Source organism: Castor canadensis, chromosome 5, assembly GCF_047511655.1.
Source record: "Castor canadensis chromosome 5, mCasCan1.hap1v2, whole genome shotgun sequence".
Lineage (NCBI taxonomy): Eukaryota > Metazoa > Chordata > Mammalia > Rodentia > Castoridae > Castor > Castor canadensis.
Genome location: NC_133390.1, coordinates 173,626,804 through 173,770,982, shown reverse-complemented (window position 1 = coordinate 173,770,982; position 144,179 = coordinate 173,626,804). Strand labels below are relative to the sequence as shown.

Below are 144,179 nucleotides of genomic sequence, written 5' to 3'. Positions count from 1 at the left end.
CCTACTACCACAACAAAACAAAAGAAAACACAAAATAAGAACAAAATGCGTTCCTTCTCTCAGGAAGTCAACAGAAGGAACAGAGAGCAAGATGGAAGGTATGGGCTGTCTGCAACCTCACCTAGGAAAGGGTGTCCTTCCCTTTGGTCACGTTCCATCCATCAGAAGCGAGCCACTGGGTTTGGCTTAGCACACAGACCAGCTCTCTCTTGACTCATCGCTGCTCTACCCCGTCCTATGTGAATGGCCGCTGTTAAACAGGTACACAGTCCTCGTAAATGTGTTTGCGCAATCACTGAGTGATTTTACCCCACTCTGTGGGGCCATCACTGCCCCCAGCCCTCAGTGGCCTGCTTCCCAAACCACGCTACACGTGGAGGGCTCAGCAATCGTGCTATGAACGGCTTTGTTTCAGACTCTGCCTGAGTCTGTCTAAAAACACCTGAAGGAGCTCACCCCCATCTCTCCTTCTCTTCTCTCCCACCGCTCACTTCTTCCCCAACCCTAATTTTCTCTCTCTTCTAATTCATTCTTGAAAGATAAAAGTTTTAGAATCCAGAAATCAGACTTTTAAAAAAATGTATCTGTTAACAGGCTCAGTGGCTTGGGCTTGTCATACCAGCTACTGGGGAGACAGAGGTCTGAAGGATGGTGCTTTGAGGCTAGCCCATGTGAAAAGTTAACAAGACCCCCATCTCAACTAACGAGCCGGGTGTGGTAGGGTACACTGTAATCCCAGTTATATGGGAAGTCATAAGTAGAAGGATCTACTGTCTGGCCCCAGACAAAAACAGAAAAAGAAACATAGAAAGGGCTGGCGTGTGACTCAAGTGGCAGGGTGCTTTGCCTAGCGAGCGCAAGGCCCTGAGTTCGAACCCTAGTCCTGCCAAAACAATCAAACAAGCAAAAAGAATGCAAAGAAGGTGCGGGGGTCCACCTGCAATCAGAGGCGCCAGCTCTTTTCTCTGGTTTTATTGTCATAAACCAATGCACAAGGGAGTCACTTGATATCTCCACGCAAGTTCCCCTCCCCTTTTAAATCACTTTAACAGCTGTCCCTGTGCCCTTTCCATACCTGTGTCGGGAGTGCTTTGATCATGTCTACCCCCTTCCTCGCTCCTCCGCACCGGCTCCCCTGCAAACAGGTGTGTCTCCCCCCATTTTCATTTGTGTCATTCTCTTATCTTTTTCTTAGGTCTAGACTCTGCGTGTGACGGAGATCACTGAGGTCTGCCTTATTTCACGTCACGTGATAGACAGTACATTTCCGTCCATTTTCCTGCACACAGCCTAATTTCACTCTTTATGGCCGAGTACTACTCACGTGCACGCCGACCGTTTTCTTTGTCACCCGAGCTGTGCCTCCCTGAGCAAGCTGTTTGACCTCTCTTGGCTTTCCTTACGGATCACAAGGGTAACAGCATCTCGCACGCCATGGGAGTCAACGAGCTCACTCACGTAAGTGCTTAGCACAGGCAACGTCAGAGAATGTTGGGCACAAGGCGATGACTGTTCAAGCTGGCGTTCCTCGTGAGCCCAGTGTCCACCGCGCTCGTGGACAGCCAGCTTGCTGTGGACTTGTTCCCATTCCCCTGCAGTTAGACTTAATGCAGGCAAGCTCGTTTTAATCTTTAGGTGACAGTGCGGTAACGAGTTACTCAGACCCAAGGCAGGCAGTAAACAACTCCTGTCTTACAAAATGAGGACCCACTTGGCTTCTTCCAGAAGGAAGGGAGGAGCCGGGCACCAGGGGCTCACGCCTGTAATCCCAGCTGCTCAGGAGGCAGAGATCAGGAGGATGGAGGTTTGAACCCAGCCCAGGCAAATAGTTCATGAGACCCTATCTTGAAAAACCCATCACGAGAAAGGGCTGGTGGAGTGACTCAAGGTGAAGTCCCTGAGTTCAAACCCCAGTACCACACACACAGAAAAAAGGATCAAAGGAAGGAGGGAAGGAGGGAGGGAGGAGGGGGATAAGCCACCCACAGGGTTTTTCCACGAAAAGAACACCGCACAAATCGGTGTGATGAAAAAGGTTAAACCCCACCCAGGCAGTAAGGTGGAGTGACAGGTGTAATTTCCCTCTAGCCTTACAATAATATGGGTTCCAAAGAACTGCTTTTCTGTGTCATCAAATAATTACACATCAGTAGACCATTTGGCACAGAAAGGTGTAAGATTATTTTATTCCAGAAGACTAATTAGGAAGTGTAGTATTTCTTTTACCATTTAACCATACCGCAGATTTTTGTTTTAAATGCAAAAAAGAGAAAACTTTCCACTCTGTTTTGAGTTAGCAATCTGATTTTTCGAGGGTTTTTTGGGGGATGTTTTGGTGGTGGTTCTGATGATCGGACCTACACTTAACTACACTGCAACTCTACCAATATCTATTACTGTTATTATTATTATCACCATTATCATTACTGCTATTGAGACAGGGTCTGACTACAGAACCCCGATAGATTTGAACTCTCCATCCTCTAGCCTCAGTCTCTGAGTGCTGGAATTACAGGTATGCAATACCATACCCGCCTCTATCCATATTATTTTTAACAACTCAGGATGCCTGAATAGCTTATGAAGGCGAAATTTGCATTTCTAAATTCTGGCCCAGAAAACCATCTTCCCCCCAGGTACAGAATGGATAAGAGTGCCCGGGCTGCAGAAATGACAGCTTCACCACAGGCTGCTGGAACTTCAGCTGAGAGCAGGCAGGACTGGCCCTCCTCCCTTTCCCAGGAGACACACCGCAGCCCCTGTGGCATCAGGAGGACACATGTGATCTTGTCTGTTACCGGGATTGGGGCTGTGACGGGACCGGTAGAGGAACCACGATCACACTGTGTTGGGATATGGTCACCCCCAGCAAACTCGCTGAAATAGAATTCCAGTGCAGTGTGGGCACTGCCAGTGTTAGGAGGGGGTGAGGCCATTAGGAGAGATTGCTGCCTTTCTCGGGAGTGGGTCACTTGCCTTGGGGCTGGGCTGGTTATCCTGAGGGCAGGTCCTCACAAAGCCAGGCTGCCTCTCTGTTGGCCTCTCCCACCCATGCCCACTTGCACCTCTCCTTTCTGCCATGAGTTGAAGTGGTGCAAGGACTTTTCCAGCCGCACGTTCTTGGACTTCCAGACTCAGAACCATGAGTCCAAATAAACCTCTATGCTTCAGAAATCATTCTGTCTCAGATATTCCATGACAGCAAAAGAACGCATATGGTCAGGCACAGGTGGCTCACACCTGTAATCCTAGCTACTAAGGAGGCAGAGATCACGAGAATCATGGTTCAAAGACAGCCCAGGCAAATAGTTCACAAGATCCTATCTCGAAAAAACCCTTCACAAAAAAATAAAGGGCTGCTGGCTGGCTCAAGGTGTAAGCCCTGAGTTCAAACCTCAGTACTACAAAAAAAAAAAAAAAGAGAGAGAGAGAGAAGAGAAAGAGAACACACACTAAGATATCTCCTGAATTAGCACTTGGACATTGGAGAAAACATCCAGTGCTATCAGAAAGAAAATATCTGCCCAGCCGGGACAAGTCCCTGGACACTAAACCCTCTTGTTTAAAATAGATGGAGAATTTGACCGGGAGGCAGTGGCTCACTCCTGTAATCCTTGCCACTTGGGAGGCTGAGATTGGGTTGATGGCAGTTACAGGCCAGGCTAGACAAACAGTTCAAGAGATCCCATCTCCAAAATATCCTGAGCAAAACGCACTGGAGGTGTGGCTCCTAGACAGCCTGCTGCTCTGTAAGCACGAGGCCCTGAGTTCCAAGCCCAGTCCCACCAAAAAAAAAAAAGGGAAATTATACAAATAGGCCAAATTCTGCACTCATTGCTCACTAACCAAACTCACTAATTAGTAAGTTACACTACTACATTTTCAAGGACTGGCTGATTTTCACAGTGCCCTCCTCATCTAGAAAATGAGAACAAAACTACAACCTGCCACCCTGGGTCACTGTGAAGGGCACATGAGTCAACACCTGCCCAGTAATGATGATTGCCCCTTTTTCCTCCAATTGTCCAAGAACCTAATTAAATCTTTAGTGATTGGCCCAGTTCCTACACAAATAACCTCTCTCTTACACCCTGAAGCCCCACACTCCAGTGTGTGATATAGCTTCTGCATCATTCTGCTGAACTTTTCAGAATTTGAAAACACCTGCGCTGTTCCAGTACTTTTTTGGTGTGCTGGGGTTTGAACTCAGGGCCTCACCCCTGAAAGGCAGGCACTTTACCACTTGAGCCACTCTGCCAGCCTCGGTACTTCTGTCTATTGGGAGTGAACCCGGGGCCTCACACACTGCAATACCATGGGCTCGATGGTGCAAAGCTCCATCCCAAGCCGGACAAGCCAAATTTATATGCAGCCACACACACGCACTCAATGCACAGAAGGCCTTCTAAATACTAAATATCTTCCTGCAGCGTCAGAGTAAGGAGATGACACCTGCTGTCCTGAAGCACAAAGACACCAATGACTTGTCCTTACATTGTAAGTTCATTTCCTGAATAGCAGAGTCCAAAAATCTTAACCAATGAACCTCACGAGTTATGCTCAGCCTTGAACCTTGCGGGATGTTTTACAAACCACCTCCCCAACTCCTAAACTTCCACACTCCTAACACCATCTCATTGCAGAAGACAAAAAGAGTGCCTGGTCTGCCATTTCCTGCTGGTTCTTCTGGTCTGTGTTTCTGTTCCCATTTGGGCAGGATTGGGGTTTGGGGGGGAGGTGGTCCCTATAACTATTATTTGGAAGTGCACAGTCTGCCAGGAGGTCTATCTGGGGTGCCACAGGTCTAAAGACCGGCTACATAATTTGTAGGGCCCAGTGTAAAATGAAAACACAGGGCCCTTATTAAAAAGTTATTAGAATTTCAAGCTACTTAAAGCAGAGCCAAGCTATGTGCTCCTGCTGAGCACAGAGCCTGGAACTGCTTAGAACACACCCCAGGAGACCAGCCTTGCCTCCAATAATCCCATAACCTAGAAATGAGAGCACTGAGGCCAAGACAGTCACTCAAATGCTGTAAGATATTAAACAAACACAGCCCACTTACATCACCTGTGCAAGTCATGTAGTTCTGTGAGCCCAGAGTTGATAAAATTTGGGGATTATGTTCCAAAGCCAAGTGTCCTTATCTTGGAAGCTTGAATAAGTTTGGGAAATGGCTATGAAAGCCTTTTGTGTACCAGGTGCTGTCTGTGTGTCCTGGGAGAATCCAGGACTGCATAAACAGGGGGCCGTAAATCCCCGAGACCTTCCTGTACCCCCATGCTTAGGCTGGCATTCAGTGGATGTTTCATGGAACTCAGTCAAAATCAACTAGGAGAGTGGGCAAGAGAGCAGATCGCAAGCTGAGCAGGTCGGTGACATACATCTCAGCTCCTCTGTCACCAGCGGTGCAACCCAACATGAGTCACCTTGCATCGGTGGGCCTCTGCCCCCTTCACTGGGCTGGCTGGGCTCTGCACCAAGCATAGCGTCAGGGATATGAGGGCTCTGTTGGCTCCTCCTGGTGTCACCTGGGTGCAACCTCTGCTCAGCCCCTGATAAGAGTTCTGCTGTTCCATTTTTTTATAACTACAAAAGAACATGGAGGGTGGGGGTGGGGTCAGTGGTAGAGCCTGTGGGAAGCCCTGGGTTCCACCCCAGCATCCCAAAAAATAGGAAGGAAGAGAAAGAGGGAGGAGGGAAAGCTGGAGGGAGAACTCTGTAGTTCTTAAGTTGTAGGGTCTGGCTGGTATCTCAGCGGTGTAGGAAGAAACAAACATGATTTTTTTTTTTAGTACTGGAGTTTGAACTCAGGGCCTACACCTTGCCCCACTCCACCAGCCTTTCAGTTTTTTTTTTTTTGTTTTTTGTTTTGTGAAGGGTTTTCTCAAGATAGGGTCTCGAGAACTATTTGCCTAGGCTGGCTTTGAACTGCGATCCTCCTGATCTCTGCCTTCTGAGTAGCTGGGATTACAGGGGTGAGTAACCAGTGCCTGACTCATGATTAATTGTTTTTTTTTTTTAATTCCAGAAGGTAGAATGAACCATTGATTACAATTACCTAGTGACTTCCACTTCTTTTAATTTTTTTGGGGGGGTGGGACTGGGGTTTGAATGATCTCTCCTTTCTACCCTCTCTGCATTTTATTTTGTGATGAGCAAATATTATTCCAGTAAGCAAAGACAGATAATATTTGGCTTCCACCTGAGGGCTGTAGCTCAGAGGTGGAGCTCAGAGGTGGAGCTTGCCAGGTATACATAAGGCCCCAGGTTCTAATAAGTATAGTAAGCTAATAAAATAACTACTATTTCATTAAATATAATGTGATAGCAAATATATAATAAATAAATTGAAATAAATTTAAAAACAAATGAATATAAAAATAATTATGTAATAGATATTGCAAATCAACAAGAAATAGCAAATATAATAATCTAAAATCAAATAAATAAATAAAATAAATTTTCTGGGTCAGCCCCAGACGTACAGCATCAGCAGCACCTGGGAACCAGACAGAAATGTGAATTTTTCAGGCCTCAACGCTGTGGGATTAGGGCCAGCGACCTGTACTCCTACAAACTCTCCAGGTGACTTCATAGTTACTTGGTTTGATGATTGCTGCTTTTTGTCATGGCAGGTACTGGAGAAGAATCCCCAGTCTACCCCAAGTGTCTTTCTTGTGATGCCAGAAATTCCTCCTTTAGTGTCCTCTGAGTTAACCTGTCACCTTTCACGTGACTGTTACAGAACGAGGGCAACCTCAGGGTCTCAACCTGAGCCACCAGAAGAGCCAGGCCTCCAGCACAGTCAAGTCCTTGTTACTTCGCTCTTGTGATCCCACGTTGTCTGGTTTTCCTATTTTAAAAGGAACTATGGACCTGTATGTGACTCTGCTTCATTCCAAATTGATTAAAATACTTGAGGAGCCATACGTGATAGGTCTGCAAACAGATTTTGGCCACCTGAGCCAGCAGTTTGCAGTCTTGTTTGTTTGTCTTTTGCATGTACGGGGGCTTGAACTCAGGGCCTTATGCTTGCTAGGCAGGCGCTCTATCACTTGAGCCCCTCCCCTAGCCCCCTTTTATGTGGGTATTTATGAGATAGGGTCTCGAGAACTATTTCCCCAGGCCAGCTTCAAACCGAGATTCTCCTGATCTCTGTCTGCTAGGATTGCAGGCGTGACCCCCTGGCACCCTCGTCAGTTTGCAGTCTTACCGTGAGACCCGACCGTTACCGACAGCCACATTCTAAACGCCAGCTGTCCATCTGTGCGTTTGTTTATCTGCACTGCTGGTGGCGGATCCAGGCCCTCCTGGATGCTATGCTCTCCCACCAAGCCGTCCTCAGCCCCGAGCCATGCTTTCTTGCCGGCATTGCACATTCACTTCCTCCTCTGTCACCTCATAGGCAGATGCCGCCATTGCCTCATTTCACAGATGAGAAAACGAAGACTTCCAAACCCTAACTAACTGACTCAAGTTCACATGACCCATGAATGATCTCAGACAGAACTCCATCCTAGGGCTCCTGAACCTGAAGTCCACCTTCATTTAAAAAACAAAAAAACAAACCTAGGATTGTTGACCCACACTTGTACTCCCACAACTAGGGAGAGGAAAGCAGGAGGATGCAAAGTTCAAGGCCAGCCTGAGCTACATAGGGAGACCCTATCTCAAACAAACAAAAAACAGGAAAAAAAAATTCCCAAAAAATAGTAAATAAAATTTGTATTCTTAACAGCCGCGTTGAGGGCCTGGGACTGTGGCTCAATGCTAGAGTGCCTGCTTTGCACAGGCCATGGGTTCGATCCTCAGCACTGTAAAAACATAAAATAAAATCGCACATGATTTCAATGTACTAATGAAATCTAACTGAGTCATAAATTCATTAAAACAAATAAACCTATACAAAAACATCTGCATGGACTGATGACATCATTGCTTAGCACCCCTGACACTTTTGACCTTTCAAGTCTTCTTACACAACCAGTCCAGTGCCTGCTTAAGGCCCTTCCCAGGCATTGAAACCTGTCCTAGGTGGCACCACACTTTATACCATACCTGATTCTCCAGGACAATTGTTCCCATGGCTGTCCCACCACTCTGTCCTCAAATAACTCGCAGGCAGATGTGCTGATGCGTGGGAAGTGGCTAGTTGGTGGGTCACACAAATAGCTGAAAATCTTGTCACTTCTGGGTGGGAGTGTAGCAGGGAGGAGGGCCAGAAAAGAAACAGACAGGCTGTGTTCTAACGAGACGGGGAAGGGATGGCAAAGCAGAGAGATAAAACATAAAGAATTGAAACATGAAGGTCACATAGCATTGGGGAAATAAAATAGCCAATGAAGTCACATGCAGCCACAGGTGGGTTGAGCTTTGCTTTTTGCTCTGTAACCTGCTTGCAAGGGTCTATAAGGTGAGACCTCTTTGTTCTCAGGCTCAGCCTTTGGACGTGAGTCCGCTGGGTCTGTGTCGGCACAGTACAATGTTGGTTCATGCTAATCTGCCTCAGTGTCCCCTATCTCAGCATGAGATTCCCACAACAGGACGGCATGGAGGATGCTCCCTGCTCTACTTCATAGCCATAGCTCCTCCCAGCCCCTACTCTGAGCATACAGCAAATTTATGATCAAAAGCAAAAAGCATTTCAAAGTTAAAGGTGAGAGTTTCTACATTTCTCCTCTCTCTCCTCTCTCTCCCAGGCTGGCCTCAATTCAAGATCCTCCTGCCTCAGCCTCTCCAGTGCTGGGATTTCAGGGGTGAGCCACCACACCTGGTTCACTACCTTTCGATGTTCTGTTCCTTTTGTAATGCCCCAAACATGTGGCTTGTAAAACATAAGTTAGACATGCAATAAAGAAAATCCTCAAGAATTAACACAGCGCAGGCACAAGGAAGCGGACTGCATTCCCTACTGCTAGCTGCCATTACTATTTGATCGGTGCCTGTTTGGGAACACATTTCCTTTTTCTTCCTCACACATGAAAGCATACTCAGCATACAATACAGCGTTCTTCCTCCAAACCCAAGTTCATTATGCTTTTCCGGAAATATTTTCTCCACCAGGAAAGACATAATCCCCTAACTGTGAAGGTGTTTATCTCAGTGAGAATGAAGCCCACCTTCCAACACTGCTTTCTAAAGCATTTGAACACTTTCCAGGGGCATGAATTCATGAATTTAGAAGCAAGCCATTCTATTTTAACTTATTAGCCAATACACAAAGGCCGACTCGTAAGTGTTCTACCATTGAGCTACGCCCCCATACTAGGCAACTGGTACCTTCCATAAGCCATGTGTAGCTGGCTGGCCATGAACCCCCAAGTCCCCCATCTCAGCCTCCCATCTAGCTAGGATTGCAGGCATGAGCCACAGTGCTGGCCAGGAATTATTATTAAACCCATTTTAGTGCTGGAGAACAGAGGTACAACGTGAAGGCCTAATTCATTTGTCAAGGGTTTCACACAGTGGACCAGCTCAACCCAAGAACTGAGCAGAAATCTCACCCCATATGAATTCTAGAAGCCCCGAGTCGAGTCACAAGCAAAAGTCACCTCTCTTCCCACATTCCCAATTTTGAAAGTATAATCCATTATTAACGTTTTGACATGTTAAACGAGAAAGCCATCCTTGGCAGTGGCGGTGTGATTCTCCTGATTTCTCTTGCCTTCTCAAAAAGTGCTATCTCGGTCCTCATTCCTCATGTAGACACCCAGCCCGAGTGATGGGTGATTTATAGGAAAAAAAGCCACATCGTTTCTCAATTGTCTACGCCTTGTATTTGGTATTCCATGACTTTCAAGGCAGAGCAGAGCAGCAGAGCTCTTTATTTTTATTTTTCATATATTTATTTATTTTACTTTATTATGACCATACTGGGGTTTGAACTCAGGGCTTCTCGCTTGCTAGATAGGCACTCTACCTACATCTTGAGCCACTCCACCAGCCCTATTTTCCTGTGAAGGGTTTTTCAAGCTAGGGTCTTGCGAACTATTTGCCTGGGCTGGCTTTGAACCTCGATCCTTCTGATCTCCGCCTCCTGAGTAGCCAGGATTATAGGCGTGAGCCACCGGCGCCCAGCCATTTCTTTTTATTTCTCTTCAATCTACTTCTTGGTGCTGTGCACTGCTCCACGTATGCCCCAGTGCTGTTTGTTTGTTTCCTGGGGCCCAGATCTTGGCGTGCCCCTCTGCCCCACTTTTGGAATTTCCCAAATCAGTCATGCAGTGTAGGACAACTGAAGCTATAAACCAATCCCCAGAATCCAGAAACAAGTCTTATAGGTAAAGATTTGCTTACATGGCCCCCGCTTTCCCTTCCCTCCTAATCCCATCATCTCTCCTTACAGGAAACAAGCACTTAATAAAGCACCTCATTAAACACTGATTTATTTCTGCCTTTATCAGGCATTCTCTTGGTTCTCAGGCCTGGCCGGCTGGTGCAGACTGCCTCATCTCCTTCAAGGCGCCCCCTTCCTTGGTTCTGAAGACTGCAGACAAGGAGGGCCCTGGGGTTGGGGGTGGGTGACCCTCCCCCCTTCCTCTCTTCCCTTCCTGAGACAGTTATCCAAACACTCAGCAGCCTGAGCAGCCTGCCCTGCAACCCGCTCAAAATCAGCCCCACCCTCCCCCACCCCCGCCTCTCCCTTCCCCCCCCATGTGTGCAAATATGCCTGGTGTTTAAGAATTTCAAGATAAACAATTCTTTGCAAAGCAGCCTTTAAATTGGCCTTCGGGGATCATTTACAGTGACTGTACATTTTTGAACTTGGCATATGAGTTTTTTTCCTTCTTCAAATGAACGTTTAAATCACTCCCCCTGCCATTGTATCGTAAGAGCTATAATTAGCACGATTTAAACAATGTAGCCATAACTAAACCAGATTATCTATCTGGATTTAATCTAGTGGGAACAAAGAAATCCATTCAATCTGCCCTGAAATCCGATGGAATACATAAACACGAATGGAGGAAGTCAACATTCTAGGTAACTTTAACACAATCATAGGATTTTTAAAGTACCACACACCAGAGAAAGGCAAATGTCTAAAAATATAAAAGCCATAACCATTCACTTGCTGGTGGGAGGGGGATGGGGGCTTCCTAATTCAGGAAGAAGTCTGGGAACTGCTGAGGTGAGAGGTGGTTGGAAATTGCTTTGTATCTGCTTCCCAGCTGTTGGGGTGTTGGGATGCCCTGCCTAAAACCAAACTGCGTTCTTAAATCAAGAGACAAATATAAACCAGTGTTCGATCAAAATTTAACTTCTAATAGCAGATAACGTTAGAAGCAAAATAAATCCGTAGATGTTTCTAGCTCTTAGGGATGTCTGTAACAAGACTTAAAAAAAAGCTAGTCTGTTCAAAAGACGCACTTTCTCCCCGCACAGCCTTTTGTGTCATTTGGCTTTGAGAAAGCTTAGTGTATATTTTTTAAACACTGTGATTGTGACCAAAAAAAATTCATTTAACACAATCCAAGTGTTAGGTTTATTTATTATTTCCTTTTTAACATCAGTATATTCAAGCTCTCTAGCAACCCTTGCTTTCTGTTCAATGCCATTAATTACATTTTTGTTCTTCCTGCTATGAGCTTCAGCTCCGCAGATTCAAGGGAGATTTGAATGAGCAAGCAAATTTATCAAAGGAGGGGGAAAAATGAAGAAAATAAAGACAGCATATTAGATATATAAACTGTTCTTCTTGAAAAGATAAATGATTTGGTAATGAATAGATCCTTTAGGACATAAACAATCCATTTATTTTCTTTTGAATTTGAGCAGAAGAGATTTGCATTTTGCTGCACAGTTACATTTAAATTAAAATGCAGCGCATGAGGCCAGCATACAAACTAAATAATAACCAGCATCAGTGTCATCATGGAAACAAAATTAATAGTTTGGGAAGGGAGGCGTTACAGTGGAAAAACCGGACATTGACCTTAAATATCTACTGTTGGAGGAGAAGCTACCACAAAGAGGACCCCTCTTCCCTCCGAAACGGTAACAGAAATTTGGCATTTATTCTTACATTATTCACGGAGGACAGGGACGATGTGTTTATCTCGAAGGGAATCTGCCATGTCTAAAACGTCTGCATTTCCTACATCAAACTCTGGGTTTTGAAGTCTAATTACATAAAGAAAGAGAAACAACTTTTTTTAAAAATCAAAGCAGTCTAGTAGACTCAAGATTTTTTTTTTTTTCCCAAAAATAATGGTGTGTTGCAAGTCCTCGTGGTTCTGGAGCCAGGGTGACAGTCGCGATGGCCGGGAGGAGACACTCATGAGTCCCTTTCTCTCCATCTTCCCCTCCCCCACCCCGTGTGTACTGGAGCCAGCATTCCTTGTCCCCGACTGCCATCAACCTACAGTGGAGAGTCTGCTGAGACCATCTCCCTGGGGCCTTGTTCCTTGGCAGTCTGGGGGAGACAAAGGACAAAGCACAGGCTCTTGGGGACATTGGGGGGCAACAAGGTTTTCATCCCTGGGAAAAGAGAGAGCAAGGGAGTTGCTTTCGTTGAGAGTAACCTAAGGTAAGAAAATTTTCAACATACACATTCCGGACTTGAAAAAAAAGAAAGAAAAAGGTGTGGCAAAGTCAAGAACGCCCTCAGGGGCCAAGCAGGTTGGAAGGGAGGCCCTAAGCCAGGTGGGGCAGTGGCAGCCATAGATAGGGAAGAGGGGAGGTGACCTGCACCCACAGGCCATGTGGCTTGGAATTCAAATTCGGTGTGGCTGGAACGCACATTTTGTCAAGAAAAGCCAAAAACCCAGGTTTTTTGTTAGGAGCTGACTAGAACGTTTAGAAATGTTAGTCACTGTTTCAAAAATGTTTAAATACCTTCCAAGCCAAATAAAACAGGACAGGAGGTAATGTATCTGCTTAGGGAGAGAATGGAGATCCAGAAAAGGGTTATCTAAAATACATACTCACACCAACGGTTACCTATTAATTGTTCCTGAATAACTGCCTGATTAGATGCAGTCTGACCGATAGGGCGGACAGCTTACTTTTGAACTTGTCATATGTCATTTATTCATTCAACTTGTTTTTTTGTTGTTGTTGTTAAATGTTTACTGTATGCTGGGAACAGGGCATTGTTTAGAATGCTCTTATCTGGAGGGAACTCCACCTTCAGAACCAAATTCCTTGGGATATGTGTGGTAGTAAGCCCAAGAATTTGAAAGGAAGAAATTTGAAAGTCAGTATTGGCTACTAAATTATCAGGTTGCTTAATTTGACATTACAAAACTAGATCTTTGATCTGGTAGATTCTTATCTACTTAAAGGGACTCATTAAGGATTTCCCAAGAGCTGTAAAAGAGGAAGACGTTTTCTCATTTGTGTGTTGCAGGGTTGAGCCCAAATTTTACCTCCATGTGACTTGCAGAGCTGGCTAATTAGCTGGCGTAGATGTTCATGTCCATCGCTTGCATTAGGTACACAAAGTGGAAAACTGACTAGTTGTTGTATGGTTGGAAATGTTTTCCTCTTAAGTAGACAACTTCACAACAGAGACCCTTTTTTTCCCTTGAATACATTAAAATGGAGCTCAAAAGTGGTCTTGGGGATTAGCGGAGTCGCTCAAGTGGTAGAGCACACGAGGTCCTGAGTTCAAACCCCAGACCCATCAAAAAAATCTCCAGTACCTCCAAAAAAAAAAAGTAGTCTCATGAGCTGGGTGTGGTGACACACAGCTGTAATCTCAGCACTTGGGAAGCTGAGGCAAAAGGATCTTAGAGTTTGAGGCCAGTCTAGCTACACAGCAAGATTGTCTCATGCCCCACACCCCCAAAAAAGGAGTTAGAAATATCTAAAACAGAGAAAAAACTTGAATACAAAACAGCAACGAGAAAAAACAAAGATACATCCATAAGAAAGCTGAATTATCAACTTCTCAACTAAACAACTGCTTTGACTCCAAATTGAGTAATAGCCCTGGTTGTGATTTCCTGAGGTTGGAACTTCTCTCTTACCATAAACAACCACCCACAGGCCCAGGGTGGCCTCTGCCCTGCACAGGGGTGTGGCCAAGATACTGCAAAGCTCCACACTGTCCTGTTTTTTTCTTCCTGGCTCTAACGACTCTTCAGCAGGTCCTCTGCCATTCAGCTTTTGAAGCCACATCTGTATATAACAAGACTCGATGAGATACGAATGAGCTGGCCTGCTACCTGGCCCCTGGATTCCAGCCAAGCCCTGGTTGGTGAAGTTACCTTCTGGTCCTGGTGTGCCTACCCCGTGTGTGCTGGTGTTCAGAGTAGACACAGAAATCCATTAGAGTTTCTAGACAACGTGATGAGATGTGAAGAAGTCACAGAGTACACAACAAAAACACCCATGGTGGTCAGATCCACATCAGAAATGCTGGTTGTAGGAAATCAGTGTTTTCTTTCTGGCCTGCCTGTTTTCTTTCCTACTGTCCTACACCTTGGCTAGGTAAACAAGCACAGTAGGGGACACAATAGAATCCAGGGGACAGGATTCTATTTCTTGGGTTAACTGACCATGGAGTTAGTCTGTCCCAAAGAAGTAAGTCTTCAAAGAATGTGAGTCATTCCTACTGTCAAAAAAAATATATCCTTGCTTTTATTATCATCTATATTTTAATATTTACCTATCTCCTTCTAATCCACCATTTCCTATGCTGGGGGTGTGCAAAGATTTTTGCCTGAAGCACAATTCAGGAATAAAACCGAAAAGGTTTGTAAGGACACACCCAACCTTTCAAAGTGAAATAGCTTTATTGCGTTGGGCGGGGTAGATTTCTATTACTTACCTTGATGAATTGCAGAGGCCATGATTTGAGTGTGACAGTGTCTGACATGGAGGAAGCAGTGTCTGAATTCACAGTGGTATTACCATAGCTGGGTGGTTCAGTAACAAGCATTTATTCCTCACAGCTCTGGAGGCTAGAAACCAAGGTCAGGTACCAAGCATGGTGGAGGTCTCTGAGGGCCCTCTTTCAGGTGGCAGCCAGCTGACTTCTGGCGTCCTCATAGACTAGAAAAAGGGCACCCCAGCTTTCTGACCTCTGCATTCCGGAAGGCTTGAAACTTGCAACCTATTTATCACCTCCCAAAGGCCCCACTTCCAAACGCCATCACACTGGGGGTTAGATTTCAATATATGAATTTAGGGAGGCACAATCATTCAGATTCCACACAAGTGTTATCCAAACAGAAGTATTCTTATAGTTACAATAATCCTGTGAGATAAGTCTTACAAGTGAGATAATGAAGACTCAGAACAGTTATGAAAATTGCACAGGGTCACACAATAGTAAGCAATGGGACAAGAACTAAAACCATATCCTCTGACCCAAGAGCTCAAACTCTCAGTCAGAAAAGTGTTGCTCTTGTGTTTTTTTTGGTGGTGTTGGGATTTGAACTCAAGGCCTACTCACTTGCTAGGCAGGTGCCCTACTACTTGAGCCAAGACCCAGTCCTTCTTTGCTTTAGTTATTCTTCAGGTAGGGTCTCTCGTTTTTGCCTGGGGCTTATCTCAGATCACAGTCCTCCTACCTCCACCTCTAGATAGCTGAGATTACAGGCATGCCCGACAGAGCTTAGCCTTAATCAGCAAAGCTTTAATAGGTGTAGCCCAGGGGAGACAAAAGCAAAAACTCCCTGAGTGACTGTTGTCATGCCCCTGCTGTGCCCAGCACTGTATTTAAGGGAGTAGATCTCTGGGCCAAATCAGACTTTAGTCTTACAGATGAAGGGCGTCGAGCCCGGTTTATAATGAGCCCTGCAAATATGAGCAGCGTCCTCCACAACACATCCAGGTCTGTTTCCTCCAGGCATGGCGTTCATTCATTTCTTCAGTTGGTTATTTCACTGGCATCTCTATCCTGAGTGTCTGTTAGCAGCAAGGTACATGTCCACATTATTTCCATCCATGTGAACAGTGACCAGCCCAGCAAGGCAAGGATTACAATTACGCCATTCTCACTCAAACACACCAACTAACCGGGCCTGATGGTTCAGGTCTGTAATCCCAACATTTGGAAGGTGGAAGCAGGAGGACTGCATGTCTGAGGCAGTCCTGGACGACATAGTGAGACTCTGAGAAAAAAACCCAAAAAACCTCACAGCAACTATCAGCAAAACAATGTGAATTTTAAAAGGCTGGAATTTAAGATAAGTAAAGTGGTTTTATGTGTGTGTGTGTGTGTGTGTGTGTGTGTGTGTGCAATACTGGGGTTTGAACTCAAGGACTCACACTTGCTGGGCAGGTGTTCTACCACTTGAGCCACTTTGCCGGCCCTTTTTTTGTAATGGGTTTTTTTGGAGGTAGGGTCTTGCGAATTATTTGCCCAGAGCTGGCTTGAAAACACTTTTAATGTATCCTTGTGGGGTCTAGACATGGACCTTCACTCTCCAGCCACATAAGAAGCCAGCACCTTGCAGACATTACAGTTGAAGTGGTATTTATTCATGAAGCTAAGTTTGAGACGCACCTGCACAAGCAGGGCTGGAGGAGCTGTTCTTTTCCAGCCGGGTGACCTTTACAGATCAACCACTGGGACAGGGCACGTGTAGGATGCTTCTTATTACTGGATTGCCATAGGTCATTCCCCAGTACTGAGCTGGACTGACACATCTCCTTATAAAGTTATGGAGTTGGATGCATGTTCCCCAAACTGGGCACGTCCGTGTGCACCCACAGGTGACAGAAGTGCATACAGGCAAAAATGCGATTCAATCTTTCCCCAAATACGAAACGAAAAGAGGTGAAGTCTGACTGCTTCCATTGGCTTAGGGTGCATTTGATACCTTTTCTCAAAATACCTGAGATCAACTTTTTGGTTTCCCATGACTAAGAACATGTGGAATCTATTCTTGTGGACCTGGTTCATTTACGGAGAGCATAATGTTCTCCAGTTTCATCCACATTTCACAAATGACAGAATTTCATTCTTTTGATGGCTGAATAGTATTCTATCCGTTATAAAATCTGTATATATACCGTATTTTAAAAATCAGTCCCTCCACTGCTGGACACTAAAGCAGTAGCCACTAGAGGCTGGGGAAAGTAGAGGGAGCTGGGAGGAAGTTGGTCAACAGCCCAAAGTTACATTTTTTTATTCATTTATTGATTTATTGTGCTGGGGACAAAACTCAGGGCCGTGCACATGGTGGCAGGTGTTCTAGCACTGAGAACCCATGACCTCATGGGCACATTGAGGAGGAAGAGTGTATTCTGGTGTTCTAGTGCACAGTACGGTGGATATAGTTAAAAATGTAGTGTATATTTTAAAATACACAGAAGAAAGGGTGTTGGACATTGTTGCTACAAAGAAACGACAATGTCTGCTATGATGGATTTGGCCAAGACTCAGTCTTGCAGTGGTAGCTATACTTTCTCCCTTTGTGCTGGTGTCTCTGTCACCACTGTTGATTTACTGATTACAAAACCCAGTTGGGCCGATCCACCCTTTCCCAGAGACAATACTTCCTCACACTGCAGGTGCCTGGGGCCTGAGCCCAGGGTTCGGATGGCTTGCGGACATCACTAGCATGACTCTTTGGGACTCTTCAGGATTCTGAAGTCATTGTGTGGAAAGGCCTGGTCCACCTGGTAAGGATGAGCAGGGACATGGAATAGACAAACTGCCCTAGCTTAGGGCTCCCAGACCTTCCAGGTGGGCACTCAACAGATGCACCAACAGGCCATCCCAGGCCAGCTGATCACAGGCACCTGAGGGAGCCCACTAGAGGTCAGCCTACATGGCTTAACAAAGAATATGAAATATAAGCATAGTTGTTGCTTCAAGCCACTAATTTTGGAGTGATTTGTTGCACAGAAAGAGCTAACGAGGAGTCAGGCATGGTGGTACAACTCTGTAATCCCAGTCCTACACATAGATATACACATAGAAAGTCGTCCTCCATTTCTGTGAATTCTACTGCATCTGCACATTCAGCTAACTGTGGATCCATTCAGAATATTAGGGAAAAAATGTGCATCTGTACTGAACATGGACAGACTTGTTTATTGTCATTCATCCCTGAGCAATAAACAACTACTCAATAGTCTCTCCATTGTGCTGAGTATTTGTAGGTTATTTAGGGTGATTTAAAGTATATGGAAAGATGTGCCCAGCTCTGTGTAAATGCTACACATGTTATGTAAGAAATGGAACACCCACAGATTCTGATATCTCAGGGAACTTCTGGAACCAACCTCCTGCAGATCTAGATGGACAACTGTATTTCCTTATTCTATTATTCTATTAACGCTCGTGTGTCTAACACACATGCTAATTACATGGGCAGGAGGTATCAAAACAGAACTGGGGCTGGAAACATTTTGGCCACCTAAATGTTCAAATTCAATGGTTAGCCTTCAATGGCCACTTTTTTTTTTCAGTACTGAGGCTTGAACCAGTAGTCAAACCAGGACCTCACACTTGCTAGGCAGGCTGTCTTCCACTTGAGCCACTCTGCCAGTCCTTTTTTTAATAGGTATTTTGGAGATAAGATCTCATGAACTATTTGCCTGGACCGGCCTTAAATCACGATCCTCTGATCACTGCCTCCTGAGTAGTTGTGATTACAGGCGTGAGCTCCCCAACAGTTACATTGTCAATGCAAGAAAGATTGTGCCACAGCTTTTCATGATCTGAAATGGAACCCAAAGTTCAATCCATACAGAAGTAGCAAAGCAAGACATGCATGCTACACACCCAGTCTGCCCTAGGCACCAGGCCAGGTGTGTGAGACAGCAGAGAACGGACCTAGTGAGACCCTGGCTTGCCTGTCCTGTGTTCTGCATACCAAGTGCTTTGATTCAGCCATTAAAAAAGAAAGAAAACCTGTCATTTGTTGACACCATGGAGGGACCTGCGGGACATGATGCTAAGTGAAGTAAGCCAGCACAGAAAGACAAATCCCAGATTATCGCCTTTATGTGAGAATCAAACAAGTCGGTCTCATCTGTATTTTAATTTAACCTTATTTTTCGCAACGCTTGGGATGGAAACCAAGGCCTCACACATCCTGGATGAGCACTCTTACATGGAGCTGTAATCACAGCCCTAAAGATGACTTCTAGATTTTTTCTGAACAATTCTTCACGACACCAAATGACGCATGCGCCTGTCTTTTCAAGGAACTGCCTGAAAGTTTGGAGGAATAAAGGCTACATTGTTTTGGACTTTGGAGAGGCACCAATTACCCGTCAAGCTCTGGATGCCTAAGGCCAAATCTCATGTCCAAAGCAACCGGAGAACCGTAGCAACCCCCACAAAACTGAAGTTCCCTGAGCACAAATCACTCCAAAGAAAGTCATCATTGGTTTGAATTATTTAGATGACTGTCTCAACTTCCCCTTTGGTCATGACCAGAAAAGGAAGGAGATGGTAGATGGATTGTTTCATTCATTCAACAACAAAAAAAGTTTATTTTGAGCCAAGGTCCGGCTACCTTTCCTCAGACTGGCCTTGAATTCTGGTGGTCCTTCTGCTTCTGTCTCCCAAATAGCTGAATTACAGGAGTGCCCCACCATGTCCAGCTTCCAATCGCCTCTCCTAGTCAAGAGTTATGACCACAATTCTGTCTGTATTCAGTTGTAATTGACAAATAGACGCTGAGTTCTAACCACCTGGGCAAGGACAGGAAAGCACATTTCCTGCCCCTAAGGAGCAGAAGAGGTATGCACTGCAGGTTGCTATGGAAACTCAGACTCTCTAGAAACTTCTGCATTATCTACTGATGTGAAGGAGTCCATCTAGGACAGAGGCCAAGCGGCCACTGTCTACATCAGACAGGTGGAGGAACATTACCAGCTAGTTGATATCCTGCATCATAAATGTGAGTCTCCAACTCAGACAGCGTAACTTAAAACACCAAGGTTCTTACTTTCATCTGACTCTGTGACAAATACAGTACAAAAATAAAACCTCTTTCTCTTTTCAAAAATTTCTGTATAAAACGCCTCTTTACTTTGGAATCATTTCTATGGATTTGTTTTAATAAAAATCTCTCTCCCAAGCCAGGTGGCTCACGCCTGTAATCCTAGCTACTCAGGAAGCAGAGTTTAAGAGTTTCACAGTTCGAAGCCAATTCGGGCACACAGTTCGTGAGAACCTATCTCAAAAAAAACCCATCACAAAAAAGGGCTGGTGGGGTGGCTCAAGGTGTAGACCCTGAGTTCAAACCTCAGTAACACAATAATGAATAAATAATAAAATATCTATCCCAAAGAAAGGAAAGCCATCTTTGATCTAAAAAAGATCTAATCAAACAATAAAATCTGTGGGGGAGAAGGGCGGAAAGGCATGGTGACTTGGTGAGCCACACCAAGTATATGAAAGAGAAAATAATTCATTTAAATGTTGAAAACTAACACACAGCAGCTCGAAATACAATCTGCCCTGCAGTAAGCGAATCTGCCTTGGCCTGCCAAGAGCTTCCTCCATACAATTCAAGGTCAGTTGCAGAACAAACATTTCATCCGTTCCTGGACTTGAACACTACGTGCCAGGCGCTCAGCCTGTCACAAACTTCCACTGAGGTTCTGCAAAAAGGAATGGCAGGCGCTGCTCCCACAAGCCAGGGGCTTCCCCCAGCCACAGCAGGGACACCCCACCCTGCGCTGAGCTCTGGATCCCAGGAGTCGGGGACCAAATGAATGCTGGAGTCCTTGTGAACACTAAGACAACATTCCCCCAATAAACCGGCTTTATTCCAAATGTGAAAGCATGGCTTTCTTACAGAAGTTGGGGGGTGGACTCCAGAACTGCATTTGGAAATGTCTTCCAGCAGCAGAGTTACCTCAATTCAAGGCTACAGGGGTGGGAAGTGACTGAAAAATGCTATGGCAACCAGGCGCTCCTTGCTTACGCCTGTAATCCTAGCTACTCAGGAGGCAGAGATCAGCAGGACTGATGTTCCAAGTCAGCCCTATCTCGAGACTCTATATGGAAAAAACCCTTCGCAGAAAAGAAAAAAAAGGGCTGGTGGAGTAGCTCAAGGTGAAGGCCCTGAATTCAAGTCCCAGTACCAGGGAGAAAAAAAAAAGCTATGGCGCAGGCCGGTCTCCTCTGTGAGCCGCTCTTCAAAAAGGAAATCACAACTACAAAGCTCTTCTCGCAGGAGAAAGAAACAAATTGTCTGAGTTGAAAGAGGAGTGAGTGACTTTTAAGGGAGGGCCAGGAGGGAGGATCAAAGACAAGACCTAAGTTCAAGTGCGCCCGGGACGCGGTCATTCCCTGCGGAACGTGACTTCACTCTGCGTTCACCCACGCGAGCTGGACGTCGCGCGTGTCCTGCAGGATGGACGTGAAGCACTGAGTCCTCCTTCCCGCCAGTCACGTGCTCCCTCCCCTCCCCCTCCCCAACTCCCCCCCTCCTCCCTCCCCCGCCCCCATCCCCGGCTGCGCGCTCCCGCGACCGCGCGCGCTGCGGGGCACCTCGCGGGTCTCGCGCGCGTGGCGGGGGAGACGGAAAAATGGCTGGGAACCCGACGACCCGAGCGAGCAGTTTGAGTCGCCTGGGTTTCTTCCTGCCACGCCCACGTCCTCAGACACGCTCTCCATTGCCCTTCTTCCTGCTCTTGGGACCTGACAGGTGACGCCTGCAAACAGCAGGTGGTGAAAGAATCTTGGGGTGTCTCCTTGCGGTTTTTTAGCTATAAGTAATACCTGAAGACATACTTTTTGTAAATAAATTTAAAAAAAAAATTTCAAAGCAATTGGCCCAAGTAGCCTTGCCGCCTGGCAAGCGTGAGGCCCTGAGTTCAAGACCCAGTACTGCCAAAAAAAAAAAAAAAAAAATTCAAAGCAAAACAAAAAGGGGTGAAATCTTTTGTGAAGTGGTTTTACAATTCTGGCTTCTCCCTCCTCCTCCCCATCCCCACCTCCTAGGCCATGCTCAATTTGGGTACTGTGCACAGCTATAAATAGAAAAGACTTGTCAACTAAAAGGTAGAGAGTTGTGATGTAAAAACCAACACACGTTTTTGCCCAATAAAATCAATCACTGATTCTTTGCAAAATTCAATGAAATTAAGGCAGACCTTTTCAAGAATAAAGAAGCTGCACAAGAGGGGCAGCTTGACATGGTGCCTGCACTCCGAAGGAAGCTGAGGCTGCAGAATTGAGGGTTGAGGCCAGCCTAGGCTACACAGCAAGACCACGTCCTAGCAAGCATGAGGCCCAGAGTTCAAACCCCAGTGCCACCAAAAAAAAAAAAAAAAAAAAAAATAGTGCCGAACACCAGTGGCTTTAGCCTGGTAAATAAATTTGATGCTCAGGAGGCAGAAATCAGGAGGACTGAGGTTCAAAGCCAGACCTATCTGGAAAAAAACCTTTCACAAAAAAGGGCTGGTGGAGTGTACTTTATCACCATCAAGAATAAAAACGGAAACACAATTACATATATAGAGCAAGCTTTTTAAATAGGAGCCTCACTCAGTGGTAGAGCACTTGCCTAGCACACATTGGACCCCAGGTTTGTTGCTCAGCACCAAAAAAAAATTAGTAAGAAGAAAGCAAGAAAAGAAAAATTATAGCACTGTTGTGTACAGTTGGATATTGTTTGGTGTAAAAACCTGGCTTTGGGGGAAAATGAATTAAAATCAGCCCAGCCACATCTTCTGTTTACACCTAAAAACACTGCCTTGCTTTGCTGGCTGGCTCAGTGTAATATTTATTCAACACTCACTGTAGGAAATCACAAAAGAGCTCAGAATGGTAGTGCCCTTAGGGATGAGATGGTCTGAAAAGCCTAGAATTTCATATTTAAAATGGGCTCATTTAGCAATGAACTTTGCTTCTGCAATATTCTGCAAGAAGCAAATCATGATGCCAAGGAAATAAATTACTGGTTTTTAATATTTCCCTTATGCATTAATTCAGTTTTAGGCTGGAGACCCTGGCTGTGTCAGCATTGGTAGCAGTTTCTTTTCTTTTTTCTTTTTTTTTTTTTTTTTCAGTACTGGGGCTTGAACTCAGGGCCTCGTGCACGTTAGGCAGGTGCTGTACCACTTAAGCCACTTCGCCAGCCTATATTTTTATTTTTACTTTTTTATTTATTTTGGCGGTACTGGGGTTTGAACTCAGGGCTTCCTGCTTGCTAAGCAGGTGCTCTATTGCTTGAGTCTCTCTAGCTCTAGTAGCAGTTTCTTAACAGTCCCAAAATGACCACAGAGATAATGACCAGCTTTTATTTGGGGTTTCTGTATGTCAGGCAGATTCATTAGCATATGTGGACCTCATCATGAAATTCAACTGAGGCAGTTTTATTATGCCCGTTTTATGGATGGTGAAACTGAGGTGGGTACTGGTTGCCCAAGGTCACAGAACTTCCAGAGACAGAATGGCGATTCCAAATGAGTATCAAAGCTGACATTACACCATGCTAGAATCCAGCTGTCTCTTCCCTCTGTGTATTTTAGCTGGCAACCTCATAATCTTGCCTGGAGACCCACCTGTCTTATATACATGGCCTTTAGCAAGAGTGAGTGTTTAAGGTGAGAAAAACAAAACAAAACAACCCAGTAAATGCCCTCAGGAAAGATGACCAAAGGATTTTAGGAGGCAAGAAACTTCGAGCCACACCTCCAGTCCATTTTGCTGTGGTTATTTTGGAGATGGGGGGTATCACAAACTATTTGCCCTGGCTGACTGGCCTCTAACCTTGATCCTTCTGATCTCAGCCTCCCAAGTAGCTGGAATGACAGGCGTGAGCCACCTGCATCTAGCTCTCACTTTCACTTTTTAAAATTAGAAGTCCTTTTCTTCTTTCTCCCTTCTCTCTCCTTCCTCCCTTCTCTCTCCTTCCTTCCTCTACCAAAATGACTGACTAGATGTTAATCCACTCAAAAGATCTGATTGGCTGTGAATGCTGTATTTGCATTCCAAAGGGGAATTTCTGCACCCAGGCTGGGGAGGGGAGGTTTAGGGAAGCAATCCAAGGTTCAGGAGCCCTCTAGAAGCTCATCTCCTTCCTCCTCCTCCCTCTCCCCTGCCTCCCCCCTCCTCCTTCACCCCTGCCTCCCCATCCCCGGCCACAGAGAACAGGTGGGGAAGTAATTTGTGTGGTCCTCGACCTGACACCACTGAAATCCATTTCAGTGCTCATTCTGGAAGAAGAGGTTCTGCAGTTGTTCTGTGAGGTTGTAAACCCCTCCAGGGCTGGACCCCAGGCTCCCGTCTTGCTGGAGAGACTTTCATAACACCCTGGCAACAGAAGCAGAACACGCACTCTGAGAAAAATCATTTCAGCTTTAATTTACACAGGGCTGGAATTTTGCAGTTTCTTTGTTTGGGGGACTGAAAGTTCCTACACATGTGAGTTACCCGCTTCAAGCTTCACTGTTAGTTAGACGCAGGGTTACTGGGTTTTGTTTGTTTCCTGGCGCTGGGATAGAACCTGGAGCCTCCAGCATCCTAAGCAAGGGACTCTACCACCTGAGCCACGCTCCAGCCTTTTTGTTTGTATTTTGTTTTTGAAGGCAAGTGCCACAGCTCCAGCTGAATTTTGGCCTTGAGTTAGGATTCCCTAACTTTTCCTGGGCTGGCCTCCAACTCTGTTCTCCTGCCTCCAATTCCTGAGTGGCTGGAATTACAGATGTGTGCCACCATGCCCGCCCCAGGATGTGATGGGAAAAACACCTTGTGATTTCTTGAACCCATCATTCCAGTGGCTTTTTAAATAATTAAACTTCTCCCTGGGGAGATGACAAAATAAAGTTTACCTGCTTTTATTTCATAAGCTCTCTGGAACTTTGGTGCAGCAACTTGTCACAGCTAAGTTTTTATTTTGTTCTTTGAAGTTATTGGCTGCTTTCAGCTCCTTCAACAACCCTGTTGGTAGTGAGATTCTTCCATCTGACCTTTCCAAGAATGGGGGCTTTGTTGTAAATGCAAAACCAACCGAGAAGCAAGACTGTGTTAGCCCACTGCCAGGCATTTTACACTTTCCCTTTCTCAGACTTGTTATTTTTCATAGGGCACACATTCAGCAACTTGTTTCTGAATTAAAGTATTGCTCAACCTGTTTGCTTTCTTAAGAAGAATGGCTTTCAACCACAAACCTCTGTGTGCATGGGATCCTGGTTTTGAGCAAGTCAGTAATGAAATTTGAAGTGTCGGTCTACCAAGATGAGTTGACGTGATCAATTTGTTCATTAGCAAAAGTCATCCTGGGAAATTACCTTGCATTAATCACAACTCATACAAAATATATCCAGTTAGTCCTAAAATGTAGGTTTGACAAAGTGTCCTTTCTTCAGTGACTACAGTCAATTTTAATAACCCTTGCAGGATAAATCATTGCTGTGTAGCCTGCAATGACAAGTGGTAGAGGAAATTAAACACACACACACACACACACACACACACCCAACATGCACTCTGGCAAAGCCAAAAAACTATAAATGGAGACAAGGAGGAGGCGAAGCAGGAAGCGATGCTGACAGTGTGGGCCAGTACCTGCTACCACTTGCACTAAAGGAATCACAGTTAATTCTCCCGAGCTGAGGGCTGGTGCCATTGTGCAGATCCAATGGGCAGGAGACACAGCTAAATTCAGCTTTCTTAAGGACACCCATATAGGTCTAGAACCAAACTCACTGATCCATGGGTAAAAAGCTGAGTCCACAGTCAATGGTCACCCGCCAAGACCCGTGCTTGCAAAACCGTATACATGTAACAACCTTAAAATTGTGACTCCCAGTGGGCCTGTCTCCCAGATAAGGAAACAAGCCCTCGAGGTTAAGTGCAAAATTATACAGTGAATCCAGGACCAGAATTCAAAGATCCTAAGGCAAACTAAATAGATTCTCTCAGCCCAAGGAACTCTTTGTATAATTAAAGAGTTGGAACATATGAAATTGCACAGTTTTCCAGTTCTGAAGAGATGTGGTGTCAGTAGCTTGACTCGAGTCTACTTTCTCAATAACCTCCCTGTGCCTAAGTATTTATGTCTGTGTAAATGTAAAAAATATACAAGTATGCGAAAATATCACACAATGGATGTTCTACAGGCATAGGTCTTTGTTTTGGTGGTGGTGGGGTTAAACTCAGGGAGCAGCAGCACAACGCCCAATGGGAAATTCTGTAGGAACAAGCTGTAAGGAATTCATGTGTAAATGATTTCTGTGTGACCAAATGTTTTAGACATGTGTCTGGTGTGTCTACTTCCTACTATATGTGGAGTTTTTGGCCTACTAACTACATAAGAGAAGAAAGAAGGAAGCTAGGTAGTTCTGGAAAATTTAAATTCCCCATACTTGAGATAAAATGAAAATGATTAGAGAGATGCGGGGAAACCTCCATTCCTCCTTTTATTGCAAAGATGTAAATATCTCTAGACTTTGCTAGGAAAGAAAAAAATGCTTGAAGAATGGACAAACCCAAGTAAGAGGACACAGTGGATTTTAGTGAACGTTTCTCCTAAAGCTGGAAATGCCAATGTGGCAATGCTTCCTGAGTTACCGTGGGAGCACAAGTGACTGTCAGCTGTGAAGTCAGGAGGAGCTTTTGGGGGCTTTCAGAAAGCGGCAGAACTGAGCATGGTAGCTCCTGACTGTAATCCTGGTCCCTGGGAAGCAAAGCAGGAGAATTGAGAATTTCGGCACAGCCTGGGCCCTGTCACACCCAAAAAACAAAGAAAGAAGCAGAAAAATATTCACAGATGTTATTGGGGGCTGATGGAGTGGCTCAAGTGGTAGAGAGCCTGCCTAGCAAGACTGAGGCCCTGAGTTCAAACCCCAGTGCTGCCAAAAAAAAAGAATTCTAAATTTAATAACACTATTGGGAAAACTACTTTCTTTTCTCTATGTGCTGGGCATTTTATAAAGCAAACTATAAAACTCTGGGTATTAAGGACCTATCAAGTACTTGGGAGTATTAAAAGGGAGAGAGGGAGAGGAAGAGAGCAAGACAAAGATCTGTCTTAGACTAGGAAAACCAGCGCTCGGCACCAGCTGACAACAAAGGAAGTTTCTATCCTAGACGCGGGAGTAATTGAGTAATTTGAAGACAAGTCTTGGAAGAGAGTTCACTGCTTCCTTAATTTTGAAACACTTAATTTGATCACTCAACACCCAGCCAGCCTCGGTTCTGCAAAGGAGGAAGTCAGGCCTGCCACTGAGCAACCCCTGTAATCATGACCGAGTCTGCCTGCGCCTCCCTTCGGCCAAGGCGTCTCCCTCGGCCTCCCGTGGTTATTCCCATGCTGTACTGGGGACAGAATACATTTGGGGACTGCTACCTTTTAGGATGAATGCACAGAGCCACTGAGAGCAGCTGACCTTCGTGTTTTGTTTGGAAGCCTCTGGGGAAGTTATGATTTATCATTTGACTAGGGACATTCCAAACCAGCAAGCAAAGGTCACAGAGACCAACTCCACTTTAATTCAAGGTGGGGAGGGTTTTCAGAGGGGCATTTAAAAAGTTTGAGCGCCTTTTGGCTTGTTTGTTGGGAGTCTAGAGTTTTGCTCAGAGTGCTGGTGCACAGCTGTAACCTCAGGCTGTGAGGAGGCTAATGCAGGAGGGGCTCCAATTCCAGGCCACCTTAAGTGAAACCCTGCCTTAAACAAACAAAAAACAGTAACAACAGTCTGGGGGCTGGGAGTGTGGCTCAGTGGTGGAGTGTTTGCTTAGCAAGTGTTAAGGCCCTGAGTTTGATTCCCAAGCACCACAAAAGCAATCAATCAAGCAATTAATCAATTAATATTAAAGACTGGGTGCCAGTGGCTCACGCCTATAATCCTAGCTACTCAGGAAGTAGAGATCAGGAGGATCTCAGCAGATAATTCAGAAGACCCCATCTCAAAAAAAAAAGCATCACCAAAAAGGGCTGGTGGAGTGGCTCAGGGTGTAGGCCCTGAGTTCAAACTCCAGTACTGCAATAATAATTATTATTATTATTTTAACTGAATAATAATACAAAAATTATGAAATTGTAAAAAAAATTGAGGACATAGTAAAAGTGTTGTGAAAAAGTGAATTTCTAAAGGATATCCCAAACTAATCAATTGGTATTAATCACCAAATCTATTCCAAAGACAGTGCAGGAGACCACGTAGGTTTCCAAGCAGAAACATCAGAACCACCACCCAAATGTGCAGCTCTGGACACACATTACCCACCTATGCTTTTAAATGGATGTTTAGTCACCAGCCAAGGCCTGTGCCTGCTTCAACCATTCCACGGACTTCCTCCCTCTCCTTCCTCCCCCAGGGCCCAGAGGGCAAAAGGCAAAAATTTCCCCCAGATAAACAGGGCGCACAGGGAGCAGGAATGGGTCCCCCAAGCTTGGTTAGGGTTTTCCTCAATTTTAATCTGGCTCAGCCCTCCCACTCCACCCCTGCAAGTAAACCTTACTTCCTACCGTGGCTATGCAAACCCTTACTTGGCCAGAAAGACCTACCTTCTGCAAAAGAGTCTTAGAAGGTTTTTCCTTCTCAATGAACCACTCTAAATGCAGTGGTAACTCTTGAACCTCTCGGTCCCAAATGATGCTTTAATTTGTCCCAGAAATGCAAAAACCCTGAAATGCGCTTTAAAAATTAAAGAAATAAATAATAAATAGCTCTCAAAGCTATCAGGATACACATTCAAATTACCCTGTAAGAGTCCTTTAAGAGACAAAACAGAACTCCCCATTCACAGGGATTAATTACAGGGGATCTAAATTAGATACGTTGTCACGAGTGACCACACAAACTGACAAAATTGAATTACCCTCAGTGTGGGGCCTCCAGTTAAAAGACTAGCAGGTAAACGTCTACTAGGTGAAAAGTGTTTAAACATCAAGGGTGTAAAAAGAAAGCAGGGCTGGGGTGGGGTGGGGTTCAGGGGAAGGGAGAGCATTTACCCTGGGTTCCATCAGTGCCACACACACACACAAATAAAAATAAAAATAAACCCAAAGAGATGGAAGAATGGTTTCCTGTGTGCAGTGGGAAAGTTTACCCAAATGACAAGCTGTCACGTGGGGACTTCCCAACGACATTCTAGTCTATTTCCTCAGATCAAAAAGGAGAGACACAAGCCCGGTATTTATATCTGGGTTGCTCGGCCATATAGGTCTTCCCTCCAGTAATTCTGTGCAGCAGTGTGCCTAGCTCCTTAAAGCTCCTACAGCGACCAGGGGGCCACGTGACGGGGCTATATTTAGCACAGGACTCTTGTTTTCTGTTTTGCTCAAGCCTTACAAATTTTCTGCGCTGAGGAAAAGGCGTTTCAAGTGTGCATTCATCTTTCTCATTTCGTGAATGAACTGAAAGCTGGCACCTGTTTTCAACGGCCAAAATGCATTATTTAAAAATAAAAGGGTGAAAGAGAAGTTTGTGTACTTTTAATTCAACATGGAAGGTATAATTTTTTTTTTCTTACTTTCTTCCAAAGAACTTAACTGGAAAGGTACAGTAAGGATATTTACCCATGCTGAGTTACGAACCTCACCGAGCAAAAGCAGTTGATGGAATGCAGATAAAAGCAAGGTGATTTACAAATAAATCCCCCCCCCCAATCCTGTTGCCGGGGAAAACTAGCTCATGAAGCCAATAAGCAGGTAATGCCGACAAGCAGGAAATGCCTTTTAGTTACAGAAAAGCCCTGTGAAACTTTACTTCGTAAAGTGCCTGTAAATAATAATGGTTTTGAGAAAAGGCTGCTTTTATTTTTTTAAGTCAAATGTCACGAGCATCAACTGACTACAAGAAACCACCCCCCTCTTTTTTTTTTTTTTTGCTTACTGGGGCTTGAACTCAGGGCCTACACCTTGAGCCACTCCACCAGCCCTTTTCTGTGATGGATTTTTCAAGATGGGGTCTTGAGAACTATTTGCCCAGACTGGCTTTGAACTGAAATTCTGATCTCTGCCTCCTGAGTAGCTAGGATTATAGGAGTGAGCCACCAGCACCAGGCATCCTTATCCTTTCAAAAGGGTTGTTCTTTGCCCTGAGCTGGTGGCTTATGCCTGTAATCCTAGCTACTCAGGAGGCAGAGATCAGGAGGATTGAGGTTTGATGCTAGCCTGGGCAAATAGTTTGAGACTCCATCTTGAAAAATACCCATCACAAAAAGGCGTTGGCGGAATGAGACCAAGTTTTGATATGTAGCCTGGGTTGGCCTCATAGTCAAGATCCTCCTGCCTCAGTCTCCTGAGTGCTGGAATTATTGACATACACCACCACCCCCGGCTAAGATTAAGTCCTTTTTTTTTTTTTTCAGTACTGGGGATTGAACCCAGGGCCTCTGGTATGCTAGGCAGGTGCTCAGTCACTTGAGATGTTCTCCCAGTGGCATTAATTTTGATTTCTAGGGTGGGAAAGTGTCTCAAGTGGTAGAGTACCTCTCTAGCAAGCATGAGGTCCTGAGTTCAAACCCTAGTACCTCAAAAAAATTTTTGATTTTTAAAAAACATATGATGCCAGGTATGGTAGTTCACAGCTGTAATCCCCAGCACTCAGGAGATTGGGCAGGTGGATCACAAGTTCCAGGCCAATCTGAGCTATAGAGTAAGACTATCTCAAAAAGAAAGAACTAAAATTGAGAGCCAGGTCCTCTGACATTGGACCCTGTTTCCTTCCTAGCACTCATCACAATGAACGTGTGACAATGGACGTGCTTGCTCTCTGGATATTGTCGACTCTTCCCAAAACCCTAAGCTCCAGCAGAGCAGGACATGCTTGGGGAGGCAAAAAGCTGGGAGGTAGAGGACGTGCTACCTGACAGCTGCTGTGTTCGGGCTGGAGAGCAGTTGTTAGCAGGTTTCTGTCCTCATGGGGTCACCATCTTTACGTAAGCAAGCAAGAAATTAAATACAGAGGCCCAGCTCGGTTGACTGGACACTGTTAAACCTGTTCCCACACTAGTGACAAAGAGAGGCTTTTGCAAAGCAACTCACCAGTTCCCAAACTACACTGCATTTGGAGGAAGAATCAGAGCTTCCTTTGCTTCTCTTTGTCCTGTATCAATAGCAAAATGAGCCTAAAGTCCCCAGGCACTGGCAGCAAGGTGGCAGCCTGTGATGGAGCAGCTGGAGTAGTTGAGGATGGGCAAGTCCCAAAGTGGTCATTCCCCTGGGAACGACTGAGCGCTGCCTGGCTGCCTGTGGTTAAGTTCTGGTTGGAAATTAACATGCTTTACTTAAGGCAAAGCGCCCATTGAGTGGACAGTACTTAGAAGCACCAGGATAGGGACTGGTATGGGACAGGGTCCTGCTTTTGGCTCAGTATACAGCTGATTTGCAGCCAGCCTGTGAGTTAAGGATGCCTCTTTCTCTTCTCCTCCCCACCCCCAGTGAAACCGGGGTTTGAACTCAGGGCTTTACACTTACAAAGCAGGCGCTCTACCAGTTGAGTCACACCTCCAGTCCACTTTGATCTAGTTATTTTGGAGATGGGAGGGGGAGGGGTTTTTGTAAACTATTTGCCCAGGCTGGCCTTGAACCCAGATCCTCTTCATGTCAACCTCCCAAATAGCTAGAATTACAGGCCCGGTTCCGGTTCCTTCCCTTCTTTTTCTGCCCTCTTTCCTACTCTGTTTCCTCAGGGGCCCTGCTTTATTTTGTGACTGCTCTAAAAGGTAACTTTGCTGGGGTTCAGGCACTAAAATACATTGCAGTGTTTGAAGCTTACAGGATATATTTCCATCTCATCTTCTGGATCATGATAGCTTTTAAAAACAACAAGAGAGCAAAGTTGATCCCCACCATCCAGCCCCCTCCCTGTGTACGCAGACCAGCTAAATAGCCTTCCTGTATAATTACTTGCATTGTAACTGAAATTGCAGAAGACTGAAATTGTAAATTGGGGTCATTTTCAGTTGGGAATGTGCCTGAAGTTTCATCATTTACCAAGTTCTCTGGATGCTTTGTCATGACTTTCATTATCACAAATTATGCTAACTTTATATCTTTTTACAAAGCACCTAATATGTATAAGACTTTTTCAGGAGCCAAGGGAAGCAATGGTAATTAGAAGCTGGTCACTGCCCTTGAGTTTAAGTAACATATGAATAACAGGTGTCTTGCAGATCCAAGGGGCTAATTAATACTCTACACTAAGGAGACCACAAATATTCTGTAAATCTTTAGCTAGTACATATTTAAAGCTTAACAAGCCATATAGTCTTTATGTCAATTACTGAACTCTCAGTAGAAAAGCAGACATAGTTAATACACACATGAACAAGCACAGATGTGTGCCAATAAAACTTTATTTACAAAGACAGGCAGCTGCCCAGATTTGCCTGAGGACCATAGAGACTGAGACCTTTTGGATGCATTAAGTCATTCAGTTGTCACAGCCCACACTTGAGGCTGGCACTACTATTGTTACCATCATCCCACTTTATTTTATTTATTTTTTACTTTTGAGACAGGGGAGTCTCGCTATGTGACCCAGGCTGGGCTCCAAGCCTCCATTCTCCTGCTTAGCCTTCTGAGTCGCTGGAATTATAGGTGTGTACCACCGCCACCACACCCAGCTTCATCATCCTATTTTATATTGGTATTTATGTTTTGCAGACTGGGGTTTGAACTCAGGGCCTACACCTTGAGTCACTCCACCAGCCCTTTTTTATGATGAGTTTTTTTTTTTTTTTGAGATAGGGTCTCACAAATGGTTTGCCTGGGCTGACCTCCAACTGCGATCCCCCGATCTCTGCCTCTTGGGCAGCTAGGATTACAGGTGTGAGCCACCAGAGCCCAACCATCGCCCCATTTTAGATGGGAGAACTGAAGCTAAAGAGAAAGCCAGTAACTTAACCCCAGTTCCACAGCAAATTACTGTCAAAGCTGAATTTGAAATGAGCAGTTTCTTAATTCTAAAATTAATAGTATGCAAAGATTTAAGCCCCAGCTTTCCCATTTACCACCTGTAAGAAAGGCCACAGGTAGGACTGGGGATGTAGCCAGTGACAGAGTGCTTGCCTAATATGCACAAAGCCCTGGGTTTGATTCCCAGCACCACAAAAAACAAAACCAGGGCTGGTGGAGTGGCTCAAGGGGTAGAGCATCTGCTCAGCAAGTGTGAGAGCCTGAGTTCAAACCCCAGTACCACAACCCAAAAACCAAAAACCAACCCACCAAACAAAAACCCAGAAAGGCCATGGGCAGGTGCTTTAAGCTGGGTGAGGTGACAACACCTGTAGTCCAGCACTGTGGAGACTCAGGGAGCTGAGTAAGGAGGATCTCAAATTCAAGGCCAGCCTGGGCTACATGGAAAGATGGTCTCAAAACACCAAAAACAAACAGATTACTTCACCCCTGTGTCTGTATGATGGGGTGGTCATTGTGCCTATATCCCAGGGAAAATTTATGGAGCTACCACACAAAAGACGGTGTGGAATGGAGCTTAGCAGAAAACCACTGAAGACACGCTGTCTACGATTATCATAGACTCATGTAGAAGCAGAATGGGGGATGGCTGGGAGAAGAAAAGAGTCAACAGGGTAGCATCCCACCCCAAGGCAAGAAGAAGGAAGTGAGAACCTGGCACTAGTGGTGCAGCCTGTAATCAAAGCTACTTGGGAGACAGATCAGGAGGATCAAGGTTCGAGGCCAGCCTGGGCAAATTGGTCTTGAGACCCCATCTCCAAAATAACCAGAGCAAAATGGATGGGAGCTGTGGCATCTACGTTGCAAGTGTGAGACCCTGAGTTCAAACCCCAGTCCCACAAAAAAAATCTTAAAAAAGGAACTGAGAATCTGCAGAGGAGTTAGTGCTGGAGGGAGGGGACTCTGTGGCAAAGGAGCTTCCCAGCCTCACTCTTGGCCCTCAGCTTCTGTCTTCTCTTGGGGACAGGTGAGGTGACCTTCCCCAAGGGCTGAGTGTGAAAGGTGACCTGGGCTAACCAGCTTCCTTGGTGGCCCCCAGAGTGTGTAGGGCCACCACGTTTGACCCCTGAGCTCCCAAGTCAACGTCCTAGAGACTTCCTGTGTGGTCCAGAGCCACGTGGGACCAGAAGCTCAATCTGGTGGATTCTGGAATTCACTGTCAACGTCCTGCTTCTCTGGTGAAGGCATTGATCTTGTGTTTTCCTCTCTTCTTGTCTTTTGTCAAAACACAGGAGCAGAGTTCCCGTGCCTTCCTCAGTCCTTCCTGAGCTTTTTGAGGCAGCTTCCCTGCCCCAGTGATGTCACGCAGTCATGTGACTTTAAATCCCTCTGCCTCTGCAGACTCACCGACTTCCTCCTGGAGTTCAGCCCTCTGCCAGGCATCTCCGTCTTGTTTATCCTTCTACCTCCTCAGACAAACCACACCCCTCTCTGGTTTCTGGATTCCTTCAGAGCTGTGTTCTCCCCTGAAACCTGTGTTACGCAGTCGTTTATTTAATTATAACTTGCTGTTCCCTATGTGAATTAAAATTATGTGAAGTTACATGCAGACAAAGACTTTCTTCTACTTGTCATGTCCAGAACAATGCTGGGCAAAGAGGAAGCTCTTAAAAAATATTTGATGAGTGAGAGGATGGATGAGGGAGGGAGTGCAGGGATGAGTGAGTGAGTGGAGGGATGGGGGAGTAAGTGGACTGATGGTAGAACAAGCCTGATGGTGTGGAGTCCCGGTCCCACCTAAAGGCAGCAAATTCCCTTCAACCAGAAGGGAATCCAAAGTCATCTTGCAATTTTTCCAGATAAGTGAGAAGCCTAGATTTCATAATAGCTATTTTATTATACTTTAATTGAAAAATAACCTTTTCGTGTTTCAGTGGCAGTTTGTGTACATTTTGAAGAACGTTAGAAAACAGAGCTAAACAGTCATGAGGAATAAAAGCGCCAGACTCTTCCCTCTGCATGCTTCACTGAAGATGAATGAGTTCAGACCTTTTTCTCTCTTTCTATGTGATAATAAGCATCCATGGATTTTTCTTTTTTGTGGCATGGAATTTGAACTCAGGGCTTCATGTTTGCTACACAGGTGCTCTACCACTTGAGCCACTTCACCAGTCCTTTTTTGTGGTGAGTATTTTCCAGATAGGATCTGGATTTTGTTGCCTGGGTTGACTTCGAACCTCGATCCTCCTGATCTGTGCCTCCTGAGTAGCTAGGATTACAGGTGTGAGCCACCAGCGCCAGGCTGCCTGTACTTTCTGCATAGATTTATGTGACAGACTGTGTAGACACCCAACATAACCTGGCCAGAAGCCTGCACACGGGGCCCAGCTCCCCCGGGCTGAGACCTCCAGGTCATTGCTGAGCTGAGCTCCGTGTCCACCTGAGTGAGATGATGGGAACAGCAGTACCTTCCTCCCAGTGAGGCTATGAGGACGAACTCAGCCAACGTCTGCAAAATACACAGAACGGCACCCGGCACCTACGAGCTTCTGCACAGGTGTTTGCTATTGTTACCAAGATGGATAAAGAACTTGCTCAGAATGTGCTGCCTAACAACCCACGTTCTGGACACCAGGCTTCCTAACTCCCATTCAGCGCTCCTTCCAGCCAACGCTGTGTGTGGGAAAATAAGATTGCCCAAAGCAAACACCCTGACATTTGCATCGGCCGAACTCGGTTGCAGCTGTAATCATGCAAAGAGCATAGGTCAGGAAGAGTCAGGTCAGTTCGGGTGCCGTGTCCACACTCACTCTGGTGTTCAAACATCCTCGATGGACTGTAGAAAATAGTAGCCAGACATGGCAACTCCACCTGTGTTCCCAGCACCTGTGATACTGGGGTAGGAGGAGCGAGAGTTCCAGGGCAGCCTGGCCAACACAGAGAGCCGAGAGGAAAAAGTCAACTATATTCTAGCCAGGTGTATACCTAAATTTTACAGAAATACTTTTATAGGGTTTTTTTGTTTGTGTGTTCTATGAAACAGGGCCTTACTATGTAGCTCAGGTTAGTCTCAAGTCAAGATCCTGTCTCAGTCTTCCCTATGCTGAGGGCTCAGGCGTCCAACACCATGCCGGCTTGTGTGTGTAATAATAAAGTAATACATAAACAAGTAAAAAAACAAGTAATACATGATCATTACAGAAAAAAGAATTTTAACTATGAAGCAGTGCTGAAGATAAAACCATTGAAAGTTTTACCCCAGCTCTGACTTTAATAGTTTGGTGCATTTCCTTTCATTTACATATATATGAAAGCTTCTTTGTTTATATTTTGCTCTCTGTACCTTTCTTCTCTCTCTCTCTCTCTCTCTCACACACACACACACACACACACCACACACACATTTTTAGGGTGCTGGTATGGAGTCCAGGGCCTCATGCCTGCTAGGGGAGTACTCTGTGTACCCCTGAGCCCACCCAGCCCTCTTCCTGTCCTTTCCATGTAGATTTATATGGCAGACTGTTGGAAACTCATCCAACACCACCACACTTCTGTGCTCGCAGAACCCTGCTCATTTTCAGATATTATGAGCTTAGTATCCTCAGAGAGAAGCTTGACCCCCGCTCACCCCAGAAGGTAAAGCTCACTGATTCAACAGCTGGATCTGGATGTGTCTTGTCTTCTCACCAGTGATTGGCAAGAAGTCATTTGCCACACAAGTAAAGTCATTTGAGGCCAGAGAGTTCCTTACTGTCCTGTGCCCAAAATGGTCATCTGTTGAAAAGCCTGAGTGTGTGGTGGGAGAGCAGTGGCCTGTTGAATAGAAAAGCCACAATTTTTTGTGTCCTGTGCCACAGTGGGTATTTAGTGCCATCCCTGGCTTCTACCCAGTAAGTGCCAATAGTGACACCCTCATTTGGAGCTCACATAAAATGTGTCCAGATATTGTCCCATGTCCCCTGGAGAACAAAATTGCACCTATTTGAGAACCATGGACTTAGGAATCCAATGATCCATGTCATTTCATATCTATTTTATTTATTTATTTATGGTACTGGGGTTTGAACTCAGGGTCTACATCTTGAAGCCACGCCACCAATCCTTTTTTTGTAATGGGTTTTCTTGAGTTAGGGTCTCATGGAACTATTTGCCTGGGCTGGCTTTGAACCTCGATCCTCCTGATTTCTGCTCCTGAGTAGCTGGGATTACAGGCACAAGCCACATGTCTCTATTGTATTCTTAATGACTGGATAACATTCCATGGTATAAACAGCCAACTGTTTCTATAAAGTCTATTGGTGGATATTAATTTTTTCCAATGTTTACAATCAATGTTATCATAAATGTCTATGCAGTTAGATATTTGGGTACTGGGCTGTATGCAGCAGCATACATCTGTAATCCCAGCTGCTTGGGAGACTGAGGTAGGAGAATTGCTTGACCCCAGAAGTTCTAGACCAACCTAAGCAACACCCCATCTCAATCATCTATTCATTATCTAGCTATCATCTATCTATATCTATCTACCATTTATATCTATCTCTCTGTCTGTCTATCCACCCATCCACAGCTCGAGGGAATGAGTTAATAGGACAAATGCCTAGAAGTGCAATTTGCAGGTTTATGTTTTGATGGGTATCACCCATGTGCCTTCCAAAGAGTTCCAGAAGAATAGGGGTAGGGGGGAGAGGGAGGGGACGGAGTGGGTGGTAAGGGAGGGGGTGGGGGCAAGGGGGAGAAATGACCCAAGCATTGTATGCACATATGAATAATAAAAAATTAAAAATTAAAAAAAAAAAAAAAAAACCCAAAGTGTTCCAGAAGGTCAATGCTAATTTACTCACTAAGTGTGTGGATGTCCATTTCCACAGATGTTCACTAACTCTAGGGAAAAACCCATTTTCAACTGTTTCTTTTTTTGCAGTCCAGACAGGAGAAATGGCCATTGTTGAAAAGCCTGAGTCTTTGGTGGGGGAGCAGTGGTCCTTTGAATAGAAAAGCCACAATTTTTTGTGTCGTCAATGTTGTTGAACACTCAGTACCTCTGCATTTATATGGAAGGTTTTTTTCTTTTTTACAAAGGAGAGTACGAATATTTTTCACAATTGTGCCAATTCATTGTAGATTTTAAATTTCATTAATGAATAAGTAACCACATGAATTAATGGGCACACTGGCGTTTAGGTCTGTGTACACACACTGGGAAGGATTTTTTTCAGGAGTGGGGATGGAACCCAGGCCTGCACATGCAAGGCAAGTGCTCTGCTACGCCCCAGCCCACACTGCACAAAAATCCCATCAAGCCACTTCAGGTGTCACCACCAACTTAACCTTTTCTGTTGCATGTGATAGAAACATCAAAAATCTCACGTGGCAGTTTTGAAATACATAGTACACCAGTATTTAAAATGTGTTTTGTATTTATAGTCATGGTGCACGTTTATGGGTCCCACTGTAGATGCTGTGTAATCAGATGACAATCACTGCCGTAACTCTCACTGATTATTAACTCGGGTCACCACAGAGAGTGACACACCACAGGAACTTATTTCTCCAGTCCAACTGGTACCTTGTGCCCTTTTTTTCTTTTGGTTCAATTTTTACTTTTTAGCAGTACTGGGGTTTGAACTCAGGGCCTGATGCTTGCGAGGCAGGCGCTCTACCACTTGAGCCGCTCTGCCAACCCTTCTTTGTGCTGGGTATTTTTGACAGCTTGTTTGGAGGTTCTAGCAGGGAAGTGCAGCTACTCATATATCCTAGACCGGAGAACAGTGCTCCTCTATCAGGGATAGTCAGATACTAGTCCTCTTCCACCAAGCGCACAGCTTCGGGACGGATGCACTTGGAGTGCAGTGAGGGAGGAAGGCGACACACGCCTAGCCAGCCAGATCAGCCGAATCAACCCTGGCGATTAATGGGGTGACACATGTCACAGCCAGATCGCCCTCACATTCTGCGCTGGGAATTTTTGAAACAGTCTCCCTTGTGTTGTTTGGGCTGTCCTCAAACTTCGATACTCCTGATTTCTGCCTCCCAAGTAGCTAGGATTATAGCTGTGAGCCACTGGCACCTGGCCCAGCCAGAAAGTTTTAAAATGTTTGAAAACCAGAGGAAAACTACCAACTGTAGGTAGAAGAAAATATTTTAGTATTTAATATGAATGTGTTCATTTTTATAGCAATGTGGGTTATAAAATGTGAATTTTTATTTCTTTTTAGGGAGGAAGAAGTACACAGGAGGCACACTGTGGCCATGGTTTTAGTGCATTTGTTCAAAGCACAAATACCAAAGTAAGTGGGAAAAATGTAACAACTTGAATGCCAACATGTGAAATATTCCAATAACTGCCCACCAGTAGCAATCAGTTTTCAACTCTTAAAATAAAGAAGGGAAACACTTCCTGTCACTTTTCTCAAGATGACGGCCTCCTGTGCTATCGACCTAATGTCTGAGCTGCCTTCGAAGAAACATGGAGGGCAAAATAAAACTCCCGCCTTTCATTCTTAGTTTCTCTACTACCTCATTTTTATTGCCTGACTTCTTTTTCTTGGTGACTGAAGTGTTCCATTTGCAGTCCATGTTTTAATTTTTTCTTTTGGTGGGACTGGAGTTTGAACTCCTGGTTCAACTTGCACAGCAGGCGCTCCATTGCTTGAGCCTTCAGTGCATTGGGCTCTGGTTATTTTGGAGATAGGGACTGGTGAACTATTTGCCCAGGCTAGCCTTGAACGGAGATCCTCCTGATCTCAGCCTCCCAAGTAGCTAGGAATACAGTTGTGAGCCACCTGTGCCTGGCTCCATGCTTTGGATGTAAAAACTTCAGTGCAAAATTAAAAGATTGCAGCCTGGAAGGCCCAGCTGACATGTGGCTTATGGAAAATCCACATTTGGGAGTTTCTTTTAGAAGTTCACATGGAAATGACCCCAACATCTTGTTGCTGGGACAAGGAGCCAGGCTGGAGGATGAGAGGAGCGCGAGGTGCATGCAGGTCACCCATTAGTAACCTCCCCCAATCACCCCCACACACTTTGGGTTAGGGTGGGAGGTCAGTCATTTCCTCCACAGCTCAGAGTGGCCTGTTCCACAGGTGCCAGCTCCAGATCTGAACACATGGCATTTCCTTCCAGAAATGCAAAACACATTAAAAAAGAAAAGTCCACCTAAAGGTGCAGCTAGAGCGAGGCACAATCACGTACAGTAAGTCCATGTCTCTTTTTAAAGGCTTGTCAAAGAAAGGAGATTCCCCTTCCCTTGTCCCAGTCTCAAGGCCCCTCCAAGACCTCAGGATGGAGCCTGGGGCCGGTACATGGTTGTTGGGCTTATGGGAGTTTTCCATTGCCAAATCAATACCTTGGGTGTTTTTTAGAAAACCCTGCGGTCCGGTTTTTAATAGCTGGCTGCACAGGTGAAATGACACTGATTTGTTAGGAGTCACCTTTGATCCACTGATGTACTTAGAAACTGCCTGGCAGAGGCCCAGAGCCTGGAGATCATGAGTCAGGAGGAAGAGGAGGACAAGGACAAGAAGAAGGAGGAGGAGGAGAGGAGGAGGAAGAAAGGGGACCAGCAAGTTACAGAAATACAGGAAGTCTGAGGTTTGCCATTTGTTGAAACATCTGAGACTGTCTGGGGTAAGAGTCTCGGAGCTCAGAGACTTTTCTTTGGGATAACAAAACAGAAAACACTACACTAAAAAGGAGCATTGGTCAGGAAGCTGAGGCCCAAGGATGGTAAGCAGGAAGCCCTGGATCAAAATAAATACAAAAGTAACATCAAGGCTGGGGTGCAGCTCAGCAAGCACTGCCCAAAAGCAAAACCCAAAACAAATGAACCCCCAGCAAAGCCACCTGCTGTTCAAGCTCTACCTGGTGGATCAATTTCAAATTAAGCAAGGGTGGCCCCCATGACTGTCCAGCTCCCCCAGGAGACCACCAGCCAACAGAGTGTCTGTTTCTTAGTCCTGCAACAGAGAAATGAAGGTTACTTTCCTCCAGGCTTGCACTCATCTAACAGTGCACCTTTCAAGTGTTCAATCCAGTTTACTTTTTAGAATAGTTTTAATTTACAAGAAATTGGACAGAGGACAGAAGGTCCCCACCACACCCCACAGCACCCCACATTGACCCCTTTCTTCCAGCTTGTCTTCCTGTGGGCCATCAGACACTGTGAACAGGCCAGCATTATAGCACTTTCCCCTGAAGGCTTTCGTGGACATTGGGGTTCACCCTGCGTACAATCCTGTGGGTTTTGACAAATGCAGTCTCACAGCAAGGTTGCACTGCCCCCAAAGCCTTGCTTTTCTTCCAGCAAACTGCCACTCTAAAGTCTGTTTTTTAAAGGTAACTTATCTTATTTTTTAAAAACTTCTTTTTAGGAACAGAAGAGACTTGATTCTCCTTTGTGTCAGAAACCTACAAAAGTCGCCTTGGGTACTGCTGTACAAGGCCACACAGGAAAACACCAAAACTGTTTGCCAAACATCCAAGAGGAAGGAGGCAAGTGAGGACCGGGAAGGGGTGTGTCCAGCGACTGGCCTGCCCTGACTCCGTCAGCTTTTTTTTTTTTTTTTGAGGCAGGGTCTCCCTTGAACTTGCCTCTGCCCCCTAGGCCTTCCAAGTGCTGGGATTATAAGCGTGTACCACCACACCTGGCATTCTTGCTTAGCTAGATTATTAGAGCCATCATAGTTGGTTTCACCGTCTCTGTTCTTGCACCTTTTCAGCCTATTCTTTGGTTTTCGGCTTGTGTGTGTGTGTTTGTGTGCTGGGGATTGAATCCACAAGCTAGGCAAGTACTCTTCCACTGAGCTACATTCCCCGCCCTGTGTTTGTTTGTTTTGCAGTACTGGAGTTTGAACTCAGAGCCTCACACTTGCTAGGCAGGTGCTCTGATCTACATTTTGTTTTTTTGAGACAGGGTTGTACTGTATAGTCCAGGCTGGCTTCAAACTCCTGCCTCAGCCTCCTGAGTAGCTAGGATTATAGGTATGTACCACCACACCCAATCAATCTGTTCTTAGAATAAAGAACTCCTGTTAAAATAAACCAGATTATATCATTCACATCACCCTTCACCTCAAAACTGCTATGACTCTCCTGAGACTGGGGTTTGAACTCAGGGCCTTCACTTTGAGCCACTCCATCAGCCCTTTTTTGTGATGTATTTTTTCAAGATAGGGTCTCGCGAACTGTTTGCCCGAGCTGGCTTCAAACTGCCATCCTCCTGATCTCTGCTTCCTTAGTAGCTAGGATTACAGGTGTGAGCCACCAGCACCTAGCTGAGCCAAAGTTCTTACCTCAGACTGTGCATAGACTATTTTCTGACCTCACCACTGTGCTCTGGACACAGTGAGCTCCTTGTCTTGCTGAGAATGCACTAGACATGGTCCTACCCCAGGGCCTTTGCATCTGTTGTGACATCTGCTTGGCTGTACCTCCAGATAAGTGCACGAAGACTCATTCTCTCACTTCAGGTCTCTTTTCAAATGACACCATAGGGCAGGAGTCAGCAAATATTTTCTGTAAATATTTTTGGCTTGGTGAGTCACATGCTCTCTGTGACAACCACTCAATTTTGCCATTGTCACGCAAAAGCAACCATAAATAATAAGTAAACAAATGCAGGAGCATGGCTGTGTCTCAATAAAACTTTATTTATAGGCACTAAAATGGAATTTCACATAAGTTTCAGCAGTCATAAAACATTCTTCTTTTGCCTTTTCCCCAAACAATTAAAAATGTAAAAACCAACCTTAGACCTGTGCCACTGGCTCTCGCCTGTAATATTAATTAGCTACTCAGGAAGCGAAGATCAGGAGGATGGATCGTGGTTTGAAGCCAGGCCAGGCAAACAGTCAGGAGATCCTATCTCAAAAAATCCATCACAATAAAAGGGCTGGTGGAGTGACTCAACTGGTAGGCCCTGAGTTCAAGCCCCAATACTGGGGGGAAAAAAACAAAAACAAACTTAGTTTGCAGCTGTAGAAAAACAGGTGGTGGGCTGGATGTGTGGGTCCATCCATCTTTAGTTGACCCCCACCTGCCTTGGGGAGTCTTTCCTTGGCACCACCTCAAAACTTAAACACATACATGCACACTCCAACTGTGACCACCACGAAGGCACTGATATGTCCTGATGCATGAGTCATGCATGTAGTAAGAGCTCAACAAAAATCACTTTGGTGGACGGGTGTGAGGCAGCTATGAGAACAGGCTGGAGGGAAGCTGGTGGAGCTGCAGGGATACCTGGGAGGTTGTGGCTGCTGTGACAACGGCTCTCAAGCATTGTCTCCCAGGAGTGGGGGAGGGGGTCATGTTTACTGGGCACTTAAGGCTGTGTTTATGAGACATGCAGGATGCTTTTCTGCTGCCAACAGGTTGGACCTAGGGTGTGGGGCATTTTGTGGACGATACTGAGGACCAAATCTTGGTCTGCATGCAAAGAATCTGAGGAGACTTCCAGAAATCACTCAGGCCACTGCCACACGTACCCAAACCAGAGAGTCAGGTAGTGAAGAGATGAAATCCAGGCTTGGGCTGGTGGGGCTCAGTGGGTAGAGTGCACTGGCTGGCTCACTCGCTCACCTGGTGTGAGCCTGGCCCTGCTTCCATCCGCAGTGGAAGGGAGGGAGGGATTGGCGACCGGATGACCTTGGATAAGTTGCCTGATCCTTCCTAGCGTTTGCCACAACTGGCAATGGAACCGCCGGTCTCCAGGGTGGCACTGTCTGCTCAGCGCTTGCCACATAGCGGGCAGGGAGCAGCAAGTATATCAAAATAAAGTCATCAGAATCCCCCAAATTACAGAACCTGTGGTCTCGACATGGTTATCCTGCCAAACTACCGAGTCTCAATATCCAGAAACCCAAGAGCAGAGGAAGAAAACAGAGAAAGCAGCCACTCTACACGCAGCAGTGTGGAGGGTTTTTTCCCTCTTCAGAGCTGTCCCTAAAGCCTCTGGGCAAAAAATGGAAACCCTGAAAAAAAAAAAAAAAAAAAGAAACAACAACAAAAAACCCTAAAGGTAGGTTCTCACACACACTTTGCAAATGAATAAGGCAAAATCTACAAGCGGCAGTTTACTTCCTCTTGAGAGCAAATTACGAATAAAGCAAAGGACAAAAGACACAAAACAGCAGCCCTGTTTTTCTTCCTTGTCTGGAAGCCCATGAGGCTTCTGCCTCATGCTGGAGTTTCTCTAATTGTAGTGTCTTTAGTCCTTCAACTGTTCCTGTTCTTTCCTACCTCAGGACCTTTGCATATCCGGTTCCCTCTGCTTAGAAAGCTCTTTCTTTTTCTAATACCTGCTTGCTCATGTCCTTCCCTCTGTCCTGTCTTACATAGTTTGGTTGAGGTCTCAGCTCCTTTGACCCTTCTACCTGGAAGCTTTATCTAAACTCCCAGCACCTCCAAGGTTCATTTACACCTGTCCATAACCCCAGGGCCACACCACCACTCTTGTGAGCCCAATATACTTTTGCTTTTGGAGCCCTATCTCCATAAAAGATGTTAATAATTCTGCCTTATAACTGCATTGGCAGGAAAGGGGCACAGTCCACATAACCAGTTCTTCTGACTTATTTTCTCGTTTGTATTTTAGTGGGACTGGGCTTTGTACTCGGTTTCACACGTACAAAGCAGACACTCTACCATGTGAGCCACACCTCCCGTCCATTTTGCTCTCGTTATTTTGGGGATGGGGGTCTCACAAACTATTTGCCCGGGCTGGCCTTGAACCACAGTTTTCCTGATTTCAGTCTCTCAAGTAGCTAGGATTACAGCATGAGGCACCTGCACCCAACTGTTTTCTTTTCCTTTTGAGACAGGGTTTTATTACATTTTCCCATGCTGGGATCCTCCTGCCTCCAGCTCCTGAGTAGCTGGGATTACAGTCACGAGCCACTAGGCCTGGCTTCTTTCTGTATGTACTTGAATCCAAGATTCATAACTCCAAAAACATAAGAAACCCATGAATTTTATATAAATAATCTGTTTGCAATGCTTGCTTTTTGTTTGCTTGTTTTGTGGTGCTGGGGATTTAATCTGGGGCCTTGTGCACGGAAGGCAAGCACTGTACCCTGAGTTATATCCCTAGCCCTGTGCTTTTCTTTAATTAAGGTCCTGCATTAGCAGAAAACATCCTGTGTGTGGTAGAAGGAGGTTACTTCCCCTGACTGCAGCTGACTTGCCTCTTCAGCATAGTGGGTCTCATTTTCACAGTTTCAGTTACCTCAGTCTGAAAATATTAAATGGAAAATTCCAGAAATAAACAATTTGATAGTTTTAAACAGCATGCTGCTCCAAATAGCATGATAAAATCTCACATTACCCAGCTCCCTCCCACTTCATTTGCTGGGTGCATCCAGAGGGTCCGTGAGTATACACTACCCCCCCGTTAGTCACATATGGCTACTGTGATATGTGTGGTGATCACATCAACTGTTGTGGTTTGGGAGGGCTTGTATCCGAGTAGTCCTTAGTTAAATTAATTCTGGGTCCAGAGCGCAAGCACAGAGATGCTGGCATTTGAACTAGAACACACTGTTACAAGTGTTCCGCTTTATTGCAGTTATTGTTGATCTGATTGTGCCTAATCTATCGGTTAAAATTGATCCTATGTATACAGAGGGCTGGCTGAGTACTAGCCAAGGTCACAGGTATCCAGTGGGAGTCTTGGGATGGAGGCCTGCAGATAAGGAGGCAGGCGACTACCTTATTCCTCTGTTCCAAAATGTCCAAGCTCACTGAGTTCTTTCATACAACAAAATCACTCACACTTTCTCTTGTGGGATTTGCACTGAGTTCATTTTGAGAGGAGAGCCTTCGGGTCTTTTTTTAAATCACACACAGAACGGAAAGGGTGGTTAATGTGTACGAGGCACGAGCTTGAGCCTGTGTTACACCATTGACAAGTGGTGACCATGCCAGTGTGGGTACTGCCACTTGTCCTGGAGGTGGAGTTTCTTTCTCGTTAAAATTGTACTGCAATATTCCAGTGTGTGCTGCATTAAAAAAAAAAAAAAAAAAGAATGTGCACATGTATAAAAATAAGCCTTTTATTTTCCACTTCCTCTTTATCTACTCATTTACTTTTTTGGCGGTACTAGTGTTTGAACTCAGGTTCTCACACTTGCTAGACAGGCGCTCTACCACTTGAGCCACTCCTACCCTTTTTTGTGTTGAGTATTTTTGTGATAGGGTCTCTTGACCTGTTTCCTCGGGCTGGCCTCGAACCTTGATCCTCCTGATCTCTGCCTCCCTAGTTCACTTTAATTTTAAAAATTGATATTGGAGATTTGGTTAAAACAAAACACCTTCCAGGGATCGTTTTGAAGTGGATTGGGTAAAACTTGACTTAATCATTTCTTGTTCTCATCACAGGCACTTGCACTCAGAACAAGAGCTCTATTCTTCATGAAAAGTAGTGTTTTTTTCTACTTGTAGTCAGCTTACTAATATCCAACCTTACCTCATAAAAAATTGTATGCTTACCACATTGCACATATTTAAAGATTGGGAAATACTTTTATATTAAAAATGCATAAGCCGGGTGCTGGTGGCTCATGTCTTTAATCCTTGCTACTCAGGAAGCAGAGATCAGGAGGATTGAGGTTCGAAGCCAGCCTTGGCAAATAGTTCTCCAGACCCTATCTTGAAAAAACCCTTCACAAAAAAAAAAAAAAAAAAAAAAAGTGAAGGCCCTGAGTCCAAGCCCCAGTACTTCGAAACAAAAATTATATGCATAAAAATATACTTTAATAATATATATATTTAAAGTATGTAAATCATCTGAGTAGCTAAAAAATATAGTTCAGCAAACTATATCGTCCTGCAAGCATGACGGTACAGCTAACTTGTGAGTTTGCTTCCTTGTGTGTGTCTTTGTTTGTAATTCTATTCTGCTGTTCATTGCTGGGTTTTAAGACAGACAGACTTTTGAGGCTTCAGCTCCCCCAAGTTTCAGCATTTCCATGTAAGTTTCATACGCATTGAGAACGGATTGCGGCAGGTGTAGTTGTTTAGAACCATCAGCACTGACTTGAAGAATGTAGTCGTGTTTTGTGGCTGATCTGGCTGATCTGAAACATGGTATGTTTTATTTTATTTTATTTTATTTTTTTCGGTACTGGGGCTTGAACTCAGGACCTTCACCTTGAGCCACTCCACCAGCCCTTTTATTTTGTGAAGGGTTTTTTTAAGATCTGGAGAACTATTTGCCTGGGCTGGCTTCGAACCTCAATCCTCCTGATCTCTGCTTTCTGAGTAGTTAGGGTTACAGGCGTGAGCACTGGCGCCCTGCTATGTGTTTGTGATACAACCAGTGTATTGGCTAATGGAGTTAAAGGAAATACCAATGGGTGCTGGGGTTTGAACTCAGGGCCTCACACTTACTAGGTAGTTGCTCTACCACTTGGGCCACTCCACCAGTCCTGTTTGGTGGAAGATATTTTTTGAGATAGGATCTTATTAAGTATTTCCCTGGGGCTGGCTTTGAACTGCAGACCTCCTGATCTCTGCCTCCTGAGTAGCTAGGATTACAGAGTGAGCCACCAGCACTGGCTCACACCCACTGTTGTGAGATTAGAAGCAAACTCTGCCTCTGGGACTGAGGTCAGTGAGCCCAGCCCAGCCCAGACTTCACTGAAGGAAGGTAGGCAGACTGCAAGTAGCTCCTGGCAGAAAGGAATAATGGGGCAGAGCTGCTCTGCTGTGTGATCTCAGGCAGGTTACTTGACATTTCTGTGCTTTGATTTTCTCCTCTGTGAAAGAGGCTCTTCAGAGTGCCCGCCCCACGAGTGCCACAGGTGCATGTCGTGGAGTGGTGTTTGAGCTGGGAGGGGGGGTGGTTTAAAATATTGCCACCATTCAGATGTGGCTGTTCACAGCTCCCCTTCCCCAAAATGGCTCTGCTCTGCAGATAGGAGATAAGGAAACCCTGCAGAGGAGTGAGGGATTTGTCACCGAGGGCGTGGGGGAGAAAATCATGAGCTAAAGAACAAAGTTTCCTTGGACATATTTTGAAAATGCTTTCGTTCCCAGCAGACGCCCCTCTGCCTGGTAAGAAGCCAGAGGGCAGAGCAGCCGACTCTCCCGGCCCAGCCTGCAGGAGGGCAGAGCCGGGGACTTTCAGCTGAGTAATAACGCAGAATTCCTGTGTCGCCTGGTTTCCTCCCAGGACTATAAAGCCCTGCCGGGAGCCAAGGGTCCCCTCGGTGTTTTACCAGCGCCACCAGAGGCCTCAGTTTTCACTGGTTTCCAGTCTTAATGAGTGAGCCCTAACACCGGGTGACAGGCTTGTCACAAAGCTCTGTGATGTTTTCCTGCGTGTTGTAGTAATAACCACCCATTGGGCGAGGGGCACCATGTGATTTACACAAAAACAATAAGTTGGTTTTTCTGACCAACACTTCTTTTCCTAAACAACAAAAAAATCCCCCCACCTCTACATCTGTGTTAAAAATATACAACACAGACACACACGTTTTAAAATCACTGCAGTCATGAGTAACAACTTAGCGCATGAGAAAGGCTGGATATGGGATCTGAGGGGAGGTGCTGCTGGGGTAAAATTATACCCAGATACACTTGAGAAAAAAAGAGGAAGCCATTTTACCCTAACCCTATACTCTAAACCACTTCCTTCTCAAGAAGGTACATCCCCTATTGTGAAAAAGGACCCGGATCTTCCAGGGAGGGCGTGGAGACAGGTTTGAATAGTCCTTGGGAATTTTGGGAGTTAAAAGCACAGATTTAAGGCAAAAGCCAAGACAAAAGGGCTCACCCCCAAGTCCCCTATTCAGAAGGGATTTTCAGAGCTGGTGTGGGCAGGACTGGAAGGCAAGGAACAGTTCTCCAGGCCTGGAGCCTCTGAACTAAGTGTGGGGCTCTGCACTGGTCTGACTTTGTGATCTTAGAAAGGTCCTGGTGTCTTCTGAGCTACCAGCTCCCGGTCTTGGAAATCCGTTCTTCCCCTTCCTTCCCTTCCTTCCAGAGTTACTCCCGTTGAGATAAATGTATCTGCAAAACCATTTGACAGTAAGACACAAACATAAGGTGCCACGTGAATGAGGCACAGTTCCAAGCTTTTCTGTAGTATTTGAATCAAAACATTGTCTCCATTATTAATCTACACAGACTTGTAAAGATGGAACAGACAGCTTCCAACATGGCCTTTCCAGAAACTTCGGTGGTTTCACTCGAAGTGAATTTGCCTCAGCTTATATTTTAAAGATAAGTATATTTTGATGGTATTAGGATTTGAACTCGGGGCTTCCTGTTTGCTAGGCAGGCGTGCTACCACTTGGGCAATTTGGCCAGCCCCAAAATAAGTATATTTTAAAAATATTTTCCCCCTGCAGAAAAGTGACAGGATGAAGCTGTCCCTACTCCACTCACGGATTATTTCTGACACAAACATTTGTTGATTCGCTCTTGGCACACTTCGATGGCTTAAGCTCACACGCTAATGATTAATGAATCAAGAAGTTAGTATTTCCTAGCCAAAGACATTCTCATCTGTGGCCCATCTCTGGCCAAATTCCGTGGGGCTTGGGCTGTAAGTCTGTAATGCCTCCTAGGAGCACAGGCCAGCCGATCTGGGGCCCACGCCCATGTGCACTACACATGAAACTTGGGGAATGGCCAAATAATGACTGTGCAGGAACTAATCAGAGGCCCTCGGGAGGTGGGGACGAACCCTCCACAGCCACGTCTCTGAGGTTCATCCTGGTGGAACCCCACTTCTTGGGCCATCAGGAGTCTGAAATCCCTCCAGTCCTCAGCTAAGGTAGCGTGGGGCTCCCTGGATTGAGGCTCCAGTTACTGCTAGGCTGTTCTGAGCCTCTTTTTGGCACAGGTAAGAGAAGAAAAAAAAAAAAATGTTGTAAGCAAGTTTCGAAATCTTAGATCATTTCATGAATGACTCAGTGTTTCCTTTTGGAAAAGTGCAATAATTGACTTTGGTGAATAACTCAGCTTTTGAAAAAAGGTTCTAAATGTGGAGGAACCTTTCCCAGCTCTCTGAGCTGAGCCATCCTGCAATCTTCGCTCTCATGGCTTCCAGAGGCGTTTCATTCACTAGAGAACGTGTGGCTGTTGAAAACCAAATTGTCACACACTTCCTCCTTCCTTCACACTTCCTGTTCTTTCTGAGAAAAGCCGTGAGGTTGTGTTTTTCCTCTCTCTCTCTTTCCCACTTAAAACTACTTAGCAGCTAAAGCTATTACTCTTTTTCACAAATCTGACAATCACATTCTGCACAAAAGGCAAGTGGCCTGTCACTTACTTCTTCAAAGAATGGGAATGTCATATTGTATATTTCTTTGTGGCACGAAATACCTACCAAAATATATTTCAAACGTTATTTTTAATTCCTTCCAGCACATCTTAATGTGACCTTCTTTTCTTTTCTTTTTCCTTCTCCCGTTGTTATTCAGTTTGCAGGGAATGGAACCCAGCCCTCAAATGTGCCAGACAAGCACTTTGCCACTGAGCTATACCCTGGCCCTCATTTCAGGTTGAGAATTTAAAAAATTCCTTTCTCTCCTGTTCCCCTCTGTGTCTGCACATAAATCCTGATGTTTTAATCGGAAGACACCAGTTCTGGCTGAATCTATGCTCAGAACTCTAAACTCAGATATGCCTCAAGTGATTCACTATGGAGAAAAATGTTTCCAGTGTCACAGGTATGAAATAGACTGTAAGAAGGCGAAGGGAGACTCTGGGAATCGATACACGGGGTGAAGAATGTCACTGTGGTTACTGGGCACCTCTTTGCATTCAGGCTTATCTTGTTTGTAAAGCAGAAGCGGGCAAAACAAAAGAGGAGAAAGAGAAAAAAGAAGTCCCAACGTTTACCACCCGTTCTGTAACTAGGATCTCATAAGGTGCACAGGTCATAGGGAAAAGTGTTGAGTGGGAGAATCCAACACGCATGGAACACATTCTCTGGAGTGTAGACAACAGGCATACGACTGGCCTCAGGTCCTCTCAGCGACAATACTGCACAAGCTTTTTGTCACTCGTGACTATTGTGTTTGGTTGGGACTGAGTACAACATGGGCGCCCTGGGTCTTTCTCCAAGTCACACATACAGTCACAGGGGAACAGAAGAGGGACAGCCGAGAGAGGGTCCCTTCTCTCTCACTCTAGATAGAGAACTGAAATCGGGGTGAATGAAAACCTGGATCACTTATATTTGCTTTTGCCATGCTGGAAATTGAACCCAGGACCTATCTCCAGCCCAGTAGGCAGGTGCTCAGCCCTGAGCTATACCCCGGTCTTGTTTTTCCATCTGTGTGAAGACGTACTATCCATTTTGTGTGCCAGGAGGAAAGTTGACTCAACGCAATAGCTCATCTGTGTCAGGTGGAAATATTTCAAGGATATCCCAGGATGACCAAAGTCCAGACTTATTCAGGGACAGAAGGGATTGAATAAATGCATTCGGAGAGCATCTAAACGGATCCTAAGGCGTGGTGGGGTGGGAGGAGACCATGAGCTCACAGCAGCCAGACTTCCTTCCAGTGGGACTCCAGGGAGGCCATGGAAGATGCTGCCACTGAGGACACATGGTGGCATCTCAGCCCCACACTCAGGAGCCCATTCGGTGTCCTCCAGGTCCCCTGTGACCACAGCAGGAGTGAAAAGCTGGGACTAGGAACAAGTAGTGCCAAGTTTATCTCGGAAACATCTGTAGACACTCATATTTTACAAGCCCAGGTGGCCTCATTCTGGGGTGTTGCCAAGACTTATATGAGAATTTACTCATTGACAAAATGGAAGAGGGGTGCTATTTTTGGTGACTGTGTCCCTGCCCTAAAGTCTGTTTCTCAAGTGGAAACTGAGAGAAAAGAGAAGAACCTTAGCTGCTCGGAACTAGAGGTGCTGATGTTTCCTGTGTAATGAACATGGTCCCCTAAGATTGTTACACCACTCTGCATTATTATACTGGAAAAAAAACACTACATAAATTTTTTCTATAATGTTCAAGCAAAATTCTGAGTGGTAGAGCCCCTGCCCAGAGTGTGAGAGACCCTGGGTTTGATCCCCAGCACAAAAACAAAAATAAGGCAGGGCATGGTTGTACACTTCTTTAATCCAGTACTTGGGAGGTTGAGGCAGGAGGATCACAAGTTTAAGGCCAATGTAGGCTACATAGGGAGACCCTGTCTTAAAAAACAAAACAACAAACAAGTGGTCAGCAACTTAGCACCCTCTGCGCCCTCTGAGGTCCCCTCTGCATCCAGTGGATTTAAAGGATATAAATAGAGGGGGCAGGGGGAAGGGGGGAAAAATGACCCAAACATTGTATGCACATATGAGCAAAAGAAAAAATAAAAATAAAATAAAATAAAGGATATAAATACACTGCTGATCTGGTTTTCTACCACAGTGTGAATACTCCTTTGTGATTTTTATTCCTGGGTGATTTGCTTTGAAATATCTTAAAATACAGAGTGTGGGGGTAGTGATATTTTCTATCTGCTAGGGCTTTAATTCAACCATCAGTGAAACCTTTTCTTAGGTACTGGGATCTGAACTCAGGGCCCACATTTTGAGCCACTGTATCAGCTGTTTTTTTGTGATGGTTTTATTTATTTATTTATCTTTTTGACATGAGAGGGCTTCTCGAACTATTTTGCCTGGGCTGGCTTCGAACCATGATTCTCCTGATCTCTGCCTCCTGAGTTTTTTGTTTGTTTGTTTTTTCCCACTGCTTAAGAGCTATGCTGAATCATTCTGCCCTACCAAAAGGAGTTGGGAGCAAGTAGCTTTAAGGAATTTACATTTTACTACATTTGATAAGGGAAAGGAAAATGAGACACGACTTCATAAGCTTACAGTGTTATTTTTTTTAATTGGTGTGCTGGGTGATGGGACCCAGGGCCCTGTACTCTACCACTGAGCTGCATCTACAGCCCCTGTTTGAATTATTTTTGACACCTGAGAAAAATAATTATGGCTAACTGTCAGCTGAAGGCACTGGAAAGGGCATTGCCATTTTAAAACAATCATAAGCGAAATACAAACAGTGGTGTTTCTGCATGTGAGTGGTGTGTTGGGCTGATAGATGTTTTGTGCAGTTTTCAATTTTTTATAAGGTTAGTAAAGCTTTCTAATCAAAAAAGCAAAAAAGTAATTTTTTTTCTCACAGTGCTGGCAATTGAACCTAGAGCCTTGCATATGCTAGGCAAGTGCTCTACCACTGAGCTACATCCTCAGCTCCCAAAGAGTAATGTTTTAGAAGTTATACGTTGTTGCCGGGTGCCGGTGGTCATGCCTGTAATCCCAGCTACTCAGGAAGTAGAGATCAGGAGGATAAAGGTTTGAAGCCACCCTGGGCAAATAGTACGAAAGACCCTATCTCGAAAAATCCCATCAGAAAGGGCTGGTGGAGTGGCTCAAGGTGCAGCCCCTGATTTCAAACCCCAGTACCACACACACACACACACACACACAAATTATACATTGCATACTAGAGTGTGTGTTCTCTAGTTCTCTAATCTTTTCTAAGAGACTTTACTAAATTTGGGAACTCTATTTTTTTTTTCTTTTGGCAGTACTGGTGATTGAATTTACGGCTTTTCACTTGCCAGGCAGGCACTCTTACTGCTTGAGCCACTCTTTTTTTTTTTTTTTGAGATAGGAGCTTTCTCCAACTGTCTCCCAGGGCTGCCCTTGAACCTGAGTCCTCCTGATCTCTGCCTCCTTAGTAGCTAGGATTATAGATGTGAGCCACTAGAGCCCAGCCTCAAATTTGAGAACTCTTGTATTTGACAGATGACAGGTTATGGAGGAATTAGAACTAGAATCCTTTGTGATCCAGAATCGGCTCCTGTGGCCTGTGCTGTGTCCAATCTACACTACAGTTTAACCTGTGGTGTCAGTTCAGTGCTGGCTTCCACGTTTGGAAGACAGCATTTTTCACATGGTGCAGGACATTTTTCTATCAGGTCAATAGTTATTCATTACATTTGAACACCTGAGGACAGATCATCTTTTCTTAAGGGGTGGGTCTTGACACCTACAGTGAGCCTGAGGATAGATTACAGACTTCTTATGGCACTTTCTTGGCTCCCTCAGCTTAATGATTTATTTACGCTGCTAGTGATACTTTTCAGTTGTATGCCCGTGTGTGCTTTAAAAAGCACACAAATACGTTTGCAGAAATAACTTAATTGCTTTCAAATGTTCCAATATATTCAAACCCAGATACTCTCACTCAAGAATTTCCCTGCCAGGCTATTGCACACTTGTTTGCCAGATCTCTCTGGCTTTCTCTTATTTATGTTTTTTCAGTCTTAGGAGGTGAATAAGGTAGTAAATGTTGTTGGATGGTCAGAAAATGCAAATGCTTTCAAAAGACTTAAACATTCAAATGTCATAGGAAAAAAAAATCAGATCTCTACTTTGATGGCAACAAAACATCTTAGGCCTCTCCCCAAAACAAAGTATATATATATATATATATATATATATATATATATATACACACACACACACACACACACACACACACACACACACACATACAATCCTGATTAAATAAGCATTTGTTACCTTCAAATGTAGTTCCTACGAGAATAGCCACTAACTGACCAGCCTATGACTAAGGAAACACTCCAACTAGTGATACACTGAGAGGCCGAGTGTCAGCAGGCCCACCAGGCCTCAGAGGTGACTATCAGTCCTGGCAACAGATGCAGGTACCCGGGATGGCAAAGAGCTGTGCTTGAACCCAAATCTGGGCAGGTTTGTTCACTTGATTCCACTGTATCGAACAACTGTTCACACTGGACTTTGTGTCAACAGAGCACAGCAATAATATACTGGCCTTGGAATTATTCTAGTTGTTGCTTTGGGGGTGAGGCTCGAACCCAGGGCTTGGCAGGAGCTAGCAAGTGCTCTACCTCTGAGGTTTTTTTACCACCCCAAAGTGTTCCCTTGCTATGGGTTAAACTCTTGAAGTGTTTCCTGAATGGACTTACAGTGTTTTGCTACATACCTTGAAAACAAAGACAGCCATAAAAATCTGTAATAAGTTGAAAAAATGAATACAGGAATGGAAGGAAACAAAACTTGAGAGTGAAATCAGATTTCTGTTTGGTTTTTTTTTTTTTAAGTGAGCAAAATGCTCCTTTAGATGTAAGCAATACCACCCACCCGCCACCATTTTCTGTTCTTTTCTTTTTTTGGGCAGTAGTGGTAGTTGAACCCAGGACCCAGGGGTTGAGGTTGCTAGGCAAGCACTTTACCACCTGTGCCAGGCCCTAAGCCATGTGTCTTGTTTTTTTGTGAGTCAGGGTCTTACTATATAGCCCAGGAGGGCCTCAGACAAACAATCCCCTTGCCTCATTGCTCTGTGTACAGGCATGTGCCACCATCCCTGGCACAGAGAAATTTTTGTTTGTTTATTTTTGGTGTGCTGAGGATCAAACTTAGACCTTGGGCACACTAGGCAAGCTCTCTACTGTTGAACCTTATCCTCAGCCTTTCCTCCAATTTTTTTTTTTGCAGTGCTGGGTTTGAACTCAGGGCCTACACCATGAGCCACTCCACCAGGCCTTTTTCATAATGGGTTTTTTGAGATAGGGTCTCATGAACTATTTGCCTGGGCCAGCAATCCTCCTGATCTCTGCCTCCTGAGTTAGCTAGGATTACAGGTGTGAGCCACCAGCCCCCAACTTAATAAGCACAATTGTGTGTGTGTGTCACTGGGGACTGAATCCAGGTTGTTGAGAATGCTGGGCAAGCACTCTACTTTTGCAGCCACATGTAATGTAAGAATGTAATATTTTCATAAACATTCTTTTATTTTGGGGGGTTGGGATTGAACCCAGGGCCTCACCCCATTAGGCAAGTACAATATTATAGACAAGGTATGTTGCCTGAGGGCCAGGCTGGCCTCCATGAACTTGTGATTCTTCTGCCTCATCCTTAAGAGTAGCTGGAATTATAGCCAAGTGGTACCACACTCAGCCCAAATATATTTTTTATTCTAGCTATTATGTATTGTAACAAGTAATTCATCGTTGTCTGGGGCTATAAGGAAAGGTTCTTATTCTTAAGAAAGCCCCACCAAACACCCTCACACATTCTCAGGTGCCAGCCATGTCAGGAAGAAATTAAAACTGCTCTTTCTTTGCTCCCTTTTAGGGAGCTGCCACTGAAGAAGCCCTTTGCTTTGCTTTCTTCTGGGATGAGCCCTCAGGTTTAAAAAAAAAATTCCCTGCATTTTTTTTGTTTGTTTGTTTTTGGTGGTACTGGGGTTCAAATTCAGGGCTCTGCACTTATGAGGCAGGTGCTCTCTGGCTTGAACCACACCTCCAGCCTCCCTACAATTGTTCTGAAAGCCTTGTACAAAGGGGGTTCACTGTAACAACTCCATACATGTAACACACTTTGATCATGTTTAACACCTCTCTTTCTTCCTCCTTTCCTTTATCATCATCATCATTATTATTATTTGCATCTGGGCTTTTAAATATTTAGCTTACAACTAAGGTACTTAATTAAAAACCAGATATAAATCCATCAACCTGGTAGCCAAAGAGAAGAGTTTTTTGAAAAGATACAGATTTAAAAAGGGGCAACAGAGCCGGGTGTGGTGGGGCACACCTGTAATTCCAGCACTTTGGAAGGCAGATGCAGGAGAATGCTGAATTAGAGAGGCCAGTCTGAGCGATGTAGGGGAGACCCTGTCAACAAACAAACAAACAAACAAGGGGAGAATGGAATAATGTGTGTGAGAATAGATTTGCCACCTCTCAAAGATGTGCAAAAAATGATATATGTATATTTTTCCAAGTAGTTTACAAAAAAATGCCTGTCAAATCTGTGAACTGCCCCTTTAGGGTTATTTTCTATTTGGCACCTCTGATGTTCAAGGTAATAACTGTCGCCATGGTTAAATCCCCGGGTTTCAAGGAGAAGCTGTTTCCTGAGAACCTGACATTTTGATTAAGATTACAGCAGAGCAGGCACCGCCTTTTCAAAGCTTCGCAAACACCCCCCCCCACACACCATCTTGGGTTCTGAGATCTTCCTCATGACCTTTCGTCCTGTGTGAGTTCTGCCAGAGATCTCCAGTAGAATCATAAACTTAACTTCAGTAATTGGTGAAAAAAAAAAAAAAAAAAAAAGAAAAGAAAAAAGAAAAGGGAACTTCTGACCTGGGACTTTGAATGTCTTGCCTATGAGTAACTGAGAAAACTGTATTTTCAGGTCGGTCAAGGGCACATCTATTCTGCCTCCAGGATACACAGGGTGGGTGGGGGTCCCTGTGGTCCAAGGTCAAGAGTGTACAGCATCTCCTCACAGATGTCTTCACCCTGTAACGCAGGATCCGAGAGAGTGTAGTGTGAAAGAGCAAAAGAGAATAAGACAGAACAAAGTGAAATCCAATCAATTAAATGAAGTAGTGCTATCTGGGTGTCCTGACCTCATAAAAATACTCTCCCTAGACCTGCTGGGTGGCTGGATGACAGGGGGACCTCACAGCCGGAAGCAGGGCTGTCTGATGGTGCTAATTAAGGAATGTGGAAGCTGTTCTTCTGAGTCAGGCTGTGTGGAACTCTGCCCTGCTGGCTGCCTACAAGAAACTTAGAGAGCCAGTCCCTGCCACTTACCATGGAAGAGGTAGGAGGGTGTGCGTGTGTGCGTGTGCGTGTGCGTGTGCGTGCGTGTGTGTGTGTGTTTAAATGGCCCCTAATCTTTAACGGGGTTGTCACAGCTGGGCTCTTTATCAACTGACCATATTTACAGCATCCTCTCAGAGGGTCAAATCCAAAAGAGGATTTGATCACTTCCAGCACACACTTGAAGGTACACAGGCTTATCGCAGCCTTCTGAGGATGCGCTAGAATTACACAGCAATAAAAGTGTCTCTGTGGGACCGTGGACTCTTCTGACTGCGAGCTGCTTTTGGTAAAATACGTGTTAATTTCTTTGATTTCAAAGGTGGCCCAAGCATATTATGGAAAATGCTTAGTGAAAAACGGGAAGTACAAAAAAAAAGATCACGCATATCCCATTATTGAAAACAACCATTTAAAAATGTTCATGAAAGTTCTGAGATGAATACCAAAATAGAGATAATAGTAAAAGTAGGAAAATTAGCCCAACACCCAGTTCTATAATTTCAATGTTAACCACATTTGCTTCAATTCTGTTTTTTTTCCTTTGCTAAAGTATTACAACGTTTTATATATTCTTCTATGTATATGTCTCTAAAATACATAGACAACTCTAATTATATAGCATTATAGCTAATGAAATTAACAATGTTTATTGGTGTCACATAGTATTCAGCCCGTATTAAAATTTCCCTGATAAAAGATGATTTTAATTTTTTTTTTTGAGAGAGGGTCTCACTATGTAGCCTAGGCTGACCTTGAACTCTCCATCCTCCTGCTTCAGCCTCCCTGAGTGCTGGGATTATAGGCAGGTACCATCACACCAGGCTGATTTTTATATATATATATATATATATATTTATTTATTTATTTTTCAGAACTGGGGCTTGAACTCAGGGCCTACACCTTGAGCCACTCCACCAGCTCTATTTTTTTTAAAGGGTTTTTTTGAGATAGGGTCTTGAGAACTATTTGCCTGGGCTGGCTTCCAACCTCATTCCTCCTGATCTCTGCCTCCTCAGTCGCTAGGAGTACAGGCCTGAGCCACCAGCCACCCTCACCCCGCCCTTGATTTTAATATTTTTATATGTGCCTGTATCCTACCTTTTTGTTTTGTAATAAAACATATTTACAGTTTATTAAAAGTACAACTTTACAAGCCGGGTGCCAGTGGCTCACACCTGTAATCCTAGCTACTAAGGAGGCAGACAGCAGGAGGATTAAAGTTTGAAGCCAGCCTGTGTAAATAGTTCCAGAGACTCTATCTCAAAACACCCTTCACAAAAATAGGGCTGGTGGAGTGGCTCAAGGTGAAGGGCCTGAGTTCAAACCCCAGTACTGCAAAAAAAGAAAAAAAAAACCAAAAACCCCCAAAAAAATAAGTGCAACTTTCTTTACACCTTGGATTTTGCATTTAGTGTAACTACTCCCAATGGCATAGTTTTCAAAACTTAATTTAAAAAAATTTTTTTTTCAAAACTTTAAAAGTAAAGTTCTAATTTTCAAATGTCTGTACTGGTGTGGGGATATCTTGGACAATCAGTCATTTTTTTACTCTGTGTCTCCACACAGATCTGGGGAGGGAGTGTGTGTGTGTTTTTTCTGTTGGTAAATCTTGTTGCCATGAATATTTTTGTTCCTGACACCTTTCTGATGAGGGCTGTTTCCTTGTGGCTCATTCCAGGGCTATTCCTGTTGCATCTGAAAGTCTGAACTTTTGTAAGGCCCTTGACTGGTCTCCCTGACTTGTTTACAGAAGGACTGTACCAATTTACACTTCCACTTACAAAGGATGAGAGAGGCCCTATTAAAATGTTTCAAGGCACTGCTTTTCAGGGCTCCTATAAATCACTGGCTATAAGAGGCCTATTTGTGTTTGTCACGTGCTCATATCATCTCAAAATAAACAAGTACACATTTCTATAGCTATAAAAACATGGCTTGCACTCGGGCTGCCAAACACCCACAAAGAAGCTTTGATTAAATGAGTAAACCGGTGAATTTGTTGCAAATGTGGTAATGAGATAGCTTCCAGCCAGCCATGGAGGAGGGGGAGGGGCCCTCGGTGCTCAGGCCTCTCACCCACCCTGGGGAAGGTAGCCAACACACAGCTCAGCCTTCTCTTCCTTTTTACCTTACCATTTCCTTCTTTTCTGGCGTTCTTTTGGTTTTGGTTTGTTTGATAAAGCTGAGTATTTTGTTTCCCTATGGCTGAGTCGATGGTGCAAAAAATACAGTTGAAAACTAGCTGGGACTTTCTGGCTGAGTTTCCTGTCTGTGCAGCCCCAGAGCCATTCTAGCCAGGACTCCAAATTCTACTGTGTTTCCTTGGGGACACGCTGTTTTTATTTGTAGAATTCGAGTAACACTGCTTCGGAAGCTGTTTATTGGGTTCAGAGTGTTCACACGGGCAACAGATCATTACAGAAAAGTCAACAATACTCTGTGCATAAGTTTATGTGGTGGATTCTTTTGGGGGGAGGCAGAGAGACAGAACAACTCATTAGTGTTCTGTGTGTGAGGAGAGAGAGAGATAGGGAGAGAGAGGGAGAGAGAGAGGGAGAACTGATAAGAAGTACTTAGCATGATGGTTCTTGGTTCTTAAAAGCCCAGCACCTGAATTTTTAATTCCCTTTCCTTTCTTCTGGAGAAAGTTCAGGAAAGATGTTCTTATTAACCTCATTTGCCATTCAGCGTTTTCTTCCCTCCAATGATGTCAAAATTACTCTTTACAAGTGGGAATGACACAGAATCTCTTAAAATACTGTTTTAGAGGACACAGTAGCTTGGTCTTTGTAGAAATGTGTTAACCACATTAAAACAAAACCAACAAAAAACTTGTCAAAGAACCAGGGGGATTAGTTCAGGTGAAGGGCTCTTTTGGGGCAGGGAAGCTGGCAGAGAGCCCTGGTAATGACCTCTTCTGTGTGCCCGGTGGTGGCCCTGTGGAGGCTGCGTTGGGAGGCCTCCGAGGATTCGCACGTGTCACCCCAGGCTGGGCCCTGGGTTCTGGACACTTCCTTTCCTTGCACAGGTGAGGCCATGCTGGGGTGGGGTGGGGGGGCCGAATGGCCTTGAATCCGGCAGGTCTGGGAAGACTGCTCGCTTCCGATTCTGAGGAAGTGACTAAGTGGCTTTGGATCAATCAGAACCGAGCCTGACTTTCACTCTAGACACCGGGCATTGGGCGTCAGGCGCCGTGCACGGGTGTGGCTCCCACCATCATCTCACTTCTGCGCTCCTGGGCCCAGGGTCCTGCGGGAGGGCGTGGCAGGGGACCCACCTGGGCCAGCCCATCAGTCCCACCCTCCGTTGTCCCACCCTCCGTTGTCCCGCCCTCATCCTCCCTGTTAAAGCCAGGCCGCACCTCCGCGCTGGGGACGATGCCAGGGCAGGTCTTCGTGCACTAAGTCCAGGAGATCCATCCGAACAAGGTACACCCTTCCAAGAATTCCGCTTGGCTTTGCCTACACTGGGAGGTCTAGCTGAGAACTGAGCTACTCCGGGTCCAAACTCACTACCCCACTCATGTATAGGACCCTGACAGGGTGAGAAAATGGCTGTGGGTGGCCAGCTTGTGTGACCTTGGGCCATGGGCTGAAGGGTAGCTGCATGCTTTAATTGAGTGCTTGCTGTGTGCTAAAGCCCTCCAACGCATATTACTCGGTGCCAGTGAGTTCTATTACTTCCATCTGTAAAATGGGGAAACAGAGGCAGAGAATCAGAGCGAGGTGACAAAGGTGGCCCAGCCGGGCAGTGACACCTTGGCTAGAACTCAAAAGGTAAGCACCACTGCCAGAGGTGGCTTTCTAACAGGGGACACCCCCATTCTGACTCTGTGGGGGTGTCCTCAAATAGTATGTCACTTGGTCTGGAAGAGCTACTGAATCCATGGTCGCCATTGCTATGTTTCATTCTCCTAAGGCCAAGGTCAACCACACAGTTCCAAAAAAGAATGGCATGACTCATCTGGTCGTGGAGTTACTTCTGGGCTGGAAGACTTATGCTTGTAGAGCCGCAAATAAGAGAAGTTAGTAAGTCAGAAAGTTAGCTAACCTGGGATGGCCTGATTTTTCTCATCTGTGAATACATGAGTTATCCTGAGAGCTGATGAACACTGATGTAAACCAGATGTGGAGTAGACACTGGCACAGGCTATGGGCTCAGCAAATTGTTCTGTTTCCCCCTTCTTAGCCCTCTTCGTACTCTTCCCATTGTTGTGGAAAAAGTAACCTGAAAAGATCTGAGTGATTTCAGCAAAGGAGACATGTGTGTTACTATTTTAGGAGTGCTCTTGGTTACATCAGTGGTTCAACAAAGGTTCACTCAGAAGCTGAACCAGGTTGCCTTCTGCTTGTGCCACCTCGGCCCATGCTGGCAGTACACTCCATCTAGGCAAGTTTCTTCTCTCCCTCTCTCCCTTTCTTCTTTCCTTCCTCCCTCCTTTCCCTCCCTTCTTCCCCCCTTTCCCTCCCTCCCTTCCTCCCTCCTCTTTCTTTTGGTGGAACTAGGGTTTGAACTCAGGGTCTCCTGCTTGCAAGGCAGGCATTCTACTACTTGAATCACTCGGCCCAGCCCAAGGTGGGTTTCTGATGGCTTCTGGCCAGCACCATACCAGGCTGGCCTCCTTGCTACTTGACAGTGGGGGCATGCTTTGTTCCAAGGCTTTTGCGTGTCAGCCCCTGAGCTGAGCACTCTTGCCCCAGAACTCATGGCTCCCACTGTCACTCCCTTTAGCTCTTTTCAGGTGTCTCCACTGTGAGGCCTTCCAGGACCAGCCTATTTAACGTCACCCCATCTGCCCCCCCCCTTATTTTCCTCGATAATATGTATGTCACAGAACACTTTCATATTATTACATGTAACTGAGGATGAGCATTTTGATCTGCTCGGTTTCTGTCTGTCTCCCCAGCACCTGGAACAGTGTCTGACACATAGTAGATGCTTAGTACTTCAGTGATAAAGCACCTGCCTAGCATCAAATGGGAAGTCCCGGGTTCAAGCCCCAGCAATGCAAAAAACTTTACATCTCTCTCTCTCTCTCTCTCTCCGTCTCTCTCTCTCTTTCTCCCCTCTCTCTCTCTTTCTCTCTCTCTATATGTATAGATTCGAATGGGAACTACATGAATGAGTGAATGAAAAATCCAGGGAGCACATTTCTGTGATTACGCAGGACAGTTGACTCGTGGGCACTTCCTTCCTGTGTGTTGGCTGCCACACATGGAGGAAACAGGCCTTCCCTCCAGGGATTTGCCATCCATTCAGGGGGTGAAACAAGTGACACAGAGCTAAAGGTAAAGGAGAGAGGGTCTGAAGGAGGTGGCATTTGGAGAGGACTTTGGGAGGGGGAATAGCTATAGTTTTTTGTGGCACCGGGAATGGAACCCAGGGTCTCTCCCACCCTAGGCAAGCACTCTACCACTGAGTGACACCCTGGCTCTTCTTTTTCTTTTTTTGTGATACTGAACTTAGGCTCAGCACTTGCAAATCAGGTGCCCCACGACATACCCCCAGTCCATTTTGCTCTTGGTTATTTGGAGATGGAGTCTTGGGGTCTGTTTGCCTGGGGTAGCCTGGCACCAGCTTGTAAAGTTGTACTTTTAATAAACTGTAAATATGTTTTATTACAAAACAAAAAGGTAGGATACAGGCACATATAAAAATATTAAAATCAAGGGCGGGGTGCGGGTGGCTGGTGGCTCAGGCCTGTAATTCTAGAGACTGAGGAGGCAGAGATCAGGAGGATTGAGGTTGGAAGCCAGCCCAGGCAAATAGTTCTCAAGACCCTATCTCAAAAAAAACCCTTTAAAAAAAATAGAGCTGGTGGAGTGGCTCAAGGTGTAGGCCCTGAGTTCAAGCCCCAGTTCTGAAAAATAAATAAATATAAATATATATAAAAATCAGCCTGGTGTGATGGTACCTGCCTATAATCCCAGCACTCAGGGAGGCTGAAGCAGGAGGATGGAGAGTTCAAGGTCAGCCTAGGCTACATAGTGAGACCCTCTCTCAAAAAAAAAATTAAAATCATCTTTTATCAGGGAAATTTTAATATAGGCTGAATACTATGTGACACCAATAAACATTGTTAATTTCATTAGCTGTAATGCTATATAATTAGAGTTGTCTATGTATTTTAGAGGCATATACATAGAAGAATATATAAAACGTAATACTTTAGCAAAGGAAAAAAACAGAATTGAAGCAAATGTGGTTAACATTGAAATTATAGAACTGGGTGTTGGGCTAATTTTCCTACTTTTACTATTCTCTCTATTTTGGTATTCATCTCAGAACTTTCATGAACATTTTTAAATGGTTGTTTTCAATAATGGGATATGCATGATCTTTTTTCTGTACTTACTATTTTTCACTAAGCATTTTCCATAATATGCTTAGGCCACCTTTGAAATCAAAGAAATTAACACGTATTTTACCAAAAGCAGCTCGCAGTCAGAAGAGTCCACGGTCCCACAGAGACACTTTTATTGCTGTGTAATTCTAGCGAATCTTCAGAAGGCTGCGATAAGCCTGTGTACCTCCAGCCCCCAGTGTTTATTTTTAATTTTCCCCTCAGAGTACTTAACACAGTTTTTAATTATATGTTTAAAAACAATTATTTATTAAGTTTTAATTGATAAGTAATGGGGATTATGGGGTGGTGTTATAGGTATGCATTGTAGATTGATTAAATCAAGTGAATTAACATATCATCAGCTCAGATAGTTTTTTTTTTTGTATTGAGAACGCTTACAATCTCTGTTAATCTAGTCTTGCTGTACAATAGGTCTGCAGAATTTTTTTCTTTTGCTGAGCTGAACAACACCTCCCCCAGTGGTCCCCCACCCCTCTGGTCACTACCATTCTGGGTACATTTTTAGATTCCTTAATGGGTGTAAGATCCTGAAGTATTTTCCTTTTTGTATCTGGCTTATTTCATGTAATGATATGTTTATAGGCAAGAAATTTTTTATTATGTAGGTAAAGATGTAAATATGTTTTATACATAAAATTATCAAAACACTTTTCTACACCAAAAAGCCCTTGGCACATTCAGGAGTTAGAGACTACATGTAAATTAATGTAAAAATGATAAAATAAAAGGAGAAAGAAGAAAAAAAAGAGAGACTTTGGGAAATGTCGCTCAGTTCAGTGGAGGAGTGCTTGCCTAGTGTGCAGACAGCCCTGCCACCAAAAAAAAAAAAAAAAAAAGAAGCAACTTTTTGGTGGGAGACTTCCCAATTGTTATTTATGTATTTGCATTGATATTTCATATTTCTTATGATCTCTGGTTTTCTTTCTCTCTCTGGTTTTTTTTTTTTTTTTTGGCAGTACTAGGGTTTGAACTCAGGGCCTCGAGCTTGCTAGGCAGGCTCTCTACCACTTGAGCCAGCTTTTTCTCGAGTTGTGTATTTTCAAGATAGGGTCTAACTATTTGTCTGGCTGACTTTGAACCTCCATCCTCCTGATCTCTGCTTCCAGAGCAGAAGCTAGCATTACAGGCATGAGCCACTGGCACCCAGTTTCTTTCCTTCCTTCCTCCCTCCTCCTTCCCTCCCTCTCTCCCTCCCTCCTTCTTGTCTCTGCGTGTGTATGCATACATATGCATGCTACACATGCTTCCTGTAGGAAATACTGTGCGTGGGTTTGTAAACAAAAATGGCATGCTTTTTGCAGATTGACTATTTTTAAGCTCTGGTCTTGGTGATCTATCCATGTGCGAACATCTAATGCTTCTGTGTTGCTTTCCACTGCCTGTCTATATTCTAAAATTTGAATGAGCCAGAGTTATTGTGGCTACTTTCCTTGGGATGGAGGTGGTTTCTGATTTTTCACTATGATAAGTAGTGCTGCAGTGAACATCCTTATGTGTGCTTCTTTGTGCACGGGTGTGATGATCTCTTTAGGGTAGATATTGTAATATCCTAATCTATTTATTTGGCTTTTAATTGGGTTAATGTCTATTTATCCTGTTAAAACAGAAGCTCCAGGAGGGTAGGAATCCAATTTGTTTTGTGCCTCCCTCTGTAATTACTCCCGAGCAGCTAAAGGAGTGGGCAGTGTTTCCTGAATGAATCAGGCTGAAAGGTTGGCTGAGGCTGGAGTGTGGTTTTGAGTCTTTATGTCCTGAGAGTGACCTGTGACTTGTTTTGGTTTTCATGGAGAGCATTAGCAGGGTGGTTATTGGGAGGATGGGAAAAGTATTGTATTTTGTTTTTCCTGGTACTGGGGTTTGAACTCACAGCCTCACACTTGTTAGGCAGATGCTCTACCACTTGAGCCACTCCACCAGCCCTTTTTTTCCAGATAAGGAACCATGAGTAACTGGGATTACAGACATGAGCCACTAGTGTCTGGCTTGGGAAAAAGTATTCTGGACTAGAAAGAAGAGAGGTAGAGGAGAGGAAGGCATGAGCTTGTTACTCGGGGCAGAAGGAATGGAGGATGATGGGAAGAGAAAAGGAAGGGCACATGAGGATCTGTAAAATTTACTGTTAGCTTGGAGGGGCAATATGGAGAAGCATGGGAAGGAGGAAGGTGTACGTTTAGTCGGGAGGTATTTTAATTTTACAAATACTTGGATGGCCTTCCATCTGTTAGTTAAGTGTCTACTTGCTAATTGCTATTGGGACACACATTTCCATGACCTTTCTTACTACTCTCAGAGATTTAGTCTGTTGGGGATGAGGGATGGGACAGGTACACAGAAACTCAAGGTCATGGCTGAGGTGGGAGGAGGCTAGCCCTAAGGCAACTAAGTGTGATATTGCTGGTACAGAGTGGGGGAGGGGAGGGAGGTGGCCTAGAGCCACTTGAGGCAGGCTGGTGATATCCAGGAAATAGGATGTCAAGAAATATGCTTCCGTGTAGATTTTTAGAACTGGGGAAATTTAGGTTGGTTATAGAGTTGGGGTTTGACCTGGAGTTTAAGTGGTGCTTTAGTGTAGTTGTCAGTGAGCTGTGTGACCTCAGTTAGGTTACTTAACCATCCTGAGCCTCAGTTTCCACTTTTAATGGGAAGTCCATAATAACTAAAGCAGAGAAGGTAGATGGTCCAGGCTGGGCATGTCCAGTCAGTAGCAATTCTGATTCTATGACCATACCCTGGGCACAGAGGCAGGAAAATGTCATTTGCTGCCTAATTTTTAGGAGGTGTTAGCTCTTTGGGGATCCCTATTCTAAAAGAGGAGTCATCTCTAATCACCCTGTCCCTTTGGGCTGCAAACATAAGTGTGTATCTCCCCCTAGCAGACATGCCCCCAAAGGGATGGCTTACTGCTGCACCTCTCATGCTTCCATCAGTGGCAGGCCCCAAGAACCCCTGGACTTGCAAGCTTTGCACAGAGGTCTCCAGAGTCCTGTAGAAATAAGGATAGTTCCTGTTTATTTAGGGACTCTTAACGGTGGCATTATCTTCTTGCCAGGAAGTAGTAGAAGCTGAGGATTTGAGCCCCAGTGATTGGAGAGATGTCAGAACTCTGAGAATGGAAGGGGAAAGTCCTGGAGAGACGAAGAAGGGGTGGTGGCATTGGAAGGACAGGATTGAAGGCCCCAATCTGAGAAGGCCACTGGCTGTGTAGGACCTTTAGAGAGGGGCCTGCCATGATTTGAGCCTGCTTTGAGGCCCCGGCCAGCTCCCCAGGGCTGGTTCTTTTCCCCTAAGGCAAGAGGAAGCCATTAAGCAGGGTGGTGACATGATCTGACATCTACCATGCAAGATGTCTTGTGTTACCTGTGGTGAAAACATCAAGGTACAACCCAGAAAGAAAGAAACCTAAGTGCGCAGGAAAGTGTGGTCATGGGCCTAGGGTCAGCCTTGGGTTAGAGACACAGATAAGTGAACAGGATTGAGATGTATGAAGGAGAGGTAATAGGGGTTGCCTCTGTGTGTGTGTGTGTGTGTGTGTGTGTGTGTGTGTGTGTGTGTTGAAATACCATAAACTGACTTCAAGATTTTGGTTTCAGTAAGAAATGGAAAATGGCTCCTTTGTTGGGATGATGATGGTTTAACTGGATTTCAATTCATGTTAGTCTTCTCCCTCTTCCCCTTGCCGTCCCTCACTCCAAAGCTCCCCATTGGCTATACCTGAGCAGAGGAGGAAGCTTGAGAGAGGTGCTTCCACTAGCGTGGAAGATTACAAATGTAATCTTTGAGCAAGTTTTCATGAACATCTTGAGTGAAGTCAACCTGGGAAAACTATCCAGTGTATTAGAGGAGGCAGAATTGCTTGCAGAGGGGGAGTTCAAGTCCGGTAGTGCTCTCACCCTCGTGGAGCGAGCTTGATTGAATCATGTCAGGATTATAGCTAAACCTTTTATTTAAATTGGGCTTTATCCTTGCTTGGCCCCTCCCTTTTTGGTCTGCTTGTAAAGACCAGCAATCACATCTCCAGTGTCGTTCCTAGCCTGCGGACTGGCAAGCTCCTGTAGTTTACAGGTTCAGACCCTGCCCACTCTTCTGCAAGGTAACTTCTGCTAGGTACTGTTATCATATATTATCATGATATTTTATAGGAGTGTTAAAACTGTGCGAGATGGAGAAAGGAAAACGTGTGGTGTTCCCTCGGGTTGTTTGCTATTCCTACTTAATTTAGAGGCATTTAGTCTTGGTAAAAGAAAGGGCTGTCCCTCCCTCCCTGCTTCCTTCTCAAATGTCCTTTGTAGTTTGCAAATGCTGGCAAGTTTGCCTAACTTTCTCATTTTCTGTTCCCGCGAACTACTCGTTGCAGTTTTTCAGGTTTTCCTGCTCTGAACACTGAATTCTTTTACCTCAAGTATCTATGTTGGCTCTCTCTCAGGTCCTGGGATTTACTTTCTCCAAATTGTTTTTCTGTTAATAGTTCTAGAGTGAAGTCCATACTTGCTAAAGAAGCTCGTACTACATTCTGTTCTTGTAATGAAGGCGAAGCCTCAAAGGATGAGTCCAAGAACTATTAAGTAAAATCAGGAGGGTTTTTTTTTTGTTGTTGTCGTTAGATCCCAGAATGCTGGGACAGGCAGGATCTTAGAAAATCAGATGTTAGTGACAGGAAGAGGCCTGATAGTGCTAAGATGAAATCAGAGATAATGGTGTGATTTTATAGGCGCACATGGGGAAGTGTGTCTTACAGGGGGTGCCTTTTGGGGTCATTGTGAAAAATGAGATGTAGCTGATGCCTGTCGAATTAGAAAGAGGTAGAAGTGGGACTTATTTATTTTTGGAAGGGGCAACTCCGAGGGGTCCACTCCTTGCTTTTGTGGCTGGCTTACTGTAGCACCTGATTGCCTTAGAGATAGTGCTGCACTGGATAATTACACAGGGCGGGGCCACGGGCCAGAAAGACCAATGTTCCATTTTCAGTTTTCACTTGTACAATAATGGGAGTTCTTAGCTCTTACTACGAAAGCCAGGGTTCCTAGTGTTCTCCTGCTACTTCAAGGATTTCCATTTTTTAATTGTCTTAACTGCTTTCCAAATATGGCCTCCACCTTCCAAAGGGAGAAGGGGACTGCAAGAAGCCCTCTGTGAATTCAGATCCTCCCCCACACCCCACATCCTTTCGAAAACAGTGTTTGCAGCCCAGCAGTCAGTCACTGGCAGAATTTTGCAATGATTTCCCAGTTTTGTTGGCACATTTCCAAGAGTTAAGGTTCTTTGTAATTCTTTGCTTTAACATCAGGATCACATACAACTCTTAGCAGATCAGTTAACACAGTTCTTTCACTTTTAAAAGCTACAACAGAGTAAGTTTTTTTTGGGGGGGAGGGGGAGTGGAGAAACTGTAACAGACCATATGATTCCACCGTGCTTACCAAAGTGGAGGCTTTGTGAGGGCACAGAGAAAAATACAACCGTTTTTTTGCTCTGAAAATAACTCAGTAGCAACAAGGTCTGAGAGCCAAGAGTCTCACTGTTCTTAGTAAAATGATTATTTGTCAAAATATTTGTCTCCCTATTCCTCCTGAAAAGTTTGGACTTTCTTTTTACTCCATTTTGACACTAGGATTTTTAAGACACTAGGATTTTTAAGTCTCGGTGCTATTGTGTTTACAGCATTCAGGTTTCCGAGTTCAAAGGTTATCCATTAACATGAAGAGGGAAGCCTCTTTACATTTGGGCACAACCTGCTTCGACTTGTTTGTACTTTCTTTGTTTTGTAGCCAGGCTCGCCGTCATTTGTTTTGATAAAGTTAAATGAAGTTTCTTGCTTATGAAGAGTGTGGTTTTGAACTGTGTTTCAGACTGTGCATAATTATAAGGCTTTGATAAGTATTTTAAAGAAAAGTATTAATCTTTGAGTAAAGGAACCCTAGTACCAAAATGACCAATATCTATGTATTTGAGTGACAAAAATGGGTGCTGGCCTAAGGATCTACTTCTGGCATTGCTAATTAATTGTGAGTAATTGATTCACTTCCGTTTTAAAAAAGACTAACCAGACCATGTGTGAGGCCAGTAGTTATATGGAAAACGACAGTAAAACATTACACTAGACAATTTTTTCCCCTTTGCTTGGCTGTCTTCTCAAATTCCTTTTCCTACTCATGAAGGATTGCAGTTGCTCGCCAGTTCCGGGTCCTTTTTGTAGTGCTCCTCCCTCCTTCCTTTTCGATTTAGAAAAAAGTGTATTTTAAAAGCTTTCCTTGATGTATGCTAAGTTTTTGCCATTTTGGATATACTGAAGGCCAGCTTAAAAAACCAAAACTGGGCAGTTTTGTTTGTGGCTTTTTGTGGAGACCCACTTCGTATTTGAATTTCTTTTGCATTTTAGAGCAGAAAAATTAGTGGATTGATTCGGCCATAGCTCCTGCTTGGGGCTTTCCTAAAATAGGGGGTGTCTATCATTTTGGAGTCATAACTTTTCCTGCCTTTTCTTCTTTCATCCTTTCTGTGAGTCAGAAGTAAAACGTTGGGAAACCTTCAAGTTGGGCGTAGAAAGGGAGGGGAAGGCTGGGGTGGTTTTTTGTATTTTTTTGTTCCCACTTTAATTCATCCAAATTAATTTCTATTAAAACTAAGATTCTTGGACCCTAGGCAAAATTTAGAAATATGGAGTTATAATAGAAACGCAGGCCCAGCACCTTCAGAAAAAAATCACAATTAGCTTTATAAATACAGTAATTTAGAGAAATAAAATTTAATTATCTCATCTCACCGACCTTCCCCATACTTGAAGAAAATCTGAAGAAGTGTTTTATGTTTTTGAGCCCCAATTTCTCTTAAAATACCCAAAGTCAGGGTGAAGGTTTTTTTGTGGGTGATTCTCGGTGACCCCGGAGTTGGGCTACCCGCCCCGCCCCGCCCCTCCCCTCCCCTCCTCTTCCCGGGCGCACCTTGCGGGGGGCGGGGGAGGGGGTGGGAAGTGGCGAAGGAACCGGCTGGGTCTGCGCATGCGCACCGCCCCCGCGGCCCCCTCCCCGCTACCTGTCACTGGAACCGCCCGTACTCTAGCCGGCCACGTTAAGCCTGATGGCGGGAGGAGGGGGCGGGAGGGGCGGCGGTAAGGCGCGCGCGCGCGCGCGCGCACGGGAGTCGCGGGGCGAGAGCAGGGCGAGCGCGCGCCGCTCTGCGCGTTCGCGTTCTGGGGGCGGAGTCCGGGGTGCTGGGCGGGGCAGGGGCGCGCCTGCGCAGACCACGTGGGCGTCGGGGGCGGGACTGGGGCGGGGCCGCGCGGCCGGTGGGGGCAGGAGGCGGGGCGTCTGAGCGGCGGGGCCGGGGGAGGGCGCAACAGCTGCTCGGAGCACTTTCTGACCCAACAGTCCCCCTGCGTCGGACGCGCCGCGCCGGGCGGCTCTAGGGACCCCCGCGCCTGCACTGTCCCCGCGCGGACGAGTAGGGGGCGCCCGCGCCTTTGCCCCGTGCGCACCCCGCCCCGCTCACCTTAGCCCCGCGCCCGAGGTGAGCCCGGCCCCCCAATCCTCCGGCGGGGCGGGGGCGGTGGGGGTGGGGAGCGCTCCTTTTCGGGGGAGGGTCTTCCCGGCGCCAGGCCCCGTGGCGTCTGGGGGGATGGCTTTCGCCCCTCAGCCCAGGCCCCCCGTCTCTTTTGGGGGGCCGGGTGCGGGCGCGGGCTCCGGGAGGTGTCCGCACAAAAGGCCGACGAAACTCGCGTCGCCTCCCTCCTCCCGCTCCCCGCCCCCTCCGCGCCGCTCCTCATTCAAACCCGGCGGCCCGCGGTGTCAGTGCAGCCCGGCCGCCGCCGCGGAGGGATGGCCGCGGAGCCGGCCGCAGGTAAAGGGGCGCCGTCCTCGCCGCGCCGGGTCCCCGGCCCCGCCGTGCGTCCCGCCCGCGGGGCCCGCGCCCCGTTTCGCGCCGCTTCCGCTCCAGGGCGCCCCCTCCCCACCGAAGAGGTGCGGGCGGGCGGCGTGTGCACCGTGTTTCCCACCACACTCACACTCGGGGTGTCCAGAAGGGCCGGGGCGGGGGTCCCCGCCTTCTCGCTCGGGAGCGGGGCCGGCGGGGCTGGGCGGGCGGAGGTGGCTCCTTGGAAAAGTTGGTGACCCGCTGGCAGGTCCCCCCGCCTGGCCGTGCTGGCCGCGGGGGCCGTGCGGGGGCGGGCGCAGGGACCCTTGGTGTGTGTATTGGGGGGGGACGCGAAGTTAGAAAAGCCAAAACAATGCGTCCTCGCAGGCGTCCCCGCAGACAATGGCCCGCCGCCACTCGGGCCGGGCGGGGGTCGCGTCCACGAGGGGTGTGGAGGGGCGGCCGGGCCTCGCCGCCCACCCAACCCGCGCCCCCGGTGTCCCCCCGGCGCCTGAATCCCGCTCCCGGGTCGTCTTCCCACCCCTGACCCGCGGCGCCCAGAGCTGTGTTTTCTGGATGTGATAAGGTGGTGGTTTTTTTTCTTTTTTCGTGTTTTAAAGATTTTTTTTTTTTTTTTTACTTTAAAAGAACTTGTAATGTCCCATAAACTCTTAAAAGAATGTCTCTATAACTCTGGGTTCTAGTGGGGGACCCAGGGCCGGGGAGCAGCAGAACTGGGTAATCTATAAACGGCAGGGTGGCAGTGCTGGCCCCAAAGTGCTGCTTTCTTTCTTCGTTTTAAAGGGAAGTTTGTGCCGGGAGGCGCCGAGTGGTGAAACCGCTCCGTTTCCGAGGCAGATCTCTGTTGGCCCTTGATTTACCCCCAAATGCGAGCGCACGGGATGGGGGGGGTGCTGCTGGCGGCCGGAGCTGGGTTTGGGAACGCCTGAGCAGTTTTATCGAGGGGGTGCCTGGGTTCCGGGGACCCACTCTTTTTTAGGATTGGGGCAGGGCCACTGAGGACGGGAAGCAGCGCATTCTTGGGAGGGTGGGGGTGGGGAGAACAGGCGGGGAGTTTTGCCGAAAGGTTTGGTTCCTGGAGCGAGCAAAAGCCACCAAAGGCCCCTTCCAGGACCCGAGGGGCCTGCCCACACCCAGGCAGCGAAACTTTTCCTCCCACCGCCCAAGAAAAGGGTGGTCGTTTTCAGGCCTAAGGTTTTAAGTGTTGTACCACTTTGAAATTCTTTGAGCCCGGATTTATCTTTCTGAATCAGCCTATAGGGCTTTGAAGGCTTAGGCATTCCTAAACATGTGTTGAAAAAGTGATGGCTGCAGTGGTCCCTGGGCCAGTTTGGGTTCGCGTATTGTTGGCTACCATGTGTACTACCGCGTAGCCATAGCCGGTTTCCTGGTTGGTGGATGGTTTGAAACCATTAAGCTGTATGTTTTAAGACGCCTAGGTCTGATTTAGTTCAGGTTGATTCAATTATGTCTTCATCGCTTTTGAGTTGGTTGAATGACTTGACATGAGATTAAGCCCAACAAAAGAAGAGGCCGGGTAACAACAGCTGCCGTCCAGGCCTGGCAACTAGGTAGGGGTCTCAGGGGGCCAGTCACCTTGCCTGTGCATGTGTAAGACGCACGTCTAGCCCGGTCTTGTTCACTGTCCTTCTCTGAAGTGGATGGGGTGCCTTGATGGCTATCAGATCAGACTCCATACTGGTTTATAAAACTTGGAGGATGAGTAATAGTCTAGCGTTTCTAAAAAAGCTCGGATGTGTCTGCAGTGACAAGTGCAGAGAAATAACCTAATTGTTTTTTGTCTAAAAAATAACAGTCAAACCACTAGTTTGTGCTTGCTTAGTTAATGTGTGCTAAGAACTTTCAAGGTGTGTCCTTAATGGTGGATGACTTTTTCCTTCTGAGAAGTCATGTTTATTTTAGATACTGTTTGGTTCAGAGTTCTGGAGACTGTAGTCCATTTTGGGCTTTGTTTTTGTTTTAAGTGCTGATGTTTTAATAGAAGTCACCCCCCCACACCCCAAATTGCCAGTTTTATTCAATTATATAAGTCTTAAATTTAAGTGACCTTTAAAAATCTACTGTCAATAGTTACAAGATGGGTTTATGATTTATTTGAATTGTTGGAATAGGGCTGGTAATCCGGTCGTTTGGAATCTTTTACTTTTTTGTGAAGAGGAAGGCTCTTCCCTTTAGAATTGTACATTTATTTGCATACAGGAGGAGGAAGTAGAAGACAAGGTTTGACTTACTGGTAAAAGGACACATTCTTCTCTTAGTGTCCAGCTTGTTTTAATCCTTCCTCACAACTCCTTCCTTCCACCCTTGCAGTTTGAACGTTATAGTTTTTTAATAAATTGTGAGATTGAAGTTTTGCAATTTTCTTGGGCTCATTCCCTCTCACTTATTACTTTAAAAAAAAAAAAAGGAACTAAGATACCACTTAGAAAAACTTTATAGAAAAAAATTTTCCCCCTTTACTCTGAAGAATCTATTTTAATAATATCTCCATTTTTTTCCCCCAGGTGGTTGGGGAGGCAAAGTGGGGGGAGTGAAAGTTTTGACTCTGGCGGCCTTTCTTTAAAGTGGGGGAAGATTTGCATTCTCTTTGTAATCCTCCATTTTTTGGCAGTGAAACTTGAGGGAGAAATTGGAGCCTCTAATCCTCTTCCAGGGTACTTGTTTTAGAGGAAATCTGAAAATAAGACCTAATCACTAAGTCACTTAAAAACTGATGAAATAATTGAGGCATACAATGGCCTGACCATGACGAAGGCTCTATCTTTGGCCACAGATAAGTGCTAATCACCTATTTCTCCATTTTAATATCATTTGTCATGAAATGGTTTGTTTTTGCCGCTGCAGGGCTGCCCTCCCTAGCCTTGGAGCACTCTTAATTCTGAGATGCTTGATTAGAGCCTCAGGGGTCCCAAAAGATGTGCTGTTTCCCACTTCATCAAATTACATTCTTTTCACACAGTTGTCACAAACATGATTTTGGTTGATAAAGAACTTTGGAGTAGTTTTAATGACCCTTGACTGCCTAAAACATACTGCTTTAGAAAAGGGTCTACTTTTGTCTGACTCTTGTGAAAATAAATGGTGCTTTTAAAAACGTTTTATATGAAGCTTTGTTTCCATTTGCCTAGAAAACAATTCAGATCACATTGTTCCATCTCCTGTATGCTGTGTGGCCTGTGTGTTGTGGATTCTGAGGTTGCTGGATATGATTTTAAATTCCTAATTTCCCCTTCTGTATATATACCCATAGCAATATAATAAATAAGCTGGAAGCTTGAAGCCTAAGTTCTGAGCAGTAACTATATATAGGTTTTCAAGCTTTAGAATTATATGCAGGAATAAGAAGAAATGAGACAGTTGTATAAACTAATGAGTAGTCAATAGATTAATGAGATTTTAAGTTAAATCATTACCATAAAATATATAGGATAGTTTTTAAGTTACTAGAGTATTAAAAAATCAAACCCTGGAAGGTCTGTATAGGACAGCTACCAAAACTGAATTAAATGAATTCCAGTCATATTAAATGTTCTAAACAGTGAAGGGTTTAGCTACAGCATGTAAATTAAATTTGTGACAAAGGAGGAGCCTTCATTCCTACACCTCATCTCCAGATTTTGGGGGGAGGGGTGTTAGCCAGTTTGAAATGCACGTGGAAGAAAGACTGTATTATTGCACAAAGGCAGCAGGAAGTTTCTAAATTTGGGCGAAGGCAGCCACCCTATAGAATCCGATGTACCGGCCTCGTTTTGGGGTAGTGAACAACTTCCATAGTGAGGTGCTCTGGATTGTTACCCAGTACTAGAGATGAGCACGTTTACAATGGTATGTGGGCAAAGATTTTGAATTTAGACCACGAGGGCAGACAGATATGTCTTGAAGGAAGTGGAAGAAGGGGGACTGTTCTTTCCTGAAATCTGTAGCTCCTGATGAGTAAGTCCAATTTTTGTACCCATCAATCTTCCAAATAAATGGGGGCGGGTAGCCCCTGTTAGCCAGCTGCCACCACAAATCACCCTGTGTATTTAACACCGGAATGCTCCTTAAAGAATTCTACATTTGAATATTTGTTGACAGTGTGTTCTGACATCCCCACTACTTCCTACCCAGGGTATCCACATAACTGAATTACTGGAAATTTGGGCCAGTTAGGTAATTTTATGATAAAGTTGAGAAATAAAATTACTAACCCTGAGAAAGACAGCTGAGTAAGTTGTATGAGGGGATGAGTTTAATTCCCTGGCCTTCACTCTCAAAGCTTTGCCAGTTGTTTCTGACCTGCACTAGGCCAGAGTCAGGCTAGTTTTTTAATAGGTGTGTGTGGTGGTCTTGTATTGGTGTTTATTACTGTTGAACTTAAGATGTAGTTAAATGGCTTGGAATTACAGACTCCAGATAGGTTTTGTTCTTGAATCAGCTCTAGGAGAAATACTTTTCACTTTTTCTCTTTCCTGCCTGCATTGAGTCAGGATAACTTAAAATAATTAAAATAAAAAAGTAGGGTTTTTTTTTTTTTTGTGTGTGTGTGTTTTGTTTTGTTTGATTTGATAGTCAGTGGATAAGTTATTTTCAGCTTAGTAAATAAATCTCCTGAACAGTGATACATATTAATAGAAAGGAGACGTTTTTCCTTCTTAACTTGGAAAGCAAGCAGGTGACTTGAAAAAGGTTGACTTTTTACTTAAATGTTACTAAGGAAAGATTGTAGGCCTTTAAGATGTTGCCTGAGCTTGCATTTAACCTCAGGTTATTTAAACTATGTCTAATTTGGTTTGACCTGCAAAAAGTGGGATAGATCACAGTACATTGTGGTGCAGGGTAACGGGCAGAGTTATTTATGTATCTCTGTTCACTTGTGTGCACATGCACACACACATGCTCAGTGTTTCTTTGTGGAGTTAAAGAATATAGGTACAAATAGTAGGTGGTCTCTTTAAATTTTCTGAAACCATTAATTTTCTGTACCTTGGGTACAGTTAATCTGTCAAATCTGTTCAAAATATTTAAGTCGTACCAGTTAAGTAGTAATACTAGAAACTCACTGATTGCAGTGCTTACTCTGGCCTTATTAAAAATGTGAAAGTTCTTTTCCTATGGCTCTTCTTCAGATCAAGATGGAGCATTTGATAGCCAGGTTACAGATCATGGTATCTGTTGGTATTGATAATACTGAAAGTAAAACTAGCATGGGTGCTATAAGTCCTTACGAAGATCCTTTGGCCTCAGCTGATCTGGAATAAATTGGGTAACTTCTAATTATGATGTTCGAGTGTTTTTATAGTGGCCCTGTATAGTCTTGTTTAGGAAGGCCGAGCATTTCTGTGTGGCTTTAAGAACATGAGATTGTTGCCTGTAGATCTTCCCAAGTTTCTCCTTTTGAACAGTCTTTTTTTTGCCTGATGGTTGCAGTTGTAAGGCTGCATTTAAACTCTTTGAGTGTTGAAGTCTTTTTCTCTCAACTTTTAAGCATCTTATCCCACAGTTATTAGGCAAGTAGAGTTGATCCTGTAGCTCATGTATGTGACCTTGGTGATTTCTTAGAAATAGTGAAGGAGTTGAAGTTTTTGATTGCTACTGTAACTTACTATGGAGAATTTTCTCCATTTGCAAGGTTAAAAAACAGGATGTAAAATGCAGAGGAAGAATTTACAGAAAAATTTACTAGTTTCATAACCAGAACTTGGAGATGATTTTATAATTTTAAGAATACAAGTGAATTGGACAGAGAGTAGCAGTTTAAGCTGACTTTATTATTATTTTTTTGGTGGGACTGGGGTTTGCCAGTACAGCACACTGGCAACGCAGGTGCTGTACTGCTTGAGTCACTCTTCCGGTCCATTTGGCTCTGGTTATTTTGGAGATGGGGGTCTCAAGAACTATTTGCCTAGGATGGCATTGAACCTCTATCCTTCCAATCTCAATCTCCCAAGTAACTAGGATTATAGGCATAAACCACTGGCACGTGACTGACGTTGAATTACTTTAATAACCATTTATTTGGATATCTTACTAACTTGAGAAAAAATTTTTTGTAGGAATACTACAGATTGCTTTTCTATAAATAGAATTTTTATGTGTTTTTGACAGTTCTTAGGACTTTGGATACTGCTGCATGCTGGGATAGACGAATATTCTGTATCCAGATTGTGAGGTAATGCGTTTAGGTGAAACAGGTGTGCTGTCTAAAGGTTAAGTTTCAGGATATCTCTATGGGAAGAATATTATGCCCAAGTTACAGTAATTGTCAGTAAAGTGGCACTTGCCCCTAATTTGTTGTATCTCAACACAATTGTACTTTTCTTTAAGCAGTGTGGAGTGTATAGTGCTTGCTAATTTTACAGTCTGCATACACGTAGTGGTAGAACTCAGTAGTTTGTCACAAATGAGGGTCTCTAGTGACAGAACATCAGACATTTCAGAGAAAGTAATATAGTTCTTAGTGAATTTCAAAGACTGTGTTGTGGTACATTAAAAAAAGTAATTCAGTAATCACAATATAAACTAAGCCCTAATACTGTCTCAAAATACAAGCTTGAATTGAACAACCACTTGACTTAGGTTCCTCGGGGTGTGTGGCTGAAGGTTAATTGAAGAGTTTGCCTGAGTAAAGATTTTTAACATTAAAACTAGTTTTGAAAGCTGCCTTTTAATACTCTTGGTGTGTTTGGAATGTCCACGTTGCTGCAGCATTTAGATGGCAGGCTTGGATTATAATACCCCTCCCTTTGTCAAGAAAGACAGTTCTCTTTATCAGCAGCAACGTCGGTTTACTGTGTTGCCTTCCATGCTCTGGAGGATTCTGGGAAGGCTGTGTGTGTGCACACCCTATTTGGAGAAGTTATTTGTCAGAATTTCTGTTCTGATATGGAAATAGCACAATGAAACCCATTTTGTAATTAATATATATTAAAGGAAAAAGTTTGTTTTGATAATTTCTGATATTAAGTCTTTATTATTACAACCACTTTAAAGATTTTGGTTTAGTAATTTTTTTGTTGTTGGGATGAAGGTTTGAACTCGGCTACACACTTGCAAAGCAGGTGCTCTGCCACTTGAGCCACACCTCCAGTCCATTTTGCTCTGCTTATTTTGGAGATTGGGTCTTGAGAACTGTTTGCCTGGACTAGCCTGGAACCATGATCTTCCGAATAGCTAGGATTAGACCAGTGCCTGGCTAGCACATTGGTTTTAAGTGACTTAAAGTATGGTTTGCTTTTGAGTTTAAGGAAAGTTTTGTAGTTTGTGAGTTGAGCGTGCTTGCCTTCAGTTCTGTAGCAGGCTCCATGTGCTTGGCTTTGGTGGACCATGGGCAAGGCCGAAGCTCTTGTCTTTTCAACAGGATTTCTATCCCCGTGCGGCTCCTTTGCCATCCTTTATTGCAGTGCAGTAGTCTTAGAAGGTCTTAGGTTTGAATGATGGCAACCTTCTTAGCCCAGGTGTTTGAAGATTTCAGATGAAAATTGGCACCCAAACCATTTTTTGAAGATAGGTATTTCTAGGGGTTATTCCACATACTTCTAACCCAGGGGATTGAATGTCAGGTTGGTGTTATTTGGAAAGGATACCTATAGAAAAGGGGGCCAGTTCCAGCCCCTCAAGATAATTTTGAAAAGTGAGTTTCCTAAAAAATTTTTACATTGAACAGATGAGCCAGATTTATTTCTTTTTTTCTCTCTCTCTCTCTCTCTCTCTCTCTCTCTCTCTCTCTTTTGCTGTGCTGGGGATTGAACATCCCTAGCCTAACCAAAATTTCTCAAAAAAAGTTCTGGCTTAACAGGAGGTGACTTTGATTTTGCTAAATATGGGGATTAAAAAAGCACAAAACAAAAACAACCACTTTGCTATCACTTCTATGCCATTTTCTTAAAAAGGTATTTTAGCACTTAAAAAGAGGAAAGGACCTCCAATAAACGGTAATCTTTTTTCAAATTGAAGTTAGTCCTTGTCTCCTTGGTTAGAACTCATTGAATTCTCATTTCTCATTTATCTGTAGGCCAGTGAAGAGTTGTCAGGGTGTGAAATTCTTCAGTTAAAATGTCAGCCAGGACACTGGTATTCAGTAAATACTGGTTGAGTGTGCGCCTGTGACAACCTTAAGGTTGCTACTTAGGCAGACTAGAACTCAGAGCTCTGGCATGTTCTGTTAGATCATAAGCTGTTAGGTCATAGCCCATGTCTTTATCCTCCATTGTGATTGCAACAAAGAAAAGGCAGAAATGAAGACAAAACCCTGCAGCATTGTTTGTTTACCCAATCTGTATTCTGGCCGTGTAGGTGGAAAAGGCTAATGTTAAAGCTTTAGCTTATTCCACACGAAAGGTAAAAAGCGGGAAGAATTTTTTCCTGCGTTTAAAGAAGGGAAGAGAGCTTCTGTTAGGTGTGAGCTCCACTCTGGGAGCAAGTAAAGAGAAGTACTGTTGGATTTGTTTTATATAGACTGTGTGTATGTATTTATGTGTATGTACCTGTGAATGTGTATGTACGTGTGTGCATGTGTGTGTGTTAAGATTGCATGTGTCTTTCTGTGTTCTTGGGTAGAATTAATCGACTGAAGTTTTCTTTCAAGTAGCTGGTGCAATTTAAACACAAGTTCTTTCTCTGCCGTAAATGTGGAGAGTGTTGGCTTTAGAAGTTAATTCTTCTCCAGGAGTGAAAATTAGCCTCCAAATGAGGGCTGGCAGAGATAAAGTAATCCCTTTTCCACCTGGCCAGCCTATGGTGAAGATGGATTAAAAAGAGGATCCATTTTCTGATGAAAGATTAAGTCATGTTGAAACAACTCTGTTGAGGATTTTGTTATAAATGTGTATATTCACAAAGAAAGTAGATTTTTGTGCATTTCTGAATTTGTTGTGTGGAATAGGAAACCCTGCCTGATGCTTGGTGAAGGCAGAAGGGAGAAAGTTGTTGAGAACAAACAGATTTGGACAGTGAACTGAGGTTTAGAACATCCTGTGAGCCAAAATCTATCACAGTGTCCTTGGCCAACACAAGTGGCATAGTGAGTTGCTCTGTGTTTCGTGAGTGAGGATTTTAGGAAAGGTCTCTGTCCTGTGCTTCTCTTTAGACCTCTGTGCTCTTCAAGCGTGCTTTTGAGCATTTGTTTCTTGTATGTGGGTTTGTGTAGAAAATAGTTTTGAGCACTGGCTTTTAAGATTTTACCCACTGGCTTTTAAGATTTTACCCAAAGTAGTTTAATTTTGTCATCTTACTTTTATAGCTCTCATGGTCTTGAGATTTTTGGAGGCACTATACAGGATATATATGTGCATTTTAGTGGTATTAAAAACCTGAGCAGCTTAGTTTAGCAATTTCTGTCCCGAAACTAGATCTTTTGTTTTACTCATTTTTGTTACTTAAGTTTAGTACTGGGGTTTGAACTCATGGCCTCATGCTTGCTGGTCAGGTGCTCTACCACTTAGTTGAGCCACTCTCCCAGCCCTGGTTTTATTTCTATTTTTGAGACAGGATTTCACTCTAGCCCAGTCAAAATCCTTCTGCTTCAGCCTCTCACATGTGCCACCAGCCTGCCTTAAACCGAACCTTTTAGATTTAAATGAGTAATGCCACCATGTCTTAAAAGTTTCTTGACTGGATGAAATTCTACCAATCTAATAAGTGTACTGACTGGGGAAAATGCTAATGGTTTAGTTAACAAGCATGTTTAGCAGGATTCATTATGGATTAGTTCAAGGTGAGGCAATTGAATTAGGTCCCTTCTTAGCTGCATAGAAAGACCGTGTGACTCACGCACAGGGCCTTCTTTTTTCTGAGCTTGCTAACCATTTCTATTTTTTCTTCTAGGTTTTGGAAATCCCTCTCCTCCACATTGCCGGGATTGACTTCTTGCTCAATTGAACCACTCAATGGAGACAAAGAGAACTAAGGCTTTGTGCTGATTCACATTTGAATCACAGCACTGGCCGTCTGTATGCCTTGTTTGTGGGCAGAGCCAGTGACAGTCTCCATCACTGAGCTTCTCCCAAATTTAGGAAGATAAGTTAGAGGAATATATAGGTTTTTTTTTTTTTTTTTTTTTTTTTTGAATTTATAGTAAATATTGGCTCTAGTTTTGAAGCCCCGGGCTGCTGGAGGTGAGAGCAACAAGTCTTACAAGTGGCCTTATTCCAACCCTAGAAATCCCCAAGTAGAACTTTGAATCTTACTTTATATCTAATTCTAAAGCAACAGGAAACATGCCAACTCAATCCCTCCTTGTGTACATGGATGGACCAGAAGTCATTGGTGGTTCCCTTGGCACCCAGATGGAGGTAGATGATGCCATGTCAATCAAAGGGGCCACTGCTGTTCCTTTCAGAGCTTCTCAAGAGAAAAATATAATCCAGATAGAAGGATATATGCCCTTGGACTGCATGTTTTGCAACCAGACCTTCACACATGCAGACGACCTTAATAAACATGTCTTAATGCAACATCGGCCTACCCTATGCGAGCCCGCAGTTCTGCGTGTGGAAGCGGAATATCTCAGTCCTCTCGATAAAAGTCAAGTGCGAACAGAACCTCTGAAGGACAAGAATGGCAAAGAAAATGAAGAATTTAGCTGTGAAGTGTGTGGGCAGACATTCAGAGTTGCTTTTGATGTTGAGATCCATATGAAGAAACACAAGGACTCTTTCACGTATGGGTGCAACATGTGTGGACGGAGGTTCAAGGAGCCGTGGTTCCTGAAAAATCACATGCGGACACACAATGGCAAATCGGGCGCCAAGAGCAAGTTGCAGCAGGGCCTGGAGAGTCCGGTCACGATCAACGAGGTGGTCCAGGCTCACGTGGCTGGGAGCATCTCGTCTCCTTACAAAATCTGCATGGTTTGTGGCTTCCTCTTTCCGAATAAAGAGAATCTCATTGAACACAGCAAGGTGCACACCAAAGAAACTGCCTCCAGTGCCAGCAATGCACAGAGCGACCCCCAGGAAGAGGGCGTGCCATCCCCCAGGGAAGAGCTGCTGCAGTTTTTAAACCTAAGACCCAAAGCTCACCTGGAGACCACTAGGAAGCCCGTTGTGTGCATCCCGCAGCTCGACCCGTTCACCACCTATCAGGCGTGGCAGCTGGCCACCAAAGGAAAGGTTGCCATTGCTCAAGAAGAGGTGAAGGAGCCAGGGCAAGAAGGGAGCACTGACAATGATGACTCATGTTCAGAGAAAGAAGAACTTGGAGAGATTTGGAGTGGGAATAAATCAGAAGGTTCTGGAAAGTCCAAAACAAATAAAAGCAGTTGTACCAGCCTCTCGCAAGACAAAGAGAAGGCCAGACAGGCCAATGGTGAAGTGCCTTCTGCAGATGCAGATCCCAAGTTGGCCGGTAACAAGGAGAAGCCCACGCACTGCTCTGAGTGCGGCAAGGCCTTTAGGACCTACCACCAGCTGGTCCTGCACTCCCGAGTGCACAAGAAGGATCGGAGGGCCGACGCTGAGTCACCAACCATGTCTGTAGATGGAAGGCAACCCAGGACGTGCTCCCCGGACCTCGCCACTCCTCTGGATGACAGCGGGACCGGGGACCGAGTTGAAGGGGGTTCTGAAGATGGGTCCGAGGATGGGCTCCCTGATGGGCTGCATGTGGGTAAGTGTCCTACCACATCCCAGAAGGCATTGGTGGGGAGGGGATTGGCACTGGTTCAAGTTCAGGCCCTTTTTTTTACCACCTTGTGTAATCACTGAACCTTTCAGGTCCCTAATTTTCTCATTTCCTTAGTAACGGGTTGAGTTAAAAGGCCTATCTTTTGTTCTGAAAATTTTGTGATTTTATATTTTGCTCCCAAAGGACACACATTTTTTTTCTTATAACTTGTGCATCAGCCTCCAGCCATGGGGCTGTTTTGTCTTTACTCAATACCTGGCCAACTCTGAGGACATTTTTGGTTGTCACAACTGTGTGTGTACGCATGCACACACTGGTCAGAGGCTGGGGATGCTGCTGACATGGTGCACTGCACAGGACAACCCTGCATTAAAGAATTACCTAGACCAGAATGGCAGTAAAAATGGAGAGAACCTGCAGGGCCTCCACTGAAATTTTCTAGTGGTACAGAAGGCAGTGGAAAGTGTTACCCAGCAGAGCCAGGTGTACTGCCGGGGATCGCTCGGTGCTTCTGATCATCCTGTCCTTTGTGTCTGGGATGCCAGTGTCCTTTAACCTGCACCTCAGTAACCAAAATGATTTGTTGTAAAGCACAGGGAGTGTGAGCTCCCATCACACTGGCTCAGCACATTTGTCAGTGTGCTGCTGAAGGCATTGATCAGTGCAGTCTGTCACCAGGGCCTGCCCATGTCTCAGATCCTAACCCGGTGGGCATGAGCTGCGGCACCTGTGTTTATGTAAGTCTTGCTGTGTTTGTGGTCCTTACTTCAATCAGTGTCTGAAATCCACTTAAATATCATTAGAAAATATCATTAGAATGAGGAATTTGCTGCTTAAAAACAAACAAAACATATGTCAAGACAAATCCAGTGATGAATGAACACATTCTGAGGTCTTAGAGCAGCCTGGTTTCCAAATGGCTTTGGTCAGAACAAATGCCTTCTTAGCCTTGCACTGTGCTTTGAGTCTTGGAGAACTTGGAGGCCCAGGAAGAATGGGGCAGCCTAGTGTGTTGTTCTTAGTGCCTGCTGTTCCTCCTAAGCTGGTGCCCGTTTCTGTGTGCCAGTCCTGTGATTGGCTTCCATATGAAATGTGTAATAAGTGAGTTTTCAGTTTCTAGAAACCTGGAAAACACATTCTGGTGTCTTAAGTTAAGGACATCACAGAAAGGCTTTCCCACAGGCCCTAGTTGGCCACAAAGTTCCTGTTAGTGTCAGTGCTGTGGATACCTGTAAGATGCCCCACTTCTAGAGAAAAGTGAAGGGGCCAGCCATTAGGTGTCATGGAAAACCTGGGCTCGGTCACCAAGGATAGAATGCTAGGTCGCAGGTGGGAACACAGCTTGGCGTTTTCTGTTTCTGCCATTGTGTTGGCTTGGTGACACTGGTACATATTGTTTAAACTTTCTTTGCCTTGATTTCCCCATGAGCAAAATTGGCTCATTGACTGCCTTTCATTTCCCAACGATGACTTCTATAGGCTATTTGTAAAAAGTTCTCTAGAGAACAGCACTGTAAAATCAAATGTGCTTAAAGTCAGGAGCCTATGGAAATGTCACGTCCTTTGTTTTAAAATAAAGGGCTTAAAGGACTTTCATAACTTTTGGGATCTGATGCGACAGCATTAAATCCTGACCTGCAGTTGGAAGTAAGAAGTTTCTTTAAAAAAAAAATTTTTTTTTTTTTTTGATGGTACTGGGGTTTGAACTCAGGGCCTCACCTGAAAGTAAGAAATTTCAATAAAATGTAAACCCATATATAAACATAACTAGTTGGGTGAAATTGTAAGAATAGTTGGGTGTTCTATATTGGAGGGAATTGATTTTCCTAAATTTGTTATTCTATGGCTTCCTTGTCTAAATTTATCTTATTGCACTATTTAGCCTGGCTTTCTTTGGATTTACTTACAAGATCAAATAGCAAAGTCAGTGATTACTTTTGAAAGTCTTCATGGTACCTTTTTATGTCAAAGGTTATCTGTCTTAGAGGTGGATACCCCTCCCCAGAGGGACCCCTGTGTTGTGACTGTGTTGTCCTATGAGTGCTACCCCTGAGGGCTTGCTCAGAGCTGCGGATGAGCTGCTTCAGTGTTAGTATGGAGGATGCAGAATCTTAATTAGAAAGAGCAGTTTCATAAGGCAAGTCCCCAGCCCTAATTATGTGAGTTGAAGATTTGACCAGCTGTTTGTTGTAGTCATTCAGATTGTAATGTTTGTAATATGATCTGCAGTAGGGACTATTTATTTAGAACTGAAATATTTGGGGGTTATTCTAACCACAGCATATTCAGTTGTCTGTTGGAGGACTGGCATAGGTTTGGAACCTAATTCTTTAATTAAGAGTCGACAATAGACTCTGGCACATCAGATACACTGCCCCGATAATGCTGCAAAAATTGAAGTTCAAAGTTTTTAACACTTTACTTTTTTGGGGACACTACAGTCTGCTCTCTCAAGCCTTGCTGAGTCTCCACAGGCTTCCCTAGGTATTTGCTCAGTGCAAGATTGCTGTTGAAGATTTGGTTGTACTTGCTACCCTCTAGTGGTAACTTACTTGATCTTAAGATAAAAAGTTAACTTTTCTCCTGGTTGAGAGTTGATAGTTTACATTGGCTCAGTTTTCTACATTACTGATTCTGAAGAAGGTGGATTTTCTGGCCGGGGGGCACCTTTGTGGTCAGGTGAGTACGATCTGTGCGTTGCCCAGACCAGAAAGTTACCTGTGCAGTTCTGTCCGGTAAAGATCTCTCTTGTGATGAAGGCAATAACAGCACACTGTGCTGTACCCAGAAAACAAAAACTCCACAGGTGTAAACCTCAGGCCACTGCACAATGGTGTTTGGGATGCTTTTTATCTCTTTTTCTTCTCAGCACTAAAATGAAAAATTCCTTCCTGCTTTCCAGAAGTGTTATATCAAGCATATTTAAGTCAACGTGCCTGATTCATGTGCATCAGCTGTCTTCTTACATAAGTATTTTTGTTTCTGCTTTAAGATAAAAACGATGATGGAGGAAAAATAAAGCATCTCACATCCTCGAGGGAGTGTAGCTATTGTGGGAAGTTTTTCCGTTCAAATTATTACCTCAATATTCATCTCAGAACGCACACAGGTAAAGACTTTTATTGGAAGCATTTATAAGTTAAAAGAATTCTGATGTAGTTCTGTTTTTGTGGTTCACATATTCTATTACATCCTTGGATTAGCTGGAGGGTAGATGAGCTGTGCCAGTGGCAGCTGTTATCCTCATCACTGAGGCTTGAACAGTTGTTCTCTTTTTTAAGTTGGTTCATGGCTACTGTATCCTCACTTATCTTATTCAAAACCTAACTTTATTTTTTTTTTGTGGTACGGGAGTCTGAACGCGGGGCTTTGTGCTTGCGAGGCAGCTGCATTACTACTTGAGCCACACCTCCAGCCTCAAACCTATTTTTAAATACCACGTTTAAAAATATACATATATATGTGTGTATATATATACATATATATGTGTGTGTATATATATATACATATATATGTATATATATTTACGACTTAGAATGAATTGAGTATGTATTTCATAGTCTTTAGATTGTAGAAGCAGCTATAAAATAGTGGTATAGAAGGCTGTGTGGATTGAGTTTCTTATCCACACACTGCAGCGCTAAGCTTGGGCAAGTTATTGAGTCTTTTGCGCCCCCCGTTTTCTTAGTTGGAAGAGTGTGATAATACTGTTTCCATAGGGCTAAGGAGGCTAAATTAGTTAAAAGCATTGTTAACTTTATTTTTTTTTAGTACAGATAGACATTCACATTTAAAAGTTTGCAGGGTAGGAAGGGTGATTAAAGCAAAGAGCTCTTGAGAAATCCTAGGTGTGGGATTGGTAGGGGAGGAAAATGAGGGAACCCACATTCTCTGCCACAGATTTCCTAGGTTCTGAAGTTCTGTTTTAATGTCTTTCATAAGCTGACATAACAAAGTGGGCTTCTTGTTTTAGGTGAAAAACCGTATAAATGTGAATTCTGTGACTATGCCGCAGCCCAGAAGACATCTCTGAGGTACCACTTGGAGAGACACCACAAGGACAGACAGATGACTGACGCTGCTGCCGAAGTGAAGAATGAAGGCAAAAGTCAGGAGACCCAAGATGCACTGTTAGCCGCCGACAGTGTGCAGACCAAAAATTTAAAGAGATTTTTTGATGGTGCCAAAGATATTAAAGGCAGCCCACCTGCCAAGCAGCTTAAGGAGACGCCTTCTGTCTTCCCGAATGTTCTGAGCAGTGCCGTCCTCTCACCAGCACACAAAGATACTCAGGATTTCCCTAAACGTGCAGCTGACGACAGCACTGATCAAGTGGGCAAAGCGGCTGCTCCTGCTTATGTGGACATGTTGAAAAAGAGACCAGCGGGTGAACCTCAGGCCAGTAGCCTTGTCGGTAACTCGGAAGCAGACTTGGCTCCTGCAGATGTCAGCGCTGCCCGGTGTGGCGACATCGGCCACAAAGAGAAGCAGATGGAGACCACGGCCGATTGCAAGCCTGGTGCGGACTGTCAGGAAAAACCTTTGAACTTGTCCCTTGGGGCCTTTCACAGTTGCCCTGCAATCTCTCTGAGTAAAAGTCTCATCCCCAGTATCACCTGCCCATTTTGTACCTTCAAGACTTTTTATCCAGAAGTTCTAATGATGCACCAGAGGCTGGAGCACAAGTACAACCCCGACATTCACAAAAACTGCAGGAACAGGTCTTTGCTGAGGAGCAGACGGACTGGCTGCCCTCCTGCCCTGCTGGGCAAAGATGTGCCTCCCTTGCCCAGCCTCCACAAAGCCAAGTCCAAGGCTGCTCTCCCAGCGCAGCCCAAATCTCTGCCGCTAGAGAAGGGGCGGCAGGGCCCCTCAGGGCCAGGCAAAGCCCCTCTGACTTTAGGGACAGACTCCAGCACTTTAGCGCCAAGTAACCTGAAGTCACAGAGGCCACCACAGAGCACTGGGGGCCCAGGGGCTGTCAGACAGCAGCCATCGGAGATGTTTTCCAAGACCAGTGTTTCTTCCACTCTGGATAAAACGAAAAGGTCGGAGACAAAGTTGAAACCACTGCCAGCAGCCTCTTCCCACGCTGCCGTGCTCAGCAGCAGTAATAGCAATGGATCCATGGACTACCCTCCAAAGGGCGAGGGCCCCTGGGCTCCTCCAGGGAGGGACTATTTCTGCCATCGGAGTGCTAGCAGTAACTCAGTAGAGACTGGCGAGCCGCTTCCCAAAAGACTCAAGCCCAACGTGGTAGCCCTTGAGGTGGAGCAGTCTGGGCCCAACAGCAGAAGGGGCTATGAGCTGCCCAAGTACCACGTGGTCAGGAGCATCCCCTCACTGCTGCCCCAGGAATGTGTGTGCCCACCGCCAGTGCTGCCCCCCAAACCCAGGTTCCTGAGTTCTGGGGACATGGAGTCTCCGAGCGTGCTGACGGTGCCGAAGCCCTACAGCGGCTCGGGGCTGTTCACCTGTGGCCCTGCTGGGCACCCTGCCCCCAGCCCAGCACTTGAAGGTACCAACTGCAGCGGAAGTCGGGTGGGCTGTTAGCTGATCACGCATTCCCACAGAGGGCACAAAGATAACATTCTGATAGATGGCGTGGTTTATGGTTTCAAAGTTTAAACTCCTGGGATTGAGCCATATTCTTGAGAATCTCTGAGGGCATGACGGTGACAAATGGCTGAGAGCCACTGGTTTAATCTGCTCATTTTCTTGCTGTGGAATCTCCACGTGCCATGAGGCCCTGCTCACCATACTTCTTCCAGCCCTTTTTTTGCCTTTGCACTCCCCCTCGCCCACCACCACTTTGGTATTTTTGAGGCATGAATTTGCTCTGTAGCCCAGGCTGGACTTGAACTCTTAATCCTCCTGCCTCAGTCTCCCAAATGTTGGGATTACAGGAGTGCACCACTACACCCAGCCTCCTGTGGGATTTTAGGGTTCTTCCTCATGTGCTTTGCACCCTGCTGGTTTGTAAAGTTCCTAGCACAGCCTTGCCCTTGACCTGTACACATGGGGTGTGAACTCAGCAGTGAAGAGCCCGAGCTTGTCAGAGCAGCAGGTGTAGGAACTGCTGCTTCATGAGCCCTGGAACATTACGTTCTTTTCAGTACTGGGGTTTGAACTCAGGGCCTTTATCTTGAGCCACTCTGCCAACGCTTTTTTGTGATCTTTTTTTGAGATAGGGTCTCTATTTACCCCGGGTTGGCTTCAAACCTTGATCCTCCTGATCTCTGCCTCTTGAGTAGCTAGGATTACTGGCATGAGCCACTGGCACCCGGCTCCTTGGAACATTGTGATGTTGCCACACATAGAACTCCACTGCCTGTTTGGTTCTTTTTACTAAGTGAATCTGAAAGCTACCCTTGTGTCCCACAACTAAAATGTTTAGTCTTGCAGGTGACTTTGCACTTTGCACTTTGTAGAGGCATTTGGCACATACCTGTGCGGGTGGAGAGGGACTTACCCAGACCACTGGCAAGCTTGATTAAGCCACAGCACCTCCCCTTACTGGATAGAAGCTGCTAGTTTTGTGCTGCCCCCAAAAGAAATCTGTTTTCAGCCTGTGTTAGTTTCAAATTAAGGATTCGGGGTGGTGTCAAGGCTTTCATCAAGGATCACTTGATACCTTTGGTCTGGTGGAGATGGAAATTAAAAACAAGTGATTTCACACACTCCAGTGGATCTTATTAAAGTTGTGATGAAATAATAATTTTTGCTGCCTTTTAATAAGTGTCCATTTTTTTCCTCCTGGAGGTCAAAATGGACAGGGATCACAACTTTATTGAGGGCTAATATGGTGGGGCACAGCTGTAATCTCAGCACTCATGAGGCTGAAGAAGGAGGATCATCATGAATTCAAGGCCAGCCTGGGCTACATAATGAGATCTTGTCAAAAAACAAAACAAACTACTGGGAAAAGACTGTGTTGCAAGTCAAATCCTTTTTTTTTGTGGTATTGGGGTTTGAACTCAGGGCCTCACACTTGCTAGGCAGGCACTCTGCCACCTGAGCCACTCCACCAGCCCTCAAATCCTTCTTTAAATGGATCTTTTTTTTTTTTCTTTTCTCCTACACATTTGGGGTTCATGATGCTTACAACATTCTATACTGTTATTTCTTTTTGTCTTTTTAATTCTTAACTAGCAATAGCCCAAAAGCTAGATAATTTTAGTGACTTAAAATTCTGGGCTCGTGAATGTTCTCATAAAAATAATTTGCTGTAACTCTAAATTGTGTGACCTGTTGTGATGTGACAGTGATCTTCTAGCAACCCATACGATCTACCCATTGTTTGAACTTGCCTCTGAATGCCTTTGTGCTTTCTTTTTAATCAGGAAAGAGGCCTGTATCATACCAGCACTTATCTAGCAGCGTGCTACAGAAGAGAGACTATGAGAATTTCATTGGAAATGCACATTATCGACCAAATGACAAAAAAACTTGATTTCCTATTTTGGGGGGAAAAAAGGTGAGCATATGTTTTAATTAAATATAATGTATTGATTTTACTTAATTGAAAATAAATCATCTAGCTTGTCCAATATAATACAAAAATAACTTTGATTTTAATTTTGATTTTGGTTATCTTAACGTGTTTTAAAGTTGAAGTTAAAGTGCTCAGGTCACTGGATATTAGTATCCATAACAGTAGAAACAGTCATTAATAGCACCTGAAATTCACTGAGCAGTCACCTTGTGCCCCAGCACTGAGTGAAGAGTTGAAGTCAGCAGGCATTAAACCTTGTTAGAGCTGGGCGTCAGGTCAGCAATCCAGCCCCCACCTGGAGGTTTTTGTAAGCAGTTTTATTGGAGCCTAGCCACACCCATTTGTTCACTTGTTATCTAAGAGTGCTTCCCTGTCACACAGCAGGATTGGGTAGTTGTGACAGAACCTATGGCCCACAAAACTGAAAATAGAGTAAGTGTTTGACCCAGGGCTGGGTGCTCTGCATGCTCCACAGATGGAGGGACTGAAGCTTGGACTGTGTTACTTGTTCAGAGTCCTCCTCTGCCCATGTGTGTTGCAAGGAGCCTAACTTTTGTCTGCACAGATGCAAACCTAGTTCCAACTTTCTAGTTCCAGAGCTTGTTAATGCCTTCTCAGTTCCTTATCGGTCTGGAGAGGGAAACTGGGTAGGAAGCAAGCACGTGTATTTGACTTGGTTCATTTTTCAGAGGTGTAACTGTGGAGTAAAGCTCAGGAGAGTGATACCAGAGTTGTACATGTGTGTGTTAGGTGGAGTTGGGCAGAGGCCAGTATGCCTGCATAAGGATTACACTAGGACTCTGTTAACACTACAATTGAATGGCAAAACTGAGGTGGACACATAACTCGCTCTCAGGTAGCATTTGTCCCAAAACCTATCACCATGTGCTCATGGAGTAGGCTCTGTAATGAGTGCCTGCTTGACTAGTGGTGACAAGGTGGAAGTTGCTTGTGGTCCAGGGCAGGATTCCTCTCAGGACACAGAGGCACAGAAATGAAGTTGACCCTGGTAGCACTATCTTGTCACCTGGGGTATCATGAACAGGGTGAAGGGACGAGGGAAATCATCACAGGAACCATCTTAAACCCATTCTGCAGTAAGGCATCAAAGCCAATTAGGGATGAAAGCACAGATGAGTAGTAGCAGGCCACTTGGAATCACATGACATCAGATCAGGAGTAGCACTTGGTGACTGCCCTGTTTGTCCAGCAATGACGTCTGTAAGCTCTGTGCTGCTGCCTGCCTTTCTTTCTATGAGGAACTTCCTGCCAGTGCTTTCTTTGCCTAACAGCCCCTTTCCGACACTCAGGACATGCTCACAGTCACTTATGTATGGTCTTAGCTGGGAACCAGGGGCTTCTCTACCTGGCTTCTTCCTGCACATGGTCCATCCTGTTCCCAGTTGACCTGGTTGAGCTTTCAGTGATCAGGGGTGGGTCCCTTCACTCGCTTTCTGGAAAGTCTGAGATAATTTGATGATGGCTGAATAAGGTCTGTTAAAATGCTTTACTCCCGCTTTTCATGGAGGGAGGCTGTTGTGAATCTGAATTGTTTTGGATTCCTGCTCCATTCCATATACTTTTTTTATCTTAATATATGAGCTTTCAGTGTTTTGGAGACAAGGTCTCACTATGTAGCCTGCCCAGGCTGGCCTCAAACTCACTATCACCATTCCTCAGACTCCTGAGCTCTGGGATTATAGCCATATGCCACCACACCCAGATTAACTTTCAGACTTTCTGTAACTGGTGCTAAATTCCGATTCTTGGTTTCATTACCTTAATCTCCTAAGTAGTGCAGTGATGCCTACTTCAGTCTTCTGGGATTTTTCATTGCAGAATGAGCTCAGATGGAGCCCATTGAGTTTTTAGTTACTTATTTATCACACTTGGGGGAAAAAAAAGTTTTTGGTTTTTTCTAAACTGCTTTCATTTTTTATCTTAATCACTTCTTAAACCTTTTTCCACTTAGGTCTTGCTGGATATAAGTGCGTACTCTCCATGAAAATAAATTTTAGTTCATCCTTTGAGAAAGCAAACGGTGAAAGCTACTGAGATAAGCTGTGATTGTACTGTACATAGACATGTGAGGACCTTCGAGGAACACTACGGTTTTGTAAAGTTGTTCTGTTAACATTTGTACCAAATAGCAATAAACTAGTTGGCACAGTTGGCTGTATACCAACAGGGCTGCAAATTTCTTATTTTGTCCCTGAATAATAATTTTTTTTTTTTTTAAGAATTGACCAAATAAGTGAAATTTTTGCATACTTGAGCGCTGCTGAAAAAAAATCATTTGGGATGTGGGGGGGGAGTATATAATGCTTGCACCTCAGGTAAAAATATAAATACCTACGTTGTAAACCTGCTTGTTTAAATACTGTGTATTCCCTGCTCAGTGCTTTGAGCAGTTCTACTTGTCCTCTTTCCTTTAAAGTGTATGTTAAAAAGTATCAATGATTTGTATTATGTTGAATTCTGCTCGATCTCTTGTTGTCTTAACAAAATTGTTCACAGAAGTGTCGACCCTGTGAAGATGTGCTGCTGTCTCAAGGACAGCCACTCTGAACTTGGCACCTTTTACTGCAGATGTCATCAGATGGCTCAGAGAAGAAGACTTGGTCTTCCTGGTGTGCCCAGCTTATCCTGGAACCACCAGGATCCTTCTGGGGGTTTAGGGGAGTGTGGTGGGGGGATTTGTAGGGCTTTTGAGTGAATGAGGCTCCAGAGAAGAGCCGAATGCCAGTGACCGCACCAAACTGTTTGTGGAGCTGTTGAATTTGTTTTCTACCAAGTCAACCATTTCTGTTGGAAAAATCAGTTTCTTGGGGGTGTTGCCTAAACTAGTATATAAAAATGCTAGCATACACATGTGAGTTACAAATATAGGGAAGCAATTTCAAAAGGAATGAAAGGGTTTTGGGAAATTGTAGGTTTGTACATGGAAGTCTTGGTATGTCTGGCATTGGTGAGGTGTGGCCACGCCAGTGTGAATCAGATGTGTTGGTTCTGAACAGGGAGCTGCTGGCCGAGCCTTCCAGGAGCAGGGCAGAGAGAATCTTGCTGGACCCCTTGTCTTCCTGGCTTTGGTTTGTGTAGCAGTAGCATTTTCCTCGGTATATGTGCAGTTTGAGTTTTAGAGGGTAGCTGCCAGCTGGCTTGCTAGAGATTTTAAACTTGTGTTCCTTTAATGTGTGAGTTCATGGGTTTTAGCAACCCCAAAATGTTTTACTAAGAAACTGTTTCTGAAATACATTTGCACTGCTCATTTTTCTTGCCCTGCTCCTCTCTGTAGATCAAGGGTAAAGTGTTCAAAGAATCCCGACATTTTTTTTCATTATGCAACACAAGGTGTCATTGGTAGAAGTTTTACTCCCATGTCCAGGGAAGAGCGGTGGGCTGGCATTGCAGTGAAGTGCTTTGTATCAGGAAAGTGCGCGCATTACCTGTTTTCCTGCTCACAAGCTGAGCCATATGCACATAGACTAGATCTTCTTCTCATAGTTTTGCACTTTGATAGCCTATTTTTGAAGATTAACACATTTACAAGATGATCGACTCAGTTTTGCCTAATCAGTGAGTGTTACAAAAGCTTGCTGTGACTACAAATGTAAGTCTTAAAAGGGGGTATGTGAGAATAGTGGGCTGAAATTTAAACTTGTATTTAAAAAAAAATCACCAAATCTATGTGCAAACAAGTCAGTATGTATTACACTGAAATTTGGGGCTTTCAGTTCTCTCCAGCTAAATTTCTGAATGCATAAAAATATCAATTTTTAAAAACAGCCCTTTGTACTTCAAAATGTTTTTGTCCATCAGTATTAACTATTGGGATACTACTGGTTTTGTATGTTTTATTTTTTCTTTGAGACAATAGTACATATATTAGAGGTACAATTTGTTGGATTTTTGTTTATGTATTTATTTCATTCCGGTTTGATTTATTTTAATTGTTGATACTTGTCAAACAATAGACATTGTTTTATTTATGATATATTTCAGCTTAAAGTTATGTTATTATATGCAGATGTAAATATAGATTTGGTGTTTTGCAAACTTGGTTTTTGGCCATTATTGTGTTCTGGGTTCTGGTGTCACTTCATTTACCTTTTTATAAAGGCAACTTTAAACACACTCAGTAGCAATAGCAGGTGGGTGTAACCAGTGTTCCCCAACACACACCCCTCTCTTGTCAGCAATTAATCTGCTTTGCAGTCCTGCAGTGGTGAAACATATCTCAGACATGCTTTGTCTCTAACTGATACACACTTCACAGAATCTCATTCAACTGGAGGAACAGCCAGCTCTCAGTCTCCTTTTCCTGATTGCCTCAAACCTATCTTCCTACATCTGGCCTGTTGCAATGGAGCCAAAAGACACACTTGCCACAGTGTTACCGTTTATGACCCAGCCTCTTCCCCCATCACTCTGAGGAGGTTGTTTGCTGAAGGACTGGGACCACTGTCCTGTGGATGGCTCACATTCCGGTTTCTTCGTTGCCTATTTGTGGTTTGAATTACCCAGCTTCTCCAGCCCATGTCATTCTGTAATGTGGGGGGTTACACCTCCAGGTTTCATATTTTACAGAGGCCCCGCCCTGTCTTCCTCTTGTGTCACCTCTGATTTCCACCCAGTGATGATACTAAGCTGGAACGGGGTTATAGAGGCCTCATTGTCCTTAGGTAGAATTTTAGTGGCCATCTATGCACACTGGAAGTGTAAAAGTTGAGTTTTGCGTCTGCTGAAATTCCATGGAGAAGACCTTGTGAGAGCTGGGTATGGTGCACACATCTGTAATCCTAGTACTTGGGAGGCTGAGGCAAGAAGACCTCAAGTTTAAGTCCAGCCTAAGCTACATCACGAGATCCTGTCTCTAGGCAAAACTTGATCTGGATTATTTGGCTAACCCTGAAATATAACTTGAACAAAATAGGGTAAATGCTTGATTTCCTGTTCCCATCACTAATGTTACGACGTCCCCTGTCCCCTGTAGGTGGCCCAGGAGTAAATTTTAAACTTGCCCATGTTCAGTTTGAAACTGAACATGGCGCCTCACTCTTGATGCATTCTTTAAGCAATTGTGTGCATCACTGATGTCCAGAACCTCCTGGTTGGCCAGTGGGAGGCCTTCCCGTTGGCCTATGGTTGGCTGGACAAAGTTGATAGATGTCTTTGCCTTCTGTTGTTGCAAACAACTGTTCTGACCCAGTCCTGCAAGCCATTATTTCTCCATTGACCCTGGGTCCTTTTATAAGAACTGGAAATTAGACATGATTGTGTGTGTGTGCGCGCGCACACTCATTCCACCCAGTTGTTTGAGCTTGTGGTTTTTGATACAGAGAACAAAGCAGTAGATGCTTTCCTTGGGTGTGTGGGGGGGACGACAATTTACAGTGAATTACATCTCACCAGTGCCAATTCAAATTTTGGTGTTTCTGCTTTGGTTTTTATATTTGATTATCTGAACACCTGGGTTCTTGATGACTTAACTTGCTTTGTTCTTTATATAACAAAACAATGCCAACCAATGTCATTAACATGATAAACATTTCCTTTTGGAGTTCTGTGTATAGCAGCGTTTTTCAAGTTGTTGCCCTAGAGCAGCAAAATCATCATCACAGAGAAATGAGGTTTACCCCAGTGACTGTACCAGGAACCCTGTGGGTGAGGCCAGCAATTGAGTCCTCCCGGAAACCCTGGTCTCTGCTGGGTAAACTCCCCTCGATGGTCACTGTGGAGTGTTGATATTAATGGGTGGGTATGCCATCCACCTCGTTTGTTGCCAAGACTTGTTTCCCATCTTTATACACTTTTTTTTTCCTCTCAATGCTGTATATTTACATAGCTTCCAAGTCAAAACTAAAGCCAGGTGTGTTCAGCGGTCTGGCTTTTCATCCTCCCATGCAGTGTTCTTTGCCTTCCATAATTGTTCTTTAAAATCGGTTTTTGAGAGCTGGGCATGGTGGTTCCCAGCTACTCTGGAGGTGGAGGTAGGAGGGTTGCAGACATACCTGTAGGTACATTTATATTCCCATTTGTATAAAAAGGCATGCAGTATGCACTAGCTCATGTAGGTTGGGGGCTATTTCATTAATTTTTTTGAAGAACAAAAGCACAGTTTTCTCCTAAACAATAATGTAAATAGGAAATCTAATTTGAAGGGTGAAAGTTGGTGGTCCCTGGTTCTGCAGATGGCAAACCCAGGGTCCCCACATCACATGGCCAGATAATGCTGCCAGCACTGGTGGGGAGGGAGGGTGGTGGCTCATCTGCATCTTCCACAATTGTAAGCTCAGCTTCCCAGGGCCAGGCAAAGGTATGGAAGTGCTGGTTCATTTTTATTTCATTTGTGTTTTGCATGTTAGGCAAGCACTGTACCCACTGAGCTACATTTCAGCCCTAGCTCTGTGTTTTTAACACACGGGTAAAGAGTGGGTATTTTTTGCAAATTTATCTGAAGCAGTATTGAGGGTTTGATGAGATTGGTCATCAGAAAGGTGATAAGCTCAACACAGCTCTTCCGGGTCACATGAGTGGTGTGTTCTTGAAGAATGCCAATAATTGGACACTTGGTTGTTTTCCCTGTTGGACCAACCCACTCAGGGCTGCAGACATTTCCCTTAACTCTGAAGTGTCACCACCAGATGGCGCTGGTGCAAACAGGCCATCATTTCCTTGTCCTACCAGCTTTGAGGTTCAAAGCTGGTATTTGGGGCAAGTTTTCAAAGACTGAAAATTTGGGTCATATCAAAGCATGCAGGAAATACGAGACTGTTAATATACTTTGTTGAAATAATGTTCACTACACTGGAGATAGGTGGCACAGGTGCTGTTATGGTATTGCAGTCATGCTAGAAACCCAGTTTAATTAAAAAAAAAGGAAAAAACTGGTCACCACTGCCTTTTCCTCTCTGCCTTCAGGTGCTGGGTTCTGCAACTGAGTTAGGGCAGGGATTGCTGTCTTCTGGTTTGGAGATTTGGACACAGGCAGACAGCAGACACAGGGCCATGTGAAAAAAAATTGCCCTAGAGGGAAACAGGCATGCTAGTCTGGGCTCTAGATGGACGGGATTTGGGATGGAGCCTGCAGTCTCCCCTACTTTGTTCTGTATCACTTCTCCCTGCTTTCCACTGCTCCTTCCTTCCCACTTCATTCAAAGATGAGTCCATTAAGAACTCTGGGAAGTGGACCATGCTTAGTGTGTCTCTTAGGAGTTTGTGGGCCTAACATGGACGGGCACTCAAGCTTGCCAGTTAGCCTGAAATGGGAATGAAAGCTGCACATGACAGCAGTCACAGGACCTGTTCAACTCCTGTTATGAATTCAATGCTACCAGTTTCCTGGGTGTGTGACGTCTGAGCTCAGTTTTTTTTTTTTTTTTTTTAATTTTTCTTTTTGGTAGTACTAGGGTTTGAACGTAGGGCCTCAATGCTTGCTAGGCAGGTGCTCTATCACTTGAGCCCTTTTTTGTGTTGGATATTTTTCGAGATAGGGTCTTGGGAACTATTTGCTCTGGGTGGCTTTGTACCTTGATTCTCCTGATTTCTGCCTCTAGAGTAGCTAGGATCACAGGCTTGAGTCACTTAAATTTTATTTTTGAGTTTGCATACGATAGTAATACGAAGGGATTTCATTGTGATAATCACCCTCTCCATTACATTTACACCGCCCCGATTTTTTTTTTTTACAAAGAGATACGGTATTACATGAACAGTAATATTACTAGTTTAGCACTGTGGAGAAACTGAAGGATGGTTGAGCAATGGACACCAGGCACAGAAGTGTGTTCTGTAGGCTTCTACTTCTGTGAAGGACAAACTAGCCTGTGCTACCAGCAGCCAGCTGGGGAGTTGTCTGGTGGTTGCCTGGTAGTGAGGGAGATAACATGTGGTGTTTTTTTTTGTTTTTTTTGTTTTTGGTGCTGGGAATGGAACCCCCTTAGGGCCTTGCACATGTTAGGCAAGTGCTCTACCACTGACCTACATCCTCAGCCCACAAATGGGTCGGTTTCTTGGTACGGATGCTGATTCTGTGAAAATTCATTGAGGAATTATGATTTTGGCACTTTTGTGTCTATTATACCTCAATTTAAGAAAGACAAAAGTAGCACAGTTAAACATTTGAGAATGAGGGAATAAAAAAGCCCAGAGCAGTACTGAAGTTCTGACTCAAAGAACACCTTTAACACAGGCACAGTTAACGTCACGTACAGCCAACTAAACCAAGGCTGTTAACAGGCTTGATCGGTGCAGTGGCTCTGGGCACAGGTGTGAGGGCAGGGCTGGGACTCAGATCCGAACTCCATGAGGGTGGAGCATGCTGGTTCATTCGGTCACTCATTGACTGAGGGCCTTACGCAGCAATAAGGAAGTGCATTTGGTAAGTGTGTCCAAGGTTACACAATCTATAGAAATGCCAAACTTCAGCAAACAGCAGGAGCTCAGGTTGGGGGTAGGACCACAACTCCAAATATGACTCTTCTTGCTCCAACAGGACAACTGGAGGTCAGGGAGTGAGCCTCCTGGTTACGCTGGGGCGCTACATCCTAGGCAAAGGCCACTGGGGGAACACTGAGAAGGCCTGGGGGCTTGGGAGGAGAGGAATGGAGCCGTGGTGGGCTGCCAGAGGAATTTTAGTTTTTGCTCTGAGTGAGAGATGGGGAGCTTTTGGTGGCAGTGGGCGGTCAGCCTTAGTTAAAGCTTTTAGCATGGGTCTGACCCCAGGACCCACGGTCCTTGATGTCTCCTTGGAATGAGGCTGGCCATTCCTGCAGCTGAGATCCTGTGCAGGGCTGATGAGTCTTCTCCACCACATGAAACTCAACTTTCATTTCTGGAAGACCATGGCTGTCAATCTACCTGAGCCTCACAAGAAGTGCTGGAGGGCTTTTGGGAACAAGAGACTTGTGTAAGGAGCTAGAAGGTTGTACCTTCTGGGGGAGGGGAGGTGGAAGGCAGCCAGACCACCAGGCCCATGGGTTGTGGGACCCTCCCAAGTAGAGTTTTCTGTTTGGGATGAGTTTTTGTTTTTTGTTTTTGTTGGCACTGGTGTTTGAATTTAGGGCCTTACGCTTGTAAGGCAGCCACTCTTACTGCTTGAGTCACTGTGCCGGCCCTGTTTCTGTGTTGGGTTTTTTTGAGATAGGGTCTTGCGGACCTATTTGCCTGGGGATGGCTTCGAACCGTGATCCTCCTGATCTCTGCTTCCTGAGTAGCTAGGAGCCACAGGCACCTGTCTTGGGATGGGTTTGAAGAGGCTTAAGAGGTACTGGTTAGTTGCCTCACGAGTTTAGAGACTGTCCTATGACTGACAGAAAGATGCTGAAGAGTACCAAGTTGCAGAGTGACAACATTCGTGGTTTTACCAACTAGAAGCAGAAAGGTAATGGTGAAAATCAATGCTGAGACTTGAACTTTCATAAGCTCTCCCTTATATCAGCTTTTGAAGGTGAGCAGGTAAGAGCAGCAGATTGGAAAAGGGAGCCCTCTAATGACTTTCCTATTGCTTTTTTCCTGATCCTTCATATAAAACAAGTGATCAGGAGTCACAGCTAGCTTTGTGGCTGCCTTTGTCTACCATGCAGATGTTCTGAAGGAGCATCAGCCTGTTTGGGTCCCAGCTGACATGGGGAATTTTGTTTTTTTTATATTTTTGGTGGAACTGGGTTTTGAACTCAGAGCTTTATGCTTGCAAAGCAGGTGCTCAATCACTTGAGCCATTTTGCTCTGGTTATTTTGGAGGTGTGATCTCTTGATTTGTTTGAATCCGGCTGGCCTCAAACTGCCATCTTCCTGATGTCAGCCTCCTAAAGAGCTAGGATTGCAGGTGAGAGGCAATCCAGTCTAAAACTGTGAATTAGAGACATGTTAGACACCCTCCTTTTATGTGCTGTTTGCAGTAGCGTGAGTCCCATAAAATGAGGAATTCTCCAAAAATAATCTTTACTTGAAGCTTATGTTTACATCCTTGTCCACACGGTAGCACCTGTCTTTGGGTAGACAGGAATGCTGGTCCTCCTTTGTGGAGATCAGGCTGTAGCAATGTGGCTTCAAACGAAGTCAAGGCCCTTGGGGTTTCTTCCCTTGAAGATGTGCAGCTCCTCTGGAGCTCCAGCTGGATATACCTTGGAAGCCAAGGGCAACTTGGCAGAAGCAAACGTTTAAAAATGCTGAAGAAAGATCACAGCTGATTGAGTAACTGAGTAGTGATTACGTTACCAAATACCACAGGCCTGCCATTCTGTTGAAATTGCTACTTAAATAAAAATGTACAGACTCATATCTGCAAATAGCTAAAACCATCAAATAGGATTTGTAACAGAAGACAAAAGAGTCTTGCCACACCTCTCCGGGCCTAGTGCTCCTCTGCTGAGGCCACTGGTAGCTTCTGTTGGCTAAGCTCCTGCTGGTACCAGGAGCACAGTTGTAGCTCTTGTCTCTTGAGCGCCCTAATCCCATTACGTCATGGGTTAGTTTGACTACTGCAGGGTCTTGGAGGGAGCACTTTTGGCATTTTGGGTGGATCAACATTTTGTTGTTGGCACTGGCCAACCACTACTAGGAGGAACATTAGCATTCCTGCCCTCCACCCCACACAAAGTGGGGGAAATGCTTCCAGTTGCCTTTCAGGTGGGTACCACCCTGCATACACGAACTGCCATTTTTCTGTGTACCTTGAGTAGCATTCTCACTTCCTCTGTCCCCCATACCTGTGCAACAAGGACAATGGTGTCCCCACCCATTTCTTCTCCTCTCCTCTATTCTACTTCTTCATTGCTGTCATTTGTCTTCAAGCCTGGTGACATTTGACGTGGGTTTTGGAAATTTAACATTGTCCATAGGTTGATTCTCGTGCTGAAAAATCAGTTGTTATGATCACATGATTGCTACTTGTTGATTGTGCTCTGATCCCTTCTCCTTTCCTGTACTGTGCAGTTTTTAGTTTTTAGCATTTGGGCATTTTCCTGCCCACAAGACTGAGTTCTGCAGCTGATGAGCCTTGTTGATCTTGGTGTCCCAGATCCCATCACCAGGCCTGGCATACATGGGTTGTTGGAAGGGAGGGGGAGTTGGGGCTGCTTGGGGATGTGAAATGTCAGGGACATGTCATGTTTTTGGGGGTCTTAGACATTTTTGCCTTCCTGAGCCCCTTCGTCTTCTGTAATCTATACACACATGCAGAAGGAAGGAAAGAGAGGAGAGAGGAAAAGAAAGAAAAACAGGTTCAAGGGCATGATTGAAATGGTAGAGCACCTGCTTAGCAAGTGTGAGGCCCTGAGTTCAAACCTCAGTACAGACAAAGAAAAGAATATAGCCTGTGCTACTTTGCATAAACGAGTTCTGTAAACATTGACTGTAATTCGGTTCTCATAGAATCTTAATATGTCCTGGATACAAATTACATACGTAATAATCTTTCAAGTATATGCAAATCAAATGTTATAATGAATAAAAACCAAGTTCATTGAGTAGTGCATACATATCTCAGTAGTTTTTGTCAGTAAGAGTTACCTAAAAGCCAGGCATGGTGGAGCACACCTATAATCCCAGAACTCAGGAGGCTGAGAAAGAAGGATTGTGAGGTTTCTTTTGTTGGTGGTGTTCTATTTTTTTTTTTTTGGCGGTACTAGGGTTTGAACTCAGGGCTTACTCCTTGAGCCACTGCACCAGCCCTTTTTTTGTGATGGGTTTTTTGGAGATAGGGGCTTGAGAACTATTTGTCTGGGCTGGCTTCGAACCTTGACCCTCCTGATCTCTGCTTCCCGAGTAGCTAGGATTACAGGCATGAGCCACTGGTGTCCATCAGGATTGTGAGTTTGAGGCCAGCCTGGGCTATGTATTGAGACCCTGCTCCAAAAAAGAGTTGACTGAAGCTTGGTGCAGTGGCACACACCTAAATTCGGGAGGCTGAGATGGAGAGCTCACTTGAGCCCAAGAGTTGAAGGCAAGCCTGAACAGCACGGGGAGACTCCATCTCAAAAAAGAGTTGTCTCAATAAATATTGTCCATTCATTTCCTTGAAATCCTTTTATTCAGATTCAACCACAGTTCCAGGGACTGGAGGCTCAACAGTAAGGAAGTATTATTTAGACTAAGAGTTCAGAAGAAAGTATTATGTTAAACAGGGGGGTCTTCACATTTTAAGGTAAAATAAAAACAAGGATGTGACTCAGTGGTCCATGTGAGCAAGCCATCCCATTCCTGGGTATATACCAAAGTACCAAAATGAGGCATTCAAGAAAAATGTGTCCAACAAAATTCATGGCAGCGTCTTTCATAATGGGCCAAATGCCCGCCACTGTTGACTGAAAAACCGAGGGGTTCATCCATCATGCCAGGAACCTTACTCAGCACTCAAGGCTGCCCAACATGGGTGAGCCTCAAACACGTGACACTGAGTGATGAAAGCCAGACACAAAGAGCACATGTGGGGGACAACTGCCACATCGGGGACAACACTGAGGCAGCTACAGCCATGGCCACAGCCTCTCCCACCCCTACACTGTCCCCAGTGTGGGAGGAGGGGGCGCTGGCCACAGCTGTCACTGGGTGGAACCTGCAGGAGAGAGATGACTGGTTCCTTGCGTGACCTTCCTGACAGTCTAGATGTTGTGTCGTGCACACATTTCCACAGAGGACACTGTGCTTGTGGACATTGCAGGTGAAGCAGCAGGCCTCTGAAGCAGGAAGCAGTGGCTGCTGTAGATCCACTGCAAAGCCACTCCAGTCTCATCGGGAATTGGCCCACTTGTAGAAATGAACACAGGTGAAGGCCAGTGGAGAACCCCAAACTTTACAACTGTAGGAGCAGGTTCGGGGGGCTGGGTGTGTGCCACTGGGTTCACTCCTAGACAGCCCTAGGGTGCCGTCTCGTCGGTGCAGGACTCAGTGGCCCAGGAAGAGGGCAGGGGCAAAGCACAGTGAAAGGAAGCAGCAGCTTTGGCTCCAGCTGCCCAGGATGGTTCTTCACAGGAAGAACTGTGTGCACCTCCATGAACACTTGTGTGACATGTGGGTTGTGACCCGGATGCCACAGTGCACAAAACCTGCATGGAGACCTAGGAGGTGACTCTGGAGCTCTTGCTGTGCAGTGCAGTAAGGCCATGGTGGTGGTGAGAAGCCCTCCTAGCCAGGCTGCTCTGGGATCCTCTCCGACTGTGACCACACCCAGTGTCCCCAGCACATTCACAAGTGCAGGAGTGCCAAGAAACTTCAGCCCGATCACGAGATGAGGCTCCCCCCGACCTTCCTTTGTGCTTTCTGCTTGGGGAAGAATTGTCTCGTGCCGACTTTCGACTGGACCAGCTACGTTTAATGCATGCCTTTGATCTTGAAACTGCGATGTGCTGTGATTTATTTATTTATTTTTTTAGTGGCATTGGGGTTTGAATGCAGGGTCTTGTGCTTGCTAGGCAAGTGCTCTACAGATTGAGCCACTCCACCAACTCTCTTTTTGTGTTGGGTATTTTCAATATAGAGTCCTGTGAACTGTTTTCCTAGGGCTGGTTTTGAACTGTGATCCTCCTGATCTCTCTCCTGGGTAGCTAGGATTACAGGTGTGGTGCCCGGTGGAATGTCTCCTTTGTGTTTCAGCTAGTTGCTAGGTGAGTTCGTCTATCTACTTTTATTTGAATGAGGAAACCCTATAAATCAGTTAGCAGACCCTGTGCTTTCTCTGAGGTTGTCTTGAATAGATTAGTGAGTTTAGGCTCCGTGGATGAACGTACCTGGCTCTGAACCTATGTTTCTTGAAGTTTTACATTCCTCCTTTTCTAGTCCATCCATGAAACTAGCCAAAGACCTGCCATCCTGTAAAGACTGATCTCATAACTGAACAAAAGGTACATAATCTAAACAGAGCAAAGGTGCAAGAATTAAATTTATTTAAACAGAAGAAAAAAGACCCATATGGTCTGATTCCATTCATACAAATTATCCAGAAAAGACAAAGGAAGGGAGTCAGACAGTCAATTAGTGACTACTGGGTCTGGAGGGGGATGATGAGAAGTGAGAGCAGGTGGATGTGAAGCTTCCTCTTGGGAGAGGAGAAATGTCTTGGGATGTGATAGAAATGGTGGTCGCACAAAATTGTAAATGTGCTAAAGGCTCAGGGCTATACCCCTCGATGTGTGAGAACTGCCTCAAGGAAATGACTCTTTTTTTTAACGAAATTATGTGCGGTACAGTGATGAAGACAGCTCAGGCCCTGGAGGCCAACAGGCCACACTCTGCTCCAGCACCTTGGCTACATTCCTTCCCACTCAACATCCCCTTCCCTCATCTGAGCAAGGGAAGAAGGTACAGTTCCTTCCTTTGTCCTTCTCAAGATCGAACACCTTCATCACCACTGACACAGGTCCTGGCTCATGGTTGGGGCTTAAAATAGCTCAGTGAGTTTTCGTCTGTTTTGCTATTTGGACTCAGTGGTGCAAAAGGCAAAGAAATCACAACTCACACACTACTTGTAGTTCAGCCAACTACAAGCTGAACCACATTGGGCAAAGCTGCTTAGACACTCAACCTGTTTCCCAGATGCCTGAGTGCTAAGCCATCTGAAACCCTGTCGTAGGTGGATGCTTAATAAAATATCTGCTGAAGTGATGTAGAATGACAGTGTTTCCAGTTATTTCACAGGCTTGTGCACCTTGGTCCCCTGGTTAGGCAGGGTTGGCCATGTGGCTGTCATGGTCTTGCTGCCATGACTTAACGACAAGACTCTCACCTCTGTTGTAGAGGTCCCCTAGCCCACAACTCTGCTCTAATCATGAAAAACAATGGGAAAACCCAGACTGAGGACATTCTGCAAAATACTGACTAGTGCGCAGGTCAGGAAAGGCCAAGAAACTGTCACAGTGCAGAGGTTAGTGAGGCATCATAACTGCAAGCAAGAGGGGATTGTGGCTGGGACCCTGGGACGCAAGAAAAGGTTCTGATGTTCCACCAGGCTTGGGAACATCCTGCCTTCCGCCCACGGTCATTGCAGGGAACATGAAATGTTTGAAGCTTAATTCCCATTCAAATCAGAAGGGAAAGGTGAATAGTAATGAAGATATAATAATGGGGCCGGGGAGGTAGCTCAATGGTAGAATGCATGCTTAGCATTTGCAAAGCCGTGGGTTAGATCCCCAGCACCACAAAAATAAAATGCTAAAACAGAATACAGGGCTGGGGGCAAATGGTTCAAGTGGCAGAGTGCCTGCCTAGCAAGTACAAGGTCCTGAGCTCACACCCAGTACTGAAAAAAAAAAAAGCATAATAATAAATTAAGCCTGAATTACATGCATCTTTATACTAACAAGATGATAAAACATTTCTCCTTCCTTCTCTCCTTCTTCCCTTTCTTCCTCCCTCCCTCTCTTCCTCCCATCTTCTCTTTCTTTTTACTATATAACTGAGACTGGCCTTGAACTTGTGGTCCTCCTGTCTCAGCCTCCTGAGTGCTGGGATTATAAATGGGCACCATTACACCCCCTTCTATCTCAATCTTACAACTTGTGTGGGGCCAATGTTTCCATTTTACTAATTAGGAAACAGGCGTGGACTTGGGGGTGCTGCCTCAGCAGTGGAGTCTGGATAAACACCCACGTTAGAGCAGTTTCTAGTCATGGGGTAACTTCTCTCTGGTGAGTCTGCAGCACTTGGAACCCAGACACACTTAGAAACACCCAATTTTTATTGAAGGAGGCCGGTTACAATGACTTCCTTACATAGAGTATCAGAAAGCAGAAAGCGACCCCTCCTTCCCGGCGCGGGCAATGCAGCTTCTGGCCACGAGGGGGCAGCATTAGCTAAGACTAGGAATTGGTTGCAATTTGCAAACAAAAGCGGCGAGAGCAGCGTAGAGCAGCTGGCTCCTGGATTTCTAGGCCAATTTAGGAAATTAATCAGCAACTCTAGCACTCTGGGTAAGCAAATATAAAGCAGACCAGCACCAGCCCTACCACCAAAGGAAGGATTCCGACCTACGCACCGGGTGATGTGGGTTGGGGGTTCGCAGCCCCTCAACAGTGCGGAGGAGAAGGGCGGGGCGGGGCTGCCCGAGGTCAAGGTCAAGGTCACGGTCACAGACAAGGACGGAGGATGCCGGAGGGAAAGGCCCACTTACTCTTCGAAGAGTAACAAGTCTTCTTTTCCTGCCTGCCCGGTAACTGCATTATAGGACCATCTCAGAAGAGGATGGATGCAAGAGGCCGGGGAGACCTTCAATTTTAGGGGGCAGTGGTCCCCAGGTTTTTGGAATTTATTAAAAAACAGTCTCATTAGAGGGTTACCCCGTTTTGATTTTGCCAGATAAGGAAGGGCATTCAAAAGACAACCAGCATTCACTGCTCTCGACTCATTTCCCAGAAAGGGGACTGGACGGTTGGTCAGTCTGTCGGTTGGTGGGTCGGTCGGTCGGTACAGCATAATCAGAGATTAAAGAGGCTCATGGGTGGTGGGAGGTCATGTTCTGAAGGTGTCAATTCTTTCTGCTTGAGAGAATTTTGCTAAGGAAATGAGGACGACAGACAGACAGACAACAACCGACACCCGTTTCCTCTAACACACTACAGATTTCCATGGACCAGAGGGTGGCCCATGTGCACTGAGCACCACCACGGCCACCAATCCTCGCCTGTGGTTCTTACAACTGCCTTTCCAGATAGGAGCTGTTTGCCATCCTTGTTTTACAGTGGAGGAAACCACACCTGGAAGAGTTTCTGGAATCCCGGCACGGTTGGGAAGGGCAGGGCACAAAGACTTGAATCCAGACCCAGAAAGCTCCTCCTAGCCACAGGGTTGTCTGACCTTGCTTCTCTCCCCAGTCCTGAGGCTCTTGTGGAAGAAGAGATGGATTTCCTGAATGAAAAAGCAACCACAGGGCTGGGTGTGGTGGTTCACACCTGTAATCCCACTAAGGAGGGGAGGCAGGAGGATTGTGAGTTTGAGCATCCCAACAAAATTTACTGGCAGAAATAAAACTTTAAATTAAATGCATAATTTTTTTTCATTCAGGCATCTGCATAGTATGGGCTTCACTCATCTTTGTAGCCCTAGGGTTACAGACTGTTAGGTCTTCAATACTAGGTTGGTGAAAAAACAAGAAATATAAGAGAGTTTTTTGTTGTTGTTGTTGTTTTGTTTTTTTGGTGGGATTGGGGTTTGAACTCAGGGCTTTGCGCTTGCAAGGCAGGCACTCCACTGCTTGAGCCACTCCTCCAGTCCATTTTGCTCTGGTTATTCTGCAGATGGCGTCTTGTGTACTATTTGCTTAGGCTGGCCTTGAACTGCCATCCACCTGATCTCAGTCTCCCAAGTAACTACAATTATAGGCGTGAGCCACTGGCTCCTGGCAAAGGAGAGGTTTTAAAAGTGACTGATAAGCAAGAAGATGACACTCTGTACCTTGACCCCAACTGGAGTGAAAGCTCCAGGGTAGTGTGGGGGATCAGTGGCCGTGGGGCCTCCGGTCAGGTTCCCACACTGCTTCTTCCTGACGGTGCTGCCTTGGTTGTGTTACTTAACCTGTGTGAGTCTCGGGCTGCACGCGTGTAAGATGAGGATAATGTGAGTACCAGCCTCACACCATTGGCTCCAAGGATTCATCAACTAAGTTATCAGGAGCCTGCCATGCAGAAACACTCAACAAAAGGGAGCTGCTATTATTAAAAAAAAAAAAAAAGACTATTCATCAAGATAGAAAAGCATTAGAGGTTGACTCTTGGTTTTACAGATGGTTCTAGTTTTCAATCAGGTTCTTCTAATTTTCAATTCTCCCTCTCTGAACTAATTTTGGCCTTTTGGAAGTTTCTAGAAAAGTGCATGGCTTTTCCCAGTTCATATCACTACCTTCTCAAGCCTCCATTCAGTGAAGCTCCTGGATCCAGGATGCCCTGAGAGAACTGGAGTCTTTCTCACTCTTTGCCTTGGTTTGGCAGTCCTGGGGATGAGTAGCTGGGTAAAGACTGGCTGCTTAGCTGAAAAATCCCCATTTACAGTCCCACCCAGAGTAGTGATGCTTTCAAAGAGTTGGTGGCAATCAAACCCGTCACAAAATGCAGCTACCCACACCTACACTGGCCAAAGAAGAAAAGAAGAGGGTGACGGCTCGTGGCTATAATAAGACTCACCTAACAAGAATCTTCTACACCTTAATTTACATCTCCAAACACAAATTCTCCATGGCTTGCAACAGGGTTGGCATGCTTGTTTCATAAAGGGTCCAGTGGTGGACATGGCTGGGCAGTGGACCTGAGTGTCTCTGTTCCAGCTGCTCAACTCCAGCACTGTCATGCAAAAAGGCAGACATTGCTTGTACACTTGCTTTATTTACAAAAGCACAGGGAGTCAGATCTGAACTAAGGCCCTGAGTTCTCAGGGTCTGATCCACACTAACGGGCCCTGTCTGATGGTGAGCCATGCAGCCTCTCCCCAGCCCGGGCTTCTCACCTGCCCCTGGCCAGCTCCTGCTCCTGAGTGCCTGCTACGACTCTGCTGAGAGGGCTGTCAGACAGAAAAAACGAAAATGCTTCCTGCCTTCTTTCTCTCTGGTTCTTCTCAAAGTCCCAGGGAAGATTCTCATTGGCTGTTTGGATCCAGTACTAATCACTGAACCAATCATAGTACCCAGGGAAATGCTGGTCTCTGATTGGTCAGGTCAGATTGCTCATCTTTGCAGCTGGGTGGAGGAATGAGCCACACCTACACCACATCTCTAAAGGAAATCCGGATGCCATTATCAAAAGAGGAGGAGTAAGTGTGGGGCAGTCAAAGAACACACGATTTCCTTGCATTTCCCCCATCATTCCCTTCCTTACAAAGGTTCCAGGGATCTACTCACTGTCCAATCTCTTCTCCATAGGAGGAGATAAACTAGACACCCTCATTTATGCCATGCGGCTAGAATTAAATGTCCTCATTTCTCTTCCAGGGGGCTTGAATTTAAAAGAGAAACAATGTGGCTTGGAAGGAGGCAACTTTTCTTCAAAAGGAAAGCACTGTTGGTCCTAGAATATCAGGCTGCAGAGGGGATGAGAAAGCAGGAGGCTGGCGAGTGTTCCTGGGTGGAAGTGAAAATCACACAACAGAGATATGGTGACACATGTTTATTTTTAATGAGTCATTAATGTCGTGCTTCGTCACACAGCAAGAAGGAGAGATGATGGCTCTGTCTTTCATGGCAAACTAAGCCTAGGATTCTTCAGATGTAGAAGGGAAGATGGCTTCCACATTTGTGCGTGACTGTATTTTCAGACCAAAAACTGGAACTCGAGATCAGACGAAAGAAACGTGTGTAGCATCTGAGACCAAGATGCATGGAATTGAAGTCAGGCATGGAAATATTTGCATGTCTTGACATTCTTGGGTTTCTGGAGGTGATGGGTTAGAACATCCACTGTATGGATACTGTTCTATGACATCTGGGGCAACAGGCTGCCAGAATTGCTGTCGCACACTGACGCACATTTGTGTCAGAAGTTTCTCCTGCCTTAGTTTGTCCACGTCACACTCCGCCTTCAATCTTAGTCCCGTGTCAGCTCTTCTAGTAGGATTTATCTTCTCTCTAATCTGGGTTTAGCATAAAATAATTACTAGAGTAATTACTAGAGTAGTCATTTGTTACTACTCTATCTGACCATTCTGCAGTCGGCAGGGCTCAGCTGGGCGGTTGTCAGGGCTCCTTAGGCAGCTGCAGTGATTAGTGCTGGAGTCCCTTCAGAGACTTCCACATTGGGCTGGTGGACTGGCTGAAATGGTAGAATGCTTGCCTAGTAGGCATGAGGCCCTGAGTTCAAACCCCAGTACCTCCCCCAAAAAAAAAAAAAGACTTCACATTCATACTTCTGATGACTAGGGATAGAGTCCCTTCAGAGATTCCATGTTCATACTTCTGATGATTGATGCTGGCTGTCATACAGGCTCTCACTTCTCTGCTGGAGGAGCAACACATGAGCTCTCCATGTGGCCTGAACTTCCTCACAGCATGGTGGCTGAATTCTGAGAGTGAGTGGAGACAAGTGACAGAGGGAGGTGGATTAGACAGAAATTATATTCTACTTTTTTCTTTTTTGGTGGGGGACATTGGAAATCAAATCCCAGGAATTGTGCATGCAAGCAAGCACTCTACTACTGAGCTGCAGCTCCAGCCTACATCCTATTTCTTTTTGTTGTTGTTGTTGTTTTGCAGTAGTGGGGTTTGAACTCAGAGCCTCACAGTTGCTAGGCAGGTGCTCTGACTGCTTGTGCCACTCCAGCAGCCCATTTTTGAGTTGGGTATTTTTGAGATAAGGTCTCAAGAACCATTTGCCTGGGCTGGCATCAAACCACCATCTTCCTGATCTCTGCCTCCTGACTAGCTAGGATTACAGGGGTGAGCCACCAGTGCTCTGCTTACATCCTTACTCCTTGGTGAGAGCATTGCAGACATATTTGAAACCCTCTGCGGTGCCTCTCTGTGCGTTACTTTCCTGATCTCAGCCCTTAATCACACTGTATGCTTTCTGTCTATCTGCCTCCCCCATGAGATTCTTCACCCAAGGATTAGAATTTACGAAGTCTATGAACTTGCATAGAAAAAAAATTACAGTTACTTCACTAAATTTGAACTCTAACTCAGCATTTCCTTGTTTATGAAAGTTGAACAAACCATGTAGTGGCAGAAGTATCTGTGACTTTGTCACCATCAGAAGCCATGGATGTTCTCCTGCCATGTGGCAGTAGTAATGGATATCTAGGAATTCTATTCACCTTGTTGTTACTTTAGAATTCTGGTCATTATTAAGTTCTGCTCTAGATCTTGTTAATATACCAATAGAAAAGCACATACAGTACAATATCTCAAATTTGCTTTATAAATATTTTAATACATTTATTTACAGAGAACTGATTTTGCCTGCAATTCTGTGTTTTTTGCAATTTAAAAATTCTTCCAAGCACAGCTTTGCGGGCCCTAGGCTGCCCAGGGGGCTTGGACCAACTTCTGTCATTTGGACAGGTCCAGCCTGAAAGTGCATTGGGATTGTGAGGCCATTTGAAAGCCCTGAGCGGAAGAGTAACACCGGGAATTCTGCAGCCTTCCTGCACGGCACACACCTGCCATCTCAGGTCCAGACTACGATTCAGGGAGTGCACAAGAAGCCACCAACCAGCTGAACAGATGTTTTAAAATACCTGCTTCTCCCCAATTATCTCCTCCCCTTGCCCCCCACCCCCAAAGAAACAGACAGCCATCTCTGTTGGTCACTGCCTTGAGAGAGAAGTGAGGCAGGGTAGAGAGCAGAGTGCCTGCAATTTTTCTGACTTTGGTTTTACTGATCTATAAACCATCAACTCTAGTACTACCAGGAGCCAGGCAGGGAAGTGAAGGGGCTGGGCCTGTCAGGAAGACCCTTATGCCCTTTCTGGCCATCTTTCATTTTCATGCTGGATTTGCACAGAGAAACAATTCTCTATTCTTCTCACAACAATCATATGAGCTGGAGTGATGAAAAAATGGGTCTCCAGATCACAGAGACAGAAGGGAGTAGTGGGGACTGCGGCGTGCTGGAGAGACGATGTGTTCCACAGCCGAAAGGCAGCAAACAGCTCTGGCAGGTGGTTTGCCACATAGGGTGTGAGCTCAGTGCTGCTGAGTTTCACAATTTTCTGTTTTTAAAGAGAAGGTAGAAATCAAAATTTGGCTTGCAACTTCCTGATTGTTCCATGGATGATGAATTTAATTTTACAGGGCCTTTTCTTTATTTTATTTTATTATTTTTTTTTCTTTTTTCATTTTTCTTTTATTATTCATATGTGCATACAAGGCTTGGTTCACTTCTCCCCCCTGCCCCCATACAGGGCCTTTTCGACCAAATATGTCTCATCTTCCTGACAAATGCAGCCAGAAACCACCTGGAAAGCTGAAAAGTAGTGACCTCATAGGACCCCTAAGGTCTCATAGGACCCCTGAGACCTTAGGTCACTGGACGTGTGGCCTGGCATCAGCGGGATTGAGAAACACTGTTTATAAGGCTTGCGTCCCACAGGACACGCCCGCAGGTTTCGGGGTTAGGGGTGACATACAGTGTCTGGTTCGGTGGGTTGGGACTTTGCATTTCTTGCTAGTGCTGCTGGCCCATGGCCACGGTCTGAGAAGCAGGGGTCCAGGTGGCGTTATCAGTCTCGGTGCCGATGGCGGCTGGGCCGGGATCCTTCTCTGCCATGGTGGCATCCTGCATTGCAGGATGACCAGATCCAGCCCTGGCCAATGAGCACAAGATGCCATGATACCCCTGCAAAGTGACAGACAGACATGTCTTCAGACATTGCACAATGTCCCACGGGATCAGTGGCGGGGGGTGGGGAGGGACTCTAAGACCCCCTCTTTACGCCTAGAGAAGCACTTGACGTTCTCTGTGAAGCAGGAAGACAAAGCTCCAGTTTTCTTTTTATTTCTGTCACCTGGATACATCAAGCCAGCTCAGCCAGAACTTAGAGAGAGTGTGGGCAACAGGGAGCTGGGAGTGGAATGGCCTGGCTGTCACTCCCAGAGCTGTCACACCTTGCTGTGTGACTTTGGGGTGGACCACACAGCCTATCTGGGCACCCGTTTTCTTGCTGTGGAAGTGACGCGATGGACTGGAGCAGAGATGGCAAATTCCAGCGACGTTATAGGGCTCAGGCAGGTAACTGACCAGTGAGGTGGCTCAGGTGTGAGGCACAGATGGGCAGGACACGAAGACCTCCTTCAGTGTAGCTGTGACTACTTTGCTGTCATCGGTGGTGGCCAGGTGGGAAGGCAAGTCCAGCGTTGCCAGGTCTTCAGGTTTTTTTGTGGCACTGGGATTTGATCTCAGGGCTTCATGCTTGCTAGGCAGGCGCTTCACTGCTTGAGCCACAACTCCAGTCCCAGTTGTTTTTTTTTTTTTAAACATTTAAAAAATTAGGATACATTCATTGTATAGGGGGAATTCCTCATGACAACTTCGAATAGGCTTACAGTGTACATTGGTTAGCTGGTCCCTCCATCTCTCCCTCCTGCCACAGCTCCCTCACTACCCCAATCAAAGCAATTGAGGATGTTTCATTGTTCTATTTTGTATATGTTTATGAAGCCCATCGGCCATATTCCCCCAGATTTTATTTTTAAAAAAGAAACCTGTAGTTTATGTTTTAATATGAAATCTCCTTTCATAAAAAATAATGGCTCAGGAATGAAGGTTTGGCTCAAGTGGTAGAGAGCCTGTCTAGCAAGCGTGAAGCCCTGAGTTTAAACCCCAGTACTGTCAAAAAAAAAAGTATTGGTTCAAATTTAAAAAAAAAGAAACAAAACAAAACACATGTAGGACAAATCACTCTTGCAAACTGCTCAGATGATAGCTGTGGTGGTGGTAGTGATGATGAAAGTAATAGATACACAGAGAATTTGCTGTGTGCCTGGCATACATCAGTTCATTCAGTCCTTATAGTAATCATCAGAGACAACTTTTACTATTATCCCTAGTTTTTTTTTGATGAGGAGATTGTAAACAGAGAGGTTAAGTAAGTCACCCAGAGTTGCACAGCTAGGAAGTGCCCAACTGGGGATTTGAACCCAAACTACATGCTCTCATATGTAGCCATGGGAGATTACTGCTTGCAGGGCTGATGGAGCTGTGCACTTCGGTCTTTGGGACATGGTGTGTGTGGCTGCTCTAGAGGAGCCTGGCAGATGGGCCACCTTGGGCAGCCTCGGTGTTTTGCTGGCTGAGAAGCAGGTTCTCCCAGCCTACCTCTCCTACATGCATAGTTCCAGGAGGGGCAGGAGACCTGGGAAGGATGGAGCTGACAAACTCCATGGGTTGCACTGTGTGTCCCCTGGAACCTCTGAATGTGAACTTATTTGAAGGGAACCTTTGCTGATGCAATTTAGTAAAGATCCCAGGAAGAGATCCACCTGGATGAGTGCAGAAGAACAGATGACTGGAGACACAGGGAATACAGGCAGAGGCTGGAGTGGCCGTGCCACAAGCCAAAGGAGGCACCAGAAGCTGGAGAAGACAGGAGGACCCTCCCAAGAACTCTGGAGGAAGTACAGCCCTGAGGACACTTTATATTTGGCCTTTGTTCCTCCAAAGCGATGAGAAAAAGAAGTTCTATTGTTTTAAGTCTTCCAGCTTGTGGTGATTGGTATAGAAGCCCTAGAAAAATAACACAAAGGGACTTGAAAGAAATTAAAAAGAAAGAGAGCAGGTGCAGGGTCACGCCTGTAATCCCGGCTACTTGGAGGGCTGAGATCAGGACAGCCTGGGCAAAAAAGTCTGTGAGACCCCATTTGAACAGAAAAAGCTGGGCGTGGTGGCATAGGCCTGCCATCCCAGTGATGTTGGGGAGCTAAAAGAGGAGGATCCAGGTCCAGGCTGCCTGGCAAACAGCAAGATCCTACCTCCAAAATAACCAGAGCAAAAAGGGCTGGAGGCATGGCTCAAGTGGTGGAGCGCCTGCCTGGCAAGCGTGAAGCCCTGAGATCAAACGCCAGTCCCAACTAAAAGAAGAAAGAAAGAGCAGTTGGTTTTTCTTTCCTTCCTCAGGTCTGTCTGTGTGCTAGGTGCCCAGGGCCTTTTCTGTCTGAATTCTAAGACTCTTTTAACACAGTCTCTCTCTCTCACACACACACTCCAGTGACAGGCACGTCCTCACACAGATGCTGGCCTTGCTTCCACTGTCAGGATGTCTGAGCAGGCCAGGAACCCTGGCCTCCGCACTGACAAGGGGTGGCTTGAGTGGCTTCTGTTTGCCCTAGCGCAGGCCTGGGGTCACACTTTTCAGTTGAAGAAGGGGTTTCGGGGTTTGATAAATGACTGTTGAATGCCAGCAGCAGAGCCCAGCTAATCACTGGGCAACAGCAATCATCGTAATTAGAAGAGGACCAGAGGCTGGGCCCCGCCATCCTCCCGGCCTCCAACCTGACTCTGCTCACACTAACCCTTTCCGAGCCTTGCTGCTTCAGGAAGCACCAGTACCTTCCAGGGAGAGCAGGGCTCATGGGACCGCACAGGCCTTGCGAGGAGCCCTAAACCTGCAAGCAGACAGAGGAGAGCATCTGTCGTGGCCTGTAAGTCCTGCAACCACCACTGTGGGCCTGAGGCCTGGTCTAAAAGGCAGCCACAGCGCAGCACATAGCATCACGACCCCAGGGGACCTTCGGATTTCTTGAGAGTCCAAAACTCCAGGCTATTTGTGTGTATGTGTGATAAAATGCAAGTAACACAAAAATGACCATTTTTGCTCTAAGCGAAATACATGTTAAAGGAGATTTCATTCTTATTAAAAATAACTCTTCAAATTCCTCAAGAAAGGAAGCAGGGGAGCAGGAGAATAGGACGTTTATGTTTAATGGAAGCTGAGTTTCAGTTGGAAAGAAACTTCTGGAGATGGATGGTGGTGATGGTTGCAGAAACAGGTGGAAGTACTTGTAGGATTGTGTGAGGACAGGAACCATATCTAACTGAGGTGTGGTTCCCTGGAGTGCAGCCCAGGCTTTATTCTTACTTAGTAGGTGCTCAGTTAATGTTTGAGGGAGGAAGAAAGAGAGGGAGAGAGGGAGGAAGGGAGAAAGAAAGGACAGGAGGAAGGAAGGGAGGAAGAAAAAGAGGGAGGGAGGAAGGGAGGGAGGAAGGGAAGGAATAAGGATGAAAAGAAAACAGGGAGGAAGAGAGAAAGGAAGGAAGGAAGGGAGGGAGGAAAGGAGGAAGGGAGGAAGAGAGAGAGGGAGGAAGGGAAGGTTGGAGGGAGGAAAGGAAGGAGGAAGGAGCAGTGGAAGTTAATTTTCTTAGCAGAACGCTAGGACACACTTAAGACAGGCGGTCTGCAGAGAGAGGCACTTCTCCCCGGACTTTGAACGGGTGGAGTCCCACCTTCCCCCAGATCGCAGGTTTGGTTCCTTCCTGTTTCGGTTACTGCCAGGTGATAGACCACCATAGAGCTTAGTGACTTAAAACTGCAACCTATTATAAATGATTGCAAGCTATTATAGTATATATAATTAATATAAGCCCTACAAGTTGTTTGATCTCTTGATTTTGTAACCCTGGACTTTAGAGATCTTTTCTGCTGCTCCCGGTGTTGCTGAAGTCACTTGAATCTGGCGATGGGCTGGTCCAGAAAGTGCCAGGTGGCTTCCCTCGTGTCTGTGCCTTGGCTCGATGGCTGTAAGGCTGGGCTCAGCTGGGACTCCCTGTGACATGTGGCCTTTCCAGCACGGTGATGCAGACTCCTATCATGAATGTTTCTTTCCCAGAGGGATCATCCCAAGGGGTCCCCAGGCAAAGCACACAGGGGGCCTCTCAGACTCTCCTTGGAGCCCTGGAACACCTCTGCAGTCACATTCTGTTGACAAGTCAAACACTACGGCTGGTCCAGGTTGAAGGGGAGTGGAATCAGATCCCACAGCAGAAGCAGCAAAGAACTCATAGCCATTGTGGGCGTTTTAAGCCAGAGGTTCCTGATCCCCGATGACTGTTAGTGAGTCCCTTGAAGGCACGGTTCCATCGAGATGTGCAAATTGCGCCTTTTTCCCAATGAGTTCTGAGCGCTGGAGATTATGAATCATTGTCTGGTGGTCTTCCTTTCAACTCAGCCTCAGCTCATCCCCTCCTCTGCAAACATTTCCCAAGAAAGCACGAAGAGTCTGGGACATTACTCCAATACTGAAGACGACAACCCCCTAAGCTCCTTCCCATTCCCTCCCAGAGGTCACTCCCACTCAGCTCCAAGTGGATCCTGCTGTGTCAGGTGTTACTAGATGCGAGTGCTTTTAAAAAAGCTACTAGCTCCCTTCTCTTCGTACTTTCCACCTGTAGTTTGTTTCTTCTTCCCCTTGAACATTTGTACAGGGGAAGGGTTCATATTCATACCCACAGATCATTCCACGTTTAGAAGCAGCCCCGTGGACCCAGCCAGTTCTCCTGTCCATAACAGGCAACTGTTCTTCCACGCACGTGGTGTTCCTGGCTTCCCCTCCTTGTAGGCAGATCAGCGTATTCTCTGTGGGAGCTGAGAGCAGCATTTCTGGGTCAGTGGGTGTGTGCAGTATGATTTCCAGGGCTGGAGGTGAGCCCAGGGCCTTACACATGCCAGGCAGATGCTCTGCACTGAGCCGCATTCCCACCCTGACCACGTGATTTGTAGAACACCTGCCTGGCAAGTGTGAGGCTCTGAGTTCAACCCCCCACCCCCATACCGCCCCAAACCAAACCAAACAAACAAAAAAACCAGGAAAAAAAAAAAGAAAAAGAAAACTATACATGTGGACAGTCAACTACAAGAGTGTCTGTGGAGTGAAATGTTGGAAAGACCCAGACAGGCTCAACTTTAGGAGACTGAATATGAGCACTTTGCTGTACTAATGGAACGGAATGGACACGCTGTGGAAAGGCTGTGCTAATCAGTAGAAGTGCATCACAAACACTGACGTCCAGTAAGAAGAGTAAGTTGTAGCCAAGCATGATAGAGCTTACCTGTAATTCCAGCCTGAGCGAGGTGGAGGCAGGAGGATTTTAAAGTTGAGGCCACTCTAGGCTACAGAGTAGGATACTGTCTCAATAAAAAAAAATAAAAAAGAAAGAAAGAAAGAAAAAGAAAAAGAAGGTGGAGGAGAAGAAACAATAGAGGAAGTTGCAGAATGGCAAATACAGAATGATGCCCTTGGTGTAAAGTTTAGAAAACAGGCACAGTACTATAAGTTCTACAGGTCTAAAAAATAAAGATAGGAATTCAGGATAGCAGTTATTTTAGGGGAGGAAGAGGGAAATATAACCAGAGATGATCAGAGAAAGGTCTGTTTTTAAAAAAATTGGATGTAATTATTTATTGATTAAAGAAAACAGCTGCTTAAAAACATAATCCATTACGAGTACCTAAGATATGACTGTAGAAACTTATTAAAATTATTTCTATTGCTCTTAGTTTTATTTTTTGATTACTTGTTTATAATTTTTTCTTTATCACAGCTATGCATGCACACTGCTTGAAGACTCGAATCATTTCATAAATTTGTTAACGATATAAGGGTTTTTCTTTATTGTTTTTTAACTGAATAGTAGGAACATAGGTGTTCACTTTATTATTCTTTAAGAGCTTTTAATAAATCTGAAACATTCATTAAAGACACTCAGACACCCATAAAATCATTGTGAAAAGTGAATAAACTCCCTTCAAAGTAAATTTTTGTCTACAAACTTAGTGACTTAAACTTTTCTAAAGCTTGAAGTCATCCATCTGGAATCTCATCAGCTTCTTTGATTTCTCGAGGTCTGTGGCCCTTCAATTTTCTTTCCCCTTCACCCTCATCAGATCCAAATCTTTACAGTTTGAAGTCTTGACCAGCAGGGATTCTGATTGGAGACTGTCACTTGGGGATTTGCTCACTCTCTGCTGGGTGTGGTGATGGAAATAACTTGGAAGGTATGCTCCATCTTATAATTATAGCATGGACATCAGTTAGAGAATCCCAGCCTCTTTGATATCTAAGCAAGCTGCTTTGAAGTCTCTACTCTCCAGCTGATGAATTTCCAAAACTCTCATACATTTTTGTCAATTCTCGTGGCAGTTTAGGGAACTTAAGGCTCATCTTTGTCTAGAGCGCTGGTTTCTGAGTATGGTACTGTTTTCTCCTCCCTGCCTCCCTGATTCTCTGCCTCGCCTTCATTTTAACCTACAAAAACCCACTCAGTCATTTAATAGGCACTGAGGACTTAATCGGCCATTTCTTAGGACAAACAGGGAAGTGTGTTATATACCAACCGCAAACATTGTCAAAGGATTTGTAGGCATCGCTCCACTCAAAATGCCCAAAGGGGCCTTTGTGGGTTGTACTTGTCTAGTTTCCTTCTTTATCCTGGGGCCATATTTGCCTTTTCTTTAGGGAACCAGCTTACCCCACTTTCAGGTTTTTGGGTGGACCAACCAATGCTCCCCAGGGATAAGAATAAGCAGTATTAGTGTCCTCGTTCTGTAAAGAAGTAGTGCAAAACTGCGAGGAGTTTGCACTGGGAGGAGTTTGCATATGTTGCCCAAGGTCAAGGTCAAACAGACTTAGGTCTGATGCCAAAACTTGCACTCATAGCCACGATAGAATAAGATAATAATGATAACCATATACCATCAGCTTGCAGACTAATATCTGCATTCCATATTGTTCTACTGAGCTGCAGGTTTCATTATTAGCATGTATTAATTATACAAGTGAGGAGTTTTATTATGCATAATGTGCATACAATGTACTTTGATTACATTCGCCCTGCCATTACTCCTCCTTACTCCCTCCATCCCCTTTTACCCTTCCTTGTTCCCTAGCAGTCAATTTACTTTCATGTCTTCCTACTCTACACCCCACCTGCCCCCTCCAGATTCCACATGTGAGAGAAAGCACGTATACTTGTCACTGTGAGACTGGCTTATTTCACTTAACATCATGATCTCTGTTCCAACCATTTTCCTACAAATGATATAATTTCATTCTCCAGTAATACTAAGCCAAACTCCGGAGTGCATATGTACCACATTTTCTTTATCCATTTGTCTGGTGATGGGTACCTTGGCTGATTCCATAACCTGGCTGTGTGAGTAGTGCAGTGACAAACATGGGTGTGCAGGTGTCTTTATGAAATCATGAAGTATGATTGCTTAAAGTATTACTGAATTTGTTTTGCAGGTATTTTATTGAGGGTTTTTGCACCTATTTTCATCAAGTATATTGTTCTAGTTTTTCTTTTTCTGCAGGGGGAACTCATCCAGTTTTAGTATTAGAGTAATGCTTTTTAGACTGAGTTTGGAAGTGTCCCTTCTTCTTTTCCATTTTGTAGAATAGTTTGAGGAGCATTGGTGTTTAGTATTTCTTTAAGGTTTGGTAGAATTTAGCACTAAGTCCATCTCATCCCAGGCTTTTCTTTTTTGGGGGAGATTATTACTACTTCTATCTTTTTGCTCATTATAGATCTGTTTAAGTTGTTTATATCCCCTAGGTTCAATTTTGGTAAGTTAAATTTGTCTAAAAATTTATCTATTTCATCTAGACTTTCCAATTTACTGAAGTATAACTTTTCAAAATATTGCCTAATGATTCTCTGGATTCAGTGGTATCTTTTTCATTTCTAATATTATTAATTTGTATGTTCTTTCTTTTGGTTAGTTTGGCTAAGGGTGTCAACATTGTTTATCCTCTCAAGGAAACTACTCTTTGTTCCATTGATCCTTCGTGTTGTTCTTTTAATTTCCATTTTGTTAACTTTAGCTCTGATCTTTATTTTTTGCCTCAGAATATGCCTTCTTTAATAAATATTTAGAATAAAATGTTAGAGCTCAAATCTCTACAGTTATTTTTTAAACTAAACTTGATTTTTTAGAGCAGTTTTAGGAGAATAGAACTTTTTTTTTTCTTGGAGATGGTAAGTTTTATTTTGTCTTGTCTGGATAGAGGCTTGATTTGTTCTTGAATGAATGTTCCAGGGTGGAGAAAGACTAGGAAAAAGCACAGGACATAGAGGCCTACTTGGTGTATTCTCCCTCGTTTTCATCTTCACCATCCACAAACAGCAGCATGCTTGCTTGCAGAACTGAACTCGGAGTCTGAATTTTCCTCAGGTTTCTTTTGCTCAGGCACAGATCTGGAGTCTTGATCCTTTTTGCCATCTTTCCTATCTGACTCTTTCCAGTGGTCTTTGTTCCCTCATCTCCTGAACCACGGCTGGAGTTTCCAGTTTGGCCTTTTGAGACACTCATGCATCTACTTTATTGTCATCTTTCCTTGCTGGTCCTTCCTCAGATATCTGAGCTGGAGCTATCTTCCCCACACCACTTGTAGGGGACTGTTGCTCTGTGTTGGAGCTCTGAGATGGAGCAGGAAAGTTATAACTTCATTTTACCCATGCATTCTCCTTTGGTGGAGGAGCTGACATTACCTTTAGAGGCTGATGAGGTTTAGGAGGTTAGAAGTTGGAGAGTGACAGTCTTCCTCTTTACTGAGTGTTTCATTTCCTAGAGACTTTTCACTCTCTCTCCTTCACGCATTTCTGCCAGACGTGGCTGAAGTTCCAGTCTGTGATGACTCACTTCCTGTCCTCAACTGTTCCTGTTCCTGAGTTCCCTCACTTTGCAGCTTGGATGTCTCTCTCAGGGGCGTTGTTCTAGTTTTGGCTCATCCAGCGGATGCTGCAATTTCTCCCTCTCCTTCTGTAGCCATTCTTCTATTTCTTTTTCTCTAGCAGCTGTGTCAACAGGCTTTGCCCCTCCAAAGATAGAAGCTGCTGGACTGGACTGGGAAGTGCTAACAGAGGAGTCATCTTCCTTAGGAGTACTCTGAGGCTTTAGATTCGGTTTGGGTCTTTGGGTGGGGACGCTCTATCATCACAGCTATGATTGTCCCAAGAGTAATCCTCTCTGGAGCGCCATGACTGGGCATCCTGTCTGTCATGTCAGTCTTCATAGTGGTCTCTACTTCCTCTGTAGTCATCATTCCTAGGGTACCAGTCAGATAGGAAAGATGGCAAAAAGGATCAAGACTCCAGTCTGCATCTGAACCAAAGAAACCTGAGGAAAATTCAGCCTCCAAGTTCAGTTCTGCAAGCAAGCATGCTGCTGTTCGTGGATGGTGAAGATGAAAACTAGGGAGAAGAATACACCAAGTAGAGTGTGTATTTTCCTAGTCTTTCTCCACCCTGGAACATTCAAGAACAAATCAAGCCTCTATCCAGACAAGACAAAATAAAACTTACCATCTCTGAGAAAAAAAAAAATGCTCTTCTGCCACTGCCTCTCCTGAAATCATAGCCTCTGTCATGGTCTCTGAGGCTTTGGTCATCATAGTGATCCCTGCTCTGTAGCGATCCATATGCTGGCATGGGCTGTCATGATACCCATCCTGATACTCATTCTGATACCCATCCCGATATTGGTCTGAATTGTAACGATCTCAATACTTGTCCCCAAAGCTATCATCACCTCTTCTAGGAGGGTAGTCATCAAAGCTGTCTTGGCAGGACTGGACCTCCAGTCTTTGTCTGTTTTATCAGAGTCCCAATTTCTATCTCTGCTAAAAGAACGACCATCCCTGTCTTTTTCCTGTGCTTGATCAGCAACATCCACTAGATTCTCCTGTTACTAGAGACTCTTCATTGAGACTCAGGGCACTGAGCAGGAAATCCAGGTCCTCAAATTTGGCATAACCAAAATCTCAACCTCCCTGGGTTCTGGGTTCACGTGGTAAATGAACAGCACTATTTAATCTTCCAAAGAATTCCTTAATGGAGTCTTCTGTCACATCATAGGGCAGGTTCCCCAGAAAAGCATTGTAGGGTGGCAATTTGGGAAGATGGCTCCGGTTGATACTGGGTTCCCGAGCAGCCCATGGAGCAGCAGGAAGGATTGAACCGTCAATTGGAAGTGCTCTATAGACATCATCATCATTACTGTGCCAAGTTGTTGAAACATCTCCTCCCAGGTCGTCTGCTTCATTGGCCTTGCTGACTGGTTTGGGGACATAGGTGCTTCCTTCACCAGTCCCTCATCCACAGTCAGAAAGTCTGTTAGGGAGATAGTGTTCCCCTTCTTCTTCTTCTTTTTTGTTGAGGCTGCCATGTTGGGAGAGGGAGAGAGAACCAGAAAATTTGAGCAAAAACACCACAGTTCCCAAATTCCCCTGCTTCACACATGCACAGCCTCCATCAGGATCAACCTACCATGCCAGAGGGGTATACAGGTTACAATGGATAAACCCACAATGACACATCACTCCTATGCAAAGTTTACAGTTTTCATTGGGGTTCACTTGCTGTTGTGCATTCTGTGAATTAAAAAAGAAGTAATAATACAGACCCAACATTATATACAGAATAGTTTCATTGCCCTAAAAATCCTCTCTGCTCCCTCCCACCAGTCAGCACTGATCTTTGCTATTTCTTTCCTTCTACTAATTTTGTGTTTGCCTGGGTCTTTCCTATGACTTTGAGGTGCATAGTTAGGTTATTTATTTGAGATTGCTCTAATTTATTAATGTAAGCACTTACAGTTTTAAGATTCCCTCTTAGCCAGGTACAAGTGGCTCACATCTATAATTCCAGTTTATATAATCCCAGCTTGGATGGCTGACATTGGGAGAATCATGACTTGAGGCCATTCCATGTGAATAGTTCATGAGCTGCCATCTCCAAAATAACCAGAGAAAAATGCACTGGTGTGGCTCAAGAGGTAGAGCACCTGCTGTGGAAGTGCCAAGCCCTGAGTTCCAACCCCCCAGTCCCCATCCCCCCACCAAAAAAAGATGACCTCTTACAACCTCTTTCATTTTATCTCATAGGTTCTGGTATGTTGTATTTTCATTTTCATTTGATTGTAGGCATTTTTAGATTTTCCCCATGATTTCTTTGGTGATTCATTGATTCAAAAATGTATTGCTTAATCTCCACATGTTTATGTATTTTCTCTAGGTCTCTCACTATTATTTCTAGTTTCATTTCGTTGTGATAAAATATAATAAGTAATTTCAATTTTTTTATTTGTTAAGACTTGCTTTATGTTCTTAAATATGATATATTTTAGAGAAAGTTTTTGTGATGCTGAGAAGAATGTGTATTCTTCAGCTGTTGGGTGGAATATTCTGTAGATGTTAAGTCCATTGATCTTTAGTATCATTTAACTTTGATGCTTCTTTGTTGATTTTTTTTGTCTGAGTGATCTGTATTTTGGTGAGATTGGGGCTTTGAAGTCACTCACTATTATACAGTGTGTGGGCCAATCTGTCTTTATGTCCAGTACAGTTTGTTGTATGAAATTGGGTGTGCCAGTGTTTGGTGCATATATGTTTACAATTGTTATACCTTCTTGATAGGTTGTTCCCTTTATCAATATGAAATGACATTCTTTGTCTCTTCTGATTAGTTTGGCTTGAAGTCTGCTTTGTCAGGTATGAATATGGCTGCTCCCTTGCCTTCAGGTTCCATTTGCCTGAAATATCTGTTTTCATCCTTTCATTTTCAGCCTGTGCTTGCCTTGAACAGTGAGGTGAGTTTCTTACAGGCAGCAACAGTTGGGTCATTTTTTTTTTTTTTTTTTTTTAAATCCAATCCACCAGTTGCATTTTTTTTTTTCCACTAGCACTGGGGATCAAACTTGAGTCTTTGCATGTGCTAGGCAAGCATTCTACCACTGAGCTATATCTCCAGCCCCAGACCGCATCTTTTAATCAGAGAACAAACACCATTAACCTCAGATTATTTATTTATTTATTTATTTATTTATTATGGTGGAACTGGGGTTTGAATTCAGGACCTTGTGCTTGCAAAGAAGGTGCTCTACTGCTTGAGTCACACCTCCAGTCCATTTTGTTTTGGTTATTTTGAGATGTGGTCTTGTGAACTATTTGCCTGGGCTGGCATCAAACTGTGATCCCCCTGATCTCAGCCTCCCAAGTAGCTAGGATTGCAGGCCTGAGTCACCAGTGGCTGACAACACTCAAGATTTATTACAGAAATGTATGTACTTGTTGCTGTTATTTTGCTCATTTTGAAATGTTTTACTCTTTCCTAATCCTCATTTGCTTATCTACTCTTTCCTGTGATTTATTCTTTCCTGTGTTTTCATGGTTGTATTTATCTTCCTCTTCTGTGTGTGACATTATTTTGAGTGTCCTCTGCAGTTCTGGCTATGTGGTCATGTTTATCATGGAAGGTCTTTATTTTTTCTTTAATTATGAACAGTATCTTTTCTGGATACAATAATTTAGGTTGGCAGTTATTTTCTTTCAAGGCTTGAAGACTATCTTTCCATGTCCTCCTGGATTTTACAGTCTCTTTCCTTCTGTTGTCTTCTCTTTGGGAAGTACTGGGATTTGAATTCAGGTCCTTGAGCTTTTGCTCTACAACTTGAGCCATGACCCTTAGCTCTTTTTGTTTTGTTTGTTTTTCAGATCGAGTCTCATGTTTTTGCTCTTGCCTGGCCTTGGACTGGATCCTCCTACTTCTGCTTCCCGCACAGCTGGAATTACAGGTGTGAACACCATGCCTAAATTGTTTTTGAGATAGAGTCTTAACACTTTTGCCTGGGCTGGCATTAAGCTTCAATCCTTTATATCTTCCTCTTACATAGTTGGAATTACAAGTATGTGTCACCACACCCAGCTTTTAGAATTTCTGTTGAGAAATCTGCTGTTATGGGTTTTCCATATATGTGACTTGACACTTTTCTCTTGTAGCTTCCAATATTCTTTCTATGTCTCATACACTTGATATTTTAACTATAATATTGTTAACTTTTGGGGGAGGCATGCTGCCATGTTTGCTCATATTTTTTCTGTTTCTGAGTTGGGATTTGTGCACCAGGTCCAAGTCACTAGCTGAAGGTTTTAATGTCAAGTATTTTTTTCAGTTGATGGTGGCAATTACTCTCAGTGGTCACCCTGGTTCCAGGACTGGATGGGGCAGAATGCAAACTTTCTGTGGCAGGTCCTCACCTCTGGTAACTTCAAATGTTTGGTTGCCAGGTAGAGAAGCCCTTTGGGGATACAGTGACCAGAGCTGTGGTGGAATACTACCATGCTCCACCTTTAGTTTCCTGAGTTTCCACAATTTAGCTCCCACGTGTAATAACTTGCTGGTGCTCCATCCCCCTCCTGGTAGCTAGCCTCTCTACTTGATGGCCCAGTTGGGAAGTGACTTCCAGTGCCCCCTATGCTCTGACCAGCTTCCCACTGCAAGGAGCTCTCCATGTCCCATTCAAATTCTTTCCCCTGTGGCTAGACCAACTCTCCATGCCATCCCTTGGTGGATCAGGGCCTGACCCTTGCTGTGGGTTCCCAGGGACAGGATAATGCAGAGAACTCCTAAAGCTGAAGACTCAGAGGATCATTTCAAAATGGCCATTACAGTACCATGACCAAATGCCAGGAATAAGAGGGAACTTTCCCAATGCCTATGTGCTATGTGGATCACAGGACTCCTGCCTATTTACATGGCAATCTGCTCAGCTTTGAAACCTGTGTTACTTGTACTTTCTGAGTCTTTTGTTCTTTTTTCTTTTGTTTCTGCCCTCTCCATCTGCTACACTGTTTCTGCCTGGTCCACACACTGAAGGCCTCTCTCTCTTTTTTTCTCTAAATTTTAGATTAAAAAAATTTTTTTAATGAAATTCTATCTGTTTACTAAAACTACACTGCGTGTTTTCTGAGGTGATCACTCTTTCTTTTGCCTCAGTCCCACCTTCTGCTGCAGCATGTACTCCATGCTTGGTGCTGGGCACACTGTCCACTGGAATGGTTTTTCTCTCCCTCTGCTTTCCAAAATTTTCTGTTAAAAAATATGGTTCTCTCTGTTCACTACTGAAACTTCAGTGCCTTTTATCCATCACCCACCTTGAAGAGTATCTTCTGTACAGCTCTGACAGTTTTGTTCCATGGAGATGCTAGTGATTGGTGGACACTGTTATTCAGCCATCTTTAATCATCTGAGCTCCAGATTTACACATTCAGTATCTCTACTTGAATGACTGATAGGCAACCTGTGATGGTTTTTAAAAAAAAGTTCACAAATTCTTTGCTACACCTTCCTTCAAGGAGTGGATCTTAATTTCCTTCTTTTTGACTTTGGGTTGAATTAGTGGTTTTTATCTAGCTAACAGAGTATTTTGGAAATGATAGTGCATGATTTCTGAGACTAGGTCACTAAAAGCATTGTGACTTCTGCCTTGTCCCTTGGATGTATTACTCTGGGAAGCCAACTGTCATGGAGTGAGGATACCAACGAGTCTTATGTTGTGACGCTTGTGGTAGGAACTGAGGTCTTATGCCAACTCCTAGCCAGAAGCAAAGGCCTTTTGCCAATGGCCCTTTTGGAAGTGGGTCCTCCAGACCCAGTGCAGCCCTTGGTAGGTGCAGCTCCAGATGGCACCTTGTCAGAAATCCTCAGCTAGCACCACCCAGTGAAACTGATCTTTATTTTGCCCTGACTCATGAAAACTGGGATATAATAAATATTTGTTGTTTTAAGCTGATGGGTTTTGGGAAAATTTGCTATGCAGCATTAATTAACACAGCATCTCCGTGTGACATGTCAAAACTGAACTCCTAATTTTCATTCTGCAAACATAATCTTCCCTATTCATAAGATACAATGGCATTCTTTTTTTTTTGAACTTAAGACCTTGAAGTCATACACAGAACCTATCTGTTTCATGAAACAAATGCTCATGTTCTAATTTCAAAGGTTGTCTGAAATCCAATCACATCTTCCCACTCCTTCAGTTACCTGCTGGTCTATTCTAGCATCTCTGACTGGGTTGTTTGCCACAGAACTCTTGACCTCCCTTCACCATCAAATACTCCGTAGACTCAATTTCAAATGCAGTAGCCAGAGGATCTTTTAAAAATATAAATGAGCTGTGTGTGGTGATTCATGTCTATAATCCTACCTACTCTGGAGATAGAGATCAGGAAGATTGTGGTCCAGGCAGGCTGGGGGAAACATGCAAGACCCTATCTCAAAAATAATCAAAGCAAAAAGGCCTGAGGATGTGGCTCAAGATCTTGAGTTCAAAGCTCAGTACCACCACCACCACCAAAAAAAAAAAAATCCAGATCTATCATCTATATCTATCTATACATACATCTATATCTATCTACCTATCTACCTATCTATCTATCCATCCATCCATCCATCCATCCAAATTATGCCAAACTCATTTTTGTTGCTATTCCTCCAGATCTACGAATGGCTCCCTCTCTTCACTTCCTTTAGATCTTTGTCTATATCACCTCCCTGGCAAGACCTTGTCTGACTTTGAGCATTATTCACAATCTATATTTCTCTTATTTATTTTCTTTCTCATCTCTAGAATGTCAGCTCCTTAAACAGAGGAAGGTTGTTGCCTAGTTTGTATGCCTTTGAGTCTCAATAGTTGTTGAATAAATCCATTTTTTCTTTTTTAAAGAGCTGTGGTGCCATAGTGTGCATCAGAACCACCTGGGAAGCCAGTGAAAATTCAGAATGCTTAGGGCATCCCACACAATTGTGGGTACCCAGTTTGACTCTACAGGGAGCTAGGTGAGGATGAGAGGCACCTTGTGAATCTCTACTGCATTTGTCTACTAATCTTTCAGCAAAATTTGTTATTTCTGCTTTAACAGAAGCAAGGAAAATAGCAAAATATATTGAAATTGGTTTGCATTAAAAAAAACTCCTTTGTAGTTAGGGCGGTAAATTATGACATAGGATTCGATATAGGCCATAAATTGAATATTTTAGTGTGAGTAGAGTTGTATCAAGTGTTCCTTTGGGGATTAGAGTTTATTTCCTAAGCTTTTGTTCACTACATCACGAGTCTTTTCAATAAAACCATCTCTCTGCCTGACAGCTAGACGAGCCTTCCAGTGAAGCAAGAGGGTTTGGCGGGTGTGGCTAACTCATAAAATAGCTCTCTGAAGATACATTATAGTCAAATATTTACTAAAGTCCCCTAGCAGGCCTGGCTAATTTTAGAATATTCAAGAAAGCAAGCTGGGACCCCCACCCCTCCCACTCACACATTACACATTCACCATAACTCTGCTTTGAGACATTATATAGGAAGCATCATGGAAATAGGAATCTTGATGTTATCATGACCTTGCTATTAAAAGACCCTGGGAGAGAGAGGGATCAGGACTGGTGGGATTTCCCATCTATCAATCCATCTGTCCACCCACCTATCTATCCACTTACCCATCCACTCACCCACCCATTCATCCATTCCTCCATCCATCTATCCATCCACTTGGAGCAGATGGGTATTTGCTTTCCAATAGTAGGATTCAAGACTTGTGACTTGTTAATTTTTCTAAGTTAGGAAAATTTGACCAAGTTTCCAGTTATTCTTTGACAGGTACAAGAAACAAAACTGATGCTCTCAATTTTGGAATGGTATGGGGTGGCTGATGGTTTGGGGAAGGCAAGAAGTAGGGAAGCTCTGGGTTCCAGGCAGCCAAGGTGAATGAAGTCTCTCATGGATGAGGAGGTATGTGATTGGCCTGGCCATTTCTGGGCATGGTCTGGGGGGTATGACAGACAGCCTCTGGGATCGCTAACTGAACCCCAGCTCCTGGCCTGCCTTGAACCCTTGTGTGGTCTCCTTGGAGGTCAGCTATAGCCATTGGCTTGTTACTAATGACCAGAATGAGGCAGAAGTGAGGGGTATCACTTTCATGATTAGCTCACAAAAACCTCCTGTGACTTCTGTCTAGTTGCCCTCTCTGTTCTCTTGCTTGCTTGCTATAATCAAGCATTTGCCACCTGTGAGTCACCCTAAAAGAGTCTGAAATGACAATGACCTGACTGAAGCTTCTAGCCACCAGCATTGAGGAAGGGCAGGCCTTAGGCCAGCAGCTAATGAAGAACTGAGTCCAGCTCACAATCACTGATTTTGCCTGGAAGTGGATCCTGCCCCAGTTGGACTTAGATGACTACAGCTGGTTGCAGAGTCAGCCAGGAGCACTCAGCTAAGCTGGGGATTCCTGTCACACGAAATTCATGGAAAAACTGTTGCTCTAAGTTGCCAAATTTTGGAATATTTGTTATGCTCTGTGTGAGCTTTCTGAGGCTGCTCTAGCCAAGTGCCACATGCTGGAGGGTTTAGAACAGCAGAATTTATTATCTCACTGAGGCCAGAAGTCTACCATCAAGGTGTTGGCAGTTTCAAGGGGAGAGGACACCTGCCTCTCCAGCTTCTGGGCGTCTGTCTCAGGCACTCCCTGACTTGAATGTGGCCATCTTCTCCTCTCTGTGCCTATTGGTGTCTGTGTCCAAATTCCTCCCTTTTTATAAGTCATATCAGAGTAGGGCCACCCCAATGAACTCATTTTAACTTGATTACATTAGTAAAGAGCCTATTTCCAAATAAAATCACATTCCCAAGTATTGGAGGGTGGACTTCAACATGTCCTATAGGGAGGGACATAATTCAACCTTAACAAACAGCAATAGATAACTGAATAGAGAGGGGTAACTCCTCAAAAGAAATGTGGGCACTAGATTAGAAAAGATGAAAATTAGGGTACTAAAAAATAAAACTCCCAAAGTATATAGCAAATCGTCCATTTTGTGCAACTGTAACAGGATACCTGAGACTGGGTAATTTATGAAGAGCAGAAATTTATTGTCTTATGGTTCTGGAAAATCAAAAGTCAAGGGCGTGTGGCAAGAACCTTCTTGCTGTGTGTTCTCATGGCAGAAGGCAGAGGGAAAAGAGAGAGTGGGAGAGCAGAAGAGGGCAGGTGAGTTTGCTGCCTAGACAATGAAACCACTCTTGTGCTAAAAGCTTTCAAACATTCAAGAAGTCTAATCACCTCTTAAATGTCCCACCTCTTAATACTGTTTCGGTGATTGATTAGAGCATGAGTTTTTGAGGAGGTAGACATTTAAACCCTTGCAGTTCAGCCAATAGAGTTGACACAGTAGTCACCAGTCACATTTGCCCTCTGAGCTCTTGAAACATGGCCGCTTGGAGCACACCTGGACTGGAATCTGAAGACAGAATAAAAAATGGCAAACTAGTTATTAACATTTTTTATATTGATTTGATGTTAAAACAATGTTTGGACATATTTGGTTAATAAAATATGTTCTTCAATTTAATTTCGTCTGTTTTTATTTCTTTAAATGTGGCTGCTAGAAAACTGAATCTTACCCACATGTGGCTTGCTTCTTTTTTTTTTTTTTTTCTTTTTTGGCGGTACTGGGGATTGAACTCAGGGCTTCCTGCTTGCTAGGTAAGTGCTCTACCACTTGAGCCTCATCCCCAGCCCTTTTCACTTTAGTTATTATTCCAGTAGGGTCTCACATTTATACCCAGAACCCTGTTGTGCCTTCCATGTAGTTGGGATGACAGGTGCTTGCCACTGTGCCCAACTTTTATTAGTTGAGATGGGGTCTTTTTGCCCAGGGTTGGCCTTGAATGCTATCCTCTTGATTTCTGCCTCCTGAGTAGCTGGAATTATAGGCAGGAGCCACTGTACCTGGCTCTTGCATCTATCCATTTCTGTTGGATAGATCCAAGTTAGAAGTGGGACTGTTTCTACTCAGACAGAGTTATGGAAAATCCCTTCCTCTCTCTAGGGTTAAATGAAGCTCCTGAGAAACTGTAGAAATGGGCTTCTGGTCGTGACTGTATTTCGAACAAAACAGAGTTACTGGCTAAGATTCTTTATTCAAACATGTGGCTACAGTTCCAAGCTGAACACAGGGTCCATTTGCTAAAGTCACCAAACCCTGGCACGTTTTATCCAGCTACTGGGAAGTTCCAGACTGGACCTTCACTTGCTGTCAGGTGCTGTGGACTGCTGGGGGATGGCTGTAGACTCTTGGTCCCTAGAGCTGGGCCACCATTTCCCTGCTCTCATCTTCTGGCCCTTGAATGTCCTCTTTCTCTGGACAATCAGATCTTTCTTCTGGCATCTTCTCTTTGGAAGCCAAGGTCTGTTTATTCTCCCTTGGGAAAGACACTGTGGCTCAGGCTGTTTTCAGGACGCAAGGGATGGAAAGATTGCCTGCTGTTTTTATAATGCAAGGTGAACAAGACAAATTAATATTTCAATAAATAATCTTTCCACAAGTTCATTTGTTTGACAGAAGTATTTATTGCCATATTTGAAAACTCTTTTCCCCAAATGATCTTCATTTCTCACAACTGTAGAGAGCAGTCACTGTGCCGTGCACTCTGGGGGATTAACTGGAGGTCAGGTGGACAAGTTTCTCTTCTCTGGAATTTACAGTTGAGGCAAGGAGGCAGTCCAGATTAGGATGAGAATAAGTAACGATCCTCTTCATATCAGTGCTGCAAGGAGAAGGTGAGGCACAGGTGTGTTCAGGACCTCATCTAGTGTGAACACGTGTGTGTGTGTGTGTGAATAGAAGATTCATGTAAGCTGAGACCTGAAAGGTGGGAGGATTTGGAGCGAAGAGGTCAGGGATGAGTAATGTCTTTTCTGAGCTCTTGGACTAGGCTTCTGTCCATTCATTCACTCATTCATTTGCTTGCTCATTCATTCATTAATTCATTCATCCAACAAATACTAAGTGGCAGGCCTGTCCCTGACAGCGTGGAGATAATCACCTGTGAGACACAATTCTCAGCCTCAGCCCTGCTGACGACTGGGGCTGGACACTTCCAGATGGGGGCCGTCCTGCAATGTGCAGGCATCCTTGGCCTCTACCCATTCATTGGACACCAGTAGCAATGCCCTCCAGGGCTGATGGTCAGTATGTATCTGGTCACTGTCCATGTCCCATTGGGGCAGAAACCACTGCTCTAAATGAGTAACTCACACCATGTCAGCTGGTGATGTGTGCGTGGAAAACTTAAAGTGGACTAAGGTGACAGAGGAGGTCATCCTTGACAAGGTGGCATTTATCCTGAGGCCTCAGTGAAGGGTGGAATGAACCACACTGGCACCTAGGGAAAGAGTGTTCTAGGCAGAGGGAACAGGCAGTGCAAAGGCCCTGAGCATGTAGGGAGCCCTGCATGGTAACAGGATAAGAGGTGGGCGTGGTGACTGGCTCAGATACCCATGGTAAGGTCTTGGGACTTCAGGCTGCTTGAGAATAGGAACCCAGAGGGTTCCAAATAGGGGTTGCAGTTATCTGATCCTTTGTTAGGATGGAAGGGAGAGAACGAGTTGGAGTAATGAGGGATCCACTTAAAGCTGTGCAATTGCCCTTCCTCTGTGCTCAGAACACCACATACCTTGGTCTGAACACTGAACACATGACAATAGTGATTATATTGAAATGATACCTTTTTATCTTGATAAAATTCCCCAAGAGCAGAGGTAAGGCCTCATGTGCCACTTAAAGTTGTCATAGGACCTAATATTTAATAGGGGCTGAATGGAACCCTCTAAAGCCCAGACAGGTCCAAGCACATGCATTTGAACTTTGGCCTCGGGAGATCGCTCTTGTTGAAACTGCATGTGGAAAGCCAAGCTGGAAGCACTGATGCAGTCACCTGGGTGTTCCGAGACTGCAGGCAGCTTTCTTCTGCCTTTTGGGCTTCAAACTGTCTGGAAACTGAAGAAGTAACCTTGCCTTTGCAGGGTCATTGTGACAATTAACAGAGAATCTGAGTGGAGCAACTGGCCGTCTCAGAACATTCAGCTGTTGTTCTCAAGGGTCTCCACCCAGGGGTGAGCAAGACCCCTGGTGGTGGGTAGAAAAGCAACAAACTTGTGAATGAGGACATCCATAAAATGCCTGGTACCATTTGGGCTCACAGGTGTGACCATTACCCCTGTGGTTTAGATCAGTGCTGACGACTTTAGAACCTTTAGATGGGGTCTTTCTTCCTTCTCCTTCTCCTCCTCCTCCTCCTCATCTTTCTTCTCCTTCTCCACCTCCTCGTCCTCCTCCTTCTCCTCCTCGTCTTTCTTCTCCTTCTTCTTTTTTTTAATGGTACCAGGGTTTGAACTCAGGGCCTTGCACTTGCTAGGCAGGCCCTCTATCACTTGAACCTTTTGAGTCAGTCCATCAGTCCTCTTTTGCATTGGTTGCTTTTGAGATAGGGTCTTGTTTTATGCCTGAGCCTGCCTGGACTGAGATCCTCCTATTTGTGTTCCCCATGGAGCTCGGATGACAGACACATGACACTGAGCCCAGCCATTGGTTAAGATGGGATCTTGTGAACTTTTTGCCAGGGCTGGCCTTGACCCATGGTCTTCCAGATCCCCGCCTCTCAAGTAGCTTGAATTTCAGGCTTGAGCTACCTTGTCTGGCTGTTCTTTCTCTCTTTTTGGAGACAGGCCTTGCTCTGTAGCCCAGGCTGGCCTTGAACTTGTGATCTTTCTGCTTCAGTAACTGGAGTCCTGAGATTACAGGTAGGCACCACCAAACCTGGGGCCATATTGGGATGGTTTAGCCAACATGGTGCCCAGCAACCTGCATGTGACAGTCACTCAAGGTGATTCTGGTGAGTAATTAGTGCAGAATAATGCTTCTGTGAGTTAATGTGCAGAGTTACCACCGGGGATCTTGTTGCAATGCAGAATCTGCTCAGTTCCAGGAGTTTGCATTTCTCCCAGACTCCGGGGTGATCTGAAGCTCTGGTTGGGGCTTACACTTGCAATGGCAAAGGTCAGAGCTGGTTCTCAAAATGTGGTCCTAAGCAGTACCTGGGAGCCTTGGAGGCATATATTCTCAGGCCTCTTTCCACACCTCTTGCATCCCAGGGCAGGGCCAGTTGAATGAAGACCTGATGGCAATGCTGAGGCTGCTTGAGTTTGAGAACCCCTGGTTTAGAATGAGCACCATCTCCTCCCACAAGGCCCCCTCCCCCACTGCCCTTTAGCTTTTCAGTGGACAGACAGCCCCAAGCCTGTCCCCTTGCACCAAGGTGGGTCTTCTTCACCTGGGAGCTCCTTCTCCGGAGGTCCTGCCTTCAGAGCCAGCTGCCTGAGCCCCTAGTGTGAGCTCACATGGTTCAGCTGCAGTGACAGAGGTTTCTTTCTCTGGGAGGACTGACAGGCCTCCCATCACGGCTTGATTGACAGCCCCCTAATCAGCAGGAAGAGAATTGGCGCGCCTCTAGAATGATGTTTGCTCTGTAAATATTTGACGTTATCTACCCTGAAAACCTGAAAGAGAACTTCATTTTTCTTTCTTTTTCTGGGAATACAGCAAGTCACAGAACACCCATAAGTGTAATTAGTCTGACAAGGGAGCTTCTGATTGGGGCTGGGGACTTAACATGTGGGAACAATCACAAGTGTCTTTGTCTCCGCTGTTCGTGGTGGAGGAGGGTGGCTCATTTGTGGTCATGGGACTCCCAGATCCCTTGGGCAGACACCATGCAGAATGTCACCTGGGCCTGTGACAGATGCTTACTGGGGAGGCTTGGGCTGGGCATGAGAATCTGCATTTCTAGAAGCTCCCTGGGCCACTGCTGCTGGTTTAGGACCAAGTTAAGGGATGAGATCTGCTGGATCTCTGGCTGCTAATGTCCCCAGATGGCTTGGAAGTCATTTAGGGTACAACTTTTGGCATCAGACAGATTTAGGATTGAATTCTTGCTCTGCAAATTACTAGCAAGCTTGGGCACCTGGCTGAGCCTGTTCCACAGAGGTCATGAGAACACCTCTGTTTTAGGGCACTGTTACTCAACCCGTTTTTTTAGTTGTCCCTTCAAGGAGTTTTTTTTCACACTGTTTTCCCCAGTTATTTCTCTCCCTGTGAAATTTTAACAGTATCCATATAAGGTGTGTCTGTTTATATGCTGTGGTTCTTTAGTGTGTTGGCTCCCAAGAACCGGGTTTTGCCTGCTTAGGAAGCTGCAGATATTACACAGTTAAGGACAATTATAAAAAGTCAAAGCTGAGCGTCAGGGGCTCACACCTGTAACCCTAGCTACTCAGGAGGCAGAGATCAGGAGGATCGTGGTTCAAAGTCACCTCAGGCAAATAGTGCGAGAGACCCTATCTGAAAAATACCCATCACAAAAAAGGGCTGGTGGAGTGGCTCAAGGGGTAAGCTCCAAGTTCAAATTTCAGTAACGCAAAAAGAAAAAAAAAATCAAGAGAATTTCCTTCAAGAACCTGACACAGATTAAGTGCTCAATAATGTTTTCCTTGTGTTATATAAACTATGTTAATGATAATTATCATAGATGATCAATTTGACATATGGCACTTATTCTGCTCTCTTTTCTCCCCTCCCCCAATCTATGACCTGCACGTGGGGTGCAGAGTGGAGAGCAGAGAAGATGGCGGCAAGGAGTGGTATTGGGCTGAGCTGCCTGGTGCTGTTGTGTCCAGACCAGTTCCAGACCAGAAGGCAGGCTTCATCTCTTCAGGCAGCCACGTGATCTGCCATGAATCTGACACATGACACACATTTTCTCACCAATGCAGTGGGGAGATGTCCAAGAACACACAGAGGCAATGGTGGTGGGGAAGATGGCCTTTGTCATCAGCAGGAGTCTGCACGGTGCTCCTGTCAGTCCACAGCCAGGGCAGGCACGTTGCTGGCAATGGATGCAGGGGGTGTGCATGGGTACCTCTGGGGCCTGCACCTGGCACATGTGCAGAGCAGCAGATAGCACAGGTAACCAACCGAAAGTGTGGTGGCCTTCATCAAAGGAAAGTCCAGGGTCCAACCTGGGGACAGGAGACTTTTCATAGACTGAGGGTCACAGCCGTCCCTGAGGGGAAGCTGAAGGTTGAATGACAGCAGGACGATGCAGGGTCCCAGTGTGTGCAAAGGCACTGGGGCAGGACAGTGCTGGGATCAAAGGACTCCAGTTTGGCTGGAGTATAGAATGTGCTGCAATGGCAGCCACCAGACCAGACAGGGACTCAGGCCTGCAGAGGCCTTGGATCATATCCCAAGGCCTTGGGGAGTCATTAAAAGTAATCAATCAAGGGTGAGGGGCGGGTAAAACTGGCCCTTTCATCTTAGAACATGGTGTGCTTTGCCAGATTCTCCCCCATCTCCCCTGGGACTGGAGCCTGGGAAGCAGCCTGGATGGTTGGGTGGGAGGAGGAACAAAACTTCAGTTCTTACTGCAAAGATCCGTCACAGGCGCTTTCATGCACAGCCTCTGTCAGTCACCTTGCCACCCTCCAGGCCTTGCTATGGCCCCTCAGAAGTCCCAGGACACTCGCTGCAACCCCTGCAAGATGCTAGGCTCTTGTTCCTTGTGCAAAATGAAGAAATCCCTGTTCTTCAAGCCACCCCCCAGCTCCCTCTGTCAAGCTAGGAACTTGCCTGGGTGAAGGCTTCCCCAGACTAAAAGGAGTGGCAGGCAGGTGCAAGGCGTCCAGCTGTGATCGTGGGAGATGATGACTCCTAATACAATGTAAGTGCTGTGCAGAGAATGGTGATCCAGGTCTGTATGTGCTCAGTACTAATGTCATCTTTTGTTGTTGGAATATTTTCAGTGCGCTTGGTTGAATTCACTGATGTAGAACCCATGGATATGGAGGACTGACTATTCCTTTTCTGTCTTCTCTTCTTCCTTGTTCATAGATTGTTCTGTTTAAGCAACACAACACTGAAAGAAAGAAGTGAGCATTTCCTTTGTACAAACAGGGACATGTAGGCCCAAAGGGTTGAAGGTGACTATTTTATGAGCACATGGATTTTTGTGACTGTATCCCACCCTGCCACACACATCTCATATTTCAGTACATAGGAGTTCTTTTCAATTTTCACAGTGTTATGATTGAACACTCTTATCCTGTAACTTCAATTACTTTCAAAGGAAAACTCTCCAAAGAGTAACTAATTAAAGGGCACGCCCATGTTAGAGAATACAGTTTCATCATTTTCTGGAAAGTTCCTCTCCAGCAGCAAAGTGTGTGCAATGCCTCTTCCCTGAGCCCTGGTCACAAAGACAACGTTTTGTTTTACTTTTATCAATTTGATAAGTGGAAACGACTTCTTGTTTTACTGTACACCTTTGGTTATCACTGTCACTCTGCTTTGTCTTAAATGTTTACTAACCCCTTGGATATGTTTCTGTGCTGTTCATGAGTTTCGCCAGAATTTTTCTATTTGGATATTTTTCATTTTTCTTAGAGATACATAACATTTTTTATATCATTAACTGTATCAGACACCATTAATTATATATGAATACAAATAATTTCCTTTGCAGGTAAGGAAGAAATAATTTAAGGCTGGGAATTTGAAACTCTGAAGGCTGGGAATAATTTCCTGCTTCATGTCAGCTATCAGCTTCTATTTTTCTCTAGTTATTTTATAATTTTGTTTTTATATTTAATTCATTAGCTGATCTGAAATATAGATATATAAATAGATATTTAACTTTGTTTTCTGATAAGTTTGGAATTGTCTAAGTACTGTTTTATTGGATTTTAATGTACCTTCTTGCCACTTTTTTTTTTTTTGTAGTACTAGGGTTTGAACTCAGGGCCTATGTCTTTGAGCCACTCTACCAGCCCTTTTTTGTGATGGGTTTTTTTCAAGATAGGGTCTCTTGGAACTATTTGCTTGGGCTGGCTTCGAACCATGATCTTCCTGATCTCTGCTTCCTCAGCAGCTAGGATTATAGGCATGAGCCACCAGAACCTGGTTCACCACAAATTTAAAATTCTATTTTTATAATATGCTAAAGTCTTATTTAAGCTGAGTCATTATTTTGTTTTACACTGAGTTTTTTTTATCACACCCTGCCAGACCAACGTTTTAAAATCATGATAACTTTATAGTGTATTTTCATACTAATGGGGATTTCCCTCATCATAACTTTTTTGCTTTTTTATCTATATAAAATTATTATTACTATTATTATTATTGGCAGTATGGGGTTTGAACTCAGGGCTTCATGCTTGCTAGGCTGGTGCTCTACCTCTTGTGCCACTCCACCAGCCCCTAAATTTCGGGAAGGCATTTACATGGATTTAGTAAAAAGAACTCAACACTCGTGTAGTATAATTTCAAGCACTCATTTTGTTGCTTATAGGAGCACATTTGCAGTATGAAAGCTGTAGATTGAATACATGTGGACTGGCTGGAGATCCCTGTGTGCCCTGCCCCGCCCTCCTTACTTGGGGTGATTGGCTTCCCCTGGCTCCCTGGCGTCCATGTCTGGACTTCTGAGGGTCCCTTTGAGTCTGCTGGTTTTAGAACAGACCACGCCTTCCTTGGCTCTCAGCTGGACCTGCTGCTGGAGCACATCTCACTCTCCTGACATCTCCTGTCCTTGTTCCTCCTGGAGACCATGTCCTGTTGTCCAGGTGCAGCTCACAGAAAGCTGGGTAACAGCAGTTCCTGTTAAACAGAAAGCTAAGATGGTACCTGAGGTGCTCCTAGATCCAGTCCACCGTGGCCCCTGAGCCTGTGAAACCTTTGGGTGAGAATTGCTTCCTGTACTGGGGACAGGGTGAGCAAGTTCAGTTCAGAGCACTTTGGACACAGACACTGGTGAGTTCTCGGGTCTCTGGGGCAGCAGCATTCATTGATTCAGCAAATGTTTGCTGGACACCCACCATGTGACAGGGAGGACGCCTCTGATGGCAATATGCAAACGAGACATACATTGCTTTCTGCCCTTGCTTGGTGGCCAGTGAGAGAACTGACCATGTCCAGATGATCAGAGCAGCACCACAACAAAGCTTGTGATTAGGGCTCAGTGTGTCAAAGGGTGCTCTGGGTTGAGGCCTTAGGAGTGTCTTCCAGAGGAGGTGACCTTAAAGCCCATACATGGAGATAAGAAGAAGTCCAGCCAGATGGCTGATGTGCCCACCTGAGGACATCATTTAGGAACTCTCAGAGTGCTGCGTGGCTGGGGCTTGGTGCACAAGGGGGAAATAAGGTCGGAAATAGGCTGGGGACAGATGAGGCAGGTCTCAGTACAGCCTGAGAAGGAGTTGGGGTTTCTCTCTTAGGGAGACGGGGTGCTGTGGGAGCCCTGACCATTTCCCCACACGCAGCTCAGTTCTACTTCTGGCTCCGAGCACCTGTCACTCTGTCGGCTGGCTGCCAAAGCCTACCTCTCTGAGCAGACAGGGAGTGCTGGAGAACGAAGGCACCCCATCCCACCCTGCAGCAGCCTTCAACTAACAACAGAGCAGAGGTGCTGTACACATGCTCCAGCTCCCTCACCTGTCCCAGAGTTACTCACTGGGATTTAACCTCACTGCTCATGGTGGTCGCTCTTCTTACCTTTCCTGCTTCCCTGTGGTGTTAGTCACCTTTCTGTCACTATAATAAAATTTCTGAGATATTCAATTTAGAAAAGGTTTATTTTAGCTCACAATTGTGGAGGTTTCAGTCCATGGTTGACTGGCTCCATTGTCTTGGGCCTGTGGTAAGGCAGCACACCATGGTAGGAGCTCATGGCCAGGAAGTCAAAGACAGACAGCAAGAGCAGGGGTTCTATGACACCCTTTGAAGGCACTCTTTCAATGACCTCAATATCTCCCACCTCCCAGCAGCCCCACCCTGGGGACGAAGTCTTTAACCCATGGGTCTTTGGGGGACATTCCAGATCCAAACCACAGTAGCTCTTCACTCCTCTCTTGGTGTTTCCTTAATTGCTTCTATAAATATGATGTGCTGTCCTTACCTCACAACTTTATCTCAGGGTGTTTCTACAGGAAACCCATTGAAGACAGACGGAAATCTGAGTGTTGGAGGACCTTGAGCTGGGACTGGCAAAAATGATGGTCTGTGGGCCAAGTCCAGCTCACTGTTTGTTTTTTCTATAAATAAAGTTTTATTGGAACACACCCACATCCATTTATTTATTACTGTCTGGCTGCTTTTGTGTTGTGTTTTTGTAGCAAAGGTGAGTTGTCAGGTTAGAGACCAATGACCCACACAGGCAAACACTTACTGTTTGACCCTTCACAGAATGAGTGTGGCGCCCCTTCGTCTTGAGGCAGACAACATGACATGATTTACTTTACTGAAAGGTCACTTTCAGCTACTGTGTTGAATGTGACTTGGGGTTGTGGGGCGTGAGGATGACAGGTGGGAGGCCAGTTAGGCTATCACAGAAGTCTAGGACAGAGAAAACTGGTTTAAGCTGCATTTCATAATTAGAAACAGCAGGGTTTATTGGAAGGAGGGGTGGCCAAGGCATGCAAAAGTCCTGCCTCTGTCACCTTCCCCTGTCCTCAACTGCCTCGCTTTCTCTAGTCTGGCTTCTCCTGTGTCATGGCCAGGCAGGGCCATGGTAGTGAAGCAGAGCTAACAGGTGATTTCACAACCACCATCATTTACCAAGCATGGTTCTGATGCAGCCATGCACTCAGAAGCTGTGTGCTAGCTGTGCACAGACCACAAATCTTTTCTGGTAGGGTGTTGGTGTCTGCTTAGGCAGCTTGTGTGTGAAGCATGGTCCATTCTCCAGGGACATGAAAGGAAGTAGAGAAGAGCACAGAGGGAAACTGAATGTTCAGCAGGGCTGTCGCTCTGAGAGGGCCTGCGCTCTGCTTTGCATCCTGAGCTTGTGAGACAGCTGCCCCTGCTTCTGCTGGATGACATAAATCACCCAGGCACAAATCAGACAGACAGGAGAGCATACAGAGGTAGCCCAGCCCACGGGGTGTTGGCATCTGTGAAAGAAACCTGATGGAGATGGGAGAGAAGTGGGTCAGCAGGTCTGCACATCACAGAAGTCCACCAATAACTCCCCCTTCCCCATGGGGGTGGGTCCTCCCCTTGCCATCCCTCTTCCCTCCTCCCTTGCCTGACTCTCTCTTATCGTCTTTAAAAAACACACATAGGCAGAAATCAATCCATCAAATGTCATTACAGATTTATTAAGCCTGATGTAGAAAGACATTTAACAGTAACATCTCCAGAAAGCATAAAAAGAGCACTTCTATTCAGTCTTGTGCTTTGAAAATCTAAATATATTTTTTCATATAAATAATTCTTTTCATGTTTTAAGTGCATCTGTGTTTTTTTTTTTCCTTCTCTCCTTTAATTTTTATCTTTTCAATTGGCCAAAGTGGAAGTCAGCGTGGACTGAAATGAAGCCATTTGCAAAGCTAACGCTGAGAGGCATGCATCTGCTAGGTTTCAGAAATGTGGCTCGGTACCTGCAGCAGTAAATGAGGGGCAGCCTCCAGCAAAACCATAATCAAACACACCCAGGTCCTTAATGTCGGTGGTTGGGTTTCTGGATGCAAATTACGATGAGGTTTCAGGTGGGGACAGTCTATTTCCAATAGCTGCTGAATGGGAATAAAAAATAGATGACTTTTTTTTTTTTGTGCCACAAACGAGTTCTTGTGTTAAAAATGTAAATAATATACTTATAGAAACCATTTTGATGGAAATGAAGGGCTCCATACAGCCTTGGTGAGTGTGTTGTTATTTTTTTCACAATAGCTAAATGAAGCAGTTTATCTATTATTTAGGACTAATTCACAGTTCTCAAAGTAGAATGATTTTCCTTAAAAAAAAAAACTCTTTAGATGTAAAAAATAATGGCTTTTGTGATATAATTTAAGGGTTTTCTTCATCTCCGCCATTGGAATTTATTTCTAGTGATAAAATCGTATTAAAAACTGTCTCCTTCTGCAGGTAATTTTGGTGCTGTGGCAACATCTCCAGGAACTCATCTTCCACACATCCAGACGGTTGTTTTTCTCCAGTGGGGACAGATCTGAGTGTGCTTTTGACCTGATTTAAGGTACCTGGGATATCAAGACTGAACTGTTAGGAGGGACCACAGACTGGTGGCACCAAGGAACAAAAGAAGGACCACCTTTTCTGAAAACCCTTTTGTTTTTTCCAAGCTGGAAAGATCACTTCCGGCTGTATTGTTTGTCCTGACAAGGTGGCAAAAGGCCTTTGAAAATTTGCAAATAGTGATTGCATTGAACGAACAGGATGATGGGGAGTGTAAATAAATTGTGTCCAGCCAAGGAAGAATTTTTCAGATCCCAGGGAAGTGGACAAAGATGCTGATAGGTGATGAGTCTGTTTGGCCACAGGGTGGTACAATCTTCCTTCCTAGCAGAGAGGGTTTTTTTCCCCCTTTTTCATTGCAAGGACAATTTATAATCATCAAAAGCAAGTGAAACATGGTTTTGATTAAAACAGCCTGTTGGCTCAATAATCTCTGTAATTTTAAAAACATCCTTAATGCAGAAGAAGAACACGTCGATGTCAGGAATGGCCTGGGGCCCCATTACACCAGCCACCGAATAAATAAGGAGGAGGACCGCGCGCGAGGTCATAAAAACAAAATTAAGCTAATGTTTCAAATTTTGACAATTATCAATTCTTCCTCTAAGAAGACATTAAAAAAATTTCAGGCACTATTAGATAAAATACAAAGAGGATATAATTCTACATGGACGAGTTTGCAGTTTTCCCACGGGGTAAAAAGCATGCCTTCAAAGGAAAACTTAGTTTTTAGGATGTTGGTGCCTTTGTAGACCCAGTCATTGGATGGGACTCATGCAGACAAATGTGGTTCTTATAATTTTTTTGTAAACTCAGGTCTAATTCTTTGATAAACTATCGAAAGAGAATGATCAGGAAAAAATTACAAGCATATCTTTTTTTTTTTTTTTTCTATACAAAAGCACCCCCAGTGGTGGGTCAGTTTGGTAGGAAACAGAAACAAGCAGATGTGACAAGATCTGGTTCATCCATGGCGGTATTAGTCAGTATGTACACATATCTACAGTATAAAAATGCGGGGAAGGCTGGTCCCCGCATCCAAGCTGCGAGGTGCCAGAGGGAAGCAACCTGGCTCTCTCTTGCTGTGGACAGGCAACAGGGTACAGCGTGCACAGGCAGAAAGCTGGCGAGCTTGCACACACGCTCTGCAGGTACGGCCGCAGTCATTTTTCTTTGAAAACGACTGGTTTACTTTCTTAATAGAAAAATGTGTTTGCCTTTCTTCGCCGGCAAATAAACACTTTTCTTTGAGCAAGGACGAATGTGATTCTTGAACCTTACTCCGACCCATCTGTCCCACTGCCCTTTCTAAAACAAAACAAATCAACTCAA

The 144,179-nt window shown here is 44.8% G+C and overlaps 1 protein-coding gene and 1 pseudogene across 5 annotated transcripts; one reads left to right on the top strand and one right to left on the bottom strand.

The window, feature by feature from the left end:
• Nucleotides 1-67,766: 67,766 nt before the first annotated feature.
• Znf217 (zinc finger protein 217) lies at nucleotides 67,767-125,749 on the top strand. 5 transcript variants are annotated; one of them, XM_074074997.1, is made up of 6 exons: nucleotides 67,767-67,842; nucleotides 81,444-83,225; nucleotides 86,236-86,352; nucleotides 87,217-88,761; nucleotides 90,587-90,720; nucleotides 92,711-94,794. In XM_074074997.1, the coding sequence occupies exons 2-5, from the start codon at nucleotides 81,836-81,838 to the stop codon at nucleotides 90,694-90,696; spliced, it is 3,162 nt and encodes a 1,053-aa protein (XP_073931098.1). In that variant the 5' UTR covers nucleotides 67,767-67,842; nucleotides 81,444-81,835; the 3' UTR covers nucleotides 90,697-90,720; nucleotides 92,711-94,794. The 5 variants fall into 5 exon arrangements, with proteins under 5 accessions (XP_073931098.1, XP_020019775.1, XP_073931099.1 ...); XM_074074998.1 differs by lacking the exons at nucleotides 67,767-67,842; nucleotides 92,711-94,794 and adding exons at nucleotides 71,063-71,255; nucleotides 125,636-125,749; XM_020164185.2 differs by lacking the exon at nucleotides 67,767-67,842 and adding an exon at nucleotides 71,063-71,255.
• On the bottom strand, nucleotides 121,222-123,309 carry LOC109686716 (eukaryotic translation initiation factor 4B-like; annotated as a pseudogene).
• Nucleotides 125,750-144,179: the final 18,430 nt, after the last annotated feature.

What these genes read in the sequence shown, in the direction of transcription:
- Znf217 (XM_074074998.1), top strand. Translation starts at nt 81,836, where the DNA reads ATGCCAACTCAATCCCTCCTTGTGTACATGGATGGACCAGAAGTCATT. An exon ending in CCCTGATGGGCTGCATGTGG is followed by an intron (nt 83,226 to 86,235) that starts GTAAGTGTCCTA and finishes TTCTGCTTTAAG; the next exon opens with ATAAAAACGATGATGGAGGA. An exon ending in TCATCTCAGAACGCACACAG is followed by an intron (nt 86,353 to 87,216) that starts GTAAAGACTTTT and finishes TTCTTGTTTTAG; the next exon opens with GTGAAAAACCGTATAAATGT.